Here is a 113,858-nt window from a genome sequence, read left to right as displayed (position 1 = left end):
GGGAGTGGAGGGGGATTGGGGCAGGGGAGGGAGCTGGGATTGACATTAAAACAAGCGTGTTTGTAATTTAAATAAAAATTTAAAAAAGAAATATATTCATGCGTGTAGCTCAGTGTTTATCTAGTATGAATGTAACTCTGGGTTCTTTTCTAGCACTGTTTGGTGGAGTGTAGGGAGAAAGAAAAGAGGGAGGGAGGGAGGAAGGGAGGGAGGGAGGGAGGGAGGGAGGGAGGGAGGGAGGGAGGGAGGGAGGGAGGGAGGGAAGGAAAGAAGTCATTCCTGCATTCAGATCAGTTTAACTCAAAGCTAACTCCTAGCCTCTCTGGCAGACCACCCTATCCCAAACCCTTTGGTCTTACAGACTCCCTGAGGCGCTTGCTAGGATACGGATCACTGCCTTATTCCAAAACAGAATTAGTCTCTCACAAGGGAAAATCAAGTCCCACTGGGAACAGAGCATCCAGGGCAGCAACCTGGTATTAATAAAGAGGCTGGGTTAGTCTCAGGAAGGACCCTATCTCTAAATCCTTGTGTCCACCTTGCATAAGAGCATGCGAAATGGGCACAGACTGAAGCAGAGATGGTGCCTTGGTTTAGTGCCATCAGCCCAGGAATTTCATTTGACTGCCACATGTGAGCTATTCTCCTGAAATATGTGATTACCACATTACAAAACTCTAATTGTTTTTTCCTATCCTGCATGAACTGCCTGGAAAATGAGATGCAAATTAACACATAATATAATTACAGCTGCTCTCACCCTATTCAAAAGTATTTTTCTTTTCCAACAGACTCAGGTAAGTGACCCTGATTTTCTTTAATTTACAACATCCTATTCTAGTCCTGGAACCAGGAAAGACCATGAATACCCAAAGCAATCCCAGGAAGTTAGACTGTAGCTGGAGGTATCACATACCCAAATTCAACCAAATTCAAGTTAAACTCTGAGGATATAGTGATAAAAAAAAAAGAAAAGCCTGGTGCTGCCGTAAAAACAGACAACCAGACAGATGGAGCCGAACAGTAGACCCAGAAATAAACCAGCAAAGCTATGGCCATTGTGCTGGCTAGTCTTGTGTCAACCTGACACAAACCAGAGACATTTGGGAGGAGGGAACTTCAGTTGAGAAAATACCTGCCTCAGACTGGCCTCTGAGCAAGCCTGTGGTGCGTTTTCTTGATTGATGATTGATCTTGATTGATGGTTGAGATGGTAGGACCAGCTCACTATGGGCAGTGTCATCTATGGACTGGTGCTCCTTGGAGCTATCATAAAGCAGTCTGAGCATGCCATGGGAAGCAAGCCAGTAATCAGCACCCCTCCATGGCCTCTGTGTCAGCTCCTGCCTCCAGGATCCTGCCGTTCATGAGTTACTGCACTGACTTCCTACAGTGATGGACTCAATGAGAAACTACAAGCTGAAATAAGACCACTCCTACCCAAGTTGTTTTGGGTCATGATGTTTCAGCACAGCAATAGAAACCTAACTAAGGCACCCATCTAATTTTTTAACAAAGGTACCAGGGTGAGGGATGGGAGGGGGGAGAAAGCCTATTCAACAAATGGTACTGGTAAAACTGGATATCCACCAACAGAAGAATAAAATTAGATTCATATCTTTCACTTTGTGCAAAAAAAATGAATTCAAAAGACATCAAAGCCCTTAATTTAAAACATGAAATGCTGAAACTCCTAGACAAAAGCATATGAAATAGACTTCAAGACATTGGGGTCAGCAAAAGCTTTCTGAATAGAAAGAACTTCAATAGCACAGGAACCAGCCCCAAGGACCAACAGATGGGACAACATGAAATTAGGTTTCTGAACAGCAAAGAAAAATATCAGAAGAGCACACAGACAGCCCACAGAATGAGAGAAAATCTTGCCAACTACATTTCAGACAATTTAGAATTTATAAATTAAAAAAACTCAGAAATTCAATGCAAATGGAATAAAACTGCCAATCAAGAAGTTGGCTAATTAATTGAAAAGACAGTTTTCAAAAGGAGAAACACAAATGGCCAATAACTACTTTTGAAATGTACTCAACATCCCTAATCATCAGGTAATCACAAATTAAAACTACTTTGAGACACCACTTTACTCCAGTAAAATGACTATCATAAAGAAATCTGACAACAAATGTTGGAAAGGATATGGAAAAGGCAGAAACATTATTCAGTGCTGGTGGGAGTGCAAATTAATCAATGAGGCCATTATGGAAATCAGTTTAGTGGATTGCCAAAAACTTAAAAAATAAAGCTACCTAAGACCCAGCAATTCTACTCCTGGGCGCATACCCAGAGCACTCCACCCCTCATTGTAGAGACATTTGTACATGCATGTTGATAGCTGCTTTCTTCACTACAGAAAAGAAATAAAATCAATTAGATATCCATCAATATGTGAATGACTAATGAAAATTTGGCACATGAAATGGAACATATTCAGCTCTAAAGAAAACTGAAATCAAATTGGTAGGAAAATTGATGGAGTTAGAATATATATTATTAAGCAAGTTCACTCAAACCAAGAAAGAAAAATGTATGTTGTCCCTCATATGCAGATTGTAGTTTATAATATAAACATGTATATGTGTTAAGCAGCTGTAAGCATGGGTGTAGAATAACATGTAGAAAGGAGACCAAGATGACCAATGATGGAGTGCAGGCAGAGGATACGTGAGTGGAGCAAGCTTCCTTGTTGGACTTTCTTGGATGCCAGCCCACAAGTAATGACATGGAGACTTGCTGTTAGTTACAAAAGCTTGGCCTTTAGCTTAGGCTTGTCCCCAACCAGCTCTTATAACTTAATTAACTCATTTTTTAATCTACATTCTGCCGCATGGCTCAATTACCTCTCCTCTTTACCACATGTCTAACTCGCTCCACTTGTCTCTCCACCTCTCTTTTCCCTCAGAGTTCTCTCTCTCTCTCTCTCTCTCTCTCTCTCTCTCTCTCTCTCTCTCTCTCTCTCTCTCCTAGAAATCCTTCATTTTCTCCTGTATAGCTGTTGACCACTTAGATCTTTATTAAACCAAACCAATCAGAAGGCGCCTTAGGCAGAGACATATCTTTACAGTGTAAACAAATATTCCAAAACACATGAGTCATGAAAGAGTATATAAAGGTAATTGCTTCTCTAGTTTCAACTCTGTCCATTTTTTTTCTTTTTTTATGGTAGAAAAGTACATTAAAAATGTAATTCTGTTCCACTATGTTCATAGCAGCATTATATGTAATAGATAGATCCTGGAAGCAATCTAGATGTCCCACAACTGAACAGTGGATAGAGAAAATGTGGTACATTTACACAATGGAGTACTACTCAGCGGAGAAAAAAAATGGAATCTTGAAATTTGCAGGCAAATGGATGGCATTAGAGTAAACTATCCTGAGTGAGGTAACCCAGACACAAAAAGACAAACATGGTATGTACTCACTCATATTTGGATTCTAGATATGGATCAGGGGAGTGTCAGCCTACAATCACAGTGCCAGTGAGTCTGGGAAACAAGGAGGTTCCCAAGAGAAATGCATGATACCCCAGAGAAGGGGAATGAGGCAATATCTCCTGAGCAGATTGGGAACATCAGGGGAGGGGAGAGGGAACCAAGAAAAAGAGAGAGGGATAAGAGGAGGGGAGAAGAAGGCATGGGGGAGCAGGAAGGTTGAGTCAAGGTAAGAATAGAGGAGAGCAGGATGAGAGATACCATAATAGATCGAGTCATTATAGGCTTGAGGAGAGAGCTGACACTAGTGAGATCACCAGAGATCTACAAGGATAACACCAACTGGCAAACTAAGCAATAGTGGAGAGACTACATTAATAGCCCCTCCTTGATGATAGGGTTGATGACTACCCTATATGCCATCCTAGAACCTTCATCCAGGGACTGATGGAAGCAGAGACAGATACCCACAGCTAAACACTGAACTGAACTCCTGGAACCTAGTAACAGAGATGGAGGAGTGATGAGCAAAGGGGTCAAGACCATGATGGTGAAACCCACAAAGACAGCTGATGGGATAAGGGGGAGCTCCTGAATCCCAGACTGATGCCTGAGAAGCCAACAGGGGACTGATCCAGACTCCATGAAATGTAGTGCCAGGGAGGAGGCCACAGAAATCACTGGGGCCTTGGGTAGTAGATCAGTGTTTACCATGGTGTATGAATGATCTTTGGGAGCCCATTCCAAATAGAGAGATGCTCTCTCAGCCTGGACACATGGGGGAGGGTCTAGGTCCTTCCCTGGATGAAATGACAGACTTTGGAGACCCCCTCCAAGGAGGGCCTCACCCTCCCTGAGGAATGATGTGGGGATTAGATGGGGGGCTGGTAGGGCTGGTGGAGGAACAAGGGAGGAGGGGTGGGAGAGGGAGCTGGGATTGGCATGTGAAGCATTTATGTTTCTAATTTAAATAAAAACATATATTGAAGAAAATGTAATTCATAGTGAAAGTATAAAACCTAATCAAAACTCCAGAGCTTCAGGTATGCAGTGGGGCCATGCCATGTACAGAAGAAGCTGTTTCACAGTTCTCCTCCCCATTCTCCTGCTCTGACATTCTGCTATCTGGGCCTTGCGAGAAGGTAACACAAATGTTCTGTTGAAGGCTGAGTATCTGCAATCACTTATTCTCAGAACAACAAGGTGGAGTGTGACAGAACAAGACCCCTGATGTCCTTCTTTGTTCCCTGTGTGCATGCATGGGTGTGCACACCTGTACACATGTATACTCACATACCACTCACACAAACCTCATACATACACATTAACAATAATAAGATAACAAAGCATAGACCTTGCATTTCTAACATGTATTATTAACTTGGGGGAAAGGTGAAAATACATCCAGTATGAAACCATTCTGTACCCCCTTATCTTCTTCTACACCCTTATAACCCCCTTCTGCCTTCATGTTTTTGAGGTTTTTTAGATTTATTATTTTTTGAGTGTTTTGCCTGTATGTGTGTATGTACACCTGTACATGACTAGTACTGGGAGTCAGAAGAGGGCATCTGATCCCCTGGAACTGGAGTTACAGATGGTCGAGAGATGTGGGAGCTGGGAACTGAACCTGGGTCCTCTGCAAGAGCAACAGGTACTCCAAACCACTGAGCCCTCTCTCCAGCCTCTCACTTCGTTTATGATGACCTCCAGCTCCACATACTTTCCCACAATTAACTAATTCTGTTCTGTATAGCTGAATAAAGCTCTATTGTGTGTACACATTTTCTTTAACCATCCGTCTGCTGATAGACATCCAAGGTCATTCCATAACCGGCTGCGATGAGTAAGTGCTGCAGTCAGTCAGCATGAACATGCAGCTGCCTCTTCAATATGCTGCAAAAGATTCCTCCTGCAGAACGTGAAACTGCATCATAAGGTCTGTCTTTAGTCTGAGGAACCTCCATGCTGATTTTCATGTGGCTGCACCAGCTCACAATTCCACCAAAAGTGTAAAAAAAACTTTTTTCCCGGCATTCTTGCCAACGTTTCTTGGGCTTTGTTTTCTTGATGACAGCCATTCTAATCAAAGTGTGATGCAATCTCAAAGTCATTTTGAAGTGCTAAGGATTTCGAACTGTTTTTCCATATATTCCAGAGACATTTGAAAAGTTCAATTGCCCATTTGTTAATTGGATTATTTGTTCTTTGGGCATTTAATTTTTTAGTTCTTTATATATGTGGCTATTAATCCCATGTCTGATGAGTAGCTGACAAGGATATTTGCCCATTATTTAGGCTGTCTCTTCATGCTGGAAATTATTTATCTCACTGCATGGAAGCTTTTGATATGACACAATTCCATTTGTCATTCCAAAGTCAGAAAAGCAAATTCATAACAGCCTCAAAAGATACCCTTGTAATAGCCTCTCTATATTTTAATTTATAAATGTTTTTCCTAGCCTAAAACTTCAGCCTTTTTATACTTACTTCCCACTAATTTATTTTTATCATATTTCCCCAGAACTCCCTGTACTTGTGACTAATTTCTTGATTTTTGTCTTGTTTTTACTGGTGATATTCAAGTGTCCCCATGCGTATTTTCATATAGCCTTTCTACTTGGGCTTTCTGCAAACAATAGAGGTAACTTAGGTCAGCTGGAAGGGGACAGGTTCAGAGCCTTGAGCTGCTGAATGGTATACGTTTTCATCCTATCCTTCTATATGCTGGTTAGGCCAAGAAGATCAAATAGGAAAGGAGTCACAGTAGAGAGTTTGTTGCTAACAGGCATATATGAGGCACACGGTCTTGTTCATTACTCTATTTTGGATTCAATATTAACATGTCTTGGATCATAATGCTTCCTTTATTGTTTCCACCATTAACATGGTGCACCCAATGGGAACATTGGCCAAACACTAATGAGCTATTCACAGGAGAAACAAGGGCAGGGTACCAGGAGCCAAGGTAAAACAATTAGAGGGAAAAGGAGATGGTTGGCTCCTGACCTAAATTGAATTGCTTTTAAGAGACAGAAACAGATTTTTAATTGTGTAATCTCTTTGTTTCTCATTTCCTTTCAAATGTAAAGGTCAAATTCCCCTTGCAAATGCTAATGGCCAGATCTGATATTTATTGTTTGTGATGACTTAGTTGACTAAAACCAGAAGTGCCTCGTTTAGCCACAAGCTTGTTTTGTTGTTGTTGTTTCCTTTTTGTTATGATTCAAAGCGCTATTTGGAATAATTAATAATTGCTGGGTTTTTTTTCCTTTTGCATCTCATTTATCTTTCCAAATACTAGGGCTGGGAATGTGGAAGAGTGTTTGCCTCACATGTGTGAAGTTCTTGGTTCAATCCTCAATACAGAAAAAAATTAATAATTAAGTAAGCAAATAAAACAAAATGCTGTTCTAAGAGAAACAGTCCACATTTCTAAGGAAGGGGATTATTTAAGGCATGGAGGTTTGCCTTATTAGCAGGAGTCTAGCTAACTTCTGCTTTTTCAAGACTTGACTTTGCTTACAAATGTCTTTAAGCTGCCCTTTGTGGGCTAGGAAGATGACTCGGTGGGTAAAGGTCCTTGACACCCAATCTGATGACCTGAGTTCAATCCTCGGGACCCACCTGCTGGATGAAGAGAACAAACTCCCACAAGTTGCCATCTACGCGTGGGGATTAGACATGTGCACATGAATGCATAATCACATAAATAAGTGAACAAATAGATACAATTTTAAAAGTTTAAAGCTACTCTTCCCCTGCTCACATGTCATTAAATTTTCATGTCAGTAAAGCAAGAGACTTTTCTTCTCACACCTGCTTTCCAGCCCTTTATTCCTCTCCTCTCTGTCCCCACCTTATCTTCTCCCTCCACCCTTGGATGCCAGTCAAAATAATCCCTTCAGCAGCAACCTCCCCCGCTCCATAAGCTGCCCTGTCTTGCTGTCCTGAACATTTCTGTACATGCTGTACTTGTTAGCACTTAAGCTCACATTGCTTCATCTTTCATTGAAAAGAAAACTAGCAAGTGGGCTGCATTTGATCATACAACAGAATATAAAAGGTGTGAAGGGGCATATGTGCTATCCTCTGACTTTCTTCCTCGTTTATTTATTTATTTATTTATTTATTATCTATTTGGGTTTGGTTTTTTGTTTTTTTGAGATAGGGTTTCCATGAGTAGCCTTGGCTATCCTGGAACTCACTCTATAGAGCAGGCCGACCTCAAACTCACAGAAATCTGTAGAGAGCTGCGAAGTGCCTCACCCTTAAGATGGCACTGGCTTCTGCCTTCTGCTAGCCCGACAGCAAGTGCTCTCTGTGATAAACAACTCCTTAAGAGCCCCACCTGTATTTGGTTAAGGCTGGATATCAGGCTTGCTTCTGCGTTCGTGGACCTATCTGCATGTTCGATGTGGCATACTGGGGTTGGCCACCCAAGGGCTTTTAAGGTGTGGGTTGGCGCTCCCCGGGGTCAGAAAATTGGTCAGAAGATTGTTCAAGGTTCCTGAATAAACTGCTTAAGAAGAGTCCGAGCGTTGCATCTTCCTTGCTGGTCGATGCAATCGCGACAAAAATCCACCTGTCTCTGCCTTCCGAGTGCTGGGATTAAATGCACGTGCCACCACTGCCTGGCTTCTCTATTTCTTGATTCTGTTTTCCCCTCTGTAATTTCTTTCTCATTTGAGCTCTTTCAAAGTGGCTTGTTGATGGAGAATGTCCTTCTGTATATATATTTCTCTTATTGGTTGATGAATAAAACAGTTTGGCCAATAGAGACAGGAAGATGGTGGCACTGGGAGAGGAGAATTCTGGGAAAGGTAGGCAGAGAGAGACCACAGACAGATGCCATGTAGCAGCCACAGGAGTAACAGGTCCGGGCATTCTCTAGTAAGCCAAGACCATGTAGAAATACATAGATTTATAGAAATGGGTTAATAATTAAGACAGAGACAGCCAATAAGAAGCCCTAGCCATTGACCAAAAGTTTCATAATTAATATAGTGTCCACATATTTATTTGGGACTGAAAAGGGCAGCAGGACCAGACTAGAAAGAAAAACCAGCAACAACTTACAACCAGCACTTAAGAACTCTAAGAAAAAGGGGGCACAATTCCAGCAGAAGATATGAAGACATTTCCTCCTACAATAGACAAGCCTGAAATATCATACAACCTTGTCCTTGCCTTGACTTTGCCAAAAACTTGCCCTCTTTTCCTTTGCCATGTACATTTCTTTCCCTGCTACCCCTAACTTTGCCTAATAAATTAGAAGCCATCTGGGGAATGATGGCAGACTAGCAAAACTCTAAAACATAAAGCTATATGGAAAGAGTATCAATCATCTGGGATATGAGGCTACTGCAATCTGGTGACCTTGGAGGCACAGAGTTAACTGCCTCCCACTTAGCAGCATCTACCAGTCTTACAAGAATTGAGCTCAGTCACTGCCATGTACTAGTTTTCCTCTGAGATAAGACATTCCATCATAGGAGGAGGCCACTTAAGATATGTGATGTTCTAAACAAGAGTAAAACATTCCGTCTTGCAGGAAAGTTTGCTGAAACTGGGGAACTAAACAACTCAATTGCTTTAGGAAGTTCCTGAAGCTGAAGAGATTCAATAGGCCTCTCCTTCCCCAAGCATATATGAGCAGTAAGGACTTCTAAGAGACACTCTCAGACAAGCTGAGCTGCCTATAACAGACTCAGACCAGATGAGCTGTGTTGACAAGACTGAGACCAGTCAAACTGTATGTAAGAGGAGCTATTCAACCTGTCAAACTGGCTACAAGTTATGCCATTGGCTCCAGCTTCCAGTTTTCCATGCTGGGCTGGGCTTTTGGTCACAAAAGTTATCTTGAGTCATTTCCACTCCTGTAAGTAACCCCAATAGAACTCATTGGTTCACCAAATTGAACTTTGGAAGTAAGTGACACCTTACTTTGGTTTGTCATTGGTTCCCTATCTAGGGTGAGTAGATGTTTGTTCACACACATCCTCTGAGAAACAACATCCCTGGCCTTCCTTGAGCAACAGAGCACCTATAGCAGTATCATCTTAGCTCTGCTTTGGCATTTGAATAAATTCCATATACTGAACTTTTTCTTAACCATACCTGTACATTCTCAGTATCCCCAACTAGGATGTAATAATTAAACATCAATTTCATTCCCTTGTACTATGTCTTCATTATCAATATCTTCCTCAGCAGAAACTACTGTGAGAGTCTATCAGTAGCTCCAGTGAACCATAACTCCCCGTATGGGCACGCTCTGCTTTCATCCCATGTCCGTGACAATTCACTATGGGACCAGCTTCGGTCACAAAATGCAATAGAGATGACACTGTGCCCAGTTTCAGGTCTTGAGAATACCTGGGACTTCTACATTTGAGTCCATGGGGACTCTGAAGTACTGGAGATGAATCTCAATTATTCCATTTTTTCTAGTCTCTAGATGACTCCAAACTCAAATGAGTGACAGCAGTGGCCACTAGAGAATCTATACAGCTATCTAGCTATGAAATACTTTTTTAAAAACTCTAAGAAAATAAATCTTTTATTTTTCTTTAAGTCATTAAATTTTGGGTTTAGTGTACAATAGAAAACAAGTTTCCACAAGTACATTGACCTGATGGGGGTCAAACAGTGTTAAAGTATAAAAATCTGTCTTCAAACCAAATCTTTGTGACAATTTCTATGTCTTCATGGACACTTGTAGAAGTTGGGTGTAACCACCATCTCCAGCTTCACCATACAGCATCTTCAGTCCATTGGCACTGCTTTTAAATGCATGTCCAAGCCAGGCAATGGTTATACATACCTCAAATTCCAAACTTGGAAGGTAAAGGAAGGAATTGCAGATTTAGTTCCAGATCATCTTCAGCTACACAGTGGATGCTACCTTGAGCTACATGAAATCCTGTCTTTTTCGAAGAAAGATAGACTGATTGATAGAATGCATAGTAACCTCCTGACATACCCAACTATCTCAATAATTTGGGGTGTGACTACAAATAAATATACATTTTTATTAGGCCCTCAACTAATTCTAATGCAAGCCAAGAAAACCACTATGTTTATCCATTTAAAAGTACACCTAATTCAAGTAAACTTTTGGCATTAACTTCTTGGAGTATGTATTATACTGATGGTATGTGAGCAAGGATGTGGCTTTTAATGATAGGGTTGTCTATCTTGACATCTTCAATTTACTAAACATCATCAACCATACTCTCTGACTTGTTTAATAATGTCCTATCTGAAAGCATGAGTTCTTAAAAATCACAATAACCATCCTAAAACTGGAACCACTACTCCACAAAATAACAAAGGGGATTTCAGTTTGGGTCTTTGAACAGATGCTAACAAATCTTTGCTATATTGTTTCCAGCCATTGTAAGACGTGTGTGTGTGTGTGTGTGTGTGTGTGTGTGTGTGTGTGTGTGTGTAATAAATACAGATATTTCGGTCCACGTCATAGCACATAAACAGTGGTATGTAGAGAGAGATCTAGGTACCTGTGGCACTGACCACGACCGTTTTGGAGTGCCCCTCTCCTCAGCCCTTTATTCCACATGCCTGTACATATCTGTGACCATGCCCAAAATGGGTGTGGTCAACACCACAGGTACCTAGATCTCTCCCTACAATGATATATGCTATTTAGCCTAGGTACATAGCAAGCTATACATCTAGGTCTGTGCAAGCATACTTTGATGTTCCTGCGACTACAGAGTCATATAACAGTGCATTTTACAGAACACAGCTCCATCACTAAGCAACATACCACTGTAGCTCAGTATGTTGCTTGAAACACATTTTAAAATATGTACTTGCTTTCATGTTTCTCTCTTTACTAACTAAATATTATAACATCAAAATCAAACTCATTCTGGTTAAAATCATTCAAAAGAGCTACCTCTATATTTACACAAAAAGTGTCTATAAAAAATATGTGACGATCACCCATCCCCCTCCATCTTCGGGGCCGCTCCGGGCTTCCAGAAGAGCCGCCCACACAGGAAAGAGATCAGCTCCCCAAGACCCCAACCCAGCGAGTCCAGCTTCAGGTGAGATTGGGTCTCTGGCTGGGACCACCCGCCCATCACCCATCCCCCTCCATCTTCGGGGCCGCTCCTGGCTTCCAGAAGAGCCGCCCACACAGGAAAGAGATCAGCTCCTCCAAGACCCCAACCCAGCAAGCCCAGCTTCAGGTGAGATTGGGTCCCCGGCTGGGACCACCCGCCCATCACCCATCCCCCTCCATCTTCGGGGCCGCTCCGGGCTTCCAGAAGAGCCGCCCACACAGGAAAGAGATCAGCTCCCCAAGACCCCAACCCAGCGAGTCCAGCTTCAGGTGAGATTGGGTCTCTGGCTGGGACCACCCGCCCATCACCCATCCCCCTCCATCTTCGGGGCCGCTCCTGGCTTCCAGAAGAGCCGCCCACACAGGAAAGAGATCAGCTCCTCCAAGACCCCAACCCAGCGAGCCCAGCTTCAGGTGAGATTGGGTCCCCGGCTGGGACCACCCGCCCATCACCCATCCCCCTCCATCTTCGGGGCCGCTCCCGGCTTCCAGAAGAGCCGCCCACACAGGAAAGAGATCAGCTCCCCAAGACCCCAACCCAGCGAGTCCAGCTTCAGGTGAGATTGGGTCTCTGGCTGGGACCACCCGCCCACCACCCATCCCCCTCCATCTTCGGGGCCGCTCCCGGCTTCCAGAAGAGCCGCCCACACAGGAAAGAGATCAGCTCCTCCAAGACCCCAACCCAGCGAGCCCAGCTTCAGGTGAGATTGGGTCCCCGGCTGGGACCACCCGCCCATCACCCATCCCCCTCCATCTTCGGGGCCGCTCCCGGCTTCCAGAAGAGCCGCCCACACAGGAAAGAGATCAGCTCCTCCAAGACCCCAACCCAGCGAGCCCAGCTTCAGGTGAGATTGGGTCTCTGGCTGGGACCACCCGCCCATCACCCATCCCCCTCCATCTTCGGGGCCGCTCCCGGCTTCCAGAAGAGCCGCCCACACAGGAAAGAGATCAGCTCCTCCAAGACCCCAACCCAGCGAGCCCAGCTTCAGGTGAGATTGGGTCTCTGGCTGGGACCACCCGCCCATCACCCATCCCCTCCATCTTCGGGGCCGCTCCCGGCTTCCAGAAGAGCCGCCCACACAGGAAAGAGATCAGCTCCTCCAAGACCCCAACCCAGCGAGCCCAGCTTCAGAAGAGCCACCCACACAGGAAAGAGATCAGCCCCTCCAAGACCCCAACCCCAGCGAGGCCAGCTTCAGCTTCAGCTGCAGTAAAGAAGGAGACCAGTGGAGACAGAAAGCCCCCACCAGCACCCACTGGAAGAAGAGATGGGAAGAAGACAGAATAAGAGATCACTCAGCAATAGAAACACCAACACGACCCCACCAGAATCCAGGGATCCAACACCAGCAAGACCTGAAAAGCACTACATAGATGAAGAAGAGGAGACAGACCTTAAAAATTATTTCATGAAGATGATGGAGAGCCTCAAGGAAGAAACGAGGAAATCCCTTAAAGAAATAGAAGAAAAAACAAACAAAAAAATCCATGAAATGGGGGAAAAATTCAAGAAATAAACAAATCTCTCAAAGAATCTAAAGAGCACCAAGAAAAAACAACCAAGAAAATTAAGGAAACAGCTCAAACAGTTGAAGGATTGAAAGCTGAAATAGAAACGATAAAGAAAACACAGAATGAAGGGATGCTGGAAATAGAAAAGCTCGGTAAACGGTCTGGAATCACAGATGCAAGCATCACCAATAGAATACAAGAGATAGAAGAGAGAATCTCAGGTGTTGAAGACTCATTAGAGGACATAGCATCGTCAACCAAAGAAAATCTCAAAACCAACAAATCCTTAACACAAAATATCCAGGAAATATGGGACACCGTGAAGAAGCCAAACCTGAGAATAATAGGTATAGAAGAAGGTGAAGAACTTCAACTTAAAGGTACAGAAAACATATTCAACAAAATCATAGAAGAAAACTTCCCTAACCTAAAGAAAGATATGCCTATGAAAGTACAAGAATCTTACAGAACACCAAATAGGCTTGACCAGAAGAAGAAGTCACCTCGCCATATAATAATCAAAACATCAAACCTACAGAGCAAAGAGAAAATATTAAGAGCAGCTAAAGAAAAAGGCCAAGTAACATACAAAGGCAGACCTATCCGAATTACACCTGACTTCTCAATGGAAACGATGAAAGCCAGAAGATCCTGGTCAGATGTCCTACAAACGCTAAGGGAACAAGGATGCCAGCCCAGACTACTATATCCAGCAAAGCTCTCAATTACCATAGATGGAGAAAACAAAATATTCCATGACAAAGCCAGATTTAAACAATACGTATCCATGAATCCAGCTCTACAGAAAATGCTAGAAGGAAAACCTAGAGCCAAGGAAGATAACTACATTCACAAAGACACAGGCAATATAGAATCATACTTTACAAAACACTAAAAGAAAAAGGGAGGAGAAACTACACAAAATAACTTCACTAACAATAAATCAAGCGCAAACAAGGATCACCAATCAATGGTCATTAATATCCCTCAATGTCAATGGCCTCAACTTACCTATAAAAAGACACAGACTAGCAGAATGGATACGAAGACAGAACCCTTCCTTCTGCTGCATACAAGAAACACATCTCAACACCAAAGACAGACGTTATCTCAGAGTAAAGGGCTGGGAAAAGATCTTCCAATCAAACGGCCCCAAGAAACAAGCGGGCGTAGCAATCCTAATATCTAACAAATTAGACTTCAAATTAAAATCAATCAAAAGAGATGAAGAAGGGCACTTCATATTCATCAAAGGAAAAATACATCAAGACGAAGTCTCGATTTTAAATATCTACGCCCCAAATACAAAGGCACCTACATTCGTGAAAGAAACATTACTAAAGCTCAAAATGCACATAAAATCTCACACACTAATAGTAGGAGACTTCAACACTCCGCTCTCACCGCTAGATAGGACCTCCAGACAGAAACTTAACAAAGAAACAAAAGAATTAATAGAAGTTATGACCCAACTGGGTTTAACAGACATCTATAGAACATTCCACCCAAATACAAAGGGATATACCTTCTTCTCGGCACCACATGGAACCTTCTCTAAAATTGACCACATAATAGGAAACATAGCAAATCTCCACAGATACAAAAAAATTGGAATAACCCCCTGCATCTTATCAGACCACCATGCATTAACATTAGAATTCAACAATAACACAAATCGCAGAAACCCTACAAACTCATGGAGATTGAACAATGCACAATTGCACCATCCCTGGGTAAAGGAACAAATAAAAAAAGAAATTAAAGACTTCCTCGATTTCAATGAGAATGAAGACACAACATACACAAACTTATGGGACACTTTGAAAGCAGTGCTGAGAGGAAAGTTTATAGCACTAAGTGCCCACATGAAAAAACTGGAGAACAGTCATACTAGAGAATTAATAGCACAGCTGAATGTTCTAGAACAAAAAGAAGCAAACTCCCCCAGGAGGAGCAGACGCCAGGAAATAATCAAATTGAGGGCTGAAATCAATCAAGTAGAAACCAGGAAAACATTGAGAAGAATCAATGAAACAAAGAGTTGGTTCTTTGAGAAAATCAACAAAATAGACAAACCTCTGTCCAAACTAACCAAAAGACAGAGAGAGAACATGCTAATTAACAAAATCAGGGATGAGAAAGGGGACATAACAACGGACTCTGAGGAAATCAAGAGAATCATCAGGGCATACTTTGAAAATCTGTACTCCACAAAATTTGAAAATTTAAAGGAAATGGACAATTTCCTGGATAGATATCACTTGCCAAAACTAAATCAAGAACAGATAAATAATCTAAACAGACCTATAACCCCTAATGAAATAGAAGCAGTCATCAAAAGTCTCCCAAACAAAAAAAGCCCAGGCCCAGATGGCTTCAGTGCAGAATTCTACCAGAAATTCAAAGAAGAGCTCATTCCAATACTCGTCAAAGTATTCCACACTATAGAAGCAGGAGGCTCACTGCCAAACTCTTTCTATGAGGCTACAATTACCTTGATACCCAAGCCACACAAAGACACAACTAAGAAAGAGAACTATAGACCAATTTCCCTCATGAACATTGATGCAAAAATACTCAATAAAATACTTGCAAACCGGATTCAAGAACACATCAGAAAAATCATCCACCATGATCAAGTAGGCTTCATTCCAGGAATGCAGGGATGGTTCAACATTAGAAAATCTATCAATGTAATCCACCATATTAACAATCTGCGAAAGAAAAACCACATGATTATCTCACTAGATGCTGAAAAAGCCTTTGACAAAATCCAGCACCCCTTCATGATAAAGGTCCTAGAGAGATCAGGGATAACAGGAACGTACCTGAACATAATAAAAGCAATATACAGTAAACCAACAGCTAACATCAAACTAAATGGAGAGAAACTCAAAGCAATTCCTCTAAAATCAGGAACAAGACAAGGCTGTCCACTCTCTCCATATCTCTTCAATATTGTACTTGAAGTTCTAGCTACAGCAATAAGACAACAAAAGGAGATAAAGGGGATACAAATAGGAAAAGAAGAAGTCAAGCTTTCATTATTTGCAGATGATATGATAGTTTACATATGTGACCCAAAAACTCCGCAAGGTTACTCCTAGAGCTGATAAACAGCTTCAGCAAAGTGGCAGGATACAAGGTAAACTCAAAAAAATCAGTGGCCCTATTATATACAGATGATGAAGTGACTGAGAAAGAAATCAGAGAAACATCACCTTTTACAATAGCCAAAAACAGCATCAAATATCTGGGGATAATGTTAACCAAGGAAGTGAAAGACCTGTATATCAAAAACTTTGTGTCTTTGAAGAAAGAAATCAAAGAAGATACCAGAAAATGGAAAGATCTCCCATGCTCTTGGATTGGTAGGATCAACATAATAAAAATGGCAATCTTGCCAAAAGCAGTCTATAGATTCAATGCAATCCCTATCAAAATTCCATCACAATTCTTCAAGGACCTGGAAAGATCATTAATCAACTTTATATGGAAAAACAAAAGGCCCAGGATAGCCAAAACATCCCTATACAATAAAGGAACTTCAGGAGGCATCACCATACCTGATTTCAAGCTCTATTATAGAGCTATAGTCCTGAAAACAGCTTGGTATTGGCACAAAAATAGGCAGGTAGACCAATGGAACCGAATCGAAAGCCCTAATTTTAACCCACACACCTATGAACACCTGATTTTTGACAAAGAAGCTAAAACTGTACAGTGGAAAAAAGAAAGCATCTTCAACAAATGGTGCTGGCATAACTGGGTAATGGTATGCAGAAGACTGCAGATAGATCCATGTTTATCGCCTTGTACAAAACTTAAGTCCAAATGGATCAAAGATCTCAACATACATCCAGCCACACTGAAACTTTTAGAAGAGAAAGTGGGAGATACTCTTCAACGAGTTGGTACAGGAGACCACTTCCTAAACATAACACCAGTGGCACAGGCACTGAGATCAACAATTAACAAATGGGACCTTCTGAAACTAAAAAGCTTTTGTAAGGCAAAGGACACAATCAAAAAGACAAAAAGGCAGGCCACAGAATGGGAAAAGATATTCACTAACCCTACATCTGACAGAGGGCTAATCTCCAAAATTTACAAAGAACTCAAGAAACAAGTCTCCAAAACACCAAAGGATCCACTTGAAAGGTGGGGTACAGAGCTAAATAGAGAATTCTCAGTAGAGGAGGCTAAAATGGCCAAGAGACACTTAAGAAAGTGCTCAACATCCTTAGCCATCAGGGAAATGCAAATCAAAACAACTCTGAGATACCATCTTACTCCTGTCAGAATGGCTAGAATCAAAAACACCGAAGACAATTTATGCTGGAGAGGATGTGGAGAGAGAGGATCACTCCTCCATTGCTGGTGGGAATGCCGACTCATACAGCCTCTTTGGAAATCAGTATGGAGATTCCTCAGGAAAATGGGAATTAATCTACCACTAGACCCAGCAATTCCACTCTTAGGCATTTATCCAAATGAGGCAGGTTCATACAACAAGGGCATCTGCTCCACTATGTTCATAGCAGCATTGTTTGTAATAGCCAGAACCTGGAAGCAACCTAGATGCCCCTCAACTGAAGAGTGGATAGAGAAAATGTGGTACATTTACACAATGGAGTATTACTCAGCAGAAAAAAACAATGGAATCTTGAAATTCGCAGGGAAATGGATAGCACTGGAAGAAACCATCCTGAGTGAGGTAACCCAGTCGCAAAAAGACAAACATGGTATGTACTCACTCATATATGGATTTTAAATATGGATCAGGATAGTGCCAGTCTGCACTTCCACAGATAGAGAGTCTGGGAAACAGGAAAGAACCTAAAAGATATGCATATATGCATAGTACCCAAGAGAAGAGGATGGAGACAAGATCCTCTGAATGGATGGGGAACAGGGCGAGGGGGGGTAGTGGGACCTGGGAAGAGTAGAGGGGGTAAAGAGGAAGGGAGTTGGTCATGGGGGAACAGGAAGTTGAGGGGGTGGGGGTAAAATAGGGGGAAGAGGGAATCATAGGATCGAAGACAGATCAGGCACCAGAGTGACCTCGAGTGATCTAAAGGTATAACATCAATTGGCAAGCTAAGCAATAGTGGAAGGACCACCTCGAATGCCCATTCCTGATAATGAACTTGATGTCTATAACTATCCGGGAGCCTTCATCCTGGGACTGATGGAAGCAGAGGCAAACACACAACTAAGCACTGAACTGAACCCAAGGAACCCAGTGACAGAGAGAGAGGAGTGATGAGCAAATTGGCAAGGAATGGGCTGGCAAAACCAGCAGAGACGGCTGATCTGAACAGGGGAGTGCTCTTGGACCCCAGACCGACAGTGGGGAGGCCAGAATGGGACTGATCTGGACCCCCCAAATGTGAGTGTCAGTGAGAAGGCCTGGGCAACCTATGGGGCTCTGAGCTGTGGATCAGTGTCTATCCCTGGTATACAATCTGTCTTCATGTGCCTATGGCACAAAGAGAGATGCTCTCTCAGCCTGGACTCTTAGGGGAGTGCCTTGACCCTACCAAGAGTGAAATGATAGACTCTAGACATCCCCTATGTGGAGGGATTTGGCAATAGGGTGGGAGGGAGGGTGGAAGGGGAGTGCGGGAGGAGGGGAGGGAGAGGGAACTGGGATTGACATGTGAAACAAGCTATTTAAAATTAAAATAAAAAATGATTAAAAAAAAAAAAAAAAAAAAAAAAAAAAATATGTGACAAGGGACCACTGAGATGGCTAACTGGCTAAAGGCACTTGACACCAAGACTGATGACCTGAATGAATTCAATCCCTTGATCCCCAAAACCCACATGGTAAAAGAATAGAATCAACTCCTGCTAGTTGACCACCACTTACTTGTTCACTGCAGCTTGTGTGTGAACACACACAAATAAATAAATAAGTATAAAGTGTGTGTGTGTGTACCTGTGCAAAAGAGAGAGACCAAACTGACCACACAACTGAGTGATAAATAACTTCCTGTCAGAACTCCACAAATTAATGAGATAAAGACAAGCTTGAATATTGGAAAGACAGTTTAACAAAACAATACCAAAATATTACTGACATATTTCTTTTCATTTTTTACAGCAATCTGCATCTTAAAACCCAGATTATGCTAACAAAAACTGGGTGGGTGAAAAACAGTGAGAAATTAGAAATTGGAAAAAGAAGTAAGAAAAAGTAAACCAATCCTCTCAAGCAAGGTAACCAAAGGCATGGCTTTGTTCCTCAACAATTAGAAAAATGTAAGTGAAGGCAGGCTTTGGAAAACAAAAACATAGAGAGGAGGAGACATGTTAGAACAAAATATAATGACATCTATGTGGAGTGGGGGTGAACTTCAATAATGAAACCCATTGTTTTGCATGCTTACTTTAAAAATTAATTTTAAAAATCATGAACTTTGAGCTAGAAGGGCCAGGCTGGTAACCACAGCATCTGTAGGCTGTTGCAAGAGGATGAGGAATTCAGGGTCATTCTCTGGATCATAGCAAGCAGGAAGTCAGCTTGAGTGACATGAGTCTAGTCCAACAATAATAAAACACTAGCAATGAAACTTTGAAACTGAGACTTAGTAGAAGAGAGATAGAGATAGAGGGAGAATCCAAAGAAAGATTAAAGCAAAAGGAAATAAGATCTGTATTTCAAAACAATGGAAATGTAAAGAAATATAAAAACAAAACATGAAACAAGGTAACAGATAATAAAATGCAGAAGCCAGAGGGCTTCAGGCTGAATGCAAAGCTGCTATCTGAAAGAGATCCACAGAATATGAAGTGATGAGACAAAAGGAAACTAAAAGGGGGATACAGGAAGGGCAGGGACAAAGAAGCAGTGAGGTTATCACAGGTGTCACACCAAAGACATCACATAGCGCACACAGGAGCACTGTACAGTATTAATAAACATGCTCCATGGGACCACATTAATAGTCATGAATGTAAGTGCTGGCCAGACACTCTGAAATACATTCTAGAAGTGATTTTACATGCCAGGGTACATTTTCAGTCAGCAGTAGGAAGAGACTGACACAGCCTCCATTTGATGAATCAAGTAGGCAAAATGCAAGTCAGAGCAATGCTGTTAAAAACTACCTAACGAAGCCTGGTGTATGCCTTTAATCCCAGCACTCGGGAGGCAGATGCAGGTGGTTTACCAGAGCTAGTTCCAGGACAGGCTCCAAAGCTTCACAGAGAAACCCTGTCTCAAAAAAAATGCCTAATAAGACCAATTAATGGTAATTACCTGATGCAAATCACACTATGCACCCTACAAACAAAAAGTTAGCTCTCAAAATCTTCTAATCTATTCATTTTAGAAAAGATAAAACTAAAATTAGAATAACAAAAATGAAAACATGACTCATAAAAGAATATGATATCAATGAGGCACTGAAAGAAGAGATCAATAACCTTTACACATTAGGTTATCAAAGTGAATTATCTGAGTACTTGCAAAAACAAGCAATAAAGCAAGTTAAGGGTAAGAATGAGGAGGAAACTAATGAAAAGATAGTAAGAAAGCAGAAGAGGTTAAAGTTGACAAATAACCCCCAAGGCTTCCTGAAAGAACCAATAACATGACAAATGTCCTTTAATAGTCTCATCCATGTATACAGTGCTTTTAGAACACATTTACACACACACACACAAACACACACACACACACACACACACTACTTCCTCCAACTCCTCTGGACTCCCACACACACATTCCCCTCTCAACTTCAACTTCATGTCCTTTTTTTTTAAAATAATCCACTGAATACAATTAAGGCTGCCTATATGCCATGGGTTTAGGGCTATCTACTAGAGTTTTGGCAACCTACTACAGGCCAAATAAAGCTGACTTTAAAGAAAACTGAGTCTCCCCACCCCAGCACTTCCTCGGGCCGGGGTGGAACCTCATGAGCGTCTCCATGATATATCCTGAGACGCTGACTGGCTTGACTTTGTGCAGGTCTTATACAGGCCATCATGGCTGCTGTGAGATCCTGCGTGATGTGCCCTGTCATGTCCAGAAGACACTACTATGCAGCAGCCCTCTCTGACCACACCCCCTCTGACCACTGGCTCTTACAATCTTAGCAGCCCCTCCTCCAGGATGGGGGTGTGGAAGTCATACTGTTGTTCCATTTAGTAACTCCACAGTTACTATGTTTCTGTGCTTTGGCCAATTAGGAGTCTCTCTGTTACTATATTCAGCTATAAAAAGAGGCTTCTTTGATGAGGCAGGAGAACCACATTATAGGTACAAGGATCAATACTTAAAAGGCAATTTGATGCTACATCCATTTAGCAAAATGGTAGCAGCAGGTTCTCCCCCTATGGGCTCCACAGCCACAGGTTCTTGGTCAGGTTTCAGCGCCAGGCATGAGTTCCCTCGTGGGAAGTGGGCCTTAGTCTAGTTAGAAAGCTGTTGGTTACACATACATCCCACTGTTACTCTCATGGGCATATCTTGCTAGGCTAGGAGCCATTGCTGGGTAAGAGAAAGGATAACTTTCTCCCCCAGCAGTTTGTATAGTACCTGTCAGCACAACGAAAGGGAAGCAAAGAAAGGACCTGAATAGTAAAAACCTAAAATATTGGCAGAATTACACCTGCCAAGTACAGGCAAATACTACAAAGCCTCAAAAAAGTGAACTCCACCATGAGAAGGTGGGTGGGGAGATAAATTGGTGGCTGAGGTTCTACTCTAGTCCTCTTGGCCGTCCCTCTCGTCCTAACCAACCATCTCTCCTTCTAATGACGTCATATAATTATCTTTCTTGGGATAAGCTTTTAGTAGCAACTACTTTTTCTAGTTAAAAAAAAATAACTTGTCTTAAGGTATCACCTTCATTTTTCACTTAAAATATCGGTCTGTCAAATAAAAGTGAAATAAAAATACTATGACTTAAAAATAACAGGAACAAGAACAGAAAGATAAAGACAGAGGACTGTGAATTCAGGTAGGAAAATATTCTTAAATAAAAGATTGAAACATGGGACTGGGGAAATAGTTCAATAGGTAAAGTGGTTGCTTTGCAAGCACAAGGTCTTTAGTTCAATCCCCAGAACGTGTGCACGCGCACACGCGCGCGCACACACACACACACACACACACACACACACACACACACACAAAATGAGGGAAGGAAAACAAAGAAATAAACAAAAAAACTGGGCAGGATGAACTGTGCTTGCAATTCAAGTGCTAGGGGAATGGAGACTTAAAGCCCACTCAACAAGAAGGAATTCATGCCTGTTACTGTAGACCCAGCCAGTTAGCCATAGCTGGAGAGGTTATAGACTCAAGAAGAGAATGTACTTCTGCCAGTGTCCCAAATAATATAATTTCTGTTTCCTAAATACCTATCCTCTTACCTACATAAGTGTAGCTCTCACCAACTGACTTGAGCTCGTGGGAGCTCACTGACTCTGGACCTACAGCTGGAGAGCCTGCAATGGAACCGACCTAGGCCCTCTGCATGGGTGTGACGGTGCATGGGTGTGTCAGTGCATGGGCGTGACAGTGCATGGGTGTGACAGTTGTGTAGACTGGTCTGTTTGTGGGGCTCCTAGCAGCAGTGGGATCAGGTCCTGTCCCTGGCACTTGAGCTGGCTTTTGGGAACCCATTCCCATACTTTAGTTGCCCCACCCAGCCTTGATGCAAGGGGAGGAGCTTGGTCCTGCCTCAACTTGATGTGCCATGCTTTGTTCTAGCCTACCCCATTCTGAATAGATACTGAGGAGGAGTAGATAGGAAGATGGGGGGTAGGAGGAGAGGTGGAAGGAGAAACTAGGATTGGGATGTAAAGTAAATGAAAACATTTAATTAATAACAAGGAGTGTGCCTCTCACACATCAAAGAAGCTTCTTTTGTAACATGGAGACCATTGCAGAGATCCACAACTGGTTAATATACAGGGACTATATGTGGGGTGCCCAGCCCCATCTGATACTCTGCAACACAGCCCCTACAACTAAAGCTCAAGGAAAATCACAGAAATTAGGGGGGGAAGATGGTAAGAGTCCGAGGCTCAAGACGCTAGTGGATTGGTAGCACCCTCTAGATATGACAGAGAAAAGACAGAAGCTACCAGAAAAATCTAACATCAGCACACTGGACTTGAGAGGCAGTGAGAAGTTACAGACTCAGATGCAAGGACAGATCAGGAAAGCTATGATGGGCTCACAGCTAGCAAAAGGACATCAGGGTCCTGATCACCAGGACATCTGTGCTGATGTCTCCTGGGATGTCATGGAGAGAAAAACCCTAGAATATAGGATGACCACCGGGTAAAGGCAACCAGTCAGGGACCAAATGGGATGGCCTCCTAGGCAGAAGCCACAGAGGACCCCAAGTCAGTGAAGATCAACACAGGCTACAGGAATGCTGGTCACTGTCATGGGAAAGAGAAGGGGACAGGCATGTGTTCAGGAACAAGCACCCTGCTGGCAGCTCAGGGACGTTCACAAAGAGTGCGGTGATGTTTGTCTCATAGCCTCCTTAGCACAGACACAGACCATGTACTCTCTGTGTGCTGTGAGTGCTCAGTCCATGCCAAAGACATTGTCAGTTTACCCTCTGTGGGGCATCTGTGTGCCATCTCTTGTCCCCAGTGTAATCTGTGGACCCTACTGTTTGGCAGGCATGAAACCCTTCTTAAGATCCTTAAACCTTTGTTGCCATCTCTGTAAGGGCAGGTGAGAATGTGGTGTAGCTCATACACAAGACTCTCAGAACAAGGCCTCCTGTGAGCATGAGGACAGACAGTACTTACAGGGCGTTTATTACATGGCCGAGTGTCCTAAACACATTAGAACATTCAGCTTTCACACACATCAGTGTAGGTCTGTGATTTTCCCCCTTGTGAATGAAAGGAAGCATCCCAGAGAAGTCAGGGAACCTGCCCAGGGTTACTAAGCAGCAGATGGCAGAGCTGAGCCTTGGACCCACTTGGTGTCCCAGGGTTTCTGCTGCACTCTGTGATTCATATATAAGGTTAACATGAATGGGGCTTCTCCTTAAAAGAAATGGCCTGTACCTGTTTCCCCTCTTCTCTGGGTAAAGATACATTTGATAATACTTTTTCCTTATTTAAATTCTGCAGTGTATTTTATTATAAAATACTAAGTGAATGGCACATACAAGAATTGTGAACAACCTGCAAATTGGATTGAATGTGGTAAATGAATGTAGCTACTAGAGCAGAAGAGAAATGTCTGATCCCAGACGTACTCAATCAAACTAATCATAATATAGATGTAGTCTATTGCTGTTGGAATTAGCGCTTCATCTTTTAAATATCCTGCATATACATTGAGATGCATGGCCATTGCCATTCTAAAACAGTTGTTCCATTTATTATTGCTTTTGAAAATAATCACTAATAATATGAGTGGCTCTCATAACTTGATGAAAGAGACAGAGACAGATGGAGAAAGAAAAGAGGAAGAGAGAGAAAGAGGAGAGAAGGGGAGGGAAGAGAGGAGAATCAGGGGAGGAGAGGGGAGAGGGGAGGGGAGGAGAGGGGGGAGGGGAGGAGAGGGGAGAGGAGTGGAAGGGAGGGGAGAAGAGGGGAGGAAAGGAGAGGAGAGGAGAGGAGAGGAGAGGAGAGGAGAGGAGAGCAGAGGAGAGCAGAGGAGAGCAGAGGAGAGCAGAGGAGAGGAGAAGTTTCATGATAAAGCACCAGGTTTCTCCAAAAAGCACTCCAAATGAAAGGAGGGCCCATTTTCTTTTTGTTTCAGGAGCAGAGCTCTATTTAGCACACTCATCTTGGTAAAGGTCATTTCTTAAATGGCGTTCAGATGCTTGGAAAGGTGAAATGACTTCCCACAAGTCAGTCGTTTATTCTTTTCTTGTTTACAAAGTGGACCTCAAATAGAGGTGTCAAAACTTCCTCACTGAAAACAAACAAAAAGACTGGTTTTCAAAATGCATACAATTTTCTGAACAATTCTGGTTTCCATATTTCATTTAACAATTATATAAAAGGCTAAAAAGCTATTGTTATCCTCCATCTTTTATTTCATGTACGTAAATATTCTGCCTATGGGCATGTATGTGCACCACATGTACGCCTGGTGCCTGCAGATGCCAGAAGAGGGTGGCAGATCCCCTTGAATTGGAATCATAGACAGTTTTTAATTTTTTTAATTAGAAACAAGCTTGCTTCACATGTCAATCCCAGCTCCTTCTCCCACCCCTCCTCCCCCGCCCGCACCAACCCCCCAGCACCCCCAGCCCCACTCTGCTCCCCAGGGAGGGTGAGGCCCTCCATGGGGGATCTCCAGAGTCTGTCATATCATCCCAAGCAGGGTCTAGGCCCTCCCCCATGTGTCCAGGCTGAAAGAGCATCCCTCCATGTGGAATGGGCTCCCAAAGTCCAGGAATAAATACTGATGTACTACCCGAGGCCCCATAGATTGCCAAGGCCTCATCACTGACACCCACATTTAGGGGTTCTGGATCAGTCCCATGCTGGCCTCTCAGCCATCAGTCTGGGGTCCATGAACTCATCCCCCACCCCTCTATCCCACCCCTCCACTCCCATCCTCCCCACCCCCTTTCAGGTCAGCTGTCTCTGTGGGCTTCACCAGCTGGGTCTTGAGCCCTTTGCTCATCACTCCTCCCTCTCTGTCACTGGGTTCCAGAACTTCAGTTCAGTGTTTAGCTGCGGGTGTCTGCCTCTGCTTCCATCAGCTACTGGATCAGACTCTAGGATGGCATACAAGGTGGTCATCAATCTCATTACTGGGAAAGGACATTTAAGGTAGCCTCTCCACTATTGCTTAGATTGCCAGTTGGTGTCATCCTTGTAGATCTCTGGAAATCTCACTAGTGTCAGATTTCTCCTCAAACCTATAATGACTCCCTCTATTATGGTATCTCTCATCCTGCTCTCCTCTATTCTTCCCCCCACTCAACCTTTCTGCTCCCCCACGTCCTCCTCTCCCCTCCTCCTCTCCCCCACTTCTTTCTCCCCTCCCCCCATGCTCCCAATCCGCTCAGGAGATCCTGTCCCATTCCCCTTCTCCAGGATACCACGCATATCTCTCTTAGGGTCCTCCCTGTTTCCCAGACTCTCTGGCAGTGGAATTGTAGGCTGGAACTCCCCTGCTCCATGCACAGACAGTTTTTTAACTGCTGTGTGGGTGCTGGGAACTGAACCCAGGTCTTCTATGAGAGCAGCAAGCATTCTTTTTTTTTTTTTTTTTTTTTTTTTTGGTTTTACGAGACAGGGTTTCTCTGTATTGTTTTCGAGGCTGTCGGTCCAGCCTGGCCTCAAACTCACAGAGATCCGCCTGCCTCTGCCTCCCGAGTGCTGGGATTAAAGGCGTGCGCCACCACCGCCCGGCTAGTAGGAAGCATTCTTAAGTGCTAAGTCATTTCTCCGAGCTAGTAATACTTAAAAGACATGCCTAGCATGTACGAAGTACTGGGCACAGTCACACATGCCTGCAATCCCATCACCAGAGGTAGAAGCAGGTGGATCAGAAACCATCCCAGACCGCTTGAGACTTTGTCTTTAGAAAACAATTCTAGGGGCTAGAGAACAGTTCGGCGGTTTAGAGCACTGGCTGCTCTTGCTGAGGACCTGAATTCCAGAAGCCCACACAGGATGACTCACAATTGCGCTTTTAATCTACCTCTGGTGAATCTGAGGCTGCTAGCCTCTGTGGGCACCGGCACCCAAGTAGGTTATCCCTAAGTGCACAATATACACGTATGCATATCATTAGTAGTAAAATAAGCACTTTTTTAAGTTCTCTATATAAACTGTTGAGATCTCCAAATGGAATCCAGCCAACACTCGGAAATGGCTGATTAGAAATAGCTAAGATTCCCACTCTCCCCACCACTTACAAAGTCTCATATCTGCACAGAAGACCTCTGCACTCACATGGCGAGTGACATGGGAATGGAACAGGAGGCCACTCTGAACTGTAAAACCACTCACCATGTAACTCTCTGACACGAATTCCCAGGTGTGGCTGACTTTTGCAGAATTAGGAATAGCCTCATCCCTTAAATCTATGCTCAGGTTGCAGATAAAATGGAGATCTAGCCAATATATTAAACACTGTACACAAACATGTAGTTCAGACTCGGTCGCATCTAGAGATGCAAGGATGATGTGCCTTCCTCATCACACAGGCTTTCATGTGCTGCGGGCTCACAATTGCCACTTTTAAATGAATTGAGTCACAAAGAAAATTAAAGGCTTCATGTGCTTACCATTTTCCTTTGGGAACGCAGACTTTAAAAGCTTTCCATTTATGATGGAGCTAAAGTGTTTTCCCATTATGTACCCTTTCAGCAAACAGTATTTTACTTTTAGGGTCCTATTATTTCATACAGAAACAGATATTAGCTTTCGAAAAATCAACGATTAGCAAAGCATGAATGTTGGTGCGGGCAGGGGGAGGGAGAGAGCATTTAAGGTATTAGAAAAAAATTCAGAATTTGAAGTCCAGAGTTCCCTGTTATGTGGTAACTACTGCCGCCTGGTGGAGCAACGGTGCTAGTGCATCCAAACTGCATTTGACGCTTGATAGACACGGTGAGGTATTTTCCTGTTTACTTTCAGTGTATCTTTGCATATTTTATTTCTCTAGCAATTGCATCCTTTGTTCACTGAAAGATTCCTAAGGAACCAGGGTGAATTTAAATGTTCACCCAAGAGCTATGGGAGCAATCCTCCAAGTTAGTGGACGACACAATAGATACAAACATAATGAAGCATCTCCCAACGGAACCAAAAGCATAGAATAGTTCGCATCTCTTGATGAGTTTTGCTTCCCAACCCCTCTAAAATTTAGCAATAAAGAATACTTGGCTAGAGATAAAACTCCATTGCTAATTTTGTAAAATCACAAGATTCAGAAATAAAGGACAAAACTCTAATGGCTGAGTCACCTAGCATGGAAAAAAATCTTTCACTGATTATTTGAAATGAGATCATAGATTTCTTCCCAGAGAGTTGGGGAGGGCAAATGATTAAATATCGCATGCCTCTCTCCCTGAAGATGTATGGCCGCTAGGTTATTTCTATTTCTAACTTTCTCGAATCATCAGCAGCTGATATTTTTAGCATGGGGCACTGCTCTATAAACCAGCTCACCTCTAGTTTATCAGTGCTCATGTCATCTAAATGCGTTACACAGAACATAGCAGAGCAGCGGCATCCCTGGGCTCACCCACACCAGTGCCATGCAAGGTGGGAGAGTGTCCCGGGAGAGTGTAGACTCCCAATAAGGAGGGCTTTCCTCACTAAATACCTTTCTCTCCTATGACTACAGTCTACAAAGGATACTCCCCCACCCTTGACGCCACCCGGAACAAAGCCAACAGGCAGAAGCCCTCAATATGACAGGCCACGAGATGTTGTGACCTCAAGTAACCATTTTCATTAGGAGCAGAAAGGGACCCTTGCCAAGCCGCTTGCAGACAAGCATAGATTTATTATTACATGTTCATCGGGTGATGCCATACACACCTGCCTGCATTTTTTATGTATGTGGCCACGCTCGTGTGTGTGCAGGTCCACAAGTGTGTGGAGATTCAAGGCTGACAGTGGGTGTCTTTGTTGGTCACTCTCCACTTTATACACTGAGACAGAGTCTCCTGATGAACCAGAGATGCCTGGCGTCCTAGTCTAGCTAACTAGCTTCCTCCCAGGATTCCCTGTCTTGGCCTCCCCAGTGCTGGAAACTAGCATTTACATGGGTCCTCACACTTGTGTGGCAGGCATTCTCTCCACAGCCAAAGCAGACTGTCATTAGAACTGGCTGACATTCTATTCTTGCCATTGTACATGAATGAGAAATCATACACTCCACAAACATGCAATTATTATGTTTAGAAAAAAATAAATCAGCTCCTAAGATTTTGGGGGTCAGTTTATAAGCAAAATCTGTGACTAAGAAGGAAAACATTTTAAAAGCATTTCTATGTACTAGAGAAATCATTATGGGGCAAGAGTTGAGTGGGAGAATCTCAAAGGAAATCCCCATGAACTAAATGAAGAAGACACAGAGCAGAGCCACTCCCAAGACAAGCTGATTAAAAATCGTCCTAAGAAATCAGAATGGTGAGAGTTCCCTGTGTATCATTTATATGCTTCTGATGAATGAATATGTTAACAAAGGGCTTGGGCTAATGTTAAGATAATACAGTAGATGCCATATGAGCTATGAGCTAAACCATGACACAGAAAAATAGATGAAATGATTTCTTAACCCAGGACAGGACAAAGTGGGGCCATTGTTAAGTAGGGCTGCTTGTAATTGAGAGGCTGTTAAGTGATAAAAAATCACCAGGCTAACAGTGCCCACTGAGTGATTAGAGGTAAGATACCTCACACACTAAACAAACTTCAAGGGACAATTGGAGACAAAAATACAGTAGCTTTTTTTGATAGGGTCTGGTAGTATAGTTCAGTACTACTCTGTGTTTAGCAGGCATAAGGACTTGGGTTCAAGCCCCAACATCACACACACACACACACACACACACCTTTCAGAGCCAGGTATGGTGGATCACACGCCTTTAATCCCAGCACTAGGGAGGCAGAGGCAGGCAAATCTCTTTGAATTCAAGTCAAGTTTACTGTACAGTGAGTTTCAGCCAGCCCTGGCTACATAGTGAGACCCTTTCTCCAAAAGAAAAAAGAAAAAAAGAGTCCACCTTCCATGATAATTTAGCCCTTGTTTCTTCAGAGCACTAGCTACAAAGGTCTGTGATGAATCACAAGCATTTCCCATTGCTGACGAAGTCCTCTGTTGTTGGAAAGTGACATGGCTCAGCAGGTAAAGGTGCTGGCCACCAAACCTGATGACCTGAGCTCAATCCCAGAACTCACGTGGTAGAAGGAGAGAGTTGACTCTCAAAAGTTGTCCTCTCATCTCCACACATAGCTGTGCATACAGATAAAGAAGTAAACGTAACTTTAAAATGTTTAAAGTCCTAGTCTACTCCGATAATTGTACATATAAATTCTGCTGCATATTGTTAAACAAGACACGTCAACTGGGTGAAATTTATCTTTTCTAAGAAAACAGATCCAGGCGGTGGTGGTGCACACCTTTAATCCCAGCATTCAGGAGGCAGAGGTAGGTGGATCTCTGAGTTCAAGGCCAGCCTGGTCTACAAATCGAGTTCCAGAGCTACCAGAATTGTTACACAGAGAAACCCTGTCTTGAAAAGAGAGAGATAAGAAAAGAAATAAAATATAGGAAGGCATCTCCTGGAACTCTGTCCCAATGTGCCACTGATTTCACTTGTTGATTGGGAAATATTGGATCCCTGTTCATTCCAACACAGTTAGGCCAAAGGTAAATCATTAGTCACCAGGACCTTTGCTCCACAGGTTAAGTTTAATTGGTCTCAAATAATGAGGAGATCACAACTAGAAGCAACGGTCAAAGGAAAGCACAGCCGTGCTTCAAGCTTTCGCACAAACTGGGAACCGTTTTGCAGCAGCAGCCATTGGCAAACCTTCGCCTCAACGTTGCTGCTTCTAGATTGTGTTGCTCCTCTGTCTGCCCTCTTTCCTCTCATCATGGAATGCCTGGTGTCTTCTGGATGTTCCTATTCAGTCTTTCTAGAATATAACTGCTCATTAACCATCATTATGCAAATGGAAACTTTCCCATACCAAACTATTTCATAGAGCTGCAACCAGTCTTCAGACTCGGTACCAGGGAAAACTGGGTCACAGCCCTTTGCTTAAGGAAGAGACTGGCACTGGTTGCTTAGTCCCACAGAGCAGCAAATGAGAGGGTGTAAATGTGATCACTGACAGGTCTAATTCCCTGAGCTGAGAATTTGGATATTTCACTCTGGATAGGTATTTATTAGCAGGTTTTATCAAGTATAGGGACAGATCAGAACATAACATACAACACTGGCTACATCATTATCAAATTTATTTTGACAGCTTTTCAGGTTTTAACATATCCCCATTTGACAGTTACCACTTTAATAATTTAACCATAAGAAATGCATCAACCTGAGCATGGTGGTACATCCATTTAGTCCCAGCACTAAGAAGGCTTAATCTTAATGAGCTTAAGGCCTGCTGGATCTACATGGTGAGTTCCAGGACAGCCAAGGCTACATAATGAAGGAAGGAAGGAAGGAAGGAAGGAAGGAAGGAAGAAAGGAAGGAGGGAGGGAGGGAGGGAGGGAGGGAGGGAGGGAGGGAGGGAGGGAGGGAGGGAGGGAGGGAGGGAGGGAGGGAGGGATCACTCCACAAAGCTATTGTTTTGTGGAAGAGCTTGCAGAATTGCAGAAGGGTGGAGATTTTCCAATCCAATAGTCAGTTTCCTTCAGCAGATTCAGGGGAAGGTTCTTCAGTGTTACAGACAGCTAATGATATAAACTTAGAGCCACAAAGAGACGCAGGTATAACTGTCACTATACAAGCTGAGTAAGCACAGCAATTGTGCTCGCCTTTCTTGCCAAAGAACCTGCAATAATAAAACAATAGTTCCCTGAAACCAACCTGGAGTGTAGACTCCAAATGGGAACTAATCATCAGTCATTTAGCATGAGCATGTGAGGAGTGTGTGCCGCACTCAACAAACAAATATAATTGAGTTTTCCGTTCCCAGCGCAGCCATGGCTCATGGTCCCAAGAAACATCTGAAGTGTGTAGCTGCTCCAAAACATTGGATGCTGGATAAATTGACTGGCATGTTTGCTCCTCATCCATCCACTGGCCCTCACAAGCTGAGGGAATGTCTACCTCTGATCATTTTCCTGAGGAACAGACTTAAGTATGCCTTGACTGGAGATGAAGTCAAGAAGATCTGCATGCAGCGCTTCATTAAGATTAATGGCAAAGTTAGGACTGACATAACCTACCCTGCTGGATTTATGGATGTCATCAGCATTGACAAGACTGGAGAGAACTTCTGCCTGATCTATGGCACCAAGGATCGCTTTGCTGTTCATCATATTACACCTGAGGAGGCCAAGTACAAGTTATGCAAAGTGAGAAAGATCTTTGTGGGCACAAAAGGAATCCCACATCTGGTGACCCATGATGCTCGCACTATTCGATACCCTGATCCCCTCATCAAGGTAAATGACACCATTCAGATTGATTTGCAGACAGGCAAAATAACTGACTTCATCAAGTTTGACACGGGTAACCTGTGTATGGTGACTGGAGGTGCTAACTTGGGAAGAATTGGTGTGATCACCAACAGAGAGAGACATCCTGGCTCTTTTGATGTGGTTCATGTGAAAGATGCCAGTGGCAACAGCTTTGCCACCTGGCTTTCCAACAGTTTTGTTATTGGCAAGGGCAACAAACCATGGACTTCTCTTCCCCGAGGAAAAGGAATCCACCTCACCATTGCTGAAGAGAGAGACGAGAGGCTAACAGCCAAACAGAGCAGTGGGTGACATGGTCTCTAGGAGACATGCTGGAGAAATGTTTGTACTCTTGCCTTTCTAGGCAACTGTGCTCAATTAAACAGCATGACAAAATTTTAAAAAACCAGATATAATTGAAATGCCATTTTAAATGAGAAAAGTATTGCACAGCAAACACAAAGCAGAAGTCTCTGGTCCAAAGTCAGATTGCAGGGAAACTTATTTATTTATTTAGTTAGTTAGTTTCAGGTAGAGTCATGTCTATGCACCCTGTAACAGTTAGCTAACCAATTAAAAGCATACCTGAGTAGGAGCATGTCATAATAGGCACTGGCATTCTACAAATCCATAAAAAGTGAGGTCTTACTTAATTAAGAACAACTATTAATTGAGCCATTTCACAATTTATTACTCGGGACCTTATTTTCTTAACATCTCTATTAAACTACAGAACATAATTCTGGGTATTATAACCCAGGATTTAATAAAAAATATTCTCTTCAGTTAAATGATATTGTACTACCATTAATATTTCAGCAACTTGATAGCTTTTTTAATAGAAATACTTCCTTACTGAAAAAAATATATTTGATAAATCAGTAGGCTTAATGTTCTCATTAAAAATAGAGTTTTAGAATTAAACATGTAAGAGCCCATGTGTGAGAGCATAATCCATGTCCAAGGAAGGAAGACTGTGTCTGACACTTTGCTCCCTACATACCTTGTTAGTTCCTCATAAATAATTAAAGAAGGGCCATCTCATTTAGTTCCATAACGTAAGCTATCAATTCCATGCCCATGGTCCCCAAAATTCCTAAATGCACGTTACCCACTGTCTGTCTGCCCGTAAAAGTCCCAAAATATGGAAGACACGTTAGACTACCACGGTGGCAGTGCTGCTATCTCCTTGAAGCTATTAAAAGCAAAAACTCTCCAACAGAATGGATGTCAGTATTTTAGCAGCACGCGCGTGCACACACACACACACACACACACACACACACACACACACACACACACACACAATGTTTCTGCATGCACATTCAGGCCAAAGCAGCACTGAATTGGATGTTCTTGTTTCTGTGGAATTTTACCTCTTCACAAATGTTTCCAAACATTTAACCTATCAGCATCTCATGAAGATTTCACTAAGATTCTTTTTTTAAGATTTATTTTTTTAAAGATTTATTTTTTATTATGTATACAGTGCTCTCTCTGCATGAATCCTTACAGGCCAGAAGAGGGTGCCAGATCTCATTATGGATGGTTGTGAGCCATCATATGGTTGCTGGGAATTGAACTCAGGACCTCTGGAAGAGCAACCAGTGTTCTTAACCTCTGAGCCATCTCTCCAGCCCCCGACGAAGATTCATTTTTAAATCTCTGGAGATTAAGCTATTTTTAAATAGCCTTGAAGCAAGGGCTCTAAGCCAATAAAAAAGTGAAATGTGACCCCTCTTTCTTGGAGACTCTTAATTGATGTGCCACTTCAGAGCAATCTTTATCCATAATTAATCTCCAGATTTGTTATTCTTAAGAAAAGATTCTAATCCCTATGACAATTGATTTTATGGATTTTTCAATTTATTTGAAACAAACAGTGTGGTCCCCAGAACATGCTAAACACTCGCAGGCAAATGGATGGAACTAGAAGAAACCATCCTGAGTGAGGTAAACCAGTCACAAAAAGACAAACATGGTATGTACTCACTCATATATGGATTTAGACATAGAGCAAAGGAGTACCAGCCTACAATCCACACTGAAGAAGCGAGCAAACAAGGAGGACCCTGAGAGAGACATATATGGTCCCCAGAGAAGGGGACAAGATCTCCTGAGCAAATTGGGAGCATGGGGGAGGGGAGATGGAGCTAGATAAAGAGAAGGGGAGAAGAGGATGGGAGACGAGGACATGAGGGAGCAGGAAGGTTGAGTGGGGGAAGAATAGAGGAGAACAAGATAAGAGATACCATAATAGAGGGAGCCATTGTAGGTTTAAAGAGAAATCTGGCACTAGGGAAATGTCCAGAGAGCTACAAGGATGAGCACAACTAACAATCTAAGCAATAGTGGAGAGGCTACCTTAAATGCCCTTCTCCAATAATGAGATTGATAACTACCTTATATGCCATCCTAGAGCCTTCATCCAGTAGCTGATGAAAGAAGCAGAGGCAGACACCCACAGCTAAACACTGAACTAAACTCTTGGAATCCAGTTGCAGAGAGGGAGGAGTGATGAGCAAAGAGGTCAACACCAGGTGGGTGAAACCCACAGAAACAGCTGACCTGAACAAGGGGGAACTCATGGACCCCAGACTGATAGCTGGGAAACCAACATAGGACTGATCCAGACCCTCTGAACATGGGTATCAGTGAGGAGGCTTCGCCAATCTATGGGGCTTCTGGTACTAGATCAGTATTTATCCCTAGCATACAAATGGACATTAGGAACCCATTCCACATAGAGGGACACTCTCTCAGCCTAGACACATAGGGGAGGGCCTAGACCCTGCCCAAAATGATATGACAGACTTTGAAGATCTGCCATGGAAGGCCTCACCCTCCCTGGGGAGCAGAAAGGGGATGGAATAGGGGGTTAGTGGGGGGCAGGGGATGAGTAAAGGGAGAGGGAACTGAACTGGGATTGACATGTAAAACAAGCTTGTTTCTAATTTAAATAAAAACTTAAAAAATAATAAATACAATTATACCATGATAATTAGAAAATAAAAAAGAAAATCTATAATGCTATTAACTCATCAGTGACAGACCAAAAGTTATATTTTGCATTTTCATAAAACACACTAGAAAGAATTAGCCTGTCATTTTGTTGTTTTTGTTGTTTATTAACCACACTTTTCCTTTGCTGTTTTTCTTCATTTTGATAAATCACATTCATCTCTACTTTCCTCTTCTGGTTTGGAAATTGCGTGTCTAGGTTTGGGTATATCTCTAGCATCCTTCCTTCTAGTGTGACAACAACTTGACAAAGAGCAGCTTAAGGGGGTTGGGGGGAAGGACAGACTCTGGCTCTCAGTTTGCTGACAAAGTCCTTATGGGTGCGGAAGGTTTCACGGGAGCTGCCCTCACATCCCTTTGCCTGCAGGAAGGAGGCTGCTCCTATCTGGGAAGATCAGAAAGGAGAGAAAGGGGAATGGCAGTATTTCTGGTTTCCCACATTCAGGTGGACCTTGCCTCCTAGTCAGTCCTCTCTGGAAACATCCTGTGGACATACCCAAGGGTATCTCCTGTGTGATTATAAACTCGGGCAAATTGACAGTGAAGATTAATGATCACAATACTAAAATTATTACTAGTTGTTGGGGAAATGATATGGAGATAAAAATGGAAAGATGGAAAGATGAAGAATGAGTTGAATTTTTAAAATTAGATACTTAAAAACAGGTACAAAAGACAGCAACTTAAGTCAACATGATCAAAATGGACTGCTTTTAATCTGTTATTTGCTACCTCTAAACGTGTCATGACTAGTCAGACACTGGTGGTGCACGCCTTTAATCCCAGCACTCCGGAGGCGAGGCAGGCGGATCTCTGTGAATTCGAGGCCAGCCTGGTCTACAGAGCGAGTTCCAATACAGCCTCCAAAGCCAGAGAAACCCTGTCTCGAGAAAAAAAAAAAAGTGTCATGACCAAGGCAGAATGATATGAAGTGTCTGGAAGTAAACCAATAAAAGACATCATCTGTTTGTTCAACAGAAAGCAAGCTGGTATGGCTGTATTGATGACACAAAGAGGCATAGATAGCATTATAGAGGGCAGAGCAGTCACTGTCCAACTGCTAACATATGCTGCTAGGGAAAAATGTGAAAAAAGAAAGCATGGCAAGACATAACATAAATAGGGCATACTGGTGATACAGAACACAACTGAGTACAAGACCACACACAAGCATACTGCAGACATGGAAGATGAAAATAATTCCAAAAACGGCAGGGCAGGTGGCTTACAGGTTAAAGGCACTGGTTGTTCCTTCAGAGAACCTGGTTCAATTCCCAGCACCCACAGCATCCACAACTCCAGTTTCCAGGGATCGGACACCCTCTTCTGATGCAGACACAAATGTGTTGCACAGTCATGCATGCAGACAACACTCATACACATAAAATGCCTAAATAAACATTTTTTAGTTCCAAGAACTCTAAAAACATTAATAAATTTGTATTTTCAATACTATTTTTAAAGTAACTGAAAACTGCAAGCTTACAGATGTTGTGTCAAATGTCTGTAATTCCTGTCTCAGACAGTTGAGGCAGGAGAATCATGAATTCAAGGCCAGTTTGAAATACATAGCAAGACCCTGTCTCCAAATAAATAAATAAGAGCCTGGTGGTGGTGGTGGTACATGCCTTTAATTCCAGCACTCAGGGAGGCAGAGGCAGCAGAATTCTGTGAGTTGAGGCCAGCTTGGTCTATAGAGTGAATTCCAGGACAACCAAGGCTACAGACAGAAACCCTGACTCAAAAAAAAAAAAAAAGCAATAAATAAATAAAACCAAGTGTGATATGCCACAGCACTTAATTTACAGCAGCCAATAAAGAATATGGTTAGCAGTCAAGCAGATGAAAATGCTTACTCTGCATCATTAATCACTGGAGAATGCAAAACCACACCAAGAAATCTCACCCCGGGCAAAGTGGCTATTACTAAAGAAGCGAAAGCTAACACATTCTAGTGAGGACACAGAGGACACGGAACTTTTTGCGAACCTTTAGTCATTAGTGTGTAGTAGTACTTTCTCATTGGGACTGACAGACCACAAATGATGACACGGAGACTTACTGTTAATTATGAAAGCTTGGCCTTAACTTGGGCTTTTTCCCAACTAGCTCTTAAAATTCAAATTAGCCTGTCTCTATTAATCTACATTCTACCACGTGGCTCATTTACCTCTGCTCTGTACTGGATGTCTGACTTCGTCAGAATCTCACCCGTGACTCCCACCACTCTTTTTCCCATAGTTCTTTCCCTCTCCCTGGAAGTCCCACCTATTCTCTCCTGCTATTGGCCATCCAGCTCTTTACTAAACCAATCACAGTGACTCATCTTCACGCAGTATAAACAAATATTCTGCAACAATAAAGTCTAGAGTCTAGTGGGAATGCAAATTTATACACCTCTTAATGAAAATAGTTATGGGGCTCTCAAAAAATCTAAAAATGGACCCACCACGAATCTGGCTATCACTTCTGGGTATGAAATCATTCTATCAAAGATTTATCTGAACTCATGTTAATTGCAGCACTAATGCATAATAGTCAAGATAAGGACTCAAATAAAGGTATAGAGAAAATCTGGTATAAGCAAGAGAGGAACAGAGGAGTGAGAGAGGACAACAGGAAAGGAGAATAGGAATAAAGTGTAATGACATGTATGTGTTACAGTGCCATACGGAAACACATTATTTTGTATACTGACTTGATACAAACTTTTAATGTACACACACACACACACACACACACACACACCACTGGAGTACTGTTGAACCACAGGAAGTTTGAAATCTTGCTATTTATAGCAAAATGCATAGACCTGGAAGTCATTATGTTAAGTAAACAAAACTTAGAAAAACAAATGCTCTCTTTCATATGTAAAAAGTTTTTAGGTTAGCCAGGCATAGTGAAGTATGCCTTTAATCCCAGCACTCAGGGGGCTGAGGCACATAGATCTCTGAGTTCAAGGCAGCCTGGTGTACAGAGCAAGTTCCAGGACAGCCAGAGCTACATGGAGAAACCTTGTCTCAGAAAAACGAAAGTGTAAAGTTAATCTCAAAATAGAAGAGAACAGTGATTTCTGGAGGTTAGGGTTACAGGTACCCACATACAGATGTAAGTTCTAGATTCTAAAGCAACTGTGGTTTAAAATAACCACCCATGAATTTTGCAATATCCAGAAGACAGAAGCTCAAAAGTTAATACATAAACAAATGAAAAAAATAAAGGCTGATAACCCTGACCATTGCATGTTACCTGCATGTACTAGATCACACTTGTGAGCCTAAGTGTATATAATTCTCTATTAAAAGTAAAAGTAAACAAAAGAAAATACATATTTGGTTTTGTTACTACACAGATCCCAAATAACCTAAAATAACACTCAGATCAAATTAGACACACTACTTTTCAACTGTGTCTTTTGCACTGTTTTCTAGAGGAAGGGCTAGGCTCCAGTGTGCATTATATGTGGTGACTAGGTTGAAATGTTTGACTTTTATTTTAAAAGCCAAGGGAAATGGTCCAATTTGTTTCAGAAACAGCATTCTAGGCCATAAAGATGTCTCAGCGAATAAAATCACCTGATGCAAAGGCCAACAACCTGTGTTCAATCCCCACAACCAGGAACAAAACTGGATACAGTAGCACATGTCTGTTACCCTGGCACTCCTATAGAGACAGGACAATCTTCTGGAAGTTCAAAGGTCAACTACCCTGGAATAGTAGCATGGCAGAAACTAGACTGTGCCTTAAGGTACAAAGGTAAAAACCAACTTTTAGAAGTCCTCAGGCCAGATATGGTGGTGCACAGGGAGGCAGAGGCAGGCAGATCTCTGAGCTCAAGGCCAGCCTGGAGTACAGAGCAAGTTCCAGGATAACATGGCTATACAGAGAAACCCTATCTCAAGGGGAAAAAAAGCATCCTCACACTTCTATATGTGCACTGTGGCACTCCTGTATCAGAATTCACATTCAAATAACACACACACAAACACACACACTCATACAAAAGTAGCATAGTAGTCCCTGGAGACTAGGAAGAAAGGATAGAGAGAAGGTTATAAAACAGGTTTCAAAATATAGCTGAACAAAGTTCCAGTGTTCTTTAACACAGCTGAGTAACAGTATACAACAATTTATTGCATATTTTATAAGAAAAGTCTGAAGGTTCCTAACACAAAGAAATGCTGTTTAGAAGAAATGAAAATATTAAGATAATCTGATCGTGACTATTGAATTATCACACTGTACCCATAAATTTGTACAACTGTATGTCAATCAATTAAAAATTTTAGTTCTGGCAGCACACACCTTTTTTTTTTTAAGATTTATTTATTTATTATGTATATAGCGCTCTATCTGCCTGTGTGCCTGCAGACCAGAAGAGAGCACTAGATCCCACTACAAATGGTTGTGAGCCACCATGTGGTTGGTTGCTGGGAATTGAACTTGGGACCTTTGGAAAAGCAGTCAGTGGTCTTAACCGCTGAATCATCTCTCCAGCCCAGGTAGCACACACCTTTAATCCCAGCAGAGGAAGGCAGATCTCTATGTATTTGAGGCCACTCTGGCACTCTGGTCTATATAACGTGTTTCAGAACAGACAGAGACACAGTGAAACCCTGTCTCAAAAAAAAAAAAAAAGTAAAGTCTAATTTTACATTAAGTTTCCCAGGATTTACTAGATTTTAAAATAAACAAGAAAACAGAGAAAAGAATGTTTTATTGGCATTTGGTCTAGCACAGTTCATTTCAAATAAAACAGAACAAAGCAATTTATCTAAACAGTTGAGTATAACAATTAGATGTCTGTTTTGCCATCTGTCTGATTGTGTTCGTGCAAGTACAATCACAGTCACACTGTCCTTAGCAACTATCAGCACCACCTTGCATTTGCAGCACTTGATACATAGAGTTCATTGTCAAAAGTATCTGCTTTAGCATTGTAAACATTTGCTACAAGTAAACTTTAAAGGGAAAAGTGAATGATACTAATCAGTAATCAAACAGAACTATCTCCACATGACACAATTAAACATTATATAATACTGTCTCAGTAAGAACCACAAATTAATAAATTTCACAAGAAAACAGAAACAAAAAGTGAAACTCCTAAAATAGTGTTAAAATACTGAAGGATACAATGAAAAATTTATCTAAGAAGGGAAAACAACAAAATGATATTACAAAAGCAAAATAAGGTTAATAGTTACAATAATCTTTTTACTGCAAAGGATTTCTTTAATCACCCTGACAGCATGTTTTATTTTTCTAGAGTCCTTAAAAAAAATTACTCTAGTCACATGAGTTGGGTATTTTGTGGGAATTTCACATTTAATGTTAGCTATGAGGTTGTTACCTCACTCAAATTTTTTAGTTTAAATAATTTCTCCAAATAACCAAAACCATTAAATTCCCTTCAAAAGAATTACTATTATAAAGTCAAATAATTCCTAAATAAATCTCAAAAATAAATCCACTTTAACAAAATACAGAGTAGGGTATATGTGTGTGCTAAAACAAACACAGGAGAATTATTTAACAAAGAAGCAAACTGTTCATATATCATCACTACTAATTTGTTCCTTTCTGGCTGCTATTAAATACTCCCTAACAGGTCATTGAGGATACCAGTGCCACTTTGGATCTGTCTGCAGCATACAAATAAGTGGTATCTGCAATACAAGGCAGACCATTCTAACTCTTTAAACAAAAGTAAATCATAAAGACCTCAAATTTATAAAACCAGTTATAATACTGCACCAAGCAAACAAACTTGTTCTCATTGCTCTTATTATATTTCAGCTTAATCTACAATCATCAACATTTTTTTGTATGTTGCCTTAAATCATACTGACACAAAATAGATTTAGAAAGAGATCTCTGTTGTTTCCACAGATAAATGGAAAAGCAAGGGGAACTGGAATATTATTTCATCTTGAGTGTCTAATGTGTCTGGCATGTCAAGCAGCACTTGACACAGCAAGTTTCTTCAAATGATCCATAAACACTTGTAAACTGACATCATCTGTAAGAATAGGTGCTCCAGACTCCTGGGGGAAAAGAGAAGGGTTTGTGATTAAAACACAGGGTGGTACTAAAGAATGTACACGTAAATCTCTACAACAGACAAGGAACCCCTTTTAAATAGAGTAATGGATAGCGGAGGGCCCTGGTTCCTAAAGGGAACTCATCTAAACTCCCAGGCCATCCCCAGCAGCAGAACTGTCTTTGTGGAACAGGGCTGCTCCCAGAATTTAAGTCTGCTAGGAAATGGACTATCTCAGGATGGCACTCGTTAGCACAAAGGCCACAGTGGAAGAGTGGAGGACAAGGGCTTGAAGATGGCCTGACCTGGTGAGGATGCAGGGAAAGAGGTACCACCACTGCTGCTGGAGACATGCAGCCACCACAGAACATCAGATGTTCTTCAAAATCACTGCTTAGTATTTTCATTTATGTGTGGCCCAATGAAAATGTTAGCAATTCATTCAAACAACACAGCAAAACCAGAGCTGCCATATGACTCCACTGTGCTTACTGCCTCTGGGCATTCACCCAGAGGATCCAACCTTGATAATGTCACAGAGATCACAGAGATCCTTGATACTCGGCACACTTGTATTTATTACTGACCTATTCACAATAGCTAGACTGCGGAACTAGCCAAGATTCCTATGAACAGATACAAAAAAAATGTGGTATACATGCACAATGGAACATTATTTAGATGCAAAGAAATCAAGACATTTGCACAAAAAAATGGATGAAACTTAAGAAACACATTTTCTCTGACATACAGAACCTAGTCTTGAGAAGGAGAGGGAGAGCATAAGAGAGAAAAAAACAGAAACAGAGAGAGAGAGAGAGAGAGAGAGAGAGAGAGAGAGAGAGAGAGAGAGAGAGAGAGAGAGAGAGGAGAGAGAGAGAATTCAAGGTCAGACTGGTCTACAGAGCAAGTTCCAGGATAGCTAGGGCAGTTACACAGAGGAAACCCTGTCTTAAAAAACAAAAATAAAATAAAATAAAATCTTGCCAGGTGTAGTGGCAAACATCTTTACTTCCAGCACTTGAAGGCAAAGATAGGTCAATCTCTGTAAATTCAAGAACAGCCTGGTCTACATAGAGAGCTCTAAGATAGCCATGGCTATACAGAAAGACCCTTTCTCAAAGGAATATATAAATAAGATTAAATTAAAAATAAAATTTAAAAAACATAAGTGGCAAATATACAACACTAAAAAGAAACTTATCGCTGTGTATGCTAACTTTAAAAAGCAATAATAAAAAGAAAATAGAGCTACAGAGATGGGTCAGCAGTCAAGAGCACTTATTGTTCTAGCAGGAGACCCAGGTTTGATTTCCAGCACCCACATGCCAGTGCACAATCATCACAGCTCCAGTTCCAGGGACTCCAACACCCTCGTTGGCCTCCTGCATACACTTGGAACACATAAACTCACACAAGCAGCCTGGCAGTGGTGGCATACACTTTTAATTCCAGCACTCGAAGAGAAAAGAGGATCTCTGTGAGTATGAGGTCAGCCTAGTCTACAAATCTACACAGAGAAAAACTGTCTCAAAAAAAAGACAAAAAAGAGGCAAGGGTGGGGGGACTCACACAAGCATGCACAAACCAACCCTCCCTTTCTCTCTGTCCCTCTCTCTCTCTCCCTCTCTCTCCCTCCCTCTCTCTCTCCCTCCCTCCCTCCCTCTCTCTCTCTTCTCTCTCTCCCTCCCTCCCTCCCTCCCTCTCTCTCTCTCTCTCTCTCTCTCTCTCTCTCCCTCTCTCTCTCTCTCTCTCTCTCTCTCTCTCTCTCTCTCTTTCTTTCCCTCTCCCCCCCCAGCTTGATCTCCAGACTCTCTTCTCCCTGACATTTTTAACAGAAATACTAGCCAGAAGGAAGCAAACTCACATCTTTTCTTTCTTTTTTTAATCATGTCATACATCATATCATGCTATATTTCTAATGAGAGACAGAGAAGGAGTGGATCTAGATGGGAGGGTAGGTGTGGAGGAACTGGGAGGAAAAGATGGAGGGAAAACTGACTTAGTAAACCAGGTGACCTAGCAGATCTGCTTACCTTTGCCTTCTGAGTGCTGAGATTAATGGCATGTACCATCACTGCCTGACAACCAATGTTGGGGGATTTTTTTATTTAATTTTTATTTTATGTACATTCATGTCTGTGTGAGGGCGTCAGATCCCCTAGAACTGGAGTTACAGACAGTTGTGAGCTGCCATGTGGGTGCTAGGAATTGAAGCTGGGTCCTCTGAAAAAACAGCCAGTGCTCTTAACTGCTGAGCCATCTCTCCAGCCCCTCAAAAACACTATTTTCAGTAAAAGGGGAACAATAAATATATCCAGAAGCTCAGCAGGTAAAGATGCATGCCATGCAAGCCTGAAGACCTGTATTCAATCCCCTACACACACATAAAGGTGGAAGTAGAGAGCTAACTTCAAGGCTGCCCTCTGACTTCCACATGTACTGTGGCATGTGCATATGCACACACATGTACATTCACATAATAAAATTTAAAAACTGAAACATAAAATACATCCAAGATTAAACATGGAAGCTCAAGCTTTGCATCACTTAGGATATGAAGCACTGCATAACAGTGCTACAGTGGTGCCCTCTTCAGGCCATTTAAAGAGAGGACTTATCACCTGAGGGTTTCGTTATTTTTCTTTTTGGTGTGTGTGTGTGTGTGTGTGTGTGTGTGTGTGTGTGTGTGTGTGTGTGTGTGTGTGTGTGTGACACACAGGTAGGAGGGAGGGCCACAGTGTCCCTGAGGCAGTCAGAAGACAATTCTCTTAAATCAGTTCTCTTTTGCCACTTTGTGGAATCAGGGGATTGAACTCGGTTATGGGACTGTCCCAAGAACCTCTCTACTGGAAGAACCTCCCTACTGGATGTCACTAGCCCCTATGCAAATTCTTTTGGTTTTGGTTTTGGTTTGGTTGGTTGGTTGGTTTTGCTTTTTTGAGACAGAGTTTCTCTTTAGCCTGGTTTTTCTACTGGAACTCACTTTGCAGACCAGGCTGGCCTCAAACTCACAGAGATCTGGCTGTGTCTACCTCCCCAGTGCTGGTATTAAAGGTATGCACCACCACTGCCCAGCTCTGTTAATTATTTTAAGAAGCTACTTTCTAATGATAACAGTGAAAACTAATAGTCAATGTATACTAAGTATCATCATCTGTTTAGAGCACATATAAATCTTACACTTTGTAGACAGGAAGTGAAAGCAGAGAGGAAGTAAGTAATTTAGAGAGTTTGTAATCTCAACCTCCATCCCAGAATGATGTTTCTTCCGGGCTACCAGCCTGACAAGTTTATTTCCTATATAAGTTTGTCAACTATATTTTTATATTAAAATTTAAAACCAGAAAAAGCAATAACAGGAAACATTGCTTCCTTGAACTAGCAGCAGAATGTTAACTATGCTCTACGTTTTTCTCTTTTTTAATATTTCATTACATTGGTGTGTGTGTGTATGTGTGTGTGTGTGTGTGTGTGCTCGCACAAGGACATGCACACTAAAGGTCAGAAAACCACTTGGGGGTTCAGTCAGAGAATTGAACTCAGGTCACCAGGCTTGGTGGGAAGAGCTTTACCCACCCATCTGACCTGCTGCCCTCATTTGTTTTTTTGTTTGTTTGTTTGTTTGTTTGTTTTTTACGAGACAGGGTTTCTCTGTATTGTTTTGGAGGCTGTCGGTCCAGCCCAGCCTCGAACTCACAGCGATCCACCTGCCTCTGCCTCCCGAGTGCTGGGATTAAAAGCGTGCGCCACCACCGCCCCTCATTTGGTTTTTTAACTTAACTATATCAATGGTAGTATTCAGAACGGAAAGTGTAGTTGCTGCCTTTAAAAAAGAAACTGCTCTTCCCCACAAAGCCCAGCTCACCACAGACTGACACTGAATGTCAGGTTTTCTTAAACCCAGCCAGCCAGCTTTGCTATCTGTCAATCAACTGGCCCTTTAGGGACTCTGCTGGCCCTCAGGAACACGATATATAATCCATCACAAATACTATTTTATAAGGTTATTTATTTACATGTATGAATGTGTGTGTGTGTGTGTGTGAGCCACATGCATGCAGTGCCCACAGAGGCTAGAAACAGGAGCATCAGATTCCCCTAGAAATGGAGTTGGAAACGATTGTACAACTATGTAAGTCGCTGGGAATCACACCCTGGTCCTCTGCAAGAGCAGTAAGCAGTCTTAATGACTTAGCTATTTTCCAGCCCCACAAGTACTATTTAAAATCTCCTCTCACCCCCTTTTCTCCATGCTAATTACTTACATCTTTGAACTGGTTATTGGTGCTATTTTCCTAGTCTCTTATTTTTTTGTTTTATTTTTTGTTTTGTTTTAGTTTAGTTACTTAACTATTTCTAAGTTTTCTTACTCTGGGATCCAAAACTAAAACCAAAACTCAGTTCTCAAAAGTAAATACGGTAGAAGGCTGATTGATGAAATACTTACTCTGTGTCTAAAACTGTGTCTTAGCATTATATTTGGCTTCTTGTCCCCCCAGCAAAATGGACATGGATGAAAGACAATATGATGATGTATATGTATGCTTAGTCATAAATTCTTTCATACAGTCATCCCTTTCCATACTCCCAAAACTGAGCTACTTTCCTCACTATAAATGTCTCCCCATCTTTCATGACTTTTCAATCTTGGACTTGATATGTCTGTATCACAAAACCTAAAACAACAAAAGTCTCCCTAATTCCAAACCATCTCCATAGATCTCCCATACACTCATCTCTGCTCTCCTGAAAGGGCAGGGATAATATGATAATCCAGTCACACAACCATAGGATTCAGTGAAATGGCACCAGCCTTTAGGTGTGACAACAAAACCACAGAGAGGGCAACATGCTCAATGTGGTACTAGCAGAATGAGGTTTGGTTAATTTGGCTAAAAGGTCTAAATGGTAGCTATAGAAAAGGCACTTGGGTAGAGCAGTAGCAATATAAAGAGTAATTGATACCACATGTTATTTAATCAAGAGTGTTGATATTCAGGCCACTATATTAGCAAGACTAATCTAAGCACTGTGAAAATGTGGTAGCTGAAGTCTTAATATCACTTAGCAAGGAATTCCAATAGTTTGTGACAGTAGTAAGAGGGCCTGGCTTTGGTTAATGGCAAGGATGAAAGAGAATAGGTAAATGAAATAGATAAATGAAGTGAGTAATCAGAGACAAGAGGGAGAAATTGTAAATGACTAGCTTTGAGCCTTAAACATGAAGAGACTAGAAAGGTGCTCTGTGGAAACAGAAAATCAAGAAGGCCAAGACAGTATATAAAAAGAGGTGAGGTCTGTGAAATGTCTATAGGAATGTCTATAGGCATGCTGCATCAAGAGGTAGTCCTTAAACCAATCTAGAACATGGAGATGATGATTTCCAGCCTTCTTGCTTCTCCTTAACCACAGTCCTTGAGTTCTCCTGGCTTACTGTGGTCTTTTGTAGTTCATTGCTTCAAATTACACTTGAATTATTATAACACCTTTATTGTTTTTGTCTCCAGTGTATTGGTGCTAAACTTGGAATCTGAAGAGGTTCTATGTGACAAGATTGCTTTTTTAATTATCTAAGGTAGCATCAAACACTAATTATATTTTCTATTCTTCTCTTATATTTTCCCACAGAAATCATCATTAGATACACAGGGAAAGTGTAGCTTTTACTAAAATAACTAGGAACACAAAAAGAAATTATTCACACTTACCTGCCCCCAGGCATACATGTTATTATGAGTCTGTGAAGGGTTGACTTTAGAAAGGAGGAAGCGTGCCTTAAAAGCAAACATAAATACATAATAAATAATAGTATTGATCAAAAAGATACTACATACCATCTAACACCAACTAAAATGAATGTATTGGTAAAATTAACTTTATTAAAATTTAAGATTTAAAAAGATTCCATTTTAAAATGCATAGGCCATAGTATAAACAGTCATAAAACAAACTACTGAATCCCAAACTCAGCATATAAAAATTACATGTAGACTGGAGAGATAGCTCAGCAGTTAAGAGCACAGGTTGCTCTTCCAGAGAACTTGGGTTGAATTCTCAGCACCCACAGGTGACTCACAAGCAGCAGTAACTGCAATCCTAGGGGATTCAATCCCCTCTCCTCACTTCCTTGGGCACCCAAACACATGAAATAAAAATAAGTTCTAAAAAAGTTTTAATTATAAAAATTATTTTAAAATAAGTCTGGAAATACAGTTTTTGTGAGTGTTTATTTGTTTTGTTGTTTTTCAAGATAGGGTTTCTCTGTATTGTTTTGGATGCTGTTCTGGAACTCATTCTGTAGACCAGGCTGGCCTCGATCTCACAGAGATCAACCTGTCTGTCTCCGCCTCCCGAGTGCTGGGATCAAAGGTGTGCACCACCAACTAGTCTGAAACCTCATAAAATTATGCAAACAAAAAAATGTGAAAATCCACATCCTTTTGCTTTAATAAACCTCAAACTTTTTAAGCCACAGGTGATAACTTAGACAAAATTACACCTATCCTCTACTACAGCTAATCACCATGAAATCAATCAATCAATAAGCAAATAAAGAAAATATTGGCCGGGTGTTGGTGGCGCACGCCTTTAATCCCAGCACTCGGGAGGCAGAGGCAGGCGGATCTCTGTGAGTTCGAGACCAGCCTGGACTACCAAGCGAGGTCCAGGACAGCCTCCAAAGCCACAGAGAAACCCTGTCTCGAAAAACCAAAAAAAAAAAAAAAAAAAAAGAAAATAACAATACACTTTAAGATATTGATGAGTGAATTCATCAAAAATTTTAATTCATTTTAGAAGAACAAAAGCAAGCTAATCTTTTGAAATTTAGACCCATACAAAATCTTTTTCTGTTCTTAAGTAGCACTAGTCCTAGGGTAAGAAACCTAGGATTCAATTACTAACTACTAGTTGGTTTGGCTAGCTTACAAATGAATCCAGGAGACTGAGGCAGAAGGAAATGTTCAAGATCAGCCTGAGTTACACAATAAGATACTGTTTTCTTAAAAAAAAATCTTAGCTCCATCATTTAATGTGTTTCCTCGACTACAAATAATGTCTTAGCTCTATTACATATAAAGTAGAGATGGAAATAGAATTGGCATAAGGCATGAGACTCAAATGAAGGAGATATGGAAAATGCTTACAAGTTTCAATACATGATAGCACATGTTATAAATACAGTAAAACTGGGGCTAGAAAGGTGACTCAGCAGTTAAGAGTACTGGCTGCTCTTACAGAGAATCTGGGTTCAATTTCCAGCATCCACATGGCAGCTCACAACTGTCTGTAACTCCAGTTCCAGGGGATCTGACACTCTCACACAGATACACATGCAAGCAAAACACCAATGCAACATAAAATAAAAACAAATCTTTAAAAATAAATATAGTAAAGCTAATAACTGACACTCTAAAGTTGTTGAATATCACTGTGCTAGATACTAGGGACATAACAATAAGTAAACTATGTCCCTGCCTTACTTATGAAGCAAGTAAAATGTATAACAACTTAAAATTAAAGTACTGTTATATCTCTGGCCAGAACATCACTGGAGAGTTTCGTGAATGCATGCTAAGCAGCCTTAACCTGATAGTGCATGTGTATATTCACTCCTCTGAACTCTACGACCCTTTTTGGTTTTTTCGTTGTTGCTGTTGTGTTTTTCCAAACAGGTTTTCTGTGTAACAGCTCTGGCTGTCCTGGAACTCACTTTGTAGACCAGGCTGGTCTCTAACTCACAGACATCCGCCTGCCTCTGCCTCCCTGAGTGATGAGATTAAAGGTGTGCACCATCACACCTGCTCATAAAGTCCTTTTTAATAGCACAATCCTTTCCTTTAAGCTGACAAGATCCCGTCTACAAAACTGAACAAATTATCAAAACTTCATATTCATAGGCCTTGCCAGTAAGCAGCCTTAAGAAAAGTGCACTAAATTATGTTCCAAGCTGTTCTTATGTTTGCTAACCTGCAGGAGGTACACTGTCAGGACAGTATATCATGGCTGCTTGAGGAGCTACGGTGGAATAAGAGAATGCTGGCTGTTCTAGGCAGTAACTGTACTGCTTTGTTCTCAGAGCACTGCACAGAGCTGCCTTCCCTTCCTGTCTCCTTCCCTTGTCCTTGGCCTTGTGTGGCCAACTGCTCACATTACAAACAGAACACAAGCAGAAGCACCTCACTGCAGCCTGCACACAACACAGGGACACTCCTCACCTGGCTGCCACCATGCTCAGTGTCAATGTATCTCGGCATTGGAAATCTGGAGTGAAGAATCTCTTGCGCGTCATCTACTGGGGCTTGCAGAAGGTGCCGGAAATTTTCATATTCTGGCATGTCCTGGTATCCGGACTTCCGCCACTGTGCTATAGTCTAAAACAATATTAGGAATTACTTTAAACTTCTTGGTGATCTAAAATTCTTGAGTAGAATTTTCTTCACAAGAAGTTATCTTCAGAAAACAAGAGGATAAGAGAAAATAGTCCTACTACCTCAATTTCTAAAGTTACAAGTACTTTTTCAGCAGAGAATATATTCAGTAAAAGAATACATTACTAAATATAAAATTAGCATATTTCTTCTCCAATTTAAGAGTAAAACAAAAGTAGGTTCAATAAACACACCTTGTAGTCTCAGCTGCTCAGAAAGCTGAGGTGGAGTTACTTAAGCTCAGAGTTCAAAACCAATGTATACTATAAGCAAGCCACCGAGGAAGGAAAGAAGGAAGGAAGGAAGGAAGGAAGGAAGGAAGGAAGGAAGGAAGGAAGGAAGGAAGGAAGGAAGGAAGGAAGGAAGGAAGGAGTCTAATAAAAAAACAAGTTTAGAGAAAGTAAAGAACAGGTGTGTGGTACATGCCTATAATACCCGCCCTGAAGAAGCAGAGGCAGGAGGATCAACACGTGCTTGAAGCCAGGCTAGCCATCCTACCAAGTCCCAGACCAACCAGGGCTATAAAGTATGACCAAGTTTCAAAAACAGAAAACAAAAGGAACAAATAGAAATATAAAGTAAAACTATGGTGTTTTTAAAACCTAAAAAAAACAAAGAAATAGAAATGCCAGAAAAAGTTAAAACACTGTATCATGTCATATTAGTATTTACTAAAATATATCTTTTCTTTTCTGTGAGGGGGCTTCTACTGAGGCGTCCCAGAGACGTCAAAATTAATGACTTTCAAGAAGTCTTCACCAACAGAGTTACATGTTTTCTTTCTTCCTTTCTTTCTTTTTTTTTTTTTTTTTTTTTGGTTGTTGTTGACAAAGTCTCTCTATATACTCCTGGAAAAACTTTGAGACCAGCCTGGTCTCTGGCTCAAGTGCTGGGATGAAAGGCATTTGCCACCATGCTCAGTTAGAGTTACATTCTGATAAGAGACATAAACTAAAAACTATACTAATGACAGCAATAATGTTATAGACAATGCATTGGAGAAGAGCAACTATACCCACATTTATATTAAATAAATGAGTCTAGAGCCATACTAATGAATTCAGAATTTTAAAGTTGTTAAAGTTACCTGAGTCAGTCAACATATAACCTGTATAATTTTATATTCTGTATATCAAAGACTAATGTACTTTGGACTTTTCATATTAACAAAGTTAAAGCAAAAATTACCACTAAAGGAAAAGAAGTAAAATAAAAAACCCTGTCTCTATTACTCTTCTTTATTTTTTTAAATGATGAGAGTTATTTTTTAAGATTTATTTATTTATTATATATACAGTGTTCTGTCTGCATGTATCCCTGCAGGCCAGAAGAGAACACCAGATCTCACTGCAAATGGTTGTGAGCCACCATGTGGTTGCTGAACTCAGGACCTCTAGATGATCAGTCAGTGCTCTTAACCTCTGAGCCACTACTCTTCTTTAAATATAAGGTGTATTAGAAACTGGTATCATTTAAAAACAAACAGAAAACAAAAAGTAGTAGCTGGAGAAGCATTCAGTGGTTAAAAGTATTCTGCAAAGGGTCCAAATTCAGTTCCTAGCAGCCACATCAGGCAGTTCACAATTGCCTGGAACTCCAGCTCTCCTAACTCTGTAGCACCTGCACTCATATGTACATGGGTGCCCATGAGTAAACACACACATTTAAAAACAAATCTTAAAAAATACCAAACAAAAAAATAATTTAAAAAACTTTTGAGAAAGGGTCTTACCATGTAGCCTGGCTGACCTGGAACTTGCTATGTAAACCAGATTGGTCTCAAATTTACAGAATTGACTTCCAAGTGCTGGATCAAAGACATATGTCACCAAGCCCAGTGAATAAATACTTTTTAAGACACTGGACAGTATTATTCAAAAGGATATTACAAGGCTAGGTGTGGTGGCTAACACTAGCAATCCCAGCATAGGAGGTTGAGGCAGGAAAATTATAAGTCCAAGGAAAGGCTGTACTACCATATCAGACTGTTTCAACAGTTATCCATTCTTAATAATAAAATAAAATCTAAAATAATTTAAAAATAAGATTAACTAGAAAATAAATCCATAATAAGTTATAATACTCTACACTACAAGCTTAAGCAAAGATCCAGGAAAAATGGATGTGCCTTCCAAACTGCCCATAACAGTGTTTTCATACATGGGGAATATACTGATATATTACCTAAATGAATAAATGCAGGAATAGACTGCTAAATAATCAATCAAAGCTTAACAGCTATCCACTCAGTTCTTTTAACCACTCATCACTTCAAAACGTTATAAATTTCCATTTATGCCTTAAATGAGTTTTCAGGTTATATTGAACATGTAGAAAAACCTTTAGATTGCATATAGTAATGAAAAGGCAAATGTGTGCATTGACAAAAGTTGATTTTTTTCCCTCCGTTTCTTTTTTTCCCTCTGTTTCTATAGGTGAAACCCAAGAGTATGATATGTCCACGTTTATACTTTCATTGTACTGTGCTGTGTCCACCAGTGTGTGAACAAAACAAAATAAACACAAATAGGCTAAGTATGATTGACACCTAAAATCCTATACCATGAAGAATCACTGTAGTGATATTTTGTTTATGATCTAACAAATAAAGCTTGCCTGAGGATCAGATCGTAGAGTTAGCCACACTAGTTAGCCACAGAGACCAGGCAGTGGTGGGACACACCCTTAATCCCAGCACTTAGGAGACAAAGGCAAATGGATCTTTGTGAGTTTAAGAACATCCTGGGCTACAGGAGATTGAATCTGCCTAAAACAGAAACAGAGCTCACACAAAGGTGATAAAACAAATACACATAAAGCAAGGAAACAAAACTAATTTTATTTTAATATATAAATAATAACTATGAACAGGAAAAAATGGGATTTTCCATCTGTAACATTTTGGTACTAATATGTTTGCATTTTGGAATACATTGAATTTTTAATTTTTTAATTAGACAGTCAACCTGTATCTTACTATAAATACTTATCACGGACTAAATATGAACCAAATATTAGTCAGGGAAAACTTTTTACTTAAAGCAAAAAGATTTTATATACAAAGCTTTAAATGCTGAGTCTTACCTCACCGTGATAAATCAAAATCTGGAAAAAAGTGTCCATGAGAAGAATGCGATCTGCAAGAATGCTGCTGCTATCCAGAAGAACCGGCTGAAATGAAGCAATAAGAGATTAAGGTTATCATCTAAATTGTTTTAATTCTTGTTTTAAATTTACATACAAGGTATTAGATATTATAGCACTATCCAGCAAAGTGTGCTTTTGTAGCTCCTTCTCCCCTTCATCTTATTTCTTAAATTTCATGTTTTTCAAACATTACCTGACATTGTGATTTCTTAATGTATCTTAATTTTCTAAGGACTCTCTTTAACACTAAAGTCACAATTTTAAAAGTCAACATTTCAGACATGATGATGTACAACTTTAATCCCAACACTTGGAAGGCAGAGGTAGGAATCTGAGTTCCAGCCTTAGTGGTCTATGCAGCCAAGATCCAGATCAGTCAAGGCTACATACAGAGACTCTGTCTCAAAAAAAAAAATTAAAAGAATTAAGGAGAAATCAAAGACTGTCCCTAAGCCTGATGAATGTAACATTGAGGGAAAGAGGAAAGGCTTGGGATATAAGAAATTTAGAGTGCATGAGAAAATAGCTCTGGATATGAAATGAAGCATCCTGAATTGATTATAAGTCTGAGTAACACATACACAAAGAGCAACCAAAGCTTAGACTACTAAACCAAGGTTTAGACTACATCATTTAGAGAAGCTGAAGATAAAGAAAATTAAAAGTCTGAACCCTTGCCAAGTAGAGAGACCTATGTCTGTAATCTCAGCACTTGGGAGGCTGAGGCAGGAGCATCAGTGAGTTCAAGGCCAGCCTGGGCTACAGAGTACTGTCTCAAAACAATAACAAAAAAGAAGAATAACCAATTAATCTCTTTTTAAGGACTTAGAAGTCTAAAAGGAGGGAACAAGCAAAATAAGACTAAAAAGCTCTTTGTGGACAGAAAGAAAACTGGGAATAGCAGATAACAAAAGGCTTGAAGGAAAGAGCCCTCTCCAGAGAAATGCTGTTGAGAGTTTGTTGAACAATACTGTCCAACAAGTTCGCTGCATTTAAGTTCAAAAGAGAATGTAAGGTCAGAAAATATAGACAACAGAGTTGGAGAGAGAACACAGAAGTTAACAGTACTTGCTGCTCTTTCAGAGGTCCTGAGTTCAGTTCTCAGAACTCATTTCAGAGTGCTCACAACTCCAGGTAACTACAGCTGCAGGGGACACACAAGCCTCCCCTGTCCTCCATGGCCACCCGCATGCATGTGCACATACTGACAAACATACATACCCCCTATGACAACTAAATGTAAAGTATGGAGGGATGGCACAGCAGTCACATGGTGACTCACAACTGCCTGTAACTCTACTTGCAGCGGAACCGACACCCTCTTCCAGTCTCCTCAGACACCAAGCATACTCATGGCGCAAAGAAAAAGAATTCAAATTCAAAAGAAAATATTTTTTTAGTATGGGCAACAAATAACTTTGAGTTTAACTGTGTCGGGGAACAGAGAAATTAAGTGATAATTAGAGAAAATAAAGGAGACAAAGTGAGGTTTTGATGACTGAGTGCTATTAAAGTTATTATATTAATGAAAATGGCCCAGATAGAAGAAGAAAAAAATCAGGACAGAAAGAGAACTAACTAAAAGCAAAACATTAGGCAAATGCAGTTTCACAATAGCTGGGATTGGACAAGGACAGATGCTCAAGATGAAGGCCTCCAGTTCTCTTCTAAGCTAATCTTCAATTCTCAGGTATAACAAGTAGTAACAAGCCAGGCATGGTGGCAACACTTTTAATACAAGCACCTGGGAGGCAGAAGCAGGAGGATCTCTGTGAGTTCAAGGCCAGCCTATTCTACATAATAAGTTCCAGGACAGCCAGGACTACAGAGAGAAACCTTGTCTCAAAAAGACAAAAGTAATAAAACGGGCATCATTTTACTATTTTATGAGACTTGATATAAAACTAATAAATAGATATAATAAACACCCAGTTATACTGACCTTTCCTAAAGTTCTATTTCCAAATATACCCATTATACAGATCTTTAGGGTTTTGTTTGTTTGATATGCTTTGGCTTTGGTTTTTGGTTTTTGGCTTTTGGAGACAGAGTTTCTCTGTGTAACAGCTCTGGCTGTCCTGGAACTCACTTTGTAGAGTACCTGGCCTCAAACTCACAAAGATCTGCCTCCAAAGTACTGGGATTAAAGGCAGTCATGTAGCTTTAGATAGTAAAATGGACTTTTAAAATTAACATAAGGGGCCAGGAGGTGGTGGCACATGCCTTTAATCTCAGCATTTGGGAAGCAGAGGCAGGCAGATCTCTGTGAGTTCGAAGCCAGCCTGGTATACAGAGCGAGTTCCAGGACAGGCTCCAATGCTACAGAGAAACCCTGTCTCAAAAAAACAAACAAAAATAATTATCATAAGGAAAAGCTATTCATTTGATAATAGATAAACTTGTGTGGAACAGCTTCTCAAAATAGCTCACTTTATCACTCTTCCAAATCTATATCTTTATGATCAATTGTGTCTTACATTCTCAAGAGACCAAAGGAAAATTAAGATATGTGAAAACAAGAGACTTGACTGTGACAGACTGTCCTGCCAGACATTAAGCTATGAAGTTAGCCATCTCCTCCACAGCCATGATCATTTCTGAGCCTTCAAAAACTAATCATAAACTCTAGGGAGCTTTATCAACCAAACACTAAACAGTCACCAAAGAGTATCTTCTATAATACTTCCATATCATTTAATTATATAACATACCACACCACCTACTATGTAGGGAATAGTCATAAATATTTTTAAATTAGTATCTTATAATAATAATTTAACAAATTTTACTTCATTTCAAAACAAGAGTTGTTTTCATTTTTTTAATGCCATACATTACAGTAACAAAACCAATCAATTCTTTCTTTTTCCTCTTACCTCTGGTGGGCCACTAAAAGAATAGGCATACAGAATGGGCTGAATCATGATTAGAGACTGTGTCAGATCTTGCCGCATGAAATGGTGACGATAATATGAACTCTCATCAGGACTATTGTTAAAAACTTGCAAGAAAGGAGATCTTCTTAAATGAAACATAAACTACAAGATAAAACAGGTGAGATAGCTTTTACTGTTTTTAACCTGGCAATAGCAATTCTCTAGCAAAACATTTGCTTACATTATTGTGTCACATTAGCAACACAAAAGTAGGACTGGAGAAATGACTTAGCAGTTAAGGGCATTACTCTCGGACTCAGAGGTAAGGGAGTTTCAGTTGCCAGAACCCCCTGTAACTTCATTTCAGGGTATTAGAAGCCCTGGTCTCTGCAGGCACTTGCACATACATGGTGCACATACACTCATACAGGCACATACACAGACATATAAAATAAATACAGTTTTTATAACAAATATTCTAAAGTATATCCCAAGAAAGCTTGCCCTTATATTCATGAGCTATGTCTGGGTTGGTGAAATAGCTCTGCAGTTAAGAGAGCTTGCTAGGCAAGCATGGGAATTAGAGTTCTATTCTGCCTCCCAAATAACAAAATGTACAGGAGGTTAAGACATGCCTAGCCTGGGGACCTTGCCTCAAGAGACAACCAGAGATAAACAGATAAATCCTATCTCAAAACAACAAAAGAAAAAAAAGGGAAAAACATTAAAAGTTGGAGTTTCAGGACAAAGTTTTTATAGGCAAAAATGAATTTCGCTGAAGCCCTAAAGGTAAAGTGTATAATCCCAGCACTTAGGAAACTAAGGTGAGAGCATGGAACACGACAAGTTCAAAATGAACCCTGGCTACAAAACAAGACCCTGTCTCAAAAACAGAAAAGGAAGGAAAAAAAGGGAGGAGTGGAGGAAGGGAGGGAGGGAGGGAGGGAGGGAGGGAGGGAGGGAGGGAGGGAGGGAGGGAGGGAGGGAGGAACACAGAGATGGTAAAGGTACAGTAAGGCAAGTCACATCTCTTACCTGGTATGGCACTATAAATTGCTCTCAGGTGATGACTATGTGCCACCAGATTATCTCATTGGTAAAATTACTGCACATATGTTCTTTTAGCATTGGTGTATTTAGAACCTCTTACCTCAGATGGCATGCTAATGGGATTTAGCATTGTTTACACCCACAATAAGCTTCAGTTAAGTCTTCAGACACCACAAATAGTGACTATTTGTAAGGCCTATATGGATATATTATATTCTTTTCATTAACCACAGAGCATAAAATTAATTTACTCATCTAAAAGAATAATCCAACAAAATACATTCATAGATCATTAATAAAAGATAAAAAAAGAAGAAACTCAGTGTTATTGGAACAAGAGAAGAGAGCATGTTCTTTGACCTCCTTACCTGTGGATAAAGGGAAAATGTTTCTGAAAATCGGAAGGAACTTGGGTCATCCTTGTGATATTCTCCAAATTTCTGACACTAAATAAAATAAAATAGTAGTGATTTGTTCCTGGTATAACAACTAAAATTCTGCCCATAAATATTCTATTTATAAAAAGTTACTACTTTTTAGTAGACAGATATTTAACATAGGGTAAAATTGGAATATTATATGTTAGCTTAGCAAGAGACTAATTATAACCAAAAAACCATTTGAATTTTAGAAATGCAACAACTCATTCTAAAATGTTTAGATTTGTTTTAAGCAAGAGTCTTTTGTAGCAAATAAAAAATATGTAAATGCCAGTGCGGGGTGTGAGCAAGAGAAGCTTCCTAAGACTATCAGAGAATCTTTTCCAATACTGGTCAAGGACAAAAAGATGCACAATCAGCACCACAGCAGCTACACAAGTAAACTCCTGGTACCAAGTTTGCCATACCGAAAGTGCCAAAAGAAAAAAAAATAAATGAAAAAGTCTAGTAACGAAAGGGATTTATAAACTGGGCATTAGTGGTGCACGCCTTTAATCCCAGCACTCAGGAGGCAGAGGCAGGCAGATCTTTGTGAGTTCGAGGCAGGCCTGGTCTACAGAGTGAATTCCAGGACAGCCTCCAAAACAATACAGAGAAACCCTGTCTTAAAAAACCAAAAAAGAAAAAAAGAAAGGAAGGAAGGAAGGAAGGAAGGAAGGAGAGAAAGGGATTTATAGAAGCAAAAACTGGAATGCACAAGCAACAGGGAAGCCAGTCACATATGAGAATATGGCAAGAGGCATCCAGCTGCCTTGCATGATGATGAACTATTACTACAACAGGCAATGAACCTTAACCATTAGCCTCACGTTGTCAAGCAGAAAGTCTCTGCTCTACATACAGGCCCATGTGTTGGAGATTTGGTTACCAGTTCACAGCACCAGTGGGAGGAAAAGGGCCTAATGGGAGGTATCTTGATCCCTTGGGGCATACCTTGAGGGGAACTGTATAATCCCAGTCTCCCTTTCTCACTGCAGCAACATTACAGGCCTAAAGCAACAGGGCTAAGGATCATAAACCAAAAACTCTAAAACAATGAGCCAAAATAAACCCTTTCTGTGATGTGGTGAAGGAAATGTGACTAATATTTGGATAACGCCATTCTCAGTTTTGAACACCATACAGCTAAGGCACAAAAAAATGGGCAATAGATGTTTCACAAAAGTAGAATCGTAGTTGGATTGTATCAGCCTTTCTCTGAAATTACCTCCACGAGTCTCTCTTGATGTGAAACTCCATCTATATTGTCAATGCCATGAGAAATACAGCAGGATAACTAATATTCAACAGGCCCTACCCCATGAGTGATAGGGAGCTCACCAGGCGAGTCTGTGGAGTCACTGGCTGTGGAAGTCAGTGTTACTGTCTATAATTTCTCACATGAGTCACTTATCTCTTCCCTAAGAATAGCTTTGGGTGCCCCCCCCAGTGTGTGCATTTATCTCATGAAAATACATCTACTGGGCACTTCTATCTGTGGCAAGTCAGAAGGGTGACTTTTCATTTGGCTATGTAATCTCGATATACAGAATACATACTGAGGGCCTTGAATTCCTTCTCACCAGGGCATCAGCAATAAGAGCACCTGGATGCAACCCTGAGGCTGTAAGAAGCAGCCTCCACATCTTACACTACATAGCCATAGTTTTTCCCTTTGATCTAGCACTAAGAAGTTCCCTTTAATCAGATAAATGCTGAAAATGCTAATGCAGATCAAATGCCACAGCTTATGCTGGTTGCCATGGTTACCACAATGCTGTGTTCCCAGCTGCCTTGGAAGGAAGCATAAGAAAGTGCTCAGAGAGTGCACAGCACTGCCGCATTTTCTTCCCTTTTCCTACATTTGTCAATCACAAACTTCTGGCTTAACTAACCACATAAATGTAGTTAACACACAAATTCCCTTTCTCCCTCTTAGAAATCATAGTCCCTTCCTCAATTTACCCTTTTCAGATATGCCCAGGCACTTCACAGTCACACCCCCTCTGAGATACAAGTAAGATAACAGGTGCCTGCTTTGTCAGCCTTACCTGTTTTCTTGACCCTCAGAAATGCATGGTATCCTTGCTATTGCCAGAAAATTGCTAATTGTGTCTGTGTGGGTATATAAACTGGAAGCCTTGTGGGGTGGGGGAAGAATAGAGACACGTGTGAATAATATGTGTGTGAGATGATTTGTTTGCCCTCAGATCCCTTTAGCCAACCCCCATACTTGCTGTTCAGTGCCCTGCCTGAACCCTGAGAGGACACCAAGGCTGGCACTTGGAAGTCTCTGATTCTGTATAACCTGTCCTCTGGCTCAGATGCCTTGTTACTGTGTCCATGTTGTAAAATGTTCAATGTGTGGCTAAAAGCTGGCTATACACAGTGAGGAAACTGTTGTTTGTGCTTAGTGCAACTGTCTCATTTGGTATTCACTAGGATCTTTTTATTTGTATTAGTGTTTCTCATTTTAAAATACATCAGACAATTGCAGCAGTTTGTGAAGGTGAGGGATGAAACAGAAAAGAAGCCTAAGCCTGCAAAGAATGCTTTAAAAAATTACAATCCTGAATCTTTTGTGCAGCAAAGGACAAAGAAAAAAGTCTTTTTTCAAAAAAAAGGGGGAAAAAGGTGTTTAGTGGTTTTTGTTGATAATCCAGAGTGTAGTATAAAATTTTAGTGTCATATGTTACAGCCTATTAATATACAATAGCTCCAGCAAGATGGAAAAAGCACTTTACTACAAATCACAGTACCTAAATACACCCACCAGATACTTAGCTTTTAGAATATCAAAACAATAGGGCATTTATTAAGACAAAGTTAAGGCCAAAGGGTGGTGGCGCATGCCTTTAATACCAGCACTCTAGAGGTAGAGGAGAGCAGATCTCTGTGAATTCGAGGCAAGTCTGATCTATAAAGCTAGTTCCAGAACAGCCAAGACTGTTACACAGTAAAACCCTGTCTTGATCAATAGATAGAAGACAGGTACATAAATACATAGACACGTAGATAGATTCATAGATATATAGATACACAGACAGACAGACAGATAGATAAGGCAAAGTTATTTTCTATGAAAAGGCTCATGAAGCAAGCTATTTCAGAGCACAAATTATTATCTACAAATGGAAAGTTCACACGGTTGGTGAGCTCCCAGAAACACCAACATATTAAAATTACAGTCAATAAAATGCTAATGCAAAATACAACCTAGAAAACAGAAATACTCCTATTCTAGAGCACAGTGCTAGAGCTAAGGAGTCAGCATGCTGGACAAGGCCTTGAGCATGATCACCAGTACAAAAAGTGTTTAAAACAAAGTTCCATTTAAAACAGTGCACTGAATCAAAGCACTGGCTCCATGCTGCACAGTGCACAGGAGGTCTGTGCAACAAGCTGGACACAGTTTTTATCCCGGTTGGAGGCTTAGGAATGTACATGGATCTAATGATAGTGACAGTCAAAAACACTTTTCTGCTACAATTATATCCCCACATTGGACCCATGGCGGACCTGTGCCAGCATTTATATTGACAGTGTTCTATCACTGGTGGGCTGTACAAGGTTAATGCTCATTTGAAAAGACATATTTAAGAACACAACACTGCTTTCTTCACAAAGAGGTGTTGGGAGGAAGGGGTGCTCTTAGGAAGGAGAAATCTAGACAATACTGCAAAAGTAGCTAACTCTGAACAAGCTCACCCATGACACCTGATGGACAGGTTAAAGGCACCACTCTCAGTAGCTAACAGAGAATTCTCAATCATGTGTTTAAGTTGGAGAATAAAAAAGTGCAGGGCAGAGTTTACAAAGTAAAAAATGCTAAGAACTGATTATGTTTATAATCCCAGGATATGAGTACATTTAAGGCCAGGCTACATAGTAATATTCCACTGAAATTAAAACAGAAAAGAAAAGCCAGAGTAAAGACTAATCACAGATGACAGCAAGCCCTAGATCAACCAAGGCTACACACAGAGTCTCAAAACAAAAACAAAATTCATAGAATAATATAAAATTAATTTCCAACCAACCTAACTTCACATCAGCCCAAATAATAGGTAATATACTTGACATCCATTTTTAAGGAGGTGAGTAAACTCTGCTCTTTATTACTAGTTCAGTACTTTGAACAGTTCTTCGTACAGTTCTCCCCACCCACTGTAAGCACTTTAAAGGACGTGTACTACAAATGAAAGCTGACAAGCTGAGAAGCACAAAGTCCACTTCTTACCAGTCGAATGAGCTGTCTGTCCAGCCACCTAAGCACATCTGGTCCTTCCTCTGTTTCTGCTCTGTATATTGCCAGCCGAGCCATGAGAATGGCAGCTGCTTCCTGGTCAAAAGATGCAGCAATGTTTTGGATTTGAGTTTGAGCATCTGCCCAGCTAAAAAAATGAAGCACAGAAATATAAATGAATTATATCATAATACCACAGTTGGCTACCACACAGAGCTACACTTAGAGAATATAGAAACCCTCCTCAACATTTCAAAATTCTTTTTTTTTTCTTTTTTGGTTTTTTGTTTTGTTCGAGACAGGGTTTCTCTGTGGCTTTGGAGGCTCTTGTAGACCAAGCTAGTCTCAAACTCACACAGATCCGACTGCCTCTGCCTCCCGAGTGCTGGGATTAAAGGTGAGCACCACCACCGAGCCAAAATTCTAACATTATATAGAGTAATTAGCATTATTAAAACATTACAAATGAGCTGTCCATTACACTGATTTTCCTAAAAATAAAAGCAAACCTTGAAATATTTTCTAAAATAACTCAAAAGGAATATCTCCAAACATATTCTTTAAGAAATCAAGATTTTTATAAGTAAAGATAATAGAATATGGGTTAGGAAGATGGCTCAGCGGGTAGACCCACTAGCACAAAAACGTACATCCTGAGTTCAAGTGCTAGATCCCACAACGTGGCAGGAGAAAACTGACTCCTAAGAGCTATCCTCTGACCTCTACCTCCATGCAGTGACCTGCATGTGTGCACTCACGCATACACAAAACAACATGTTTTAATGAAATAGCTTATATGAATGTGTGTATGATACAGAAATCCTGACATGTTATCATTCCTAAGAACTCTTTTCACACAAATAAAGTCCACATACATGCAGAGAAACACACACTATAGACAGAGCATATCATATAGATATGTATAGACACATATAAATTTCTATCAGTCTTTATCGTTTCTTAACTTTCTATCAATTCTTTGTAGACTTTACATCATGTACCCCAATCCCACTCATCTCCCTGTCCCTTCGTATCTGCCCTCTACCCTTGCAACCTCCTCTCAAAATAAAACAACTTTTTAAAAAAGACAAAACAAAAAGTCTCATAACAAAAAAAAAAAATAGCTGGGCATTGGTGACATATGCCTTTAATCCCAGCACTCAGAAGGCAGAGGCAGTCGGATCTCTGTGAGTTCAAGGCCAGCCTGGTCTACAAAGCGAGTTCCAGGACAGGCTCCAAAACTATGGAGAAACCCTGTCTCAAAAAAAAAAAAAAAAAGGACGGGGAGGGATTTTTTCATTAGTCTTTAGTTCAATCATCAGTGATAATCAGTGATAAAACTTTGTACTCTTTTCCTTCCAGTTAATACACTCATCAAGACAGGTCAAAAGTTAAGTGAGGGAGTTGAACATGAGAGTACAAGCCTTTGATCTCAATACCTGGGAGTTAAAACAGAAAGACAAGGAATTCACAACCAAACTCAGCTGCGTAGCAAATCTGAAGCCAACATGGACTACATAAGAGACAAAAGGAGTTAAGAGATCATAAAAAGCAATAGGAAGGACCCTCAAAAAATGAAAACTAGCACTTCTGGGGCTGGAGAGACGACTCAGCAGTTAAAAGTGCTTGCTTCCTTTCAAAGAACTTGAGCTCAGTTCCTAGTACCCACCTCTCCTTACCTCCACAGGTACCTACACTCACATGCATATACCCACCCCAGACACAAAGTATACACATAATTCAAAAATAAAATATTTAAAAAACTTCCATATGATCCAGCTAAACCACTCCCCAAGAATCACAGTCAGCCCCTAGGAGAGAAACTTACCTACCTATGTCTACTATGTATTGTCAATACTCACATTACATAACCAACTTAGGCACCCATTAATGAACAGATGCACAAAGAAAACGTCACACTGAACACAGTGGTGAAGACCTATAATCCCAGGATATAAGCAGCTGAGGCAGGCTGGGTTTAGTGGTGCATGACTTTAATCCTAGGCTGATCTACATAGTGAATTCCAGGACAGTCAGAGCTACATGGGGGGGGGGGAGAACCACTGCAAATTCCAGACCAGCCTTAGCTACATAGAAAAAGAGAAAAAGAAGGGAGAGGTACAAAATGCAGTCTTAGATATACTATAAAGGTTTATTCCACTGTAAAGGACAATGAAAATATACCAGGAAAATGGGTTAACTAGAGAACTATTATGTTAATCAAAACAAGTCAATCTGATACAGACAAGCATTACATTTCCTTCCATACATTTAGAGTGGTGAGGAACAACACATTGTCATGTGTAAAGCAGGACTATCACAGATGTGGAAAGGATTGGGAGAAGGAAGAACAAGAAAAGGAAACAAGAAGTACATTGATCATAATGAAGCCCAATACTCCTCACAAATAACATATGCTAGTGAATGATGCGGTAAGCTGGGAAATGGTTCAGTAGAAGTGTATGCTATGTAATCCTGAGAATCTGAGTTCCAACCCCCAGCACCCATGTAAAAAGCTTGATGTGGAGGCATGCCTGTAACCTAGTGCTAGAAAAGCACAGACAGGCAGATCTCAGGGACTTGCTGGTTACCAGTCTAGAGCAAACAGCAAGCTCAGGGTGCAGTAAGAGATGTCTTATATCAAGCACTAAGATGGAAAGTGATAGAAAATGACAATTGATAGTGTTTGACTTGTGGTTTCCAAAGATCACTCACACACACACACACACACACACACACGGAAAAAAACATTTTAAAAATTTAAAGTGAGAATTTCAGTCTGAGGAGGTGATATTATAAATAATATATTACTGTGTAGGCCTGGCTAGCCTGTCTTAGTTAATGTTTTCATTGCTATGAAGAGATACCTCGACCACGGCAACTCTTACAAGGAAAACATTTCATTGAGGGGGCTTGCTTACACTTTCAGAGGTTCAGTACATTATCGTGATGCGGAGCCTGGTGGCATACAGGCAGACCTGGTGCTGGAGCTGAGAGTGCCACATCTTTCGGGCAACAGGAGTCAACCAACTGTCACACTGAGGGAAGCCTGAGCAAAAGAGATCTCAAAACCCGCTCCCACAGTGACACACTTACTCCAACAAGGCCACACATCCTAATAGTTCCACTCCCTTTGGAATCATTTTCTTTCAAACCACCACACAGCCCAAGGTGGCCTCAAAGTCACAGAAATAGATCTGCCCACCTCTGTTTCCCAGGTCACATGTTCAAGAAACATAAACCAGTCAAACTTTCTCTGAGTAGAACCAGTATTAGTTTTTATTTGCGATATTTCAAAGATATAATTTTTAATACTTCTGCTGATCCTAGTTGCAAAGTATCTCACTTTAAGCAAGACTGACCATCCTTTGTGTACTTCTGGTGTGTGAGTTATAATGCCTGTACATGATCATGTGCGGTGGAGTACATGCACTGTGTCCAGATGCCTGTGGAGACCAGAGGATAACCCCAGACTCCATGTTCAGGAACACCATTCATCTCCTTTGAGACAGTATCTCCTCGACCTAGAGCTCACCAATTAGGATAGACCGTCTAGCTTCAAGCTTTAAGGATACTCCTGTCTCTGCTCCCACATCCCCATACTGGGATTATAAGCACAGAACCACGTCTAGCATTTGATACGGGTTCTGCTGATCAAATTAATGTATGGACAAGGATTATACCCACTCACCTATTCCCTGGTCCATACATTACATTTATTTCACATGTAATTTGTTTTATAGTAACATTTAATTTTTTCTGCTATTTTAAATTTTATTTTTATTTATGTGTATGAAGGTGTGTCTGTAGATATGTATGTACACATTGAGTGCAGATGTCTACAATGGCCAGAATAGGGTGTCAGGTCCCCTGGAGCTGGAGTTACAAATGGTTATGAATTGTCCAACCTGGGTACTGAGAACCAAATTACAGTCCTTTGCAAGAGCAGCAAGGACTCACTCATAAATGCTGAGTCATGACTCCAGCCCTGAGGTGGTTTGAATAAGAATGCCCCCCATAGGTTCATATATTTGAAAGTTTGGTCATCAGGAGTGGCATCACGGAGTAGGAGGTGTGGCCTTGTTGGCATAGGGTGACTCTGTTGGAGGACGAGTCACTGGGGAATGGGCTTTGAGACATCAAAGGCCGAAGACAGTCCCATTGGCTTTTGCTTCCTCTTGCCTGTGGATCTGGATGTAGAACTCTGAGCTACTTTTCTAGCACCATGTCTGCCTGTGCGCTCCCATGTTCTCTGTCATCCTGACAATGGACTACACCTCTGAAACTGTAAGCCAGCCCCAGTGAAATGTTTTCTAGTACAAGAGCTGCCATGGTCATGGTGTCTCATCACAGTCAAATAATAAAAAATAAGAACACGTGTTTTGAATGGCCTTTAAATTTTTTGTTTTCATAGTAACTCGCTTTTATTGTAAAAGCATTCATTCCAAAGGATGGGAAGAGAAACCACAACTAACCCTTCAACACAGACAGTTGAAGAGCAGTCTACACCACACCTTAGTGGATCAAACCTCTACAGGACCTGGTTCACAAAAGCAGAAGCTGCATGACAGCACGAGAAATAAAGAAGAGCATCAATAACACATGGAAAAATTATAGTTATGAATCTAACATCAGTTGAAAAGAAATGTCATTAATCATAGTACTATATTAAATATATATATTTCATACATATATATACATACATATATATGCAGGTATTAAAGTATATGTGCACATATATATGCATATATTAGACTACTAAATACAATGTTTGATTCTCCCGATGAGGATAAGGTAAATAAAATTTGGGGTTTTTTTTTGCTGTTGCTATTAACTTTTATTAAGGAGTGTATAAATGTAAATGTATGTGTCTGTGTATGTGTGGGTAGGTGCCTGCAGAGGTCAGAAGAGGGCATTAGACTCCCTGAAACCAGAGTTACAGGCAGTTGTTAGCTACCGGACATGGGTACTGGAAACTGAATTTGAATCTTCTCCAACAGCACCAAGTGCTCTTACGTACTGAGCCATCCCTCCAGCCCTTTGTTTTTTTGAGGCAGTTTCATGTTTGCCAGGCTGGTGTCAAACTCCCTGAGAATGGCCTAGATCTCCTGATCCTCCTGCCTGTACCTCCTAAATTCTAGGATTACAAGTATGTGCCACCATACCCGGTCACAATAAACGTATTTTTAAGCATGTGACTCAGGAGCACTGTTGTGTACATGTGTAGTTGTACATTTATGCATATGGATATGGAAGGCAGGAAATAATCTTAGGTGTCAATCCTCAGAAAGTAGGCACCTTGCTTTTTGAGACAGGATTTCTCACTGGCCTGGAGGTCACCAAATAAACTAGGTTAACAGGAAACTGAATTCCAGCAATTCAGCTGTGTCCATCTCCCAGAGCTGGACTGGATTCCACCACATCCAGCATTTTTTCCATGGGTTCTGGGATCCATCTCAGGTCATCATGCTTGCAAAGCAAGCATTTTACCAACTGGGCTACCTTCTCAACCCTGAGAAATACTTTTTGTTTTGTTTTTCTTTGTAATTTTTTTTTATTTAGAAACAATCTTATTTTACATATCAATCCCAGTTCCCTCTCCCTCCTCTCCTCCCCTACCCCCCATCGACCCCCTCATCCCACCTCCATCCTCTCCCCAGGGAGGGTGAGGCCTTCCATGGGGGATCATCAAAGTCTGTCACATCATTTGGGGTAGGGCCTAGGCCCTTCCCATGTATCTAGACTGAGAGAGTATTCCTCCATAGGGAATGGGCCCCCAAAGTCCATTTGTGCACTAGGAATAAATACTGGTTCCAGAGTTTCTCTATGCGGTGCTGGCTAACCTAGAAAAACTTTTTAAAAACTGCTATTAAACTTATCACTGACTATTCTACAAAATAAACTAAATTTGAAAGAAATGAATCACAAATAAACCCTAAATCATAATTGTTGATCTTCTAGTCATAAATATTACCCAAATAAGAAACCCAACTTGAGAGTCTGACTTACAATAGTTTTAATATATATTTAAGCCTCTAATAAAAAAATAAAAATAAAACAAAAAACTTACTTCCTAGCAATTGTGGTCACTCGGATACGTCTCTGTCCACTTGAGTGCTGATACTGGGTCACAAATTGCACTGCACCTCGTCCTCCTTGAGGAATTGGAGCATTATGCTGTATAAAAATAAAGAAGTATGAACAAAGCAAAATCTACTATGTTGATGTCACAGTATCAATGGCTACAAATTCTCTAGCATTTTAAAAAAAAAAAACACCGGGCAGTACAGTGGTGGCGCACACCTTTAATCCCAACACTCAGGGAAACAGAGTCAGGCAGATCTCTGTGAGTTTGAGGCCAGTCTGATCTACAGAGCGAGTGCCAGGACAGGCTCTAAAGCTACACAAACAAACCCTGTCTCAGAGCAAAAAAAAAAAAAAAAAAAAAAAAAAAAGTCATTCAAGGGCAAAGAACAGTCCACAAAGTCAGGCAAGAGTAAAAGAAGAGAGCATCGAAATTGGAACAGGAAGTCAAAAAAGCCTGTTTTTAATGTTGAGAGAGGGAACAGCTGGAGAGAAGACAGCAATAAGAGTAAGTACTATGAATTTTCCTGCAAAATCCCTGGCCCCCCTGGCTCCTACAATTCCTCCTCCCTCTCCTTAGCAGGACTCCTGGAACATGGGGAAAATGGTCCAATGTCTGGCCATGGGTCTCTGAATCTGCCTCCATCAGTCACTGGATGAAAGCTCTCCAATGGCAACCCTGGTAGTCACCAATTCAATCACAGGGGATTGCCAGTTCATCCACGGCTGCCAAGAGTCTCGGCTGGGCCATCCTTACAGACTCTGAGTTTTTCCTTGCATTAGGCTTTTAACTGACCCCATAAAGCCCCCTCCCCCTTTCCAGTCATCTCTTTCAGTACTCTTTTGTTTGTTTGATTTTGGGATTTTTTGTTGTTGTTTTTTTTTTTTTAATTTTTTTTTAGACGTGGTTTCCCCGTGTACCTTTAGAGCCTGTCCTGGAACTAGCACTTGTAGAACAGGCTGGTCTCAAACTCACAGAGATCTGTCTGCCTCTGCCTCCTAAGTGCTGGGATTAAAGGCGTGTGCCACCAATACCCGGCCTCTCAGCACTCTTTCCCTCTCTGTCCACCCCCTGACCGGATCTCTCAAGTTCCCATGCCCACCCACCACCAGTCCAACCAGGAGATCTCCTCTGTTTCCCCTTCCCAGGAAGATTCTTGTGTCCCCCTTTGGGCTCTCCTCGTTACTTAGCCTCTCTGGAAATGGCTAGCCTGGCTTATGGGAACTCACAGAGACTGAACCAACAACCAGGGAGCTTTTATAGAACCAGCCTAGGCCCTCTGCATATATGTGACTGTTGGTCTACTTGTGGGACTCCTGGCAATGGAACAGGAGCTGTTCTGGTATTCTGACTGGCTCTTGAAAGTATTCTTCATGCTGGATTGCCTTGCCCAACCTGAATACAGGGGGAGGTGCTTGGTCTTAAAGCAGCTTGATATGCCAGGCTTTGATGCCCATGGAAGTTCTGGCTCTTTCTGAGCAAATACGGAGGAAGATGGGGGGAGGGGGAAGGAAGAGGGAGTGGGAAGAAAAGAGGGAGGGGAGGCTTTGGTCAGGATGTAAAATAAATTAATTAAATTCAGTTTTAAAAAGAGATCACTTTGTTACTGTAAGCTGGCATAAGGAGGTAATAAATTTTACTTTGATGAAGGGAAAAAAGAGAAATCTGGCTGGGCAGTATTGACACACACCTTTAACCCCAGCACTTAAGAGCAGAGACAGTTGAATCTCTGTGAGTTCAAGGCCAGGCTGGTATACAAAGAGAGTTCCAGAACAGCCAGGACTGTCACACAGAGAAACCCTGTCTGGAAAAACAAAACAAAGCAATAACAACAACAAAAAAAAATGGAATACTGCTCTTGCAGAGGACTCAAGTTTTATTTCAGAATCCACACTAGATGACTTACAACACCCATAACTTAGCTCCAGGGAATCTGATGTCTCTGGCTTCTGTGGGCTCTTGCACAAATAGGCACATAACCCTCACACTTACACATAATTTTTAAATAATTATTTAAAAACAGGGCTGGAGAGATGACTCAGCAGTTAAGAGCACTGACTGTTCTTCCAGAGGTCCTGAGTTCAATTCCCAGCAACCACATGGTGGCTCACAACCACCTTGAATGAGATCTGGTGCCCTCTACTGGCATACAGAAGATTGTATACATAATAAATAAATAAATAAATAAATATATTTAAAAAAATTAAAAACAGGCATATTGCCATGTGCCTGTAATCCCAGCACTTGAGAGGCAGAAGATCAGAAGTTCAAGGTCATCATTACCTACACAGGGAATTCAGGGCAGCCTGGCTACATAAGACTCTGTCTAAAATAAAATCACTAACACTGTCATACACCTATAAAAAAAATACTCTGAAATGGAAATCAAGGGCTAGGCATAGAGAGTTCAGTGGTGGAACATCTACCTAGGAAGAGTAAAGACTTGGTTCAATCCCCAGCACTTCAGAGGGAGGGAGGGAGGAAGGAAGGGAATAATCCCATTTACAATAGTGAAAAAAATACCTATAAATAAATCCAAACAAAGATGAAAGAAATTAAGTAAAGACATAAACAAATGGAAAGATATTTTTGTTCAGACAGGAAAAATAGTATTGTTAACATGTCCACACTATCCAATTCAAACTACAGATTCATTGCCAATTTATCAAAATACCAATAACATGGTTCACAGAACTAGAAAATAAATACTTCAATTCACATGAAAGATTCAGTGTCTAAGTTTAGCATTTGTTTACCTTCCAGTATTAAAAAGCAGGCAGTCAGACCAATGTGGTGGCACATGCTTTTAATCCTGGCACTTGGAAAGCAGAGACAGGCAAATCTCTGTGAATTGAAGGCTGGCCTGGTCTACATAGTAAGTTCCAGAGAGTCTGAACTACATACTCTGTCTCAAATACCAAAATTATATATACTTTTAATGTAGGCAGTCATACCTGATTAACAACTTCAAAATACATGGCTATGGTTGTAGTGGGACTGAGTCCACATATCTTCCATTGACAAGTGCCACCTGTTCCGATCTCCTATAAAAATAAAAGACAGGGTGCTTGAAAGCTAAAGAACATTATTTATTAGTTTGTAGGAAGAAGAAAAGCAGGAATAAGCCTCCAGTAAGAAAAAACACTCAGCTTTCAGATTTATTCAATAAATGTTAAAAGCTTTAAAATTTTTAACAACATATTACAAACACATAATTAAATACAATCAAGCAATTTTTACATGACAATTAGATTTTTTTTTTTTTGGTTTTTCGAGACAGGGTTTCTCTGTATTGTTTCGGAGGCTATCGGTCCAGCCCGGCCTCGAACTCACAGAGATCCGCCTGCCTCTGCCTCCCGAGTGCTGGGATTAAAGGCGTGCGCCACCACCGCCCGGCGACAATTAGATTATTAAAAGATTTGCTAAGTAAATTAAAAAGATACAAGGTATTTTAAAATAGGCACTATTTAACAAAGGATTAACCAGTAACGTTACCTTTCCACCCAACTTTCCTATCTGTGTAAAGGAATCCTACATATATGCACATATGAATAAGTTCCCTGCATCAGAATTATAAGCATTCTAATGCCAAGAAAATTTAGACACAGATATTTACCATAAAAACTGCACATAAACTGATTTTGTAGCTCTGTCATTTTTGAAAGCTGATGACTATTTAGTGTGTCTTATCATCCTATCTACAACTACATGACTGTAATTTTGGAATGCATTAAGCCTGCCGACAGGTAGAGAAACTTAAATCTCTCTGATTTGGTTGTTTGTTGTTAAGTCTGGTAGCAAAAACCATTTGAAATTAATTTTGGCTTTCAGAAACCTAAAACTTTCCAAACCATGAGAATTTATTTAAGAGCACACAAAGACAATGAATAGCTTAGCCATATAAAATACAGCACTGGTGGTCATGTATGTGAAAAGCACAACTACACATGTAAATGTCTGATGGAAGCTCAACCACATACAACAATTTAAAAGGAAAATGAGAGGCTTCCATGATGGGTCTGGTCTATCTTTGTGCTATCGTAGAAATTGACTGTATTTTTTAGAACAACATTACTTACATTTTCAGACACACAAGGTCCTTTCGAGTTAAGAGACACACAGGGTCCAATAGCTCCTGAAATCTTTATTTCCCTGGAAGTCTGTAAATAAGAACATGGTACATTTGGTTCCCTCAAAGACAAAGTAAGAGCTACAAAGATGGCTAAGTAGATAAAGGTACTTGCCACCAGCCCTGACCACCAGAATCTGAATCCCAGGAACTACATACATAGCAGGAAGAACAATCACCTGCTCTAAGTTGCTCTCAGACCTCACACCTCCATACAAGCATCATATCATGTGCATGTGCACACACACATTGATAAATATAACAGAAATCTTTAATAAGTTTAGATTTTATAAGTGTTTAATAATATAAGATATTCTTCAGTTAAGCAGTAGTAGTGCACGCCTTTAATTCCAGCACTCAGAGAGGCAGAGGTAGATGGATCTCTGTGAGTTCAAAGTCATCCTGGTCTACAGAGTGAGTTCCCAGACAGCCAAAGCTACACAAAGAAACCCTGTCTTGAAAAAAAAAAAAAGCAAGACATTCTTCCATATTTAAAGCTCAAAAGTCAGTGAAGAGCCAGGCATGGTGGTGCACCCTTTAATTTCAGCACCTGGAGGGAAAGACAGGTGGATCTATGTAAAGTTGGCACAAGCCTATTTAGCAAGTTCCAGGACAGCCAGGGCTACATAGAAAAACAAGGCAATAAATATGCTAAAATTAAAAATCATTAAGCTCTAATTTAATTCTAGTCTTCTACATCCACCAGCTGTAGGAGGACTCCATGTGGGAATCTAACTCTGATTTCAAAGTCACGCCACGCCCTAAATACATACACCAAAAACTCTAAGCTTTATCTATGTTTTTCCACAGAAAGTTCTGTGTGGGAATCTTTGGCCTGCATGTATGTCTATGCACCACATACATGCCTAGTGCCACAGAGACAAGAAGCAGCACTGGATGGCTGGAAACTACAGTTACAGGCAGTTATGAGCTGTGTTGAGAGTCAAATCTGAGTCCTCTGGAAGAGCAGCCAGTGCTCTTAACCACCAAGCCATCTTGCCAGCCCCAAGACTTGTCTCTTTCCATTTTTCCTGCTATCAAATTTACCTCTAGTGATCTAAAGGGATGACACCAATTGGCAAGCTAAGCAATAGTGGAGAGACCACCTCGAATGCCCGTTCCTGATAATGAACTTGATGTCTTTAACCATCCGGGAGCCTTCATCCAGTGATTAATGGAAGCAGAGGTAAACACACAATTAAGCACTGAACTGAACCCAAGGAACCCAGTGACAGAGAGAGGAGTGATGAGCAAATTGGCAAAGAATGGGCTGGCAAAACCAGCAGAGACAGCTGATCTGAACAGGGGAGAGCTCTTGGACCCCAGACCAACAGCGGGGAGGCCAGCATGGGACTGATCTGGACCCCCACCTCCCGAATGTGAGTGTCAGTGAGAAGGCCTGGGCAAACAATGGGGCCCTGAGCAGTGGATCAGTGTCTATCCCTGGAATACAAACAGTCATCGTGTGCCCATAGCACAAAGAGGGATGCTCTCTCAACCTAGACTTTTAGGGGAATGCCTGGACCCTACCCTGAGTAAAATGACAGACTCTAGATATCCCCTATGTGGAAGGAATTGGCAATAGGGTGGGAGGCTGGGGGTGATGGGGGAGTGTGGGAGGAGGGGAGGGAGAGGGAACTGGGATTGACATGTAAAACAAGCTATTTAAAATTAAAAGAAAAAAAATTTTTTTAAAAATTTAAGCTACTACACTGTCTTACAACTAAAAATTTAGAAAAGGCTGGGACTTTGGCTCAGTGATAGAGCACTAGCTTAACACTGAAAAGGTCCGCAAGTCCAAGTCCCAGCACTGGAAAAAAAAAATCTACTTTGCTGGACATGGTGGCACATGCCAAGAATTCTAACACTGGGACAAAGAATCTGGTGTATCTCTAGAACTTTGAGGTCAACCTGGCAAACAGAGAGCTCCAGGTCAGTTAGGTTATACAGTGAAAAGTGGTTCTTCATTAACCCTCAAATGACAGAAACGTGTATCTCCAATCTACAAGCAGCTCATACAATTAATACTATAGTTCTTATATTACAAAATAAACCATCCACTCTGACCCAGGCATTCTTCTCAAACATCTCATGTTGATGCTTGTCTCCATGACTCTCCTCAAACTGCGCTACTGAATAAAACGTATTTTCCTCTCGTCTTTCAAAAAATAATATAACCCACACTCCCCCGGTGTTTTGTTTTGTTTTTCAAGATACTGAGTTTCTCTGTGTAGTTCTGGCTGTCCTGAGACTAACAGACAAAAGAACTCACATCTGAATTTGACTAATATTTTAAAGTTACCATTAAGTCTACAAGGTTCTCACTTTATAAACATATCACACATGCCAAGTTTGGGTTCTTACCTTGATTTCTAAAGTGCCACCAAAGCCCATTTTAAACTGTCCATGTATATCTTTGGTAAAGACTCTTTGAAAAGTTTGCTTGAATAATGAAGTGTTGAAAGAGTCACCCATTACCATGTATCCTCTGCACAGAAAAAGGTAAACACAACATCACAACATAATTAATTGGGCTCATGTGTTACCAGAAAAAAATAATTAGACTATGAGCAAATAGTAAAGACATTCTCCAAAACAAATGTAATTAATACTATTTCTATTAGTAATTCTTAATTACATTTACTTACACTGTGTATATGGGTGTGCACACAACACAGTGTGCATGTGAAGGTCTGAGAACTACTTTCAGGTATCAGTTCTCTCCTTCCACCATGTGGGTCCCAAGTATCCAACTCAGGACATCAGGTTTGCCATCAGAGCCTTTACACATGAAGCCATCTAACTGGCCCAGATTTTCTCCTTTCATACACATCATCAAAGATTACCCATGTTATAAAATACTTGTTCATGTATCATGCATTAATGACTGCTCCTTTTCACAGTAAGTATCTATAAAAGTTGTCTATACTTCTACTTCTTCAAGTGTGGTCCTTGGTCCAGCTACATTGACACCACCAGCAACCCTAAAAGGGATTTCAAGCCCCATCTCACACATACTAAAGAGCCCTGGTTTTTAACAAGAAGCCCAAGTTATTTTTACAAGTTAACACCTGAGAAGCTCTTGCCCATATCAGCTGCTTCCAAGTCTCTCCTCCTCTTGTCTTTCTAATTCACCTTTACAAAGCTGCATTACTTAACCTCCTGCATTATTTTGTATCTGTAAAGTTTCACACAGATGATGATGGCCTTTACCTTCTAGTAGTGCTTTCCCTACTGAGCTCCTAGCTGTTTACATTTCCCTAGGAATATATCTAAGAAAATACTGAATGAAGCTGAACCCCTACTTCACTTTTTTTCAGCAATAAACAGAAACATTGGGACATCCTAAATGTGCATAGACTTAAAAAGCATGCTGAATAAAAGAAGTTCATTGTGGGCTGGAGAGATGGTTCGGAGGTCAAGAGCACTGATCTCTCTCTCTCCTCTCTCCTCTACCCTCTGCCCTCTGCCCTCTGTCCTCTCTCTTCTCTCCTTCCCTTCCTTCCTCCTTCCCTCCTCCCTCTCCCTCTCCCTGTCTCTCTGTCTCTCTCTGTCTCTCTCTCTGTCTCTCTCTCTATCTCTCTCTCTATCTCTCTGTCTCTCTGTCTCTCTCTCTGTCTCTCTCTCTCTGTCTCTCTCTGTCTCTCTGTCTCTGTCTCTGTCTCTGTCTCTGTCTCTGTCTCTCTCTCTCTCTCTCTCTCTCTCTCTCTCTCTCTCTCTCTCTCTCTCCCCCTCGGTTTGGTTTTTTGATACAGGATTTCTTAGTAGCTTTGGAGCCTGTTCTGGAACTTGCTTTGTAAACCAGGCTAGCTTCAAACTCACAGACACCTGCCTGCCTCCCAAATGCTAGGATTAAAGGCCTGCACCACCACTGCCCAGCAAGTACTGGTTTCTCTTGCAGAGGATCCCAGTTCAGTTCCCAAATCCTACAAGGTGGCTCATAACCATCTGTAACTCCAGTTCCAGAGGATCCAACTCTCTATTCTAACCTCCTTGGGCACCAGGCATATGTACAGTACACATACATACATAGGCAAGGCATTCATACACATAATTTTTTTTAAAAGAAGTCAATGGCAAAACACCACTTAGTACTCCCCTTATAAGAAACATCCAGAAGAGGCAAGTAGTATTGCCTAGAGCAGGAGGATGGGGTGGGAAAGAAGAGAGAAACGAAGAGTGACAGGCAGTCTCTCCAAGGTCAGACAAATGTTCTAAATTCAATCACAGAAATGGTCATGTAACTTGTGAACATACTAAAACCTCATCAAACATTTTAAATGGATACATTTCATGATGTGTTGTTGTGGAATATTATTTTAACTAGGCAAAGATGTGTTACCTTTGTTTATGCTGAAGAATATTACTTTAACTGTGCAATGGTGTGTTATATTTGTTTATGCTGCATTTGTTTAGTTATAAAGATATATGTGCTGCTGCTTCATCTTACTTGCCTAAAGCACCTAACTGGTCTAATAAAAAGCTGAATAGCCAATAACTAGGCAGAGAAAGGATAAGAAGAGCTGGTGGGCAGAAAGAATAAATAAGAGGAGAAATTTAAGCTCAGGAGAAGAGAAGAAGGAGAGAACGAGGGAGAAAAAGAGGGACACACCCAGGGTCAGCCAGCTAAGCTGCCACCAACCAGACAGACACGGAAGAAACAGGAAAAGTAGGACATACAGAAAGAAAAGGTAAAAAGCCCTGAGGCCAACAGTAGATTAAAAAAAAAAAGGTTAATTTAAGTTAAAAGAGCTAGCCAGAAATGAGCCTAAGTTTGACCAAACATTCATAAACTAATAAAAGGTCTCCATGTCATGACTTGGGAGATGGTTGGTGGCCCAAAAGAAAAGCCTACAACAACATGCTATCTCGAAAACACTACTGAAACAGCTAAGTAACTAAAGAACTTGTGCCTTTATAATCCTGTCTTTTCAGAAAAAGACAAATGTAACATGAGCTCTAAAGAAGACACAGCAAAGCTTGCCATAAAGCTGCAAGACGATGAGTGAGTTTTGCACTTCCTAAGCTGCCAGTATCGGTTCACATTTGTAAGTAGTCATTACTAGATACGCACATACATACCCAGTAAGGTTTGGGCAGCACTTCATCTCCAGGAGACCTGTCTGATCTAATGCACATGCGTAGATGTCAATAACATGCCCAGTCGTAGCAGCCCGATTAGCCAATGCTTCAAAATGCTACAAAAGATTTCAATTAAATCAAATATATAACCTACCTTTCCTATAAATCTTTTTCCTACTAACAAATCAAAACAATTTAAGAATAAAAGAATAATTTATCATAACTTACATATGATCTAGTCTTATTTAATTTCCTATAGTTTCATAAAAATGATAAAATGACTTCTAGAAGTCTGACTTCTAGCCAGACATGTGACAGGCATCTAAAATCACAGCACTGGGGAGGTTACAACAGGAGGATGATGATCGCACTACAGAGAAAGATTTTGTCTCAAACAAATAAATAAAATCTGACATTTTAACATTCTTTGACTTAAAATCCATTATTTTTACATATGCTAAGCAAAACTAAAGACAGGTATATAGTCTCTTCTTCAACACAAACAAAAAAAACAAGAGAACTCTTTTTCCTAATTAAATCCACAGGCAAGTAACGAATTTGCAAAGAGAAAAAAAAAAAAAAAAGATAAGCCCAGCGTTGGTGGCACACGCCTTTAATCCCAGCACTCGGGCAGCAGAGGCAGGTGAATCTCTGTCTACAGAGCGAGTTCCAAAACAGCCTCCAAAACAATACAGAGAAACCCTGTCTCGGAAAAAAAAAAAAAAGCAAATCTAAAGCATTTTTTGCAGCTTAAACAAAAAAAAATTCTGAGGTCAAATGAGACTAACAGACAAAAGAATTCACCGTATCAAAAATTATGACATCAATTATTATCAATTATTGTTAAAAATATAGCAATGAGCTGGGTTGTGGTGGTACATGACTTTAATCCCAACATTCAGGAGGCAGAGGAAGATGGATCTCTGTGACTTCGAGGTCAACCTACAAAGCTACACAGAGAAACCCTGTCTTGAAAAATCAAAAAGAAAAAAATACATAGCAATGACTACCAAAAAAAATCCAACAGTATAGCAAAATTAAACTAAATGCCTGAACTAAAAATAGTAAGAACAATAATAATAATAATAAGAGCATTAACAAGCAGAAACAATACCAAAGATTCAAGAATCATTTAGTGAAATAAACATTTGTAAATCACTCCTAAAAATGTAAAGTTACACAAACAAAAAATAATTCACAAGAAAAAAACACCGAATAAAAAAATTACCTTAGTTCCCTTTTTAACATATTTAGCATTATCCTTTTCAATGTCATGCCAGGATCTTATTGGTGTCTTTAATTCATCTCCAACCACCATTCCAGGTCCCTGGGTAGCAGGACCACCAATGAACATCATGATCCGAGCACCAGTGTTGGGGAAAGTACACTATTGGAGAAAAGGAACTCATTCAAGTATAAAGGATAACAACAAAAAGCAGGTAGATAAACTTCTGTCTCTATTAATAAATTCTCACCACCCACACAGCAGCTCACAACTGCCTACAACTCTAGTTCCAGAGTAGATGACACCTCCCTGTCCTCCCAAGACTGCTGCACATACATTGTACACATGAATTCTCTCCCTCTTTCCCTTTCTCCCTCCCTCCCTCCCAAGTCCCTTTACAGACACAAAAATAGGCACACAGACAAACAGACAGACAGACAGACAGACAGACAGACACACACACACACACACACACACACACACACACACACACACACAGATACACAGACACACACACAGGGCACCCTTCTCCAGAGTCTAGCCAGGTAAGTGTAGTCCTCACACCCTTATCAAGGAAATTTCTCTTTGCAACAGAGAGACCATTACAGAAAACCACAACCAATCAAAATGCAGAGTGGTAGAGTCCAGTCCCAACAGATACATCTACAACACAACTCCTGCACCTGAGACTCAGGGGTCATTGTGGAGGAGGGAGAAGAAAGATTTAATGAGCCAGAGGAACAGGAAGTTTGCTGTAAGACTGTGTCTCCTAGAAATGTCAGAGAAGCTATACCCAATGAAGTCTCATCAACATGGCTACCTAAACATGTCCTGAACAAGGATGACACCAATAGACATGCTAACATTGAAGGGAAAAAGCCCATACAGCCTCAATCACAAACAAATACAGACAGCTAAAGTATGCTGAGAGTAAGAAAAATATTTTTCCCCAGGAAGAACACACCAATTGGTTATCCAATAACCAATGGTCAGCTCTGAAAACATATACAAACAAAAGAAAAAATAGGCTTGATTTTGGAAGAAAACTAGGGGGGTACCTGGGAGGGTTTGGAAAGGGAAATGATATAATTATATAATAATTTTTTTTAATTCTTAAAGCTGGGTGGTGGTGGCACACTCCTTTAATCCCAGCACGGTGTTTCACTACAGAATAAAGAAATATTACAAGTTGAACACCAACCGTCAGTGATACAGTCAATCACCCCTTTGTAGTGAAGCTTTCATACCCAATCATGGGTGTGGGGGTACTGGAGAGATGTCTCAGTGTTAAAAGCACTTGCTGTTCTTGCAGAAGACACACGCTTGGTTCCCAGCACCCACACAGCAGTTCACAAGGGAATCAATGCTTTCTTCTGGCCTCCATGGGCAACCAAGCATGCACACGGTGTACAGACATACATGCAGCAAAACATTCATATTTTTTTCCTTCTTTTTTTTGGCTTTTTTCAAGACAAGGTTTCTATGATTATCTTGGAGGCTGCCCTGGAACTCGCTCTGTAGACCAGGCTGGCCTCGAACTCACAGAGATCCGACTGCCTCTGCCTCCCAAGTGCTGGGATTAAAGGCGTGCACCACCAACGCCCAGCAAGAAATAAATCTTAAAAAAAAAAAATAGGGTTGGAGAGATGGCTTCCCAGAAGAACCAAGTTCAATTCCCAGCATCTATGTCAGATGACTCACAAACACCTGTAACTCCAGCTCTGCCTCTGACCTCTGAGGGCACTTGTACTCCGATGTACACACATGCACACAGACTCACACACACATAAATCTAAAATAATAAAAAGAAAATCATGCAGACTCGATTTGGAAAGTTTCTGGATAACTGAACCCATGCTGCTTCCTAGTGTGTGGTGTGTAGAGGGGACATGCCCTTTCTCTCATATCTCAACTGTATGCATTTCTTCTATCAGGGTGTGGCTTTTATAAGTGATACATAAGTAAAGGGTCCCCCTAAGTTCTCTGAGCCAGCCACTATAGCAAATTAATTAAACCTGAAGAAATAACCAAATTATAGATAGAAGTACAAGTAACAATCTACTACTTGTTGAAGTAAACAGCAGGTCCATGGAACCAAGCCCTTAATCTGTGAAAACTAATGCTACTTCTAGTAAGTAGTGTCAAAATTGAACTGACAGGACATGCAGCAAGTTTCTGCCACAGAATTGCCTAAAGTGTGGAACTTTAAAAAAATAAAAAATAAGCCGGGCAGTGGTGGCACACGCCTTTAATCCCAGCACTCGGGAGGCAGAGGCAGGCGGATCTCTGTGAGTTCGAGGCCAGGCTGGACCGACAGGCTCCAAAACAATACAGAGAAACCCTGTCTCGTAAAAACCAAAAATAAAAAATAAAAATAAAAAAATAAAAAATAAAAAGCCATATTATACACTGATTACTGAATGAGAGAAGAGAAGAGCCACACATGGTGATGCATAGCTATACTCCTAAGAAAGGAGACTGCCATTAGGTCAAGTTCAGCACTAACTGAACTACATGGTGAGACAGAAGAAAAGGATGACAAAGATGAAGGCAGAGCAAGGAAGAAGAAAAAGATAAGAAGTATAAAAGGAGGAAAGAAGAAAACTAAAGGGACGCTTACACCAGCCACCACCACGGTGTTTGCTCACATCTTTACATTCCCATGTGCACTTGCACACATACACACACAGACGCCTACATTCCAAAACTAAATTTTCGTCATTACTACCTCAAGTAGTCCCACAGCAATAGAAAGTGCCACTCCTGAGGAACGCAAAGGTCTCTTTCCTTGTGGTACAGGCCAAGGGTCTCGCTGAAGTTCTCCCAGAAGATCTGTGAGATTCATGTCTATTTTCTGTACTGGCTGTAAGAATCTGCAAAACAACAGTAAACCAAAAGCCATTTACAAATGTGATATTTTAAGAACTTTTCTTAAAAACAGAGAAAATATTTTAAACACAGCAGGCCAACAATTCACAATTTTTGGTGTGCAGCAGAGTGCACTGGAGTGTTTCTTTGAAAGCAGGTTGCTATTGGAGATAGAGTTCAGTCAGAAGAGGGTTTATTTAGCAGTATGAGACCCTAGGCTGGATCCCCAGAGACACACACACACAAATACACACTCCAAGGGGTGGGGAAAAGAGAGGAGACTGAGGAAGAGGAGGCAAGAGGAGAAGGGAAAAAAAATGAGTCAGACATGGTGGTACATGCCTATAATCCCAGCACTAAGAAGGTGGAGGCAGGGGGATCAAGAGATCAAGGTTATCAACTGCATTCCTAATCCAACCTGGCTATAGGAGACTGCGCCCCCAGAAAAAAAGGGAGGGCTATTACTAGGCCCCACACTATAGTCTGTTTATCACTCCCAATCATACTGTTGCTACCAACCAAGGAATCAATACAATTGCTATCAATTCTATTTAAAGTTTTAAGGTTACTGACATAGTTAGAAGACACAATGAATTTTAGTAACAGCACCTCTGATTAGAAGATTAAAGAAAAAGCTACCTGTAAAATAAACTTAAAAGCTTTTGAGGACCTATTTTTGCATAGCTGCCCTCAAACCATATAAAGGTTTTATGAACTTAAAAATAAAAAGAAACATCAAAACTAAAGTCCTAACATCATAATGATAAAAAATGAGCTATTTCAGTAAAAAAGAAAGTGCCTCGGGCTGGAGAGATGGCTCAGAGGTTAAGAGCACTGACTGCTCTTCCAGAGGTCTTGAGTTCAATTCCCAGCAACCAGATGGTGGCTGACAACCATCTACAATTCAATCTGGTGTATATGTAATAAATAATTAAAAAAAAAGAAAGTGCCTCAAAAAGTATAGTTTGTTTTTAAAATTATATACTACCACAATCTAGCTATATCCCTAACAATGCTAAATATTATAGTATCACCTAGTGCCTTTGTCAAGTTGAGAGCATGATATGTTTAAGTACATGTCTGAATTATAGAATTCTGTTTGCCATATTAATTACCTATTGGAAGGAGGTGGCTGCTGGACCTGAGGACCACGTGTGGCTTGAGTAACAGGTACTTTAGACAGCCCCAGCATTTCCTGTAAAGAGATGATTTTAGTAAGATCTGTTTATTTACTTCCACAATATTTTGTCAACTTAAGATGTTCAAGGTGCTATATTACAAATTAGGAACACAAAATAAGCATAAGGTCTCTTTCCCCAGAAGGTAAATAGTCTAGCTGTTTGCTAGTTCTCTCAGTAGCAACTCACCAGGAGAGAGCAAATACAAGGTATGATGTTAATTTAGAAGTACTTCTTATCTGATGTGGTCAAAATACATTAATGATTAACTTAAATATCGTTCTTCACTTATATGCATTCATCCTTTTCAGCAACTATTATCTTAAACACGTAGCCTGTAGCAGGAATACAGTGGTTAAAAAAAAATACTCTCTGTTCTCATGGTAGTTAAAACATAGAAGAAAGAAATGAAATTATCTACTCAAGTAGTGTAAAAAATACTGCCACTTTGTGAGTAAGAAATAAAGAACTGAAGACACAGTTCAGCAGTTAAGAGCCTTTCAGCTCTTACAGAAGACCAGGGTTTGATCCAGCACTCTGTCAGGTGGCCCACACATCAGACTTCCAGCCTGTATCATCCTATAACCTCAGCTCTAGAGAATCCAATGCCCTTCTACCTCTGCAAGCACCTACACTCATGTGCATACATATGTACATACATACATAAACACAAGCACACAAGCAAGCACACACATACACACACACACACACATACTTTTTTAAATAAAAAATTTTAGTCAAGCAGTGGTGACACACACCTTTAATTCCAGCACTCGGGAGGCAGAGGCAGGTAATCTCTATGAGTTTGAGGACACTCTGGTCTCCAGAGTGAGATCCAGGACAGCCAGAGCTACACAGAAAAACCCTGCCTCAAAAAACAAACAAACAAACAAACAAAAAACTGGGTGTAGTGGTACAAACTTGTAATCCACTACTTGAGTAATAGAGACTGGTAGATGGATACCTGAGGCTTAATAGCCAGCCAGCCTCACCTAATCATCAAGCTCCAAGTCTACAAGAGAGCCTGACTCAAAAATAAGCAAAAGACAAAAATAAAGTAGAGGGTGGTGATGAATAACAATGACCTAGCTTATGGTAAGGCCTACACACACAGGTATACACACGCATGCATGCAAGCACTCACGCATGCAAACGGTCACTAACTAACTAAACAATGCAATCCTAATAAGAACATACAATGAAATTCTACCAAAGCCATTACAGAAATAAACCAGGTTAATAAATATGTAATCACGAAGAGATATCCAAGGCACACTATGAAAAGTAAAAGGTCTTCAATTGTATGACAGCTAAATTACACAAGAAATATAATTGATGTCAACACTAAAGTTAAACCTTGTTATAATGCAATTATAATAAAATGAATTCATCATGGTTTTTTTTGTTGTTGTTGTTGTTTTGGTTTTGGTTTTTCGAGACAGGGTTTCTCTATGGCTTTGGAGGCTGTCCTGGAACTCACTTTGTAGACCAGGCTGGCCTCGAACTCACAGAGATCCGCCTGCCTCTGCCTCCCGAGTGCTGGGATTAAAGGCGTGCGCCACCAACGCCCGGCCGAATTCATCATGTTTTTAAAAAATACATGCATCTAGAAAGTATTTATTAACATATATAGTACATAAAAAAAAAGGTTGAGCACTCCATTCTCACTCACCTGCAGTTGTTTGGCAGACAAATCCTTTGTTCCCCTGAAGACATAGCTTTTTGAAATGCCTTCACACCCAAGTTCATGAACCTGGACCATTCTCCCAAAAGTAATAAGTCCAACCAAAGCTGTAGGTGGCAAAAGACTCAATGACATTTGCATGGATTCCTTCAGAGCCTGTAAATCTTCATCTTCTATGCAAGTATCAACCACATAGAGAAATATCAAAGGCATCTGGGGGCCACGCTTTAAAAAAAAAACACAGTAAAAAAATGAATGTATAAAGCTTTAACACTTTAGCACAATATGCTAGACAGTCAATTGCAGACTGAATTTTCTATCCCATTCAGTCCCGCAGCCATTTAGTCCCAAATGAACACACAGAGACTTATATTAATTACAATTGTTTGGCTGATAGCTCAGGCTTCTTATTGGCCATCTCTCTCTTAATTAATAGCCTATTTCTATTAGTCTGTGTATCTCCACATGGTCTTGGCTTACCAGTGACGCCCAGGTCTCTTTCTTCCTTGGCAGCTACATGGCATCTTCTCTCTGATGCCACCTACTACCTTTATTGTTTATTTTTTCTTCTTAATTTTTTTTCAGTTTTTAGAAATAAGGTTTCTTGTGTAGCCCTGGCTATCCTGGAACTAGCTCTGTAAACCAGGTTGACCTCAAACTAAGATCCTCCTACCTACTACCTTTCTTTATCCCTGTTTGATTTCCTGCCTGGGTAGATCCTGCCTGTTCATTGGCCAAAACAGCTTTATTCATCAACCAATAAGAGAAGCATATATTCACAGAATACAGAAGGACATCCCCCATCAGTCAATCAAGAACTAATTAAAATGCAATAGTGAAATATTAATATGTGCATACAATAGAATTCTAATAAAGTCATTATAGAAATGAAACAGGTTATACATGTGGCCATGGAGAGAGATCTAAGACACAGCACTGAGTGGAAAAACTAAGTTTAAAGGGCTGCCAAGGTGACTCGGCAGGTAAAAGCACTTGTGGCACAAGCATGACAACCTGAGTCCATCCCAGAACCCACATTAGAAGAGTGTTGACTTCTGAAAACTGTTTTCTTCAATACCCACTCTTACGTTCTTACCAGAACTACATATTCAATGCTTGAAAACTGGGGTAAAAGTTCAGCAGGCTGATTCAGTTCAGATATCCCAGCATATGTAGGTGGAAACTGCAAACAGAAAAACAAACAAACAAAAAATGCTACCAAATTATTGCCAGAAACAAAGTTGCAAACTCAAAATTATTTCCCCAATATTTTAAATTTTTGTCTGGGTTTTGTTATTGTTATTGTTGTTGTTTGTTTTTGTTGTAAACTTGAAATTATTTCCTCATCATTTAAAGTTTTGCCTGGGTTTTTGTTGTTATTGTTGTTTGTTTATGAAGCCCTAGATGTCTTGGAACTCACTATGTGGACCATAGTGGTCTCATTTAATTATTAAAAAGGTATTTTCAGGGAGTTGGAGAGATGGTTCAGTGGTTAAGAACACTGGTTGCTCTTTCAGAGGTTCAATTCTCAACACCCACATGGTGGCTAACCAACTTTGTAACTCCAGTTACAGGTACCTGACACATTTTTTTTAAAAAAAGGTATTTTCAGCCTGGTGAGATGACTTAATGGCTAAGGGCTCTTACTTGTAACCCTAATGACTTAAGTTTGATCCCTGAAGTCCATACAGTATAAGGAGAGAACCAAATCCCTCAAGTTGCCCTCTGACCTACACATGCTCACTATCGCCTGCGCGCGTGCACACACGCGCACACACACACACACTCACACACGACCAATAAATATAATGAAAAGAAAGGGGTTTTTTGCTATAACTATTTTATCCTTTTTGACATAAGCATCCCCTATGTTACCAGTACTACATTACCATCTGTAAGAGATGTCCTTACCTGATTCCTTTGGTAACAAAAGTTGCAAGCCCAGAGTTTTGCTCGATAATCCACTTGACTGTTTTAAGAAAAAACAGATTAGTTAGGCAATGTTTCACTTCAATTTTACAAGGACCTTAATTTAAATAAAGTTAATTTCATTCAAAGACATGAGTGGGATTAAAATCGATGATCAAAGTGATTTGCTTTTTATTGGGGGCCTGGGGGATTGACTCCAGGGTCTTATACATTATTAGGCAAACGCCACAAAACTAAACTGTACCCTGAGAACAGGTTTTTTGGGTTTTGTTTTAGTTTTGCTAAAACATCCAGGCGGACCTAGAATCCACAACCCTCAAGTCTTTAGAATTATAGGCTTCTACTACCACACTCAGCTGAAAATACTACTTAAATAGATTAAAGGGCCAGCAAAATGGCTCATGGGTCAAAGTGCTTGCCAAGAAATCCTAACAACCTCAGTTCAATTCCCAGAGTCATGGTAGAAGAGAACCAACTCCCAAAAGTTGTCCTCTGATGTCTACACAAGCACACACACACACACACACACACACACACACACACACACACACACACACTCACATGCAAATTGGGATTTCTAGAGAATGTGCTTGGAGCAGCCACTTTAAAGAAGAGCCTTCTAAGCTGGGCGGTGGTGGCGCACGCCTTTAATCCCAGCACTCGGGAGGCAGAGGCAGGCGGATCATTGTGCGTTCGAGGCCAGGCTGGACCGATAGCCTCTGAAACAATACAGAGAAACCCTGTCTCGTTAAAACCAAAAAAAAAAAAAAAAAAAAAAAAAAAAAAGAGCCTTCTTAGTAAGCTAGTAAGCATAGTAGTGCATACTTGTAATCCCAGCACTTGGGGGCAGATGCAGGAGAACTGCATGCAGAAAGTTCAAGGCTAATCTGGTCACATAACAAGTTCCAGGCCAGCTGGGGCTACATAGTGAGGTTGTCTTACAAAACACAAATCAATAACAACAAAGACAATAACAAATCAGAACAAACTTGAAGAGCAACCTGAAGGAAAAGAAGCCAGTGACAGGAAAGCTGGAGGCAGAATGATACTTGAAGAACTAACAAGAACTTGCAAATTTCCAGGCTGTAAGTAAAGTTGATATGATCAAGGCTCAGAAAGAGAAAAGATGTTAAGATGTTACATCAATCAGAAAAGCTGGGTAAGCCTATAATCCTAGCACTAGCAAACACCAAGTTAAAAAAAAGAAAAAAGAAAAAAAAAAAAAAACGACTACATTCACTAGCAAACTAGATTGGAGAAAGGTCAAAAGAGAAATTTTAAAAATGTTTCCTGAGATTTTTGCCTTAGAAATAATAGCACCAGCCAGGCGGTGGTGTCTCATGCCTGTAATCCCAACACTAGGGAGGCAGAGGCAGGCAGATCTCAGTGGTTCGAGGCCAGCCTGGTCTACAAAGCAAATTCCAGGACAGCCAGGATTGTTGTTACACAGAGAAACCCTATCTGGAAAAAGCAAAAAAAGAAAAAAGAAAGAAAATAATAATAATAGCACCTTCTGAATAATATACTAACTCATCTATGACTTTTCCAAGTCATAAAATGAGTTCATACATAGCCAGTACCACTAATAGGATACTATAGTTTTTATAATGATGTTTGTATCTGGTCTCTCCACATTACTAATTAATTATAACCAGAATACTAAAATTTAAGCTCTTGGGATTTCTTTGACTATAACTCTAAACAGAAAAAATGGAATTCTTTACATAAATGAATAAGAAACAATCTATTATCCTTTTCTTCTTGTTGAGATGATCTCATGCAGCCCGGGTTGGCTTTGAATTTGCTACATAGCTGAAAATAATCTTGAACTTCTGATTCTCCTGCCTCCATTCTCTGAGCACTGAGATCACAGGAGTGTGTACTGGTTTATGTGAAATGGGGGACTGAATCCAGAATTTTGTGTGTGCTAGGTAAGTACTCTATCAACTGAGCTAAATCCCCTAGCAGAAATTACAATATTTCTTTTCATGTATTTTAATTACCATAAAGGATTCAAAACTGCTCGGCAAGTTGTCCTACTGCACAGGACAGGCTCGTACTGAATGGGTGGTAAGTCAGGTCTCTCCTTTAGTGGTGTAAACAGGGCTGCCACCGGAACAACCATTCTCGTAGCTTCCAGCCGACTAGAAGGCCAAACATTCCAACTGAACCGGACCCCATCTCGTTCTTCATTTTGTTGGATAAATTCCAAATAGGTTGTCATTGTGGTGCTTGATTCTTACTTCTGTCTGTAACATAAAAAGATATTTAAAAATCCAGAAGCCTCAAAGAAACTCAAACCTACCTTCAGCAATATTGACACATTAAAAAGTATGACCAGCCGGGCAGTGGTGGCGCATGCCTTTAATCCCAGCACTAGGGAGGCAGAGGCAGATGGATCTCTGTGAGTTCGAGGCTGGGCTGGACCAACAGCCTCCAAAACAATACAGAGAAACCCTGTCTCGTAAAAAAAAAAAAAAAAAAAGTATGACCAAACAAAAATAGAGTAACTCCACTCATAATAATTAGGCTCTCCAAAGCCTAATGCTCATGAGGTTTAGTAAGAGGAACTCCCTCTCTTAAAGCTATTGACAAGGTAAAGGCACTTGATGCCAACCCTGATAACCAAAGTTGGATCCCTAGGATCCACGTGGTACAAGAAGAGAACCAACTTGTCCTCTGACCTCCAGATGTGTGTTATGCACATGCATGCACTGTGCACACAATGAACCACACACAGTCACACACAAAAGGAATAAACACAATAATAGTTAAAAATAAAAAACTATGACAAATAGTAAGTACCCTTATTATTTATTTAAATGTGTATAGAGGGAAAAGGACAAAAAGGGAGTAGGGACCTAGTCCCTGATTCCTGTCATCATCTTTGTAAGTTATGTAACTCTAATAAACATACAAAATCATAAAATTCTAAAATATACACTTTTTAATTCAAAAATGGCAAGCTCTCATCTGACTTTTGAGAGGAGGAGATTTAAGAGTATTTCTACTAACAACACAGCTTGTCCTGAAACTAGGTAGACAATACTAGTGGCATAACTAACAAAATGCCTCTTAGTGGTACCCCAGAATTTATGTATCACAGAGCCCCTCCTAGAAACTGAATCCCAACTTGTGAAAGCATTTTTAGACATAAAATTTTAACGTAATATTTTAACATCACAGTTTAGGCTTTCTGGCTATCGTTTGTCACTGTCATTGTTTTAAAAGAGTCTCCCTATATAATCCAGGTTATCCAAAAACTGCCTATCCTCCAGCTGCAGCCTCCCAAGTGCTGGGATCATAAGTGTGTGTCACCACAACCAGGTATCTTATCACATTCTAGCCGGTTGGCTCAGATGCTGGCTTTCCCATCTAGAGTACTGCCTCAGGCTTTTAAACTGCAAAGACTGGTTAGTCATGAACAGAAGCTAAAGAATTTAAATGCACAAAAATGTAGAATTCCAAGTACTAATGCAACAATAATGAAGTAAATCAGGCTAAAAGAACTGAGGCTGCTGGTGGTGGTGGCGCACGCCTTTAATCCTAGCACTCGGGAGGCAGAGGCAGGCAGATCTCTGTGAGTTCGAGACCAGCCTGGTCTACAAGAGCTAGTTCCAGGACAGCCTCCAAAGCCACAGAGAAACCCTGTCTGGAAAAAAAAAATCACAAATCCCATCACAAAAGTCCTGTCACAAACTTCTCTAATGTGGTGACATTATTTGGCAAGTACTTTATTACTTAGTATTACATTAGCCTAGCCCATTCCACATAGAGGGATACTCTCTCAGTCTAGACACACTGGGTAGGGCCTAGGCCCTGATCCAGTTGATATGACAGACTTTGAAGATTCCCCCATGGAAGGCCTCACCCTCCATGGGGAGCAGAAAGGGGATAGAATAAGGTGGTTAGTGGGAGGCAGGGGAGGAGAGGAGGGAGAGGGAACTGGGATTGACATGTAAAACAAGCTTGTTTCTAACTTAAATAAGAAAAAAATAAACTAGAAAAGAAACATTAGTCTAAAAATATAAAATGTTGGCACACAACTTTAATCCTAACACTTGGGAGGCAGAGGCAGGTGGATCTCTTGTCAGTTCTAGGCTGCTATAGCAAGACCTTGTTGAAAGCATACCCACACACACATGTAGAATACAGATATAACAAACTCATATGTTTGTAAAAAAGTGATATAAGCCACAAAAAGTCATTCTAAAGAAATGCCACATTTTTTAAACAATTTATAGCAGCGGAAGTTATCTTAATAATTTTCACCTGGTAGAACAAAAGCATTATGTCATTTTAATGAAGCACAGCAAATATTTTCCTATAGCATCTTGAAAGTCTTTCCCTAGTTTGTTTTTCTCTAGCCCAGTGTTACTCTCCTTATGCATTCCTAATTGAAAAACGTAACAAATTGTAAATAAATTTGAGTCCCTTAGCTATTTGCTATCATTGTACCTCTCTACATTTCAGTTGTAAAATATTCTTTTATATCATTTTTTGCCTGCATGTGTGTCTGTATACCATGTATACAGTGCCCGTGGAGGCCAGAAGAGGGCAGTGAACGCCCTAGGAATGGAGTTACAGATGATTGTGAGCCACTGTGTGTGGGGTGCGTGAGGGTGTGCGCAAGCGCACACGAGTATGCAGCTAGGCTTGAACACAGGTATAGATATCCTGGCTTCTCCCTCTCCCTGGGTCCTGGGGAACCTTGCCCGGCCCCTGCGCCCAACTTTTCTCCTTCTCCCGCCCAGTGGCTTCCCCTCAGCACCCACCTGTCACTGCACACCAGCCCTTTCCTGGGCCTAGGCCTTCCCCTTGGGGAACCTTACGTGGTCCCGGGGCCTCTAATCCTCAGCTCTCTCCCCACCCGGGATGGCTCCTCACTGACAGCTGCCAAAGGTTGCATGGATGCATAAGGGCTGTGCATGCAGGAACCTTGGGGACCTGGGACCTCGCAGAGCTGGGCAACAGCAGCTTCAAGACTCCAGTTTCAAGGGCGCCTGCTACTGAGACTCGTTCTCAACCGTTCCTGTATAAGCAAGTGCCTGAGGCCTGTTCTCTCTCCTTCCTCTTCGTTCCATTTCTGCTCCCTTTCCCAATTAAACTCCATGTGGGTCTGCTGAAGTTTGGTGGGTCGTGTTTCGACCGCACAGAAGCTGCAGCGAAAGGACGACAGCAGGTCCTCTGGAAGAGCAGCCCACTGCTTGCTCTTAACTTCTGAGCCATCTGTCCAGCCCCAGTTGTAAAACGTTCAATGAAATGAACTGAGTAACAAATCTTATGCTCTTGGGCAATAAATAAACTACTCTGGGCTTTCAATTTTCACATCAGTTAGATGAGCAATTAGGGCAGCGATACTATAGGTCTTAGAAACAACAACCTATGGACTTTTGAAGATACTGCAAAGAAAGGATATTTTATATGCGCTTATATTTAAATCTCTTTAAGCGAACATGTCGAGTTATCCGCGGCTTAGGGTGGGCGTGTGTTAAGACATGGCATGACAGAAGGCTAGGTGACGTGAATCAGACACTTCCTCCTTAGCCTACCTGTGCATTTACTATAACTCTTACTCTTCCTTTTCCACAAGCAGTAAAGCTCTACCGACAGAACGGATGCCCGAGTGCGGTATTGCTCAGTTCTGAAAAGTGATCATTAGCCATAGGCCCAAGGCATTAGCTTTGCCCGGTCCTTTTCTCCCTAACCTTTATAAGGCCCGGGGCCGAATTACGGGTGATGTAGTCACCTGGGTTCAAAGTCTAGGGCACTCCTGATCAAGTCAAGAAGCGAACCTTGAGGCCCCGGGGCCCAGGAGCCTTGGGCAGGGATGGGAAAGCCTGTCATCCAGAAGGCGGTGGTGGGTGCCGGGCCAGCGGCTCGGACCGCCCTTCCCACCCCGCTCCCGTGCTTCCACCTAAACTGGGAGGACTGGGGGGAGGAGGGCGCTGGGTCGCCGTGACAGGCTCAGGGCTGGGCCACAGCCTCCGGCGCGCCTCGCCGCTGAGGCCAGGGCACGGCGACAACGGAGCCGACGCCGTCCTAAACCCCCCCGCCCGCTGCCCGCCTCCAGCCCGGGTGAAGCTGAGGAGGTGGCGGCGACGCCAGTCCTTACCACAGGACCTTCGTACGAGCTCCGCGCCGGCCGCAGCCTCCGCCTGGCAAAGTCAGTCTCCTCCGCCGGCCTGCAGCAGCCGTGGCACCGCAGTCAGGGGCGGCACCGTCCCGCCCCCGGCCTCCAGCAGGGCCTCGGCCTGGACAATATGGCTGGAGCCGCCTCTGCCACGTCAAAGGCTCGAGGAGGGGCCAGCGACGGAGGGGCGGGGCGCGAGAAAGGCAAGGGGCGGGGACCGTCCCGGAAGGGGCGGGGAGAGTGGGTGGTAATGGGCGGGACGAGTGGCGGGAGGGATGGAGGCGGAGCAACAAAGAGGGTGGGGCGAGCGAATAAATCCTACTAGCCCAGGCAAAGGGCGGGGATAATTCAGGAAGGGGCGGGGCGAGCAGGAGGCAATAGGCGGGGCGGGAAGCAGAAAGGGCGTAACCGGGGGGAATAGGAGGTGGGACGTGGCGGGAGGGTGCCGCTGCGAAGTTTCAGGGGTCAGGAGTCTAGGCTTGATAGTCACGGTAAAATACCCGACTGGGACATTGCTAGTAACGGCAAGAAAATTTTTCTGTTAACCACCAGATGGAGCTTTCGTGTCTACTGTTTGAATGTTTTTCAGCTTTCTAGTATGTAGAAAAAACTCTTGCAGGGTTTGTTTGTTGTTTTTTTTTTCTGATAGATTTATCCGTGTGTTCAAACGGAGAAAGAAAAGGCGACTAGCCGACAATACTCTAAGTGTTTACTAGAAAAAGATGCCCAGGTTCTTCCACTTTTGAGTTTTCGTCGTTGTGTACAGAACCAATGAAATGGCTCAGCCAGTAAACTCGCTTGCTGCAGAAATCTCAAGGTGGAAAGAGAGACCCTACTTCCCAAAGTTGTAGTTGTCCTCTGACCTCCGCACCTGCTGTGACATGCAGGCATCCACACACAAACACAAAAGTCGTAATTTCACACTTTACACTCTAGGCTGGTGGTGGCTGCTCCTTCCTGTAATCCTAATAGTTCGGGGGGCGGGGAGGCAGGTCAGCTTAAGTTACTTTGCAAACTGTTGATCCTTCTGGGCTATAGAAGAGACACAGTCTCAAAACCCTAAAAATTATCCACGGGTGATACTTGGTTCATTCCTATAATCCCAGGACCAAGGACAGTTTGAGCTATTTAATGGGTTCCAGAATAGCATGAGCTACACACTACTAAGATGCTCTCCGAAAAAAAAAAATTAAGCTCTCCATACATCCACTTTATGTCAATTTTGTTCCCCGCGAATCCCAGAAAGACACCACCCTCTTGAAAGGGTTGTGAGATTTAGACTAATGTTAAGTGCTTAGCTGCGGTTGAATTCTTTAGAACCCTAAAAAATGACCATTACAGCAATATTGTTTACTAATTTAGAAAATATTCAAGACTATAAAGGTCATCCTCAGTCCCTGCTCCCTACCCATGCTTCGGAAGAGAAAATGGAATTAGGTTTAAAAAAAAAAAAAGCCCTTAGGAACCAGTTCTATCAGGAATTAAACTCGCACTCTTCGTTCTACCACCGGAGCGATAAACTTGATGCAACCCGCAAGTTGGCGCGGCTCCGCCCCCTTAAAGCCGGTCGGCGCCACCGGAGGACGCTTAAGCTCCTGCGCCGTGCTTGCCCTGGGCGCAGGCGCAATAGGGATTGGCGGGTTCGAATACCATGGCGTGGGTTCCAGCGGAGTCTGCGGTGGAAGAGTTGATGCCACGGTTGTTACCCGTGGAGCCCTGTGACTTGACGGAAGGCTTCGATCCCTCGGTGCCCCCCAGGACGCCTCAGGAGTATCTGAGGAGGGTGCAGTGAGTGATTTTTTGCCCTGTGAGAGTGCACTGGGAATAGACCGGTGCAGCGCTTGACCCTCCGTGTGCGACAGTTCCTCCTCTGTTTGGTTTCCTATCTCTCGGGAGGTCTGGGAAGATCCCTGGATTACAACCTACCGTTGTCAAATATCCTTTGAATTTGATTGCACGTTAAAAGGTGTGCTCTTAAATCTCTCTGCTCTTGATCTAGATAACGTCAGGCGTTTTGTTCTTTTATTGGGAGTCTGGATTTTATTTGCGATTTCATAGTGAAGATGCCTCTGTTGCACTACACACGAGACACGAGCAAAGCACAATAATAAATTTCACACATGTATTACTTACTTGTAGGATCGAAGCGGCTCAGTGTCCAGACGTTGTGGTAGCCCAAATTGATCCGAAGAAGTTGAAGAGGAAGCAGAGTGTGAATATTTCTGTGAGTTTTACTAACCAACTGGGAATACTATAACCAGACACAAATAACTAAAGCGTTTTCTGTCATATCAAGAATATGAGAAGAGTTGGGCAGTGGCGCACGCCTTCAATCCCACCACTCCAGAGGAAGAGGCGGGCGGATCTCTGAGTTTGAGGCCAGCCTGATCTACACAGCTAGTTCCAGGACAGCCAGGACTGTTACACACAGAAACCCTATGGGGGGTGGGGAGGTTGGAGGGGAGAGTATCAGTTGTGGTGTGTAGGATATGATTAGATTGCACCCTACAAAGTTACACACCACTGGTGGCCAACGCATTTTGATTTGGAGGCCAGCCTGCATTATGAGACCCTCTGAGAAATGTGAGAGTGTGTGTGTGTGTATATCATTTAAAAGATTACACACATACAGCCCCAAAAAAGTAATTCAGTTGCTTACTTATGCTAACCTTTATAAGTAAATTATGAAGGAATTTTTTTCTGGCTGTGTCTTTTTAGTTACTATCAAACTGGTGTGTGGTGCCCCATTCTGCATTTTACCTGGTATTTTCTCAGAATGAAAACACAAATGTCTTATCGTCTTTCTGTCCTTTTCATGCATACTCTGGTCTTTATTCATTTGCTTATCCAGCACACTTTTTAGTAATCAGTTAAGTTGTGCTGGACCCTAGGAACACAGCAGAAGATAATAGAGAAAAGGTCCTTACAGACCAGGCATGTTGGTGAGCACTCTTATAATCCTAGCACTTGGAGATAGAGACAAGAGAGTTGGGATGTCCAGGTCATTCTCTACATAGAGAGTTCCAGGTAGCCTGGAATATATGAGACCCTCATCTCAGAAAGAAAAAACAGAAGAAAGTTCCCCATGCTTGTCCAGTAACAGTCTCCTAAAGGACACATAAAATAACCAAATAATTATATCATCTTGTCTTTGCATGAAGGAAATAAACAGCACTCAATAAATATAATAACTACAGGACTGGAGAGATAGCTCAGTAGTTAAAAGCACTGGATGTTCTTCCAGAGACTGCAGGTTCAATTCCCAACCCCCATATCGCTGCTCACAACCATCTCTAGCTCTAGTTAAGGGGATCCGATGCTCTCTTTTCACCTCTTCAGGTACCAGGCATGCATGTAGTACACAGACATGCATGCAGACAGAACACATATACACATAAATGAAGCTTTAATGCCAGCACTAGGGAGTCAGAGACTGGCAGACCTCTGTTTAGTTCAAAGCTAGCCCAGTCTACATAGTGATTTCCAGACAGCCAAGGCCACCTAGGGAAACCCTGCTTCAGGGGTAGGATAAAAGAGGGGAAGGGTGTCTCAAGATTATATTTATCCTACGGTCAGGTTTTCGTTTTGCTTTGGAAGGTTTTTGGTAATTTTTTGTTTGCAGTAATGAATGCCTTTAATGTTTACAATTAGGATGTTTTAAATCAGGTTTTCTATAATTTCACAAGTTTTTACATGATGGCACATGACTTCCTGTAAACTTAAGTTTTGTTTTGTTTTTTTCTTTTCAATTTACCCCACTGAATTTTATTAGAAGGCAATACCTGATCATTTATTAACTGTGTCTGTTTTGGAAAGCAAAAGTAAGGGTAGTATTTGTCCACCTTATATGAGAACCCCTGGGGTTGCAGTGCCGTCACTGTGTCCACCCCCACCCCCCAAAAAGTAGAAAAAATCCCAAGTAGATCTTTTTAAGTTCTTTAAGTTATTGGATATATTTTGACCATCCCAAAATTCATTATTTGGGGTATATCTCTCTTTTTTTGTTTCTCTTCACTATTATAGAAAAATAGAATTAAGTTATATCCTTCAGGTTCATATCATTCGTATTTCATAGAAACTTCACCCACAACATTCAGCCCACATTTTTCTAAGTAAAATGACAAAGGATCTGTTTGTATTTTTAATGATTTATTTTTATTTCATGTGCAATGGTGTTTTGTCTGCACGTATGTCTGAGGGCCTCAGATCCCCTGGAACTGGAGCTGCAGACAGTGGTCAGCTGCCATATGGGTGGTAGGAATTGATCCCAGATCCTTTGGAAGAGCAGTCAATGCTCTTAACCACTTAGCCATCTCTCTAGCCCCTTGTCCAAGGATTGTAAAGTGAACTACCTGCTTTTCTTCTCTAATAAAATAGAGCCTTATTGTCTTAAATAATCTTATCATGGTTTTCCTCTTACTCTGCATAGGCATAGATTCTAGTTACAGCACTAAAACTGCCTGATTTCCAGCTTTCAGGATGCCAGCCTGCTCCTGAAGGTTATTCTCCAACACTTCAGTGGCAGCAGCAACAAGTGGTACAGTTTTCAGCTGTTCGACAGGCAAGTGTTCCTTTTAATCAAATTAAACCTCCTTCAGGTGTTATAGTTCTTAGACTGTAATTGGGAAAATTATAAATATACAAGTATTTATTAATCAGTTACCAAATTATTCTAATCATTAGATATATTAGTATGTGTGTATTTTCTAAATTTTAGGATAGTAGGAATTTTGTACAAAAGCTTGTTTCTTTTTAGTTTTTCATTCTCTGAAGATGATTAACTTTTCTTCCTTTAGAGTGTGAACAAGCATAGAAATCACTGGAAATCTCAGCAGTTGGATAGTAACGTGACAATGGTATGTGAGTTTCTTGGCTTAAGTTGTCCAGTGTATGCCTATGTGAAATAATCCATATTCTGGTCTTTAAAGAGTTAATTGCTTAGTCTGTATTATTTTTATTTTCTTTCATATGCCAGTATGTATGTGTATCAATTTGTTATAGTAGTAGCCTGAGTCAGTTCGTGTTTTGTTTTTGTGGGTTTTTTTTCTTTCTTTGGTTGTTTTTGAGATAGGGTCTCACTGTATTGCTCCAGCAGCAGTCACAGCCCACAGTTCTGGCAGTTAGGCCTTCAACATAGGAATTTGGAGAGGGGAGATAGTTATATCCTTAATTACTAGCACCACGTCTTCAAGTTGGGGTAATCAAGATATAGGGAACCCTCACCTTTTCCAGTTTGGGCAATGGGAAGGTGGTGCATGCCTTTAATTCTAGCACTTGGGAGGCAGAGGTAGACAGATCTCTGTGAGTTCAAGTCTAGCCTGGTCTATAGAGTGAATGCCAGGACAGGCTCAAAAGCTACACAGAGAAACCCTGTCTCCAAAAAAAAGAGCCAAATTTTTATTTGCTCATTTCTTGCATTTGAAGTTTCCTTCAGTGACATGTTTGGCCTCACTTCTTTTTTTACTGTTCAGTATAAAAATAAATAAATATAAATAAGTAATTTCTTTTCAGCCAAAATCTGAAGATGAAGAAGGCTGGAAAAAATTTTGTCTGGGTGAAAGGTTATGCGCTGAAGGGGCTGTTGGTCCATCTACAAATGAAAGTCCTGGGATTGACTATGTACAAGTAAGTGATGATGTTGATAAACACAAGAAGTGAAAGAATTACAGACATCAATTAGCATAGTAGTGTGTATATAATATATACATATATATCCATTTACCACTCCCACCAAATTCAAACCACAGACTGTCTGTGTGCACCTCATGACCTAGGAGCTGCTTGCTCTTTTTTCACAGGTTGTTAAAAGCAAAGCTGGGTATGACTAAGACAAGTTGTTAATGATTGGGCATGGATTAAACATGAAGTTACAAGTAGTCAGAAACACAGGAAAATATGATAATCAGAAATCACTTGCTTTGGTTGGCTTTTTGTTTTTTTCAACTAGGAAATCACTGTGTAGTCCTGGCTGTCCAAAACTCACTTTGTAGACCAGTCTGGCCTCAAACTCACAGAGATCTGCCTGTCTCTGCCTCCCCAGTGCTAGAATTAAAGGCTTGCACTACCACCACCCAGCTCAATTAGGAATTCTTTTAAGTTATTAATCAACTTATTCTGCAGATGAAATATTGAGAGTATATTTAAATTTTTCATGAGTTTGTGGAGAATATTGAGACAGAGTCTTTCTCAAGGCTGTCCTGGAAGTCACTGTAGCCTGGGATGGTCTTGATCTCATAATCATCATGACACACCACCCAAACTATTTTGTGTCTAACTTCTTGCTCTTCATAATTGAGCTGCTTCTAAGTTTGTAGATAGTCCCATAAAACCCATTGTGAGGACCACCAGATGGCTCTGTGGGTAAAGGCATTTGCCACCAAACTTGACAACTTGAGTTCAATTCCCAGAACCCACATAGTGGAAGGAGAGAACCAACTCCTGTTTTCCCATCTACACACACACCATGACACATGTTTGCCCACCCACATACTCTCAAGAAAGTACATATACATATCTTTAATTTTTTAAGACCCACTATATATATACATCTGTATTACTGCATATAGTATGTATATATAGTTTGCTTATTTCACTGTTGTTTGGTTTTTTGGTTTTGGTTGTTGTTGGGTTTTTTTTTTCCCCTTGAGGTTTCCTTTTGTTTTTATGTGTATTTGTGTTTTACTTGCATGTATGTCTGTGTGAAAGTGTCAGATCCCCTGGAACTAGAGTTATAAGTAGGTGAGAGCTACCATGTGAGTGCTGGGAATTGAACCAGGGTTCTCTGGAGGAGTAGCCAGTGCTCTTAACATCTGAGCCATCTCTTCAACCTGTTTTATGTTTTTTGTGGTGGGGTCTCACTATGTAACCCTGGCTAACCTGGTTGTTTTTCCTGTTTAAAACTACTGCTTAAGCTAGGCCTAGTTAGTACAGGAAAAAAAAAAAAACAATAAAAACCTTGTTCTCAAAAATGCAAAGAGCTCCAAAACTCACTCACTCACTCTCTCTCTCTCTCTCTCTCTCTCTCTCTCACACACACACACACACCAAGAAGAAGAAAAAAAAAAAGACCTAGAAAGGTGTAAATAGACATCTCACAAAATACTAACTTTTTATAGAATATGCCAACCTCACTTCTCATAGAACTGTTACTGATTTAGGTTGTTACTAAATATATGGCTGTCTCAAACAAAAAAAGTTAATATGTTCAAATAGCTTTGTTTTTTAGATTGCTTACTTTAATATTTGAGCTATTAAGATTCTATTCTTAGCCTCGCATTGTGGGGCATATTTGTAGTGTTGGCACTCAGTACTTCTGAGACTGAGGAGGAGGATCACTGAGTCCAGTGGGTTGTACGCTAAGTTCAAGATAGTTTGGGCTGTGTGTCGAGAGCCTCTTTCATAAAACCAAACCAAAAATTAAAATAAAAGCCAGGTATGGTGATGCATGTCTTTAATCCCAGCATTCAAGAAACAGAAGCAAGCAGATCTCTGGCATTTGAGGCCAACTTGGTCTACATAATGAGATACTATCTTAAAAGACAATAAGCAGCCAGGCAGGGAGGGGTGCACGCCTTTAATGCCAACATTCAGAAGGCAAAGGCTGCTAGATCTCTATGGCTTTTGGTGCTACATAGTCTCAAAAAAATAAAGGACATTAATTTTTTTAAAAAACCATATGCTCAGAATGTTTCCCAGTGAAGAAATTTTCTTCTGTTTGTCTATCTGTGGGTGCATATGTATCTGAAGGTACATGTGGGAGCCAGAGGCCAGCCTCAGCTCCTACTCCTCAGGTGCTGTCCTTCTAAACTTCACTAGTCTGGGTTTACCAATCCTCTAGGCTAGTGAGCCCAGGGATCCACATGTCTGTTTCCTCAGCACTAGGAGTATAGGCATGCACCACCACAACCTGTGTGCTACAGAGGTTCTCCAGTCCAACTCAGGTCCTCATTCTTACATGGCAAGCACTCTCCCCAGCCTCAATGGCTTCTTTTCTTTTTTAGAAGGAAGTTTGGTTTGGTTTGGTTTGGTTTTTAAGATTCTTTTAATCTCATGTATATGAGTGTTTGCCTGCCTATATATGTGTGCCTGGTGTCCAGGAAGCCAGAAGAGTGGAAAGGATCTCCTGGAACTAGAGTTACAGACAGCTGTGAGCCACCATATGGGTTCTCTGCAAGGGCAGGAAATAACCCTCCACGCTAAGCTAAGCCATTTCTCCAGCCCTCTCTCCTTCTCCCCCTCTCTTCCTCTCTCCCCTCCCTCCCTTTCTCTTCCCCACCTCTCTCCCTCTCTCCCTCTCTCTCTCTCTCTCTCTCTCCTTTTCTTTTCCCTCACATAACTGAGACCTAAGCCCAGCATGTAACACACACTAACCAAGTGCTCTATCACAGAGCTACACCTCCAGCCCTTGGAATTTCCTGTCCTTTGTTTGACAAGAAACTTACAACTTTGAACAGAAATAAATGAAGTCCCACTTGTACTGTCATTTAGTAAACCTCAGTCTCTCCTTTTTCTTCCAGATTGGTTTTCCTCCCTTGCTTAGTATTGTAAGCAGAATGAATCAGGTAAGCACTGTCCGTCAAACAATGCATACTGTCATTTGCTTGCAGTCTATATGAAAGGGTTTGAGTCCATTTACTCAGTATTTACAGTAGGCAGGGTCTTGTCTAGGCCCTGCGGTGATTCTGATTGTATTTCAATGTAAAAAAATAATGTTAATAGCTGTTTTATACCTGAGGAAAAAATTTTCATCAAATAAAAGATTCTGTGACAGGTGGTGCTTATGTTGCTGATATACTGCTAACATTCATTTGTGTACATTTAGTTATGAGTGTTAAGTCTGCATCCAGAAATCAGTACCTGAGGCCAAGACACAGTTATAGTTGTAAAGGGACTATCTCAGCTTAGTTCATGACGATTGAAATAGATAATTTATTGGAGGACCAAAGGGGAAAACAGATGGGATTTCATTTTTTAGTCCTCTAGGAGTAGAGATTTTTATTGTCAACTTAAAAACAAATGAAGCCAGTCAGCACATACCTTTAACCCCAGCAATCAGGAGGCAGAGGCAGGTAGACCAGGCTGACCAGAGCAAGTTCCAGGACAGCCAGGGTTCTGTAGAGACACCCTGTCTCAGAAAGGAAAGAAGCTGGTAGTCATAGCTAAAGTCTATTATTTGAGGGTTTAAGTACCCACTTACATTTAAGTAAGAGAATATATTCAAGCACTGATAATTTCATTTGTGTAGTTTTAAAACATCCTCTCTAGCTAAGTTTGTTTCTCTTTAGATTTGTTTTTCAACTTGATATGAATCGGTAAGTAAACTAAAGGCTCTTTTTGTAGGAATGTTTGAAATTTTTCATTAGTTACAAACTAAATTTAAAGCCTACGCTGGCACTTGAGAGTATAAAAGTATTTCTCTTAAAGGACTCTTTTCAGTCAGGCATGTGCTCATGCCTGTAAACGGTAGCACTTGGGAAGCAGAGGCAGGAGGATGGCCACAAGTTTGAGGCCAGCCTGCTCTGCATTGTGAATCCAGGCCAGTCAGGGCCACATAGTGAGACCCTGTGTCAAGAAACAAAAGAAAAAGCCAGTTGCTACGGTGTGAGCCACATTCAGTACTCACAGTTTTCTCTGGAAATCTAAAGAGCAAAGCCATTTTATTTTAACCCTTACAGATGCCTTTTAACTGCAATTACTGGAACTTGTGTTGAACTTGTTTTATCTCTAATGTCACTGTTTCCTGCCCCACCCCACCCCACTTCTGTTTTTTTAGGCAACAGTTACTAGTGTCTTGGAATATCTGAGTAATTGGTTTGGAGAAAGAGATTTTACTCCAGAATTGGTAGTATTACATCTTTTTCTTTTCATTATGCAGGCAAAATTATGTTTACTTATATGAGGTGTGACTACAGTATTTATAATTATGCATATATGTATTCATGTGTTCTGCAATATAAAGCCCAAATCTTGTTTATAAATAAGGACCTTATAAGAAAAATCAATATATTTTCGTCATTTAGAAAGTGATAGGGAGGCCGGGGTTGGTGGCTCACGCCTCTAATCCCAGCACTCAGGAGGCAGAGGCAGGCAGATCTCTCTGAGTTCAAGGCCAGATTGGTCTATAGAGAGAGTTCCAGGACAACTTCCTGTCTTGATAAAACAAACAAAAAAAAGTGATAGAGACTAGGAATATAGTGGCACCTGCTGTGAATTGTAGTACTTGGGAGACAGGTACAAGAGTTTGAGGGCAGCCTCAGCTACATAATGAATTGTAGGTCAGCTTAGGCTACAGAATAAGACCTTGTCTCAAAAATACAAAAAAAGGCAGATGGTGGTACACGCCTTCCTAGCACTAGGGAGGCAGAGGCAGGCAGATCTTTGTGGGTTTGAGACAAGCATGGTCTACACAGGGAGCTCCAGGCCAACCAGGGCAACACAGAGAAACCCTGTCTCGAAAAACCAAAAAGAAAAAATACAAAAAAGATGTGAGCAATAGTCACAAACACATTGCGTCTGTTATTCTAAGAAGGTTTTGCACATTTCTTCATTAACTCTGAGAGTTTATGAGCTGCCAGCCCATTTTACAGGTAGGGACATTAAAGCACAGGTAGGCTTAGTAGACTTTTTACAGTCATATAGTCCCTCAGAGGTAGAGCTCACTTTAACACTTGACCTTCACTTGAGGCCTTTTTGGGTTTTTTTGTTTTGTTTTTTGTTTTTGAGACAGGGTTTCTCTGTAACTTTGAAGGTTGTCCTGGAACCTCTCTGTAAACCAGGCTGACCTTGACCTAGAACTCACAGAGATCCGCCTGTCTCTACCTCCTAAGTGCTGGGATAAAAGCCCTGCGCCACCAACACCCGGCAACCTTTTCATTCTTTTAAACCTTTTTTTTTTTTTCAATGAAGTCAGAGATTACTAAAGATATTTTTTAATACAGATTTTAAGGATGGAGTTAAGAGAAAAAACAAAAACTTTTCTAAATAAAAGGCACAGCAGGACCGTGGGTGTGGTCTTCCCTGAGAGTCACTCTTAAATCTTCAGTCAGGTGTAGCAGCACATACCTGAAATCCTAGTTCTGGGTGGGCTGAGGCGGGCAGATCACTTGTGAGTTCAAGGCATGCCTGGACTACATAGTAAGTCTGACGCCAGCAAGGGCTACAAATTGGCCCTGTCTCAGTAAAAACAAGTGTTTAGCATATTTTTTCATGAGATAAAACATACTAAAATCACTCACACTGATTTTATCCCCTAGGAACATACCTGACTTTCACATAATTTTAACCATTCTGAATACTGTAAAAAGCCTGAAATCAAACATTTCAAAAGTCAAAATTTGTATCTGGTTAATAAGACTGAAGATATGTTTCTTCTATTTCCTTAATATTCTTAACATTTTTCTGTGTAAACTGTTAGTACCAATTTTTTAAGATTTATTTTTTTAAGATGTGTTTTTTTTTTTAATTTATTTATTTATTATGTAGCCAGTGTTCTGTCTGTGTGTTTGTCTGCACATCAGGAGAGGGTACAGATGGCTGTGAGCTACCATGTAGTTACTGGGAATTGAACTCAGGACCTCCGGAAAAGCAGCCAGTGCTCTTTTTTTTTTTTTTTTTTTTTTTTTTTTTTGGTTTTTCGAGACAGGGTTTCTCTGTAGCTTTGGAGGCTGTCCTGGAACTCACTTTGTAGACCAGGCTGGCCTCGAACTCACAGAGATCCGCCTGCCTCTGCCTCCCGAGTGCTGGGATTAAAGGCGTGCGCCACCAACGCCCGGCTGCAGCCAGTGCTCTTAACCACTAAGTCATCTCTCCAGCGCCCTACTTTTCTATTTTATAATTAAAATACTATTTCAAGAGTCTAGCTACATGAAACCCCAGAACTTTGTGTTTTTTAAGGATTCATTTGGGTTCAGACTCTGTAGTACAGATATCAGAAGTGAGCTTATTGGGAATCTGGGGCAATTTTGAAGTATCTAGTGGCCTAGGTCTATGGCTAGGAGATAGAGGAGCTATCATTTAATTTATTCATAGCATGTAAGCAGAAAACAACATTGGGCATTTAGAAAAGCAAGCTAAATGGGTGCTTCATTATTTGTCTATTTATTGCTTCTTAAATTTTTACTTAGGGAAGATGGTTTTATGCTTTGTTGGCTTGCCTTGAAAAGCCTTTACTACCTGAGGCTCATTCACTAATTCGACAGCTTGCAAGAAGATGCTCTGAAGTTAGACTCCTGGTGGTGAGTTATAACGTGTATGCCGGATACTGATTCAGTCTACTCATGTATATGGTGGAAAAGAGATGCCAATGTTATGTGACATAGAAAAATGTGGGATATGTTATTAGTTGAGATTAAAGAAGCCACAAAACCAAAAAAGTCTCAAATATAGTAGATTAAATAACAAAGCCTGATATGGTGGACAAGACTGTAATCCTAGCATCTAGGAGGTGGAAAGGAGAGGACTGCAGTTAAGTCCAGCCTGAGCTATATAAAAGACCCTCTCTCAGAAGCGGGGGATGGGGACATGGCAGTGTGCACCTTTAATCGCAGCACTTAGAAGGCAGAGGCAGGTGGATTTCTGTAGGGCCAGCCATGACTACATAGTAAGACCTGTCTCCAAAATAAAATAAAATAAAATATGGAAAAGGAGTACAGTGAAGATTTTTTTTCTCCTTCAGATAAAGGAAGTCGTAAGGTACAGACAAGATGGAAAATGACTAGACCCCAGAACTTTGGTTCTGGTGCTCATGACTTCACTCTTGTCTTAGTCTGTTTTGTGTTGCTCTAGCAAAATACCTGAGGCTAGTGTTTATTAAGTATGGAGGATTGAACCAGGACCTTCTGTATGCTGGGCAAGCACTCTCCCCAACCTGAAAAGAAGTTGATTTTAGTTTGATCTTGGAAGCTCGAAGACCCCATCTGTTGTTCTGCCTACCAACTATATCATGATATGGTGGGGAGGATCACCTAACAGGAGTGTGTCCAGAACAATCCCTGCCTCACTTCATTTATAACCACCCCTGTTGTAGTGCCTGTAAAACTAGAACCCTTGAAAATAGCATTGATTCCATGACAGGGTCTCCCTGTGTAACCCCTGGCTGTCCTAGAACTCATTCTGTAGACCAGGGTAGCTAAACTCAAAAGATTTGACTGCCTCTGCTTCCTGAGTGCTGGGATTAAAGGCATGCACCAGCACTGCCCAGCATTAATTATTAATCCTTCTGAACAGTATCTTTCTTTATATGATGTTGGGCTGGTGACCTGAACTTGATATCCTGGGAAATACACACTAAATAGAAGCATAATTAAAAAATAAAATAAAGTGCCTTTAATCCAAGCACTGGGGAGGCAAAGACAGGTGGATCTCCGAGTTCAAGGCCAGCCTGATCTACAGAGCTACTTCCAGGATAGCCAGGACTGTTACACAGAGAAACCTTGTCTCGAAAAACCAACAAAGTAAAATAAGAGATTGTAACTGGGGCTAAAACCTATTGATTACAGGCTTTTCTAGCATGCACAGGTTTCTAGCCATGGCACTGCATATTTCAAGTGTGATAGCCTAAGCCTGTCAGCACTGGGGAGGTGGAGGCAGGAGAATCAAGAGCAGCCTGGAGACTGCATAAGAATGTTAGGTCCCACTGGGCTACATGAAACCTAAGCCTCAGAATAAAATAAGGGGCCTCTTGTAAGTAACTAAAGAATGCTGATAGTTGGAGGCCACCAAATTAGTTATCCAACTCATCAGCCCTGAAATTGTGTAAAGCAAGGAAAAGAGGCCATGAATTTGAGAGCGAGCAAGATGGGGGTACATGGAAATGATTGGAGGGAGGAAACCTGGGAACAGGGGAAATGTAATGTGTTTATATTTTAATTTTATAAATAAAAGATGGGCCAGGGCTGGAGAGATGGCTCAGAGGTTAAGAGCACTGACTGCTCTTCCAGAGGTCATGAGTTCAATTCCCAGCAACCACATGGTGGCTCACAACCATCTGTAATGAGATCTGGTGCCCTTTCCTGGCTTGCAGACATACATAGAGGCAGGATGTTGTATTCATAATAAATAAATAAAATCTAAATAAATAAATAAATAAAAGATGGGCCAGGCATAATGCTTTTTAACCTCAGCACTCAAGAGGCAAAGCAGGCAGGTCACTGAATATTAGGTCAGGCCAGTCTGCATAGGGAGTTCCAGGCCAGCTGGGGGTAAACAGTGAAACCTTGCCTAAAAACAAAAATAAATACTTCAGTGTTTTCAAGGAATGCTTCACTTCAGTTTTCTTCTGTTTGTTCATTTTGGGGACAAGGCTGGCCTTAAACTTAGAGGTCCACCTGCTTCTGCCTCCCACCTCTGATATCTAAGGCATGAGTCAAAAACCAGCATCTTGACAGTTTATCCCATGTGGTGATGACTGTCATCTAATATTTAGTATGAACATATTTGAGGGGGAAGAAAGCTATACTTTTTCTGTTTTTCAGGGCAGTAAAGATGATGAAAGAGTTCCTGCTTTGAATCTGCTGATCTGCTTAGTTAGCAGGTAAATTAAGACATCCGATTTCCTGTTTGTTATCAGTAGAAGGTAGAACGTGCTAATGCTTCCTTCATTTTCAGCCGCTGTGTGTTTCTATCTAGTATGTTTTTTTGTTTGTTTGGTTGGTTTTTTTTTTTTGGTTTTTCGAGACAGGGTTTCTCTGTGGCTTTGGAGGCTGTCCTGGAACTCACTTTGTAGACAAGGCTGGCCTCGAGCTCACAGAGATCCGCCTGCCTCTGCCTCCCGAGTGCTGGGATTAAAGGCGTGCGCCACCACCGCCCGGGTCTATCTAGTATGTTTAATCTCATTTCCTTTTCTTTTTTATCAGAACTGGGGATAGAACCTGGTGCCTTGTATGTGTAAGGCAAAGGTCTACCAACTAAGCTGCATCTGCATTCTTTGTTTGATTTAATACCTTGTATCAGAGTGTCCTCTGAATGTATATTCTAACTCTACACAAAAGGGACACATTTATTTTAGGTCCCTTTCTGGGCATGTGTTTGCTCATTTGTTACTACTGTTTGCTTTGTCTTGTTTTTGCTAGCACCTTTCTAAAGCTTCATAATACATTTAATTAAATACCCAGAAGTCATCCCTTCCCCAAACAACATGTTTTGAAAACACACACATACTGAGCATCTAGGGGGTTTGTTGGTTTTTTGAAATAGGGTTCTCTAGCTAGCTAGTCCTTGCTGGCCTCAAACTGAGATCCACCTGCTGGGGTTAAAGGCATGTGCCACCACTGCTGGGGTTAAAGGCATGTGCCACCACTGCTGGGGTTAAAGGCATGTGCCACCACTGCTGGGGTTAAAGGCATGTGCCACCACTGCTGGGCTCTTTTTTTTTCCCCCTTCGGTTTTTCAAAACAGGGTTTCTCTATGGCTTTGGAAGCTGTCCTGGAACTAGCTCTTGTAGACCAGGCTGGTCTCGAACTCACAGAGATCTGCCTGCCTCTGCCTCCCACGTGCTGGGATTAGAGGTGTGCGCAACCACCACCCGGCACAAGCGTTTTTCTTAGTATGTCATAATAGGTAGGTTTATGAGAAAACTGGCAGAAAGATGGGAAATAACTTTCCTACTCCCTGAACCTCAGAGGGGTAGTGTATGGTAGAGATAGGATCCAAACCCAGGCAGCTTTCCTGAAGAATGCAGCGTCTCCTCCCTCCATTTTTTTAATGTGTGTGTCAAGTTGTAAGCTTCTACTGTTATAGGTATTGCTGTGCTTGATGTGAATGCACACACTGAATTCTTTTTCTTGCTAGGTATTTTGACCAGCGTGACTTAGCTGACGAGCCATCTTGATAAGCCTGTCTCCTGGGGATGGAAAATGGTTCGGAAGGCAGCCTATGCCAGAGTGCATCACTTCAACACTGTGTGAAGTGTTTCATCTTTATCTGCAACTCAAGTTGATACTCAGAATATAGACAATATTGGTTTGAGTGTCTGAAATAGCTAAGGAAAAGCCCCCGGGGTATCTGATGAACAGCTGCAATAGCGTCTTCAGTTGTATGCATTGAAAATAGACCAAGTGTGACTTATTATTTAAGCAGCTTGCATAAAAACATGAAATTTTATACAAGTCCCGGTGCTGTTTCATTGTTTGTTTACAAATATACATACATATTTATGTTGAAATGTATTTTGACTACTCAAATTTCATTTGACTCTTGAACAAAATAAAGTTGGTATCCTTAGAATTACAGTTCATTGTCTCGAAAAACCAAAAAAAAAAAAAAAGAATTACAGTTCCTATCTGCTCATAGTCAACAAAGCTAACAAGATGTCCAGGTTTAAAGTCAATTGTTTAATTGTACCACCAAACCTTTTTCTAGCAAATCATTTTCAGTAATGTCCTAGTAAGCTGTGCATGATACATCTTGTAATCCTAGCATTTGAAGGTTCTAAGCCAGTCTAAGCTATATAATAAGACTATACCTCAAATGGAGGGGGGCAGGGTTCTAGAGATGGACCAGTGGCTAAGAGCACTTGGCTGCTCTTGCAGAGGACTTGGGTTCGCTTTAGAACCTATGTAGCAGCTGTCAACCATCTGTGACATCAGTTCCATAGGATTTTTTTATTTATTTATTTAAATTAGAAAGTCTTATATATCAATCCCAGGTCCCCTTTCCCTCCCATTCTCCCATGCCCCCTACTAACCCCCATCCCTCTTCTACTCCATAGAAAGGGTGAGGCCTTCTATGAGGGATCATCAAAGTCTGGCTTTTTTTGTTTTTTTTTAAGATTAACTTATTTATTTTGTGTACAGTGTTCTGCCTACAAGTGTGCCTGCAGGCCAGAAAGAGGACACCAGATCTCATTATGGATGATTGTAAACCACCATGTGGTTGCTGGGAATTGAACTCAGGACCTCTGCAAGAGCCGACAGTACTCTTAACCACTAATCCATCTCTCCAGCCCAGTTACATAGGAGGCATGCCTTACACCTCTTCTGCCATCCAGATGCCAGAAGTATACATAAAGGCAAAAACACATTAAAAATAAACAAATCTTATAAGTCTAGAAGCAAGAATATGAACCATGAATGGATTTAAAGCTTCACGTTGTTTTGATTTGTTTGGGAGAGGAAGATGCACTGGGGACTACTGATATGACACAGATGAAGTCTCAATTACAATTTATTTTAATTTCCACAGCTGGTAGCATAAAGTTATATGTTCTACTCACTGTAAAATTCCTGAGTGGGTAACATTTGCAAAGCAGTTTTGCTTATGCAATGGATAAGATGTTGGGGGATGTCCTGTATGCTATGAATATATGCTTCTTATTGGTTGATGAATAAAGCTATTTCAGCCAATGGACAGGCAAGACATACCCAAGCAGGAAGTATAGGCAAGGCTATCAGACTAGGAGGATTCTGGGAAGAGAAAGACAGGAGCTGCCAGGGAGATACCATGTAGCAACTGGAAGGGTAGGTTGCCCAGGCATTCTCTGGTAAGATAAGGTCATGTGGTAGTCATAGAGTAATAGTTACAGGTTAATAATTAAGACAGAGCTAGTTAGTAAGAAGCCTAAGCCATTGGCCAAACAGTTTATAATTAATATAAGCCTCTGTGTGCTTATTTGGGACTAAAGGGCTACGGAGCCTGGTGGGAGAGGGGGATGCACTGGGAACTGCTTAAGTGGTACAGATGAAGTGTCAATTATAGTTTGTTTTAATTTCCACAGCTCGTAGCATAAAGTTATATGTACTAACAGTAAAATTCCTGAGTGGATAACATTTACAGAGCAGTTTTGCTTATGCAGTGGATAAGAGGTCTAAGCTATCACCTTAATGCAGTTCCATCTCTACTAGTAAACTACAGGCTTAGTATTGTTGCTAAGACAGGATGTTATTCCATAGTCCAGCCTGACCTGGAAGTCACTATGCAGCCCAAGATGGCCTCAAACTTGTGTGAATCTATGCCTCAGTTTCCTCAATATTGTAATAATAGTTGTGAGTCACCATACCTGGTTTAGCTAGAGGATTGTGAACAAAAGTGAGATTAAGTGATTTAATTTGCTGTAAGGATATTTTGGGTGCTGGAGACAAATAGTACATATTTTAAACCATAAGACCTTTGCACAATAACCGTATGGGTTTCTTCAGAAACCCTCACCCAGCTCCTAGCTTCTCACAACACTAGAAATGCATTTATTGTGGTGGTCATTAATAACCCACTATGGTGGTTTGAATATGAATGGCTCCCATAGGCTTACATAGTTGAATGCTTAGGGAGTGGCATTAAGAGGTTTGGCCTTGGTGGAGGAAATGTGTCACTGGGGGTGGGCTTTGGGGTTTCAAAAGCCCAAGCCAGGTCCGGTGTCTCTTCCTGCTGCCTGTCCATCACTCTGGGTACCATCCCTGCCTATGCTGCCAAGCTTCCCACCCTGATGATAATGGACTGAACCTCTGACTGAAAGCAAGCCCCAGTTGAATTCTTTCTTTTCTAAAAGTTGCTATGATCATGGTGTCTTCACAGCAATAGAACACTAAGACACCCACAAAATAGAAAGGAAGGCTAAATGTCAAAAACTTGGAGAACTACTTCACTGTGTATTTGTAACTTTCACACTGGGAGCACTGATGTTAACTATTCATTGAAGTTAACTATTCAAATGTGCGCTTACGTACTGCAGAATTCTGTGACAATTTTTTTGTTATGTTTTGTGTGTACCTGTGCTCCAGCATACGTGTGGAGGTCAAAGGACAACCATGTAGGTCCCAGAGATTAGATCACAAGACTTGGTGAAGTACCTTAACTTGTTGTGGTGGCTTGATTGAGAATGGCCCCCATAGGTGCCTATGATTGAGTAGTTGGTCCCAAGTTTGTGAGACTGTTTGAGAAGGGTTAGGGGGTGTGGCCTTGTTGGAGAAGTGTCACTGATTGAGGGCAGGCATTGAAGTTTCGGAAGCATAGTTTCTTTCTCTCTCTCTGCCTCCTGCTTGCGAGATGTGAGCACTCAACTGCCACTCCAGCCACCTGCCAACATGCCTCCACTCGACCACGTTGGGCTCCAGCCTTCTGAAAGCATAACAGGTAAATGCTTTCTTTTATAAGTTGCTTTGGTCATAGTGTTGTGCCACAATAGGAAAAACTAAGATGCACTGTAAGTCATCTCTCCAGCCCTTCTCATTTTTTGTTAAAATACCAGTTTATATGTGTACATGTAAATCCACACCTGCACAGAATTTCTTTATATAATCATTTAATCAAGTAACACCGATGAATGCTTAATCAACTAGTGAAACCCTCATACATACTATTCATATCCTTTCTTAGCTTAATTTTGTAAAAATGGAATTGCTGAGTTAGAGCATAGTATAAATGTTCTTATAAATGTAGATATCCACTAATCCGTATAGTATGCACTGTATTTTTCCCTCTTCAAACATTTTCATGAATTTTTCCTGTGTGTGTGTGTGTGTTTGGCTTTTGAAGACAGGATTTCCCTATGTACCCCTAACCAGTACAGTTAACCTCCTGCCAACTTGACACACAAACATCACTATTAAGCTACAACCTCTCCTGTCTCTTTCATCCCAAGGTTACACATTAATTTTGATATCACAATATAAAGCAAGGGTTCACAACCTTCCTAATGACTGTGACCCTTTAATACAGTTCTTTATATGGTGGTGAACCCCAACTATAAAATTATTTTGTTGCTACTTCATAACTAATTTGCTACTGCTATAAACCATAATGTAAATATCTGATATGCAGGATATCTGATATGTGACCCCAAAGGAGTCATGACCCACAGCTGGAGAACTGGTAATATAAAGTGTTTTACAAACTTACAAATTCACTTATAAAGTCCAGTCTGCTTAAAAAATAAAAAAATAAAATAAAATAAATCCAAAGCCTACAACTGTGGGCTCCTATAAAATCAAAAAGACAACTCAAGTGTGAAGAACCGGGGCATAGACACAGTAGGAACAAAGTAAAACCAAACCTCCGCTGTGTAAATAACTCCACGTCCAATGCCTAGGGTCCACTAAAACTTCCAGGCTCCTCCAAAGGGTCTGGGTCACTTCTCTGTCTCCACCCACTGCAGCCTACACGGATTATCTCTTAAACTCGGGCTATCTCCACTGCATCTGCTGATGGTTGTCCCATGGCACTGGCATCTCCAAAATGTTCTTGCTGCTGCTGAGCTGCACGGTTTTGTTTTTCAAGACAAGGTTTCTTTGTGTCCTTGGCAGTCCTGGGACTCACTCTGCAGACAAGGTTGGCTTCCAACTCAGAGATTAGCCTGCCTCTGCCTCCCCAAGTGCTGGGATTAAAGGCATGCGCCACAACTCTTGACTACGAAGGACGATCTTGGCCACCTCTGGAACAAAGCTTTTGTGTGCTGACTGATGAAACGCTTCCCAGTTTTCACTTCAGTGATACTGGTCGCAATCACTGCTAATTTATCAGTTTCAACTAACCAGCATCAAGTATCCCAGCAAATCAAAGGTTTTGCATTAGTGGTTCTGGTATCTCATAATTATAGCCATTTTTAAGCCCCAGATAACCAGAACCACAAATTCCTAATTTCAAATATGCAACAGTCTCAGGGGGGAAAATGTAATGGCCCACACAGTTTAAGTAACTCTCAAACAAAGGCAGAAATTGGCTTATGGGGACCCAAAGATGTAGGAGATGCCAGCACCATAAGGTATTACCTGAGGAAAGTCCCAGGCATGGAGCAGAGCTGGCCTAAGCAAAGTCAGAACATGTTGCAGATGTCAGATCTGGAGAGGCAAGTCTACCCAAATTCTTTGGAGCAGTCATGATTCCCCATATGCCAAACATGGAAGTAGAGATGGTGTTTACCTTGTTGGACTTTGGACTTGCTTTGGTCCCATTTTTCCCGAATTTATCCCCATTCCTCCCATAATACACTGCTGTTATATGTTGCAAATATGTAACGTGTGTTTTATAGCTCATAAGGGATTCTCATGAGTCTCTTGAACAGGCTGGGGTGGACCATAGAGTTTTCTGTCTGACTCAGAAGGAGATGGAAGGAAACACAGAGGAGGAAAACAAGGGGCAGAAAGGCTGCACTGCTTTTTCTATCCGGAAGTGGAGAGAGGCAGGATCATGTCTTGGTTGCTCTGTGGATCTCTCAAGTTTATTCCCTAATTTTACTCCAGAGTTTTACTTTTTAATAACATGATAAAAGAAATCACAATAATGGATGTTGTAGAAATGGATTGAGTGCATTTTGTATCATGGGATAAAATGGGGGGATAAAATTTTATGATTTAAAGTAATTGTCAGGTGTCAAGTTGACAAGGATTGGAGTTTTTGATGATTAATCTTCATTGTCAATGTGACTGGATTTAGAATGTAAGATGATATATGGCAGGACTTTTTTAAGTCTCACGTAGACAAACAAGCTGGTTTCAAAGCCCACAAAGACTACAGTTGGTCTCTACTATGTACCAGTGGATGACCTTGAACTCTTGATCCTCCTGGCTCTACGTACAAAGCTCTGGAATGATATTCACCATCATGTCCAGTTTATGTGGTGCAGGCGAAAAGCCCAGCTTCATGCATACAACTAGGCAAGCACTCTACCAACTCTACCACAGCCACAGTCCCAGGATTTCTTTTTTCAAAGGTTAATTGTTACTTAGCATATATATACCACATTCTCTTTATGTCTCCATTCCTGTATACCATTTCCACATCTTAGCTACTGTGAGAAATGTAGTGAACATGGCAGTGGTCACTCTAGGACCCTTCATTTCAATTCTTTTGGATAAATACCATTTATCCTAGCATCAGGGAAGTTACTGCAAAGGACTTCCCCAGACCATCCATACATGACGCTAGCAGGATGTCTGTGGAGCACTGAACACTCATAGTGACCAGTCAAATGCACTTGTTCAGTAAACTTGAACACAGAAGGGACTGCATCATAGCTAAGGGGAATACCAAGATGTTCTACCTATTATATTTGCAATGGGTGTAGAGTATGGGGTTTCTATAATTTAATTTAAAAACTGAAGCTCAGGGCCTAAGCTAGTGTCAGTGTTTGGGGTAACAGCAGAAATATCTTTATGAGTACCCTGGGAATGTTCAAGGTCTGCTGGACTCTACCTTACCACCCTGGCTGTCTTG

At 41.2% G+C, this 113,858-nt stretch overlaps 3 protein-coding genes across 4 annotated transcripts; 2 read left to right on the top strand and 1 right to left on the bottom strand.

Moving 5' to 3' along the window:
* The first annotated feature begins 31,685 nt into the window (after positions 1–31,685).
* Positions 31,686–32,562, top strand: LOC121139367 (40S ribosomal protein S4-like). The gene has a single exon (XM_040743042.1). It carries the CDS (start codon positions 31,692–31,694, stop codon positions 32,481–32,483), a length of 792 nt encoding a protein of 263 aa, XP_040598976.1. The 5' UTR covers positions 31,686–31,691; the 3' UTR covers positions 32,484–32,562.
* A 7,330-nt stretch (positions 32,563–39,892) lies between these two features.
* Sec23a (SEC23 homolog A, COPII coat complex component) lies at positions 39,893–91,871 on the bottom strand. The gene is made up of 20 exons (XM_040743041.1): positions 91,701–91,871; positions 87,589–87,834; positions 85,568–85,625; positions 84,753–84,839; positions 83,645–83,881; positions 81,910–81,989; positions 80,655–80,799; positions 77,930–78,088; positions 76,702–76,817; positions 73,984–74,107; positions 71,570–71,650; positions 70,445–70,534; positions 67,476–67,582; positions 61,400–61,553; positions 57,109–57,186; positions 55,691–55,852; positions 52,752–52,838; positions 49,455–49,610; positions 46,947–47,012; positions 39,893–41,239 (listed from the first exon to the last, which is right to left on the bottom strand). The coding sequence occupies exons 2-20, from the start codon at positions 87,807–87,809 to the stop codon at positions 41,150–41,152; spliced, it is 2,298 nt and encodes a 765-aa protein (XP_040598975.1). The 5' UTR covers positions 87,810–87,834; positions 91,701–91,871; the 3' UTR covers positions 39,893–41,149.
* Positions 91,872–93,274: 1,403 nt separating this feature from the next.
* On the top strand, positions 93,275–107,939 carry Gemin2 (gem nuclear organelle associated protein 2). Of its 2 annotated transcripts, XM_005080520.4 has the most exons (10): positions 93,276–93,506; positions 93,858–93,942; positions 96,190–96,279; positions 96,515–96,574; positions 97,230–97,343; positions 100,235–100,279; positions 101,491–101,559; positions 103,841–103,951; positions 106,190–106,248; positions 107,505–107,939. In XM_005080520.4, the coding sequence occupies exons 1-10, from the start codon at positions 93,370–93,372 to the stop codon at positions 107,542–107,544; spliced, it is 810 nt and encodes a 269-aa protein (XP_005080577.1). In that variant the 5' UTR covers positions 93,276–93,369; the 3' UTR covers positions 107,545–107,939. The 2 variants fall into 2 exon arrangements, with proteins under 2 accessions (XP_005080576.1, XP_005080577.1); XM_005080519.4 differs by lacking the exon at positions 106,190–106,248 and having other exon boundaries at positions 93,275–93,506.
* The last annotated feature ends 5,919 nt before the right edge of the window (positions 107,940–113,858 follow it).

Source organism: Mesocricetus auratus, unplaced genomic scaffold (assembly GCF_017639785.1).
Source record: "Mesocricetus auratus isolate SY011 unplaced genomic scaffold, BCM_Maur_2.0 Super-Scaffold_15014, whole genome shotgun sequence".
NCBI classification, from domain to species: Eukaryota; Metazoa; Chordata; class Mammalia; order Rodentia; family Cricetidae; genus Mesocricetus; species Mesocricetus auratus.
Note: the sequence above shows the minus strand (reverse complement) of the source record. Positions and strands in the feature narration are given on the sequence as shown.

Excerpts from the sequence above, each read along its gene's own strand:
- LOC121139367 (XM_040743042.1), top strand. The coding sequence starts at position 31,692 with ATGGCTCATGGTCCCAAGAAACATCTGAAGTGTGTAGCTGCTCCAAAA.
- Sec23a (XM_040743041.1), bottom strand. The coding sequence starts at position 87,809 with ATGACAACCTATTTGGAATTTATCCAACAAAATGAAGAACGAGATGGG. Across the intron at positions 81,990-83,644 it reads TGTCTGCCAAACAACTGCAG|GAAATGCTGGGGCTGTCTAA; the intron begins GTGAGTGAGAAT and ends ATCTCTTTACAG. Across the intron at positions 47,013-49,454 it reads CTGAGCATGGTGGCAGCCAG|GCACGCTTCCTCCTTTCTAA; the intron begins GTGAGGAGTGTC and ends TTTGCTTTTAAG.
- Gemin2 (XM_005080520.4), top strand. The coding sequence starts at position 93,370 with ATGGCGTGGGTTCCAGCGGAGTCTGCGGTGGAAGAGTTGATGCCACGG. Across the intron at positions 96,575-97,229 it reads TGGATAGTAACGTGACAATG|CCAAAATCTGAAGATGAAGA; the intron begins GTATGTGAGTTT and ends ATTTCTTTTCAG. Across the intron at positions 97,344-100,234 it reads CTGGGATTGACTATGTACAA|ATTGGTTTTCCTCCCTTGCT; the intron begins GTAAGTGATGAT and ends TTTTTCTTCCAG.